Source organism: Phyllostomus discolor, chromosome 6, assembly GCF_004126475.2.
Source record: "Phyllostomus discolor isolate MPI-MPIP mPhyDis1 chromosome 6, mPhyDis1.pri.v3, whole genome shotgun sequence".
NCBI lineage: Eukaryota > Metazoa > Chordata > Mammalia > Chiroptera > Phyllostomidae > Phyllostomus > Phyllostomus discolor.
The window spans coordinates 150556393-150700571 of NC_040908.2; the positions used below are offsets into that span (position 1 = coordinate 150556393).

The 144179-nt window shown below is 35.9% G+C and overlaps 1 pseudogene; it reads right to left on the minus strand.

Moving 5' to 3' along the window:
• Window positions 1–111169: 111169 nt before the first annotated feature.
• On the minus strand, window positions 111170–111272 carry LOC114501046 (annotated as a pseudogene).
• Between the last annotated feature and the right edge of the window lie 32907 nt (window positions 111273–144179).

The following is a 144179-nucleotide window of genomic DNA, read 5'->3' on the forward strand; positions in this document are numbered from 1 at the left end:
GGGTAAAAACAAAACAGCAATCATACTGAATATTTTACATGCACTACTGTGGACAGGTGAATCAAAGATAATTTCTTACTGCATATTATGGTTGACACTGTGCTAATATTTTTTATTATATTTGTACTTCTTTTTATTGACATATAATTCATGTATAACCTTCTGTTAGTTTCAAGTACACAACATGATGATTCAATATTTGTATTTATTGCAAAATGATCACCACAATAAGTCTAGTTAACATTAATCAACTAGTTACAAAAATTTATTTCCTTGTGGTGAGAGTTTTAAGAACTACTACCCTAGCAACTTTCAAATATACAATTTGGTGTTGTAAACTATAATCACATATTGTACATCACATTCTCAGAACATATCTATTCTATAACTGAAGGTTTGTACCTTTTTACTGCTTTATCCATTTTACTCACCCCCAATCCTCTTACCTCCACCAATATGGCATCTGATCCACATGAGCCTCTTACCTGTCATCACCAACATGTTTTCTTATATTTGTACTTAAGCAAAATAAAATATTTAAGCCTAAAACAACTAAGCATTCATTTCTCTGATTGTGACACCAAATTGTGCCCATTAGGTGCAAATAAATGCATCCTCCTGGTGAAACAATCTTGAAAATAAAGTCAGTGAGGAACAGGCTCTGCATTTGATAAAGAGGAATAAGTCAGGAGCACTTTAAGAGAACAGAGTCTTCATCAAGCTGTAGAGCTACCATGTTGGTATAACACATTATGTATGGATGATGCCTCGAATCTCAGCTTTCTCTCTCTTTTGGTCCCTTTGCAGCTCCTGTTCAAAATCTTGGCAGAGAGCCAACACAGCTGAGAGGTGGTAGAGGCAGAGTCACTTGTAATTTATCATCAGTCTTATCTGTCTTAAATAGTAGTCCTAAATAAAAAGGTCATCTGTCCCAGGAATTAGGAAGGGAAAATAGGAGGTAAAAAAGTCATAAATAAAGAGGTCATCAATCTCATTGAAATTAGGGATGGAAAATAGGAGCAAAAACTACTTGCCTGCCTTCCCCCTCTGCATCACTGTGCTCAGGTACATAGTTTACTTAAGTGTGGGGTTTCCCACTCTTTATTCTAGCTAAAAGGCAATCAAATGTGTGCAGATAGATTAGAGGGAAGAATGGAGCCACTGGGGCTAGGTTAGAGTGGTGAATATTTTCTGTGCAGAGAAAGCTGACAGGCCAAATTCAATCTAGAGCTGATAAAGTATTAAAAAAGAATTGGAGAGACAAGATAGAAGCAAGGGTACATAAAAGTCGAAATTAGAAAGTTTCATATTTATTCATAGCTCAATCCAAATCCCACCTCTTCCATAAATTTCCCCTTATACCACCTTCAAAAAAATAACTGCTTACACAACATTCTTATATTTTTTTCTTGTCATAATTGAAACATGCATCCAGAGTTGGATAAAGAAAGAAAAATATAGAAGGTATGTGAGAAAGTTCTTAAGGCAAGTAATGGTGCATTTTGATAACTCATTTCTGATATGAGGCGCTTGATATGTCCGTAAATCATGGCTGAAATGGACCTAACCTTCGTGTGGCAGTTTGCTTTCTATGGCAAATGCAGCCTGGAGCTACGATGAGGCTTTTGGCTACATAAGGAGTGAGTGAACCAATGAATCATTGAACCAGATAATGAACCAGTGTTGGGCCTGATTACATTTTAAATGCATATTAAGCATTTAACCTCAATTGGAAGTACTATTAGAAAGGGGTCTGAAATGATTTACAAGTTTGATTTAAATAAGCATAAATCTTTAAAACCTAACCAAAAAGAGATCACTTATGCAAAGTACCGAGCCAACTGACACATAGTAGGTCTCTAATAAATGTTCTTGCCCTCCTACTAATTCTTGGCCAAATCTGAGCTTCTGCTTCCTAATAATGATTATATAACAAGATTGCTGACTATATTTTCCTTCCAAGTGATCCAATTTATGGCTCTGAAATGACTAAAAATGTTTTATTTTTTAAAGAGTTTTATTCATCTATAATTGATCTATCAAGTAGGGTAAAATATTTAATGTGTACAATTTGATGAGTTTGGGTGTATGCAAACATCTATAGTAACCTCATCAAAATCAAGAAAATATTCACATCAAACATCTCCCAGTTTCCCATGTCCTTTTATTTTCTCTTTCCTCTGTGGTAATAACACTTAACATGAGATTTAGCCTCTCAACAAATTTTGAAGCACATAATACTATATGAGATCTGTCTGGAAAAAGTCCAGACATTGTTAGCATAATGAGAATGGTTTTCATATCATGATATAACCTGGCAGCCAAGGAGAATGGACTGGAATGTGCATGCATGAACAATGATGACTTCACTGAGCTAGTTAGCAGGGGCCATAGATGCCATTGAGTGAGGACATGTACTGTGTGTTCTTCACAATCAAAATGTCTGAGCAAGTACACCAACAAATCTGCATCAAATTTTACATTAAGCTTGAACATTCCTCTGAGGAAGCTATTCAGATGATTCAGATGGCCACAGCTATGGGAAACTGGTGATTGGCAGCTTCATCATGACAAAGCACCCACTCATGCATCACGTCTCAGGCACGATTTTTTTTGGTGAAACACTAAATCACCCAGGTGGTTCAACCCCCCTATAGCCCAGATTTGGTGCCCTTTGACTTCTGTCTTTTCCCAAAACTAAAATCATCTTTGAAAGGCAAGAGACTTCAGACCATGGATGAGATTCAGGAAAACACGACAGGGCAGCTGATCGTGACTGAGAGAACTGTGTGAGGTCCCAAGGTGCCTACTTTGATGGGGACTGAGACATCATTGTCCTATGTACAATGTTTCTTGTATCTTGTATCTTCTTCAGTAAATGTTTCTATTTTTCATATTACATGGCTGGATACCCTTTCATAATGTTAACTGTAGGTACTATGTTATACAGTGGATCTCTAGAACTTACTTATATAACACACATGAAAATCTTCACCCACTGAGTAACAACTCTCCATTTTCCTACCCCTACTTGCAGTCTCTGGCAACCACAATTGAATTCTCTGTTTTTTATGAGTTTGACTGGTTTATACAGCTCAAAAAAAAAAAGCATAAAAGAATTTACCACCTACATTTTTTGCAGGTTATCTGTAATGAAGATGAAATCTTAATCGAGATACACATTTTTATGTAACAAATGTAATATTCAGTTTACCTTAATTCAAATAACCAATAATCTCTTGATAAGACAAAGCTGAGTCTATTGAATACCACTGGAGATCAAGGCCACCACCTCCACAGAATTTTGGCCGTGTCTCAGAGGGAAAAATAGGGACATAATCTATGGAGAAGTGATGGTTTGATCTGGGGCAATTCTTTCAATGTGGACAATTGATTAGAAAAGGAAAAAGATCTCTTTTTTGGTGAAAATAAGGCAAAGATGTTAAACAAATGATTCAAACAATTTTAGGGTGCCATCAATCTATTGATGAGTATTACAGCAAGTTTTTCAAATGAATGTTCAAGCCATTAACCTGGGCTCCCAAGATAAATAAAGTCATCCTAATAATGACAGTGTATAAGTGCAAAATCAGGTTGCTATAAATAGTAACATAAGATTCAGTTCTCAGTATCGATGCCATGTGTGGTGACTGAGTTTCTTTTCTCAGTATGATTCCTATTTGTGTGGTTCTATGCACAGAATCATTTTTATCCTTATAGGCTATCACAAATTTATGAAATTAGGAAGAAGGATAGCACTAATAATTATACTATATTGATGTTGCAGCTGTTGAACAAGGTGTCAGAAGTTTACATAAAGAAAGTCACCTCTACTAAGAAAAAGCATGAAGTTTTACCAGAAGAATTAATATCTCATCTGAGCTTTGAAGGACAAGTAGGCATAACTGAGTAAGTGCAGGAGGGCTAGGAGATAATATTCCAGAACAGAAAAATAGTAAGTGCAAATTTAGCCAGACATGGCTAAGAGAACTAGTTTAGTTCAACTGAGATATACTTTCTTCAAATAGGGCAAAGTATCGATTATTGAAAGACCTTGAATACTATATTAACATTTTACCCTTCTATGGAATTGTAGGTTTGGTTCCTGACAATGAAAATAAAGCAGATATCACAATATAGAGAGTCACACAAACCTTTTGGTTTCTCAGAACATATAAAATTATGATGACACTATCATGTAGTCTCTCAAGCATACAATAGCATTATGTCTAAAAAACATGTACATGCCTTAATTTAAAAATACTTAATTGATAAAAAAATGCTAATCATCCTCTGAGCCTTCAGTGAATTGTATTGTTTTTTGGGTGGAGGGTATTGCATCAGTGTCGATGGTTGCTGACTGGTGCTGGTGTTAGGGGCAGGTGTGGTGGCTGTGAAAATATCTTAAAACATGACGATGAAGTTTGCTGCATTTACTGACTCTCTTTCATGAGCAGTTTCTATGGAGTATGTGATGCTGTTTCATTGCATTTTACCACAGTAAAAAAAAAATATTTTCTTGAAATTAGAATCAATTCATTCAAACCCTGATGCTGCTTCATCAACTTAATTCGTATAATATTCTAAATCCTTTGTTGTCATTTCAACAGTCTTCACAGTATCTTCACCAGGAGTAGATTCCATCTCTAAAACATAGCAGGGCTGTGAGACATGATTATGGTAATTGAATACTCTTTTTCCCAAATGAATCAATCCTAGAAGTCTCCTATACAAGGAAAATAGGTAACTGGTAGAGCTCAGGCATCTCAAAGTGAATCAATGCAGCTTAAATTGACTTTTGTGGATGATTAGTTCAGGTGAAAAGGTTTACAGTGAAATATAACAATTTTCAAGATTTTCACTTCCAGTTGGAAATAGCAGCAACTTCTCTAGGATAAAAGAAGATGTTTTTGTTTGTTTATTTTGGAAGGAGACAGAATGTGTCCAAGGAGAGGGTGAAAATGGATGTGCCTTGGTGGATTTAGAACGGAAGAGAAGTTCTCTTGGATGTGCATTCAGTTGTCAGTAGGATACTCAAGTTGAAAATAGCAAAGTTGAAAAAAATGACAGACTCGACACTCTGTAAAAGTCATGTCTAGCTTAAGAAAAACATTTGCAAACCATTTTTTAGTAAAGAACTAGGATTATGACAATGAAAAGGAGTTGGAGAGGGTGAAAAGGAGAGTGAGAAGAAATGGAAAAAGGAAATGGGGGGTGTATTTGCCTTTAATAAAGTGTCTAAAAAGAAAACAGAGGAAAAGTTAAAGAAATATGAAAAAATACCGTCCTTGAAAGCAAGAAGATAATCTCAAGAAACAGAATATCAGCATTGTGAAATATAAAAGCGATCACATTAAATAAGAAAAATGTCTTGACAGCTATAATGTTTTTTATGAAAATCTTTTACAAAACAATATCAGGTATAAGTTTTCCACCAGGCTTTATATACCATTGGGCTTCCTATGAGATGGTGTTACTGATGATGATTAAACTTCCGCAGGCAGGTAGTACTGCAGATATTAATGAGCTGTCCCATGCTGAGTGAATATAAAGACAGCCCTGTTTGTTCATTCTGTAGCTGCTCAAGCAGCATTGCCTTTGAGCTTCACAGTCTGTCTCCATTTTCCTTTCATTCAATCAGCAAATACTTATTGAACTGTTTGAATGCACGATCTATAGGCTGATCACTCTCCTTCAGAAAACATTATCACATTTCTGAAGATTGAATGGCATGCCTTTCAGTGAGGAGGGGGCAATGGAGGTATAATTTTTGCGGGTTGTTTTGCCTATGACTCTATACATTAGTTGGAGCATTTGACTATCCAATGTATATTTATTTTTTTAAAATTCCCAGCCACTTTATTTTTTTATTTTATTTTAATCATTGTTCAAGTACAGCTTTCTGCCCTCTACTTCCATTCTAGCCCTCCCACCCATCCCTCCCCACTTCCCTTCCATTACCACACCCCTCTAGTTTTTGTCCATGTGTCCTTTAAATTTGTTCCTGTAAACCCTTCCCATTCTCCCCTGAAATTCCCTCTTCTCTCCCCTCTGGTCACTGTCAGCCTGTCCTCTATTTCAGTGTCTTTGACTATATTTTGCTTGTTTCTTTGTTTTGTTGTTTAGGTTCTTGTTAAAGGTGAGATCATATGGGATTTGTCTTTCACTGCTTGGCTTATTTCGCTTAGCATAATGCTTTCCAGCTCCATCCATGCTGTTGCAAAGGGTAGGAGCTCCTTCTTTCTTTCTGCTGCATAGAATTCCATTGTGTACATGTACCATAGTTTTTTGATTCATTCATTTACTGATGGGTATCTAGGTTGCTTCCAGCACTTAGCTATTGTAAATTGTGCTGCTATGAACACCTTGGGGTGCAAAGGTTCTTCCGTATTGGTGTTGTAGGGTTCTTAGGATATAGTCCCAGTAGTGGAATTGCTGGGTCAAAAGGCAGATCCATTTTTATTGTCTGAGGAAGTTCCATACTGTTTTCTATAGTGGTTGTACCAGTCTTCCCAGCCATCGTATTTTATGAAACTTTATCTACTGGCCAGTGTACATCACAATACCCTCATTTTATTGTACTGAAGCATATATATTTGCTTATCTCATGGAGTACAATCACCAGCAAGTAACAGCTTGTTGGACTTCCCACTAATATTGGAACTGTCGGTTTAAAAGATGGGTTGGAAAATGGGAACTGAAAATGCTTCTGTGTCCTTGTGTATTAAAGATATTGAAATAGAACACAAATCATGTCTTGAAAAACATAAATTACCTTGTCATGATGAGTCACCTTTATTAGCACTTCCAAAAATATATTCTGCAGAATAGTAACAAGCAAGATACCAACTTATTAAAGGTTCTGTGGTCAATCAATATTAGAAAATGTTCGATTAGAACAAGTTAAACAGATTTTTGGCTATAAAAATTGTTAAAGCCTTTAATCTTATTATTGGTTCTATGCCTTCCAACCAAGGGGCAGAATTAGACTGTTATTTGACCAGGAAACCCTAATCAGATGCTTTAGGGATGTTGGTGTTTCACAGAACACATTTTGTGAAAATCCAGCCTTTGACAGACATGATGAATTACCTTATAAAGTTGTTCCAAGGCTTTTAAAGGATTTTCCCCCAATTAGAAAAAAAGAACTTATAGTATTACAATTCAACTGGGAATGCTTAATTTTTTGTTTTTTGTTTTTTAGTTCAAACAGATAGAACACACAAATCACATTTCCAACACAAATGGGCAGATTAAAATCAATGAAAACTGTGTTACCAGTAGTAAATGACAGGTTTCTACCTGGTAAAAACATGATTCTTTAGAATTCAGTGACAACATAGTAGACAACAGAACACGCTGGTTAAGGGCAATGCTAGGGAGAGAGTTTCACCATGAATGAACCCTGACTTGGACATGTACTAACTGTAAATTGGGGTAAATTTCAAGACCTTCCTGTTCCTCAATTTTTTCATCTGGAAAACTGAAATCATATTGATAGCCAAACTTATGAAGTGAGTTAATAAAAATGAAGCACATAGGGTGTCTGCTTATAAAATTTCATAATAAATGTTACAGTTTTACTGTTATATGCAAAGGCATTATGCTAAGCTCAGTAAATGAGGAATCTTATCAATATGGATTAAAAAGTTGAATTCAGAAAGGGTGTATGTTGGATAAACAAGTATTCAAATTTGAATAGTTCTAAAATGCTGAAACTGAAGAATTTGATGCAGTGTGTAATTAAAATGATTTAACCAAAGATATATTATTTTACAAATTATGACTCAGATGAAACAATTTGATGATATTTCTTAATAGAAATGGATAAATTACTTTAGGCAAATTTATTTCTTATTTGCACTCAATTTTCAAACTAGAATTATTATTTAACCTGGCTGCATAGGATTTCAAAGTAACTATAGTATTATGCTATGATATTGAAGAATTTTTGAGTATGGAATTCAAGAGGCATGTCTGATAAATAGAAGTTTTAGATGTAGGAGTAGAAGAATGTCTTTTGTGGGAATTTCAGTAACTTAATCTATAATCAAGAATTGTTTCAGGTACTCTTTCACAGTTACCAACCTTCAACACAAGGGCATGGAACATGGAACTTTAGATTGTTTAAATAACAGATGATATTCAAAACAATTCACTGTTTAAAAAATGTAGAGGCTAATTGGCTGAGTCTCCAGGTGCTGCTTTGGAAAATTTAGGAGTTAATGTCCTCTGGGAAAATTCCATCCAGCTGCCTTTGATTAGGGAATAGAGCAGTCAACTTGCAAATTTTCTGAAAAAGCATGCCTGTCTCCTGACTTGTGAATAATTAGTCTATTTGGTTTTTTGATGGCTGGTGTCCAGTAACTATGGGGGAAGAACAAAGGAAGGACAAAGAATGTAGGCAAAGATAGGTCTTTTTCTATCAAATACATGGCTTTAAACTATTTTCTGGTCATACCCATCTTGAACATAATTACAAAAAAGTTTTACTAAGCTGCATCTTATTGGTGTGATTCTTGAATACTGTTAATATTGTACTAAAATGTTTAGAATGGCCTCAAATGAACAATGTCATATGCACATAAGAGGGTAATGGACAGGATACTCATGTTAAGACATAAACCAAGTATGCTTCTATGTCCATACTTTACTTTTGGAACTGCTGTTAATTCTTCTGCAAGGCTAGAACCCTTTTTCAATAACAATTATGTGCAAGTGCAGACTGAATTTTTTAATGGCTGAGCTTGGCCAAATATGATTTTGGTTTAAAATCACTTATTCATATTAGCTTAGTCCTATTGGAAATGAGGTTAACAATTCTGTCGTTGGAAATATATTTTAATTGATTCAGTCTCTGCATTTGTGGGCCTAAAAACTTATTTTTATTTGTGTGCCTAAAAAATCTTTACTCAGAGCTCACCATTTTGATCTTCTATGGCTAATACATACAACACATCAACATTCAATAATGATTCCTAATTTTTGAGTGGAGCATTCAGTGGATACTCATATAATTCATATGCCCAAAAGGGAGATTAGTACTCAGGGAAGACTAATCTTAAGTAATAAAATAAGAGTTTCTATATAAAAGCTAGATGAGAGATATGAGTTTTATTACAAAACATTGTTTTTTTTCTAACTTAACCATTTTGCTTTCGTAATTCTACTTTCCACTGTTATCAGTTAAACACAATAATCAGTTGATTAGTCGATCTTTAAGTTATGTACATTGGCAGAGTATTTCACTACTAGCAATTTTTTACACAGAAATGACTCAGGCACATATAAAAATGTTCTACATTAACTTTATCAATGAAGAATTGTTTGCAACAATAAAAATATTGGAAACTACCTAAAATGTCCATTTATGGCTTCCAATTAACAATTGTGTCATCTACAAAGTGGAGCATTATTAAATCATTATAAAGAAAGATAACTAAATCAACTGACACAGAAAGATGATTAAAACCACTAATAGGTGAACAAAAAAGAGCAGAGTATATAACATATTATTAAATACATATACATACACAAACAATGCAAATTACAATTTCATATGTGCTTAATAAACATGTTCATTGTTGCTATCTCTATGATAAGGTGGGGTTTAAAGGACTTTCTGTTTTGCTTTCTATGTATCTGTATTTGAAAAACATAACCATTTTCTCTGTAATCAAATTATAAAAACAAAATGAAAAAAATGTAGAAAATACATTTTAAGATTTATGACTTAATGACAATTATTTTAAACAAGTATATATGATGGATTCTTGATTGTGTTTATAAAATAAAAGCATTGGATAAAAATATTTTTCTCTGAAGAAAGTACTCTCATTGTTAAAAATAGAAAAGTACATACATATATATGAATATATATGCATATATACACATGGGTACATCTACACATATGATAAGTGCATATATGTAGATAGATACAGGATATACCAAGGTCTTTCCAGAATGCACCCAACCATGTCTATGAAAGATAGAGACATTTATTGAACAAGAAACATTGCACATAAGACAACAACACCTCAGTCCCCTTCAAAGTAGATACCTTGGGACCTCACACAGTTCTACCAATCAGCTGGCCCATCATATTTTGCTGAATCTCATAGATGGTCTGAAATAGCTTCTCATTCCAAGGTGATTTTAGTTTTGGGAAAAGCCAGAAGTCACAGGGCACCATATCATGACTATAGGGGGGGCTGTGTCACCTGGATAATTCTATATTTCGCCAAAAAACTCTGCACCTGACGTGATGCATGAAGGAGTGCATTGTCATAATGAAGCTGCCAATCACTTCTTGCCCATAGCTGTGGCCTTCTGCATCATCCAAATAGTTTCCACAGAGTAATGTTCAAGCAAAATTTGATGCAGATGTGTTGTTCTATTCACTTGGTCATTTTGAATGTGATGGCCACACAGTACACATGCTCACTCAGCAGCTTCCTCCACCCGCACTGACCAGCACAATGAAGTTGTCACTGTTCACAAATGCACATTCCAGTCCACTGTCCTCGGCTGCCAGGTTACATGATATTGCACAAATTGTCCTCATTATATTAACAATGGTTGACTTTTACCAGACAGGCCTCACATACATCAGACATCATTTCTGAAGCAGATGAGCATATTTATCTATAGTCTCCTAATCCTGTGGTTTAGCTGACCCAGTTTCTGTTAGGCCAGAGATATACACTTAGCCGTTTGAAACAGTGGCAACAACCATTCTCCTGGTTGATGGCACTTTGAGCATTTCACATGCCCTTCAACAGAAACCTATCAGGATTTGCAATTTGATTCCTCTTCTGGTTTAAAAAATTTCAACTCCAATATTTCGAGACGTGAAAAAGATTTTGAATTATTTAATCGTTTTGTTGCTGATGTGTTTTTAAAAACTTCGCCAGTGAGTCAGCCCGAGTTTAAATTCTTTATTTGGGGGAAAAAAGAATACTCTTCATGTTGAAGTATCATTCTGCTCTGTTAACAGCCATGGGCAGGCCTGAGGATTTCAGCAACTCAAATAAATTAATTAGTGGAACCACCAATTAATTTGCAGCCCATTTATCAGAAAAGCTTAATGACTCTGACATAAGCCCATATCTCATTTCACAACCTGCTGTACCACCCCTGCTCCCTGCAGCTGTTTCTCTTTGTTCTGCAGAACAACCAGCGTGCTCCCAAAATGCTCTCCAGAATCCGTGTCCCGGTTTTCTGCACCTCTGGGGCAAAGGCCTGGCAGAGATGTGGGCCAGCTGATGTGGCCAGGATGCCAGACTTTTTTCTCTTCTGCTCAGTCTTTTTGGCCTCTTTACATGACAGCAGCAGATGGCTCCCTATTCTCAGATTTTTGCAAATCTCAAAAAAGAAGGAAAAAATGTTTCATTGCTGCCATTCCATTTTTCATGTTGAAGAAAGGTGAGATCCGGAATGAGAGGTCCAGAGAAACACATGTGTGCCTCAGTGAAGAATGATACAACATCAAATCCTTACATTAAGAAGTAGAAATTAGCCCTAACTCGTGTGGCTCAGTGGATTGAATGCTGGCCTGCAAACCAAAGGGTCATGGGTTCTATTCCCAGTCAGGGCACATGCCTGGGTTGCATGCCAGGTCCCCAGTAGGGGGCATGAAAGAGAAAAATCACACATTGATGTTTCCCTCCCTTTCTTTCTCCTTCCTTTCCCCTCTCTCTAAAAAGAAATAAATAAAATCCTTTAAAATTTTTGAAAAAATTCTTTTAAAAAAGTAGAAATTATATACAATGTAGTTTCTACATCATTCCTTCAGCCTGTTTTTAATAGCTTATTGCATCCTGCTTATCTTAAAAACATATCGATGGGTGCAACATGAAAATTGTTTCGTGAAACATGAAAATGTTTTATCTTTTTTGTAAATATATATTATATTCTAACAGTTCATTATCCTTGGAAAAATAACTCCAAACAATGTAAAAGGAAAAACTAAGAAGCAGTCCCCAACAGTAGTTCTTTCTCCACAAATGATCACTGAAGATGTCACCCTTCTGTACTTTCATTCCTGCCATACCCATTTCCCTTATCCCACCCAACATGTTAACTGGCTTCCACATGGACATGGATTTTACATGCATATTGCAACCTGTATTCTCTAAATTTAAAATCAGCACTAGTTTTCACTCTCTTATCACCTTAAGGTTTTTAGTTAAGTGTAAAATTTAGGACAAAAGAACAGCAAAACTGTTTATCAATAATTATAACTAACAGGATCTTCCATAAAGAGTTGCTTGGAAGTGAAAGTTATATTGTATATTAAGATGTCCTTTTTGATTTTGGCTTCTGTAGGTTTATCTGATCCAAGAGAAAGGAGCCAAAGTTTATTCTTTACCTATTATATATGCAGAAAACAGGCAAGGCAGTATAAAGGAAATATAGAAACAAAGATTAAGAATTCAGGCAATTTTGGAGGAATGACTGTGTGAGTGTGTGTGTGTGTGTGTGAGAGAGAGAGAGAAATTGATTACTACTGGTAGACTAAAGGAACTCACAGAAAGCTGATAGACAAATGGAGGGAAAGAGATGTCAAGTTTAGGCAATACGAATCAGAAAATGACCTAAAAGTGTCATGATAACAAATAAAAGAATCTGGGAAAACAGGTAGAAGCTTATAGAATATGGCACACAATAATTACATGCAAATCTATACACAATAATCAAATCCACAAAAATATTAGTGTAGCCTTACTTTTTCCTAAACATGAATCCTGGTTTGGAATTCTTTTCAACATTGGGTTCCCAAAAGCTATCACAGATAATGTTGGTCCATGAGATGCAACTGAAATAGCTTCCCATCTACCTCAAATGCCTGAATATCACTTATCAGGAATAAATACCAGGAAAAAACCAGAGTCTGTTACTAAACCAACTCCATTCACTTTAAGAGGAACATTATGAAAGTTATGCTCAATATAAGATATTGTATAAATCTACTTCACATACAATAATTGTCATCTGTTCTTACAAAAACACTGTTGAGATAAAAAACAAACAAAACTCCAGACTGAGTTAAAGAGAGACTTACTAGAAAATGTTACTGCAAGAGGGGTTATAGGACTAGTGCAATAGGAGAAGGGGACTACGTCAACAAGGGGAACACTGTAACAATGAGAACTACAAGCATCTCAAAGGTTAGTCCAGGCAGGGTTTTTCTTTCACAGGGAGTAGTAAACAAGGCAAAAGAGAACTGGGGTGGAACTGTTGTTTGACAAAACAGTAGATCATAGCCTGTTTTACTTGAGGTTAGCCTAGTCAAGGAAGGTCCTTGAGGAGGACTAGGAGGCTGGCTCAGGCTGAGGGGATGGAGGAGTGTATTCTAAGTTCTTTGGTATGGGAAAAAGAAAGAAGCTTACCTAAAGTTTGCTAAGGTCAAAATATAGCAGGTATTTTGTCCAGATTGGTCAGCGGGTAGAAGTTCAGCTCACATTTATGGTGCAACGAATGGAAATCTTGAGGGTTCATGTCTGATCTTGCCATAGGTAAATAAGGAGGGCATTGCAAATCATATGGATATCATATGGGAATGGATTGTGCCTCATGAGAGTCTTTTCCAGAGCACAAAATGGTGGGAGTATTTCTTTGTAATTCCTGTTTTCCAGGACACCAGACTGATATAAAATATAATAAAGTCAGTGCCGTACTCCGAGGAATTTTGTCTGTCCTGTTTACTATTGTCCTGCCTAGGACAATATCCAGCTCATCATTGGTCTTAAATGCCTATTTCCAAATGCCTATTTATTCCAGATAATAAATAAATTAAACTAAGGATTTACTAGGCTAGAGAAGGAGACAGGTGATCAAGCAATTCTAGATAACACTATATTTCATAGTTTATGGAGAATGTGTGTGATTTAATGAGTGGAAGGTAGGGCACAGGACTTGAAAAGTCGGAACTGATGGTTTTATGGGAAAAGAAAATTACTTCCTTTGTTATTCTCCTGAGCTGAGAAGCAGGCGACCTTATTTAAAATACATGCAGTAAAAATATACCTAAATCCCTCAAGTAGAAGAACCACATTTCAAAGTTGTCACTATCATCACTTATGTTGCAAATGAATTTTCATTGACAAAATGGATTTTGAACATTGGCAAAATGGATTTTGAACTGTTCCAAATAGTAAAATTTTTCTTTTTTCATTAAGAGTTGTATTCTCTTCTGAGCCATTGTGGCCAATGTCAACAATATCTGACCATTCACAGCATTTTGTACACTTCCAAGTATTTGCACAGATATTGCTTCATTTGATCTTCAACACAACCCTGTGAGGTAGGTAAGAAAGTTTTGATTATACATGATTTAACAAATATTAGAAATGAAACCTAATAGTAGAGGTAACATTTTCATGGCTTTACAGGCATTAAGTGGATAAAATTAGATTATGGCTGAGGTCAGTGTTTCTCAGCACTATTTTTTTTTATCACCCAGATAAAGAGTCTTTCAAAACAGTTTCCCTAATTACCCAATGTATTTTCTACTCATGAATTATTATCACAGATAAGCTATGTGTGATTTTATATATTATATGTATATTTGTGCATTATCCATAGAGTAGCATCCATTTTTCACTCCCCCACAAAAAATTAATCTTACCCACTCAGGAATGACATCACAGTGCTGAGAACAAGTGGCGTAGGCAGACAGGTTTTAGTACACCAAGTTATCTCACAAAGCCTGTGTGCCTAAAAATAAGCTTGTTTATTTAATTTGTACAAAAAAATTTACTCCCACTTTATAGATAAGAAAATCAAAGCCCATAAAGTTTAAAAAATTTGTGCAATGACTCAGTCTAGTTCATGTTAGAGAAAAGATATAATTCAAATGAATACCAGTTACATGAGGTCAGTCCAGAAGGTATCTAGCCATGTACTACAAAAAATAGAGACATTTATTGGAGAAGATACCAGATATTAAAAACATTATACATAGGACAATGACGCCTCAGTCTCCTTCAAAGTAGGCATGTTGGGACCTCACACAGTTCTCACAATCACCATCAGCTGGCCAGATGTATTTTCCTGAATCTCATTGATTGTCTGAAATCTCTTCCCTTCCAAAGGTGATTTTAGTTTGGAGAAAAGCCAGAAGTCCTGAGCACCAAATCTGGGCCGCAGCAGGGCTGAACCACCTGGCTGATTTGGTGTTTTGCCAAAAAACTCTGCACCAGGCATGATTCATGAGTGAGTGTGTTATCATGATGAAACCGCCAATCACCAGTTGCCCATAGTCATGGCCTTCTGAATCAACCAAATCATTTCCACAGAGGAATGTTCAAGCTTAAAGCAACATTTGATGCAGATTCATTGTTCTACTCACTCAGTCATTTTGAATGTGATGGTCACACAGTACACATGGTCACTCAACAGCTTCTACCACCCCCACTGATGTACAATGAAGTTGTCATTGCTCATGCATGCACGTTCCAGTCTACTCTCCTTGGCCACCAGGTGACAGGGTGTTACTCCAACCATCCTCATTACATTAACAATGGCTGGACTTTTTCTGGACAAACCTCATATGTTATAAAAAAAAGCTTTCAGTGTTTTGTACCTATAGAGAAAGACTTGCTATCAAAACTAGGCAAACATTATTATGGCTACTGAGGATAATACACTCTCCCTCTCCCAGTATTCTAAAATAATCTGATAAAAAATTTTCTGATCAAAGTAAAGAAGCACATTGAGATCAGGGATATGTGTTTTATCAGTTTCCTAGTGCTGTACAAATAATCTGATATTATAGTTGTTTCATAAAACATTTGTTGAATCTCTTATGAGTGACTCAGTAAATTAATGACCTGCTTTTAAAAAAATATGGAAGATAGATTTTTTCTTGCTAGAGAACATGTGAGTTTCAATGGAGAATAATACATCACAACACGGGACAAGGGGATGAATATATGTGGGTCTATATTAAACTGATAATAATAATCCTCCTCTAATATTGTTGTGTTGCCAGATATGCCAATTTATCAATTCTCTATCCATACGATTCAAGGAGACAAATGAGGACCAGGGCTAGGCTTTATCAATGTGGGCTAATATTCCTAAAAGTGAAAAGTTTCCTTACAAGGCTGGGTTAGGGCACATAACTGAGACCTAAAGCCATCTGAGAAGTTCCCTAAATACTGAATTTTGTCCTTCAACCTCCCTGTAGGAGGAGCATGTCCTCAAACCAGATTCTGTGAACTATAATCCAGCCAGTCTCACAAATTTCATCATTGGAAACAGACAACTAAGAAATATAAACGTCTAATTGTACTATTTACCAATATAGGATTACTAGACAAGGGTTTTGATTCTTTTGTAGATTCAAGATGCTAGGAGAGATAGAGATAGAATCATTTTATGCTTTATCTGTTTATTGACCTACAATAAAAAGGCCCACAGATAATACTGTTCAAGATATCGTGTTCTTATGATATTTTTTCCCTTGGGATATAGATCAAGTAAAGTAGGGAAAGGAGACTAAAAGAATTCCCTCTTAATACTGCCTCTGATTGGGAATGGGCCAGAAGGATTTGTACCAAATACTAAAAGGAAGATGGCAAAATAAGATTTCCCACTTAAAAACTTCAGTAAAACAAGCACTTTGGGTTGTTATTCAATATTAGTAATAGTCATAGCAATATGAGTTACAAGTGACAGAAAATCAATACAACTTGTATGGAAAGAAAACTAATGTATTGAAAGAATACAAGGGTATAACTTGTAACAGGGGAAATGGTTGAAAACTAAACAGTAAGAAGAAATAGATTAGGATGCCACCAAAGCTTATTGTATCCATCTGTCATGTCTGGCTTCTTCTGGAGAGCGTACCTGGGGCATGCATGTGTTCTGTGTCACTTCAGACCACCTGACAGGATTCATAGTCATCGCTCACAGGGGCTCATATTCTGGTGAAGGACTTTCTTTCCCTCAGTTCTTTTAGAAAACAAATCTTAAGATGAATTCCCATTGGTCCAGCTTTGGTCAGCGGCACCAGAGCAGACTGTGTAAACCCGACTGGAACTACCATGGGAACCAAGTGGTTGGGCAGGGGCAGAGACTGTGGGGATGTGAGTACAAATTACCTGGGCATGGACTGCATGTGTGTAGGTGGTCAGCTGGAGAGCGAGATTTACAAACGGTCTGAACAGAACTGCTTTTTATGTAACATTGATGTTAATGAGAGGGATACGTCTATGGCCATACCACCCTGAACGTACCCGATCTCGTCTGATCTCGGAAGCTAAGCAGGGTCGGGCCTGGTTAGTACTTGAATGGGAGAGGGATACATCTCCACTTATACAATAAACATGAGAAAAATATTGAAACAGTAATTGAATTAAAAGTGAGATTATTCACATGAAAACAAGTTTTCAAATAATAGCAATGGCAGGTTTTATTTTATTACCCTCTCTCAGTGGCATGCACTAATTGATAAGTTATTTCTTATAATCTCATATGCTGGGAACAAGACAGTGTAAACAGATTTTATGGTTTCCAGTACTTGAATGCTCTTAGGACATTTGGGACTATTCTATTAAGAGGATGTTGTTGATAAGATGCAAAATCAGTCTTCCACTATAGAAGCCCTAAATGCCAGATATTTTTTCCCTCCAGATCCCCCTAAGAAGTGTGCACTTAACTGATTCTGGACCGACCTCAAACTGAATCACAAGCTATTGAGCCAAGGATTAGGTGCAGCTGACAACAAAATCAGAAGCATCCAGTTTTTAGGGCATCAGGAGAAACTATAGCAATGGCCACCTTGATGGACTGGCTCTGGGATGTGGTATCATCTCACCCTTGCTTCCGCTCCAGTTTTCTGTATTCCTGCTTTGCTTCTGAGCCTGCTTTTCCAGTCTTCCACATTCCTTGGCACTAACCAATCTCCATATAATAAACTCTTTACTCTTTTTCTGCTTAAGTAAGTTAGAATTGACTTTTGATGTCTGTGACCTAGACCTTTGCTTGGAACTCAATAAGTCTTAAGAACGACAGCCCTCTAAGAATAAATTGCATGGGATGGTAAAACCTCTTGGAATTTATTTGGTAGTTCCATGAGAAAATAAGCTAAGATTTATATATAGCTTGTCAGAAAGGCAGTTCTGCATAAAGTAAGGTACCCCAGCCTTTAGCCTTCATGAATGCTATCAAAGTCAATTCTTAGAATACCAGAAGTCACTTATGGGTCAAGACTTCTGGTCATTAAACATTTTATATAGGGTGATTTGTTTCAGGTGTAGCTCATGAATTAATTGATCATTGTCTCACCAACTGAGTCAAGTTTTTGAAATACTTTCTCTCATCCATTGCTAATGCATAACACAACCTGTATTTATTAAGTATAACAAAGTAGAAGCTCCGAAGAAGTATTAATAAATGCTAAGAAAAGCATGCTATCATGATAAGTGAAAAGTTACAACTCGAATGATTGCAATATCCAAGTAGGTCACTTTCTACATGCTCCAGACTTTAATCAGATCAACAGAGCTTACAACCCACTTCCCCCCCTAAGCCTTCCAGGAGCTGTTTAATGAATGCAAGGGCTTAGAGCCTGGATTTTTAAACTCATCTCAAATTGTTGTCTAGAGCCACACTGTTCAATTTCAGATTGTAATTTTCTAACTAACAGAAACAAAGACACTTTGCTGACTATATCTGCTCAGTAGAAACTGTCTGCCTTTTGTTTAATTCATATACATCTCATGATCAACTCCCAGGCAATTAGAGCTTCTGCTTCAGTTCTAAGTGTTCTAAGTTCTTATGTAGCTGTGTTTTACATAAACGATGTGTTCCAAAGAAGTAAATACAAATGTATTTGCCTTAAAGAAAATTATGTTTAAAATGTTCAAAGAAGATTTATAATGTATTATTTTTAAAGAATTAGCTCATGTCTTCATATCAACAATACAGTATTTAATTTTGAATACTAGTTTTAAGCAGTCAAAATACATTACTTTAATTTGGATATCTGGATGTATGGGATAAAAAATAATACAGGAATAATAGGAAATAAAGACAAATATGCTTATAAGGAATGCTTCTCTTGGATTTCCAAGAGAAGACATAACAAATTATATATAATATAAACCATCAGGAGGAAAAACAAAGGGAACTAATATTTACAGGGAATTTTTGTAAAAAATTATATGCTACTTGTTTTAAATACTTTAAGAAAAGGAATTACTATTTCTACCTTTTAAATGAAAAAATAAAATATGTTCAGAGTTTAACTGGCCTATATCATATAGGTAGTAATTAGAAGAACTTCAATTGAGACAACTATTATTAATGAGAATTGAATGTAACTTTGCTGTAAAAAGTATTTCTTCCATACTATACTAAAGTCTGGAGGGCATTCAGCACATATTTGATTAATGAATATAAAAATCAATTAAGTAATTTAAAAATAATTACATTAATTCCAATGTATATGTCACCAATTACCCCTAAGCACGCCTCAAATTTTTAAGTCTTTTTTTTTAAATTGCCATTCTTTTTGTTTTTGTAAAGATTTATTTTTATTTATTTTTAGAGAGAGGGGAAGTGAGGGAGAAAGGGAGGGAGAGAAACATCAATGTGTGGGAGATACATCATTTGGTTGCCTCTCACACGCCCCCGACGGGGACCTGGCCTGCAACCCAGGCATGTGACCTGACTGGGAATCAAATGAATGACTTTTGGTTCTCAGGCCGGCACTGAGCCTCAGCAGCCAGGGCTTAAGTCTTTCTTTAACACATTAAATTTGTTCCCAGAATTCCTCAAAAAGCTTTCTCTTTCTACCATGTGAGGACACAGAAAGAAATCAACGATCTGCAACTCAAGAGAGGTCTCTCACTGAAGACTGACCCTGGTGGCCTTGATCTTGGACTTCTCATCTCTTAAACTTTGATAAAGTTTTGATTGTTTACACCAACCAGTCTATGTATTTTGTTATAGTGGCCTGAACATGTAACAGGGTGCAGCCAAGAGGGGGACCCCAAATAGGGATTTGGAATGGGGTCCAGAATTCAAGGTGTTCAGGAAATGTTAGGATGTCCTCACCCCCTATCCCCCAGGTGTGGGTTGGGGGAAGGGACAAATGAAGCAGGGCCATTGAGAACTCTTTTGCATAGCAACAGCTTTGCAGCTAACCTGTGGTGTGGTCATTTAACATATCTATAACCTTTACCCAGCTGCTTAGATATGTTAAATATCTCTGGCCATGCTCTGAGCCAGGGAAATGGAAGTAACTTCCCCCTCAAGATGTAACTGGGAGGCCTGTCCCCTGAGTTACAGCGCCTGCATGGGAGCTTGGAGAAGATTGGCTCTATGGCATAGGGGCCACACCTGCCCAAACTCAAGATGGCAGCCCAGTAAAGCTGGAAGGCTTTGAGAGTGCTGGCAGGTGCAACTGATTGTAGGAGGAGTCGGAAATGGGGCTGCAGAGGAAGATTGGCACAGGGATTAAAACCCAGACATGGCAGCCATTGCAGAGAGAACCACTCAGCTTTGGCAGAGTGGCGACCCCCCTCCTTGCAGCCATTGAGGGGGGAGAACCATGCAGTTTTGTCAGAGTGAAGACTCCCATAGCCATTGTGCAGGGAGGACCACATGGCTTCACCAGAGTGGAGACCCCCTCAGCTTTAGAAGGGGGAACCATCACTCGGCTTTAGCAGAGATCCTGGCAACACAGCTGATGGTGCCAGGAACCAAGGGAGGCCTCCCAGCTGAGACAGATTACTGAGAAGAACCCAGGCTGCCTGAGTCATGGACTTCTATTTCTTTTTCTGAGATATGGTACCCCAGACTGGGCAACAGTGGGAAGGAAGGACTGTGTGTTTGTGGGTATTTTAAGGGACTTTGGGATTTTGACGAAGACATTAGGTCACTACTTTAAGTCTACATAGCATTAAATAAACATTTCCTTTCCTTTTCACGAATCTCTGGCATTGAGAGATGTCTTTCCTCTGGCGGCAGACATAACGAACCTGGGGGGTTTCTTTTGGGTAATAGTACATTGCCTTTGGCACCCCCTTGCTGCTCTGTAACAAGCAGACTAAGATACAAACAAAAACCAATTAACTTTTTAAGTGAATTGAGTCTTGTCTGGTGTTTCATATTTTTTAAAATAAAATACTAATGAGGGAACTCAAGAGTTGGAAAATTTTAGATCACGTAATAGTTAACAAGCTTAGTAGCTAATGCATATAAAAAACTATTGTTTCGGGAACTGAGGTTACAGCCCACCCTGACTCCAGGAGGCCACAAGCCATACAACCTTTGTGTAGGAGACCATTCTGCATGGCATGGGCCCAGCTCCCAGTCGGAGATGCATAGGACCCATGCCCACACATGGGTTCTCCTGTGGGGAATCAGGCCTGTAATATGCCTAGGCCACTATGAGACTTGCTTTTTGCTAAAAACTCCCTCACCCTGAACTGCAACAAACATTTACTGCAAAATAATTTCCTAAAATCCATGCTAAACCTTTCAAGGATGAGTGTAACAAGTTCAACCACTTTTGCCTTTTCATTTGCAAATATCCTTCTTCTGTGATTTGATTACCAGCATCTTCTCCTTTGTTTTCTATGAAAGGTAACCACGTAAAGCAAACCTGTGCATAGTAAATGAGGACCATCAAGTAATGTGACCAGAAAAAGAAATAAAGGCCTGTCATGGCCGAGGCCATGGCTTTTTGCTCCCCTTGAGAGCGAAGCCTCCTTCCCTTTTCCTCCACAGGACTCAGTGGTCCATGTGAATCTCTCTCACCCATCCACACCGTCTCAGACCCCATGAGCCAGGGTCTGCATCACCTTTGTGCTCCGGAAGAGACCATAAGCAATCAAGGTGGAGTGTGAGCCATTGTGTTCTAGGGAGCCCTGTGTCTGCTTATTGTTTCTGGTGGTGACAGCACACACACCTACTTTTCTGGTTTCAATACTACTTTTTTCCCCCTCTCAATTTTTCTTTTCTTTTATGGGCTTTTACTTCCAAAATTACTCTTTGTTATTGTGTTTATTGAGTTTCAAAAGAGGGTGAAGCTAAATGCGTGTGCTCAATCTAACATCTCAAACTAAAAGTTAACTCATTTCAATGCTTTTTAAAATGAAATTGTAGTTGGCTCAGGCCTGGTTTTGTGAGTAACATCAAGAGCAGAGTGGATCTATTTTCTTAGGTTCAAAACAAAACACGGGTGTACGTAAACCGGGGGAGATTATCTGATCTGGTCTTCAGTCGTCATGTCTCTTGTTCTCAGGGTCCTTGCTCAGGTTGACGAGGTTCCCTCCAAAGCACACTGATCTCCAGTTGGTGTTAATCCACCCAAGACAAACCTGTGCGTGCACTTCCCAGATATCTACACGGACATATTTATTTCAAATTCTTACCACTTAGATATACCCCCTACGAGCTGGGACTGACTCTCATGGAAACACCATTATTCCTCCTGCCTTTTCACTGAACCCTGTATCCTAACTCCTTTACCCTTTCTTGTCTTTGAGAAGTTACTTTTATCAGATGACTTTCCATCTATGACAATATAGTCTAATCACTTCCAAGGGTGTAAGGCAGTGGTTATTAATGACGATGATCCACCCAGGGAACATTTTTTTTAGTGTTATTTATTGCCACATTGATGGGTGAGATAATTACATTTTGTGGAACAGGACTACACCGATATTCTGCAATTCACTGAATAGTTCCATAAAATGAGGAATTATCTACATACTGTATGACTTCCAAGTGTCTTGACATATATTCATGCATGTAAATACTTTAAAAAAGTTATCTCATCATATAATCTAACACTATTGTACGTATCACCACAAACTGATTATTCAAGATTATACAGTACAATGAATATTTTATCACATTCAGTCTTCATGTATGTGCACTGATAGAAGACTGGATTGTGTTGTTCAGACCTGTTCTAAGAGTTATCATATTTACAGTGAAATTTTCCCTCCACTTTCTTAGGTATTTGTGTGGACAATGTAATAGTCTTATATTAGTCTGCATTTGTGGTTTTAACCACATGATTAATTCATGATGTTGTCTAAATATATTTTTCCTCCATTTATGTCAATTGTTTTTAATTGAATTATATTTGTATGTCTGTTTGGTCTATATTAACTATGAATTTTAATTCAGGACAATATTTGGAAGGATAAAAATATTTTTAAGGGCATTACATTCCTGATAGTGTTGAGAATCAAAAGGCTTTAAATCACAAAGGAACCTCAAGAATTCAAAGCTTTATATAGCCTCTGTGAATGTAGATATAATTTTATTATTTATAAGACAACTTAAACCTGATATAATTTTAGATATAATATAGATATAATTTTATTATTTATAAGACAACTACAGCAGAGAAATAAGAAAGTTAATTTCTTTTTAGTTAATTTCTTAATAATATTGTTCTGCCCCATTAAGTTGCTAACATTTATACTTCTCTATGACTTAATGGCATATGTCTTTGAAAACTTTCATTTATTTTATGATTTCAGCAGAAGTTTATTGAGCATTTATTATGTACCAGATAGTTGCAGAATGTTTTTTTTCAATATTTTGAATGAGTCCATCATAACCTCCTCTCTCCTTCCTTCCTGCCGTCCATGCCTCTCTCACCTTCTTCTATTTGTTGTGTAAATTCCACAAAGAAGGCATGGATACATTCTGCTTATTACAAATTAAGTCATAAAAACCTTATGGATAAGAAAAATACTCCTCTTTTCAAATCCAGTTTCTCTACAATTCTACTTTTGTTATCACCAGATAGTCACTGTGGTTTTTCTACTGTTTATATACATATATGGACCAGTAACACATATGTGTGTTTTTGTAGTGGAGGAAGGTATGATGTATTTATATATGTGGCGTGGGGGGGGTACTGTTAGCATATTACTTAAAACTGTAGGTAATTTGCTATAATTACTTTATGTAATTTTTAAATTGAAAGATACACCTCCGAGCTTTACTTGTGTTAGTACATATAGTTCTTTCTATTCTGTTTCCATGGTGCATGATATTTCTCAGCATTAAAATATTAGTCCTCTAACATTGTCTTTTGAATAACAAGTAACACATCTCACAGTTCTATCAGCCACTGAGCCATAATTTGCAAAGTCCAGAGAACTTGAAGCAGGGTGAGTTAATCTGGGGGACAGTGTGTGGTATTTTGAAAAGCAGAAGGAAAGTCACCAAGGAAAATCCTCTAATGTCCTAAACTTTCTTTGCTTAATCTGTAAGGACAGGATAAGCACAATACATGGGAATAAAGACACAATGAGGGGCAAGAAGAAAAAAGAAAATAACTGCAAATATATTTACTCATCTATGTATGTATACATCTATATGACATGTAACAACAGTTGGCCTAAAGTTTTCTCTTGAGAAATAATTATCTATAGTATTATTGAGGTTTACCATTCTAAAAATGATAGATTACTAGGACACAATTCTCTATAGTTTAGAACTCAGCTCTCCACCTGCAAGCCCAATCAAGATACATTTGCCTCCAGAAAATGTTCTTTCTGACAACCTCAGAAACCAAAGTTAGTGTCTTGATGAGCTTCTTTGAACAAAAAGCAAGCTATGCTTAGGACAGTCTGTGTGTTTCCCATTGAAAGAAAGGAGATTAACCCTAAATGAACACTAAATTAGAGAGGGAGTGTCATCAGCCCAGAGCATAGTTCACTCTGTCATTTAATTAGAAATTCATTTTGCTTTCATCTAACCTAAAACGACACTGTTATGAATTCAGAAAAAGAATAAAGACACAAATGATACAATAGGATATTTTTTTCCTATTTCTGGAAAAATCTCCAGCAGACTTACTTAGAGAGACCTTTATTATTTCAATTTCTAAGAATACACAGTACAAATTGTAGGGGCCAAGAACAGAGGTTTAAAAAGAAAAGCAGAAAGGTTTGCATTGTTTTCCTCTTTGTTACCTATGTAGGAAAAGTTGTCGATTTTAAAATAAAAATTTTCTTTGAAGAAACTCAACAATTCAACAGTCATGAAAAGTTCTACAAATCATTACTTAAGTCTCAGCAAGAGGGAACTTCTTTAATACATTCAGCCTCCTGACATGGTAATCTGAATAGTACTATTCATACTAAGGAGTTTTACTTTTTTTAATTTATCTTCCAAGACTTACTCTGTCTTTATTCTGTCTCCAAAGCTTTTACCATGGTGATTATCTACTGAAATAATAAAGCCACAAGGATTCATGAGGAGAGAGATATTTTTTTGTGATTTTAGCTGCTTATGTTTCATCAGCCTTTTGGGGGATTCTATTAAACTCTAATGCATTACCCTGAGTCCTTTCCCCCTCTAATTCTGTTTGTCAAAATTTAAATTGTGATCTATGCATGCAAACTTTTCCCATGTAGAAAGATGATTTAAAGTAAAACAGGTAAAAATTTAAAAAAATAATAATTTCAGTAGGAATTTAGTTATCAGTATTTCTAAGCTAGCAAATTTAATTTTAAAAAAAAGTAGCATGTCCTTTTTCAACAGATGTCTTAGTGAATGCCCAACATATAACACACTTTTACTTATTAACATTTTTTATTTCTGGGGAAAAATAACTAATATGCCATAATTAAATTGGTACTGTAATGGTAAACTGCTTCATGAAATGGGTTTATATTAATTCTAAAAATAAAATACTACTTAAATAAGTTGAGTTTTATCTTTATACCATCTATATTTTGAAAAATTAATTCTTCATAGCCAGAGTAATATTAACTTCATAAATATTATAATAATATAAAATTATACATTTCCTCAATATTTCCTGAAAATAGTAAAATGACTTAATGTTTTTTCTCCAACCAAGTGACTATATATATGTACACACAATTGTGTATTTTATTATTATAAATATTTATATACATATACTTAAATGGAGACAGCTTGAAAAATTAATATTGTTTTACTGTAAAAAGATTCAGCTTGTGATATTTTTTCATTTACACCTTACATTATCTTTATTGTAAGTTGTTACCTAGTTTTATAATTGGAAAAAAAGTTGTATTCATTTACCAATATCATTAAAAACAAACAAAAACATTGAGCTCCAGTTACATGCTAGAATTATATCAGACACTGGACAGAACTAAACATAACACATATCATCCAACTCTCTAAGGTTTAATATCTTGTCAGGGGAAGATAAATACCAAATAAATATCATGAATCTTACAGGATTAAGAGAAAAACCAAATCTATCTATCTGATTTAGAAAATGCACATTTGAATTAATAATAAAGTTTGAAAGCCAGTAAATGGAAATGTATATGCAAGGCAATGACCAAATAAAAAATTAACAGAAAATTGATGCAGCAATATTAATGTCAGGTCAGATAGATTTTAGAAAAAGATTAAATAATTAATTGATTTTGCAAATATTTATTGAATACTTACAATAGGCAGACTGTTGTACAAACCAGACAGAAAAAGAGAGACAAGTAGATAATTAAATATACAGCATGGTAAATGACAGTGAGTTCTAGGAACAAACGTAGGACAAGGAAAGAGGAGAGAGATGGGACCTCCTAAGGTTCTGATAAACTTGAAATTTTAAATATGGTGCCGAGGAAGACCTCACTGAAAAGGTAATATTTAAAGAATGATATGAAGGAAGAAAATGGAGGAGCTGTATTCATGTTTCATAGAGAAGCATTTTAGGCAGAGGAAACCCCAAATGCAAAGGCCCTATCCTGAGGAACTTAACTCAGAACATTTGGGTAAAATAAAGAAGTCATATATGTGTGAAGCTGAGAGAGCAAAGAAGACAGCATTAGTCATTATAAAGACGAATCCTGCTTAAGACTAAAGAACCAAACCAGAAGCTGTAACATTTGCAGAGGCTATTAGTGTGATTTGCCTAGCATATGTCTCCCTAACCCTAATCTTCCCCAATTTGGGTGCAGCAATGTATTTTGAATGGAATTTAACTGTCTCTACACTTATAAAGTGGGCCCTTATTCATCTAAATATTTTGCTTCCGTGCTCCAGTCATGTTGCAAAATATAGATTTAGCTTGTATCATATCTATTACCCTTGTGATGGTCGCTTACCTTTGCCTCCAACTTTGCTAGATCAAATAACATTAGTATGAACATCTTCTAACGTATCTCCTTGTATAGTTGTTCAAAAGTTTCCCTGGACTCAGAGTTGCAAGACTACAGAGCATGTGTGTATTAACTGCAGTAAGTACTTTCTGACTTTTCTTAAAAAGGGGCTTTGCCAATTAACATCTAGTTTTTTAAAAAATTTAATAGGTATAATTCACACTTTGACGTTAAAAATGGTGGTCTCTTTGTCTGATTAATATCTCTTTGTTTTTCCAGAAACTTTTTGTCTACATTTTTATTTATTTCATCATTGTGTCCCTTTCCAGGAATACTTTTATAGTAAGTCAGCAAACTGACTGCGAAATTCCTGAAATTTCCAGCTAGTCTTGTATTCATGTTGCTTTTTGATCATGCCAGGTACAGAGTACAATTCACAAACTGCAGTTGTGATTTCCACTACAAGTAATCAATCAGAAATTATTATTTACCCTTGCTGTGTAAATATGAGGTAGGCAGTGGGCTGGTTAGGAATTCTAGCTCACTAGAGTGCATTTTCAACCATCTATTTTTCTTTTCATTCATAAGAAATATGTTAGAATGCAAGAGAGAGACTGGTGCAAAATTGAGAACATATTTAAATAACTTTAAACATAAAACCGAAATTTAATTTAACCTTGATTTTGATACTGTAATCACTATTACTGGCAAACCCCCTCTCAATGGATGGCACCACTCATATCATATTCATGTTCTTAGGTTTTTCTACTGAATGAAGGAGCCAACTTATAATATTACTTTGGTTGCTGGGGTTTTTTGGGGGGCGGGGATAAATCTGTTGTTCCACTCATTTATACATTAATCGGTTGATGCTCTTATGTGCCTTGAGTGCACTGACCAGGAATTGAACCTGCAACCTTGGCGCATCGGGACAATTCTCCAATTAGCTGAACTACCCAGCCAGAGTGTGGTTGCTGTTCTTGATGAGGGCCCACTTTTAGTGTATAATGAGCATGTGACCCGATTGTTTGAGTGCCTACTCAACTCCAGAATCTTTGCTACATCTGTCAGTTTCATTTCTTCAGTACATTTTGAAAACAAGATGCCTCTTCCTGGTTATTGGGCATTTCTTGTTAAAAGTGTTTTAGAGAATTAGAATATCTAAAATTGATGTTTGCCTCTGGCATTACAATGGACTATTCACAAGTTGCCACAAGCCCTTGGCAAATACTGCTGCTGCTCCAACAATGTTCTAACTACAGCAGATCTAGGGATGGTTTGAAATTATGTGAATTTGAACTAGGACAATTTTAGACAGCTTTCTGATTCAAGCATTTAATTAATTTGTTTTCATGACCTTTGTTTAACTTTCTTTTCATTTTTTTAAATTTTTATCCTCACCCAAGGACATTGCTTTTTAGAGAGAGAAGAAAGGGGTGGAGAGAGGGAGACATCAGTATGAGAGAGAAATATCCATTAGTTGTCTTCTCATTTGCATCCCGACCAGGGACAAAATCTGCAGCCTGGGCATGCACCCTGACAGGGAATCAAACCTGCAACTTTTTGGTTTATGGGATGATGCTCCAACCAACTGAGCCACTGGCTTGGGCACTTTTTTTTGACTTTGTACTCTGGAAAAAATATTGTAATTCCAACCCTACTGAGATGAGTTTGCAATGACATTTTCAAGTGGGTAATATATGCTCAAACCAGCAAACTAAAGTCAAGTCCACTTAAAACATCCAGGGTTGTTACATATGGTTGCTTCAGACATTTATTCTCTATCTAATGGACATAAATGTAATGTTTCTAATGTAAAACACATTTTATATCTTAAAAATATTATAAAGAGATTCCTCAGTGTCTGTAAATGCCAGTGTTTGAGACAATGTACAATTACTTTGTGCTTTCCGTTTCTGCTCCCCCACCCCTCAAGGAACTCTCAATGTCTCTCTTATTCAATCCCAACTATAATAGTACTCCACCTCGCCAATGCTGACTCGCCTTATTCATTTATTTAACAAGTATTTATTAACACCTACTATGTGCCAGAAAACATTTAAAACATTTCTGATACTTTAATAAAATTGATAATGGATTGCACAAACATCAAACATCTTAGTCAAAACTTTTAGGTTTAGGGAAGTTGTTCCCCTCACATTTGGAAGTGGACCAGCAGATATCTCTGCTCTTAGAGAAGATAGTAAGATTAAATGATGTCATTATCATTATAGTAGGATTCTCTACTCATGCGTAGAAACTAGCGTGCAGTATCTGAACTGTATAACTCTATGAGAAGAGTTATACTGTTATAGTATAGAGAAGGAAGTTGATGATATAGCTTCAATTTATTTATTTCAGCATTGACAAATTATCTCAGTTAGCTATCAACATAATATTAATTGTGGCCATAGCACCCGAGTCTAGTTAAGATGAATTCATGTTGCATAGCACAAATTTTTGACCACCGATAGTCAACCATTTGATATGTGGCAGTGCAACATTTATAATCGATATGCTATCAGTGCCAATGAAATTAACTTTATGAATAAAGAGTATGAGTTCTAAGTTTCTAATATGGTATGTTTTTCTGTAAGAAAAAACATGCTATTCTCAAAGGTAACATAAATTAGAAGTGATTTCATTTATACAAGTACATTATCCAAAACCATTAGTTTATGAGAATTCCTACTTCATGTAGGATTTATGTTATGTGTAGGTAATGTTTACCTGTAAACTTGTAGATGTTACCCCTCTTAATCCACATTTTAGCTGACTTTTCTGATATGCTGTCCAATTTTAAATGTTCTAACACAAAGTAAAGTGGGATTACCTATTAAGCCAATAATAAATTAGTTATTCTTCTATGCTAATATTATATTGAATTTCAGGAAAAAATGGTTAAGTAGACAGAGTTTTTGCTGCCATTCAAAACAAATATATATATATGCACATATATATAAATTTTAAAGTACCTTTACTTATAATTTTCTCCACTTTTTTGGAAGTTACTATTTAGTTGCATGTTATAGTGTCATAGAAAGTTCTCTGATCTTATCTTGGGGATTGGTATACCTTGGGGGCCAGTGGGACAATTATTTAGTGAAATTAATCAGAGATTCTTTGTCTGAGTCATCTTCAGCCACGTCATTATACTGCAGTGTCACTGTCAATAAGACTATGCCCAATTTTGAAGTTAAAGTGATGTGAGCTTGAGTTGCATCTCTCCTAACTGGTCTGTGTCCTTTATCACATCACTTCTTTGAATTTCAAATACATCATATTGAAAATGAGAGGACTGAAATAGATAATCTCCACAGTCTTGTTTTGTTCTGAAGTTTAATGCTTCTTTGATGATGCTATGAGGTCTGACAGTAATAATTCAGACAACTTGAAGGCTCTGTGCGCTTTGATGAATGGCCACGTGAAAATGTGCACACGGAGTACAGTGTAGTAGGATAAAAGATAATACAAGCATACTTAACCATTACAACCTTGAAACAGCTCAGCGTAGATCCTCTAGGTGAACAAAATGGTGGGCATTACCTTAATTTTCTTTCTGATGTTTCAGAATGGAACCTCTGTATTTATTTGACTATAATTTCCATGTCTTTACAAATTTGACATGCACAAAGGTAGAAACAACTTCGCTTATTTTAAACAGCGCTATTTTCTTCCTTATTCTAAAGAAAGTCCAGGGCCCATCATGCCAATTTTACATTTGTCAATAGCACAATTTACCGCATTTGTTTTTCTTTTTATTTCCATATCCAGCAAAACTCCCAAACTAGATAAATCCATCTATTCCATTCACCATTTATTACATTCAGAACTGAAATCGCTGTGCTTCACTGGAAAAAGTCACATGAAAATGCAGATTGGTTCCACTTTAGATTTATGATTACCAAGCACGAATGCAATCTCAACATGCCCCAGCAGTTTTTCTATATTTCTCTGGTCTATTTGCTCTATTACAACCTGCTCCTATTTCAAACAACTCTTTTAAATATCCTGACTTCTCCAATTCCCCAGTTTATTTCAGGAAATCATCTTTTTCTACCCTAATGTCTGTGCCTGGAACTTTCTGAATTCCACTCTTTCTCTTCTTCTCATGACCTTTGCATTAATAACTATTCAGGCTTCCTTACATATATAACCTCTTTTTCAATTTAATTTTCTTTCTTGTAAGGGATCCTTTTTTCTCATAGTCCCTTCAGTCAGTGCCCGACTTCTTCCTCCATTCATAGTTGAACTTCATGAAACATTGTGTGACTGTCTCTGTTATCTCACCCCTCACTCAGGAAACAGACCTAGCTCTATGAACTCACTTATAGGAAAATGTTTCTCTAAATTCAGTAAACTATTTTTCAATAGTCAGTTTGTTCACTTTTTAGAAATACTTTTGCTAACTCTCTGCTTCTAGAAAGAAATATTTTGTATTACATGGCCAGTACTGTATTTCCCATTTTTCTTCTGCTATTTCTCTGGTTAAAACTCCCTGAGGCCTTCCCTGGCTGATGTGACTGAGTGGATTGAGTGCCACCCTGTGAACCAAAGGGTTGCCAGTTGGATTCCCAGGTGGAATACATGCCTGGGTTGCTGGCCAGGTCCCCAGTAGCGGGTGCATGAGAGCCAACCACACATTGATGTTTCTCTCCCTCTCTTTCTCCCTCCCTTCCCCTCTGTCTAAAAATAAATAAATAAAATCTTAAAACAACAACAACAACAACAAAACCTCCTTGAGGCTCAATGCCAGGTCCTCTCCTCTTTACACACTACACTCTTTAAATAATTTCATTGACTGCTGGCTTCAAATATAATTTATATTCTGACTAATGGAAAACAAAATCTATCTCCTATTATATTTATTTCTCATCTCCACATAGATGTTTGTGGATGTTTTAAAGGCATATCGATATTATTATCCCCAAACTTAACTCATGTACCTCTACATAAGATCTGATATTATCCTAAGGTCACCATCTCTTAAAGGGTTTCCACATACAGACAAGAGAGCTATGAGATACTCAATCACTTTCTTACTCAATCTATGTGATACAGACCCTAAGACTTCACTATTTGTGTTTCTCCAGAATTTGCCTATTGTTATCCATCCAACCACCCCCACTATTATCTGGACTACTTCAATATGACCCACCTTCTACTCTCATTTTCATAGATTGCAGTCAGTAAGTTTTCTAAAACAGAAACATTCTATCACTTTCTGTTTAAATATTTCAATGGCATCCAATTTATTTAGAATAAAGTCTCTCTCTCTCCCTTCCTCCCCCCACCACAAGACTGTATTTTCTGCTTCTCTGGCTTTACCTCATGTGTCACTTGCTTTTGCTTCCCAGCCCACTGGACTTCCTTCAGTCCCCAGAATAGGCCATGCTCTCTGTCTAATACTGTGATATGCTAATACATCTGGACTGCCTTTGCATGTGCTGTTGCCTCTGCCTGGAGGACTCACTGCTCTCTTCCCCCACACACACCATTTTTCAAGGCAACATTATTTTTCAAGCCTGCTCAGCAGTGACTTCTTCCCGGTCATGCTTCCCACCTCTCAAACTAATCAGGTCCTTCATTATATGCTTTGAGACTGTCTACTTTTGTTTCCCATCGTAGTGTCTGAGCCAAGCCTGGCACAAAATCTATTTTATTATTGAGTAAAGCACTGAATAAAAGATATATGAAATTTAGGAGGTACTAAATTATCATTTTCATATAATATATATTATTATGTCTTATAGACTGAATATCTAAGGCCTCTCAAAATTCACATGTTGAAATCTTTTTTTTTAAAGTTTGTATTTATTTATGTTTAGAGAGTGGGGAAGAGAGAGAGAAAGAGAGGGAGACAAATATCAGTATGTGGTTGCTTCTCATGTGCCCACTGCCAGGACCTAGCCGGCAACCTAGGCATGGGCCCTGACTGGGAATCAAACCAGTGACCTTTTGGTTCACAGGCCAGAGCTCAATCCACTGAGCCACACCAGCTAAGGATCACATGTTGAAATCTTATTAACTAATGTAATGATATTAAGATGTGAGGCCTTTGGGAGGTAATTGGATCATGAGGGCAGAGCCCTGATGAATGGGTTTAGGGACCTTGTAAGAGGAGAAATGAGAGAGATTCTCTCTCTCTTAGCCATGTGAAGATAGGAAGAGGACTCTCACCAGACACTGGATCTCTTGCCTCCTTGATCTCGGACATTTAGCCTCCAGAAATGTGAGAAATAAATATTTGCTGTTTAAGCCGCTGAGTCCATGACTTTCCATTATAGTTATTTGAACTGAATAAGACACCAGGTAAATGTAGCAATACTCCTCCAAGAAGGAAAAGTAAGTGTGCCTTGAGAGTGCTGAAACTTCTGAGCCAATATTCCTGATGCCAACCGCGTTATTATTTTCTTACAAAAGTACAGTTTTAGACCCAAACAATCCATAAGGGAAGACGGTCTAAAGTACTAGAGTACAACTCAGGTCTCTACGTCTTCTCTATTGTAAACCCACGACTTTTCCATGAATGAAGACATTTTATCTACATCCTTTCCATTCTCTACGTACAGATCCTCCATGCTTTTTATTATACTCATATGTTTATGAAAATGCTTTCCATTTATTTATTGTAATGGAAGTTTACCCTCATTCTTTTGTCCCTTTCATTTCACTTTCATCTGGGACTAAAATTATCCATGCCACGCCCACTTCCCACATTGGACCTTCATGTATTTCCTCTTGTCAGGGTATCTGCTAGCTAACACTAAAATTTCTGGTGTAATACTGAATTGTCCTTCCTAATTAAAGGACCTTGAAGAATCTTACCTACTTTTGAATATTGCTGGACCTTGGTGTTGTGCAGGATAAGGAACTCCTAATTTTATGAAATGTTTGAAATGTATGAAATGTTTGAACTGTATGAAAATGGAAACATTAAACAGAATATATACTTTATAATCCAACCTCTGTTAGTTAGACAAGTGGACACATTTTAAAATGTATAAAAACAATTAGAAAACATGAGTACAAGTTTATGCTACACTAACAAAGTTACCTATTATCAATGCAAAAATCTTCACTGCTCTTTGGAAGCGGTATGTTACCCTAAGCCCTAAATCCATTTAATTACAAAATATCCTGGTTTTACATAAAATAGTTCAATGCCAAGATAAAAATGAAACTCCTTTGTTGCTTTAAAATTTCTACAGAGAATACAAAATGCTCTGTGTTGCCTATCTATTGGGAAGAAGATTTTGAAATTAACTCTTAATAGTTCAGACTATCAGACCTTAAATTTTTTCAATAAGAATATGCTAACTCATTTTCATAGGATGATGCATCTGTTTTAATACATTCAAACCAATAACATATGCTTAGAAACAAAAAGAGATGAATAGTTAAGTTAAATAAGATACAAAATATTTTTTTCAAAGAAACTTAAATTCTCAACAATATGAGAAATATAGGATTTTGATATCCCTCGATGTTATCTCCTTTTAAATTATTTTTCTTTTTTTCTTCTTGTTTTCCTCTTATAATGTCTTTGTCTAGCTTTTTTGGTATTATTTTAAAAAATTTATTGTTGTTCAGTTACAGTTGTCCCCATTTTTCCCCCATTACTCCCCACTGTCCTGCCCACCCCAATTCCTATATTTAAACCTGCCCCCTAAAATTATTTTTCATTTAATTCACTGCAAGCATATTAATCACTTGGCCACTTTTTTCTTCTTTATACTTTTAAGCAAACTTTTTGAAACATATAATATATTCATAAAATGAACAAATTAAGAGGATACAGCTTGATGTGTTTTTAAAAATAAGCATACATTTGTAATCAGTGCAAAGATAAAAAATTAGCTTCCAAAGCTCCCATTTCATTCGCTGGGATATTTTAATATTGATCACCTTAGTTTTTGTTCCATCGCTTTAACTTTTTTCTAGTCTGTTTTTCCATTTTGACCTCTACAATCTCCAATCCTGAAACTTCTAATTTACTTCTTCATTCACAATTTAAAACACACACAAGTAAATAAGTGAGAGAATGGAGGTGAAGTCTAAAAGAAAAATGGCTGAAGAGATAAGATTTAGAAAACCATTGGTATGCTAGCAATCTATATATAGCCAAAGCTCTAAATTTCCCTTATTTCACATTAACTGATTAATTGCTCACTCTGAGCAGTCCTGTCAAATTTTGTGCACTCTAGTCATGGTATTAAAATAAAAAACTGGGGACACTTTTTGTTATTATGAAATAGAAGCTATTTAGTATCAAAATATGAATGTTCATACTTAGTACTTGATATAGATCAGGAACATAAATATATTTGTAGACATTATAGGAGATTAAAGAATATCTCAGCAATTAGTTGATACCTTATACATATTCCTTAATCACTGATAATCTCTGAGGAAGCTTATTAATTCAATATATACTTTTTTAGAGCTATAATTGTTCATCTAAGACTAACTACATAAAAATTAAGAATTGGCCATGGTCAGTTAATTACAAAGAATGGCAAAAACAGAGGAATACCCACCTGTGAAGGAAAGAAAATTCTCACAGCCAACAGAAGTGAGCAATTTTAGAACTGTGAACAAGTTATTTTCTCTTAATCTGCTTCTTTTTAAAGATATCCAAGGATGTGTGTTATAAAATATTGAAAGATGTCTCATTCATTGCTTCTTTCACATCATGAGTCCTTTTGTATGAAGTTGGTTTGTTTCTCAGTAAAAACCAGAGGTACTAAATTTTCAATGGGGAAAAAATTAAACCAGCAACATAAATTGAAGGGAGAGGAAAAGAGAATCCTAAGCAATGTAATTCTTTACCTTTCTACTCAACATCAATTAGGAGAATCAACAAAGAATAGTGTACAACTCACTGCAAAAAGGAAAATGAAAGAACCTCAACTAAGAAATCATCACATCTATTCTCATGCTATCAAGGAGACATTTGTCTAAATCATCCACTTGAGAAACTCAACTTCATTTTTTACAACTCATTTAGTTCCAACAATCTTCACCAGCTAAACGTTTTCCTTTTGTGTCATAAATGTCCCAGGATGCAAAGAAGCATTCATGATAAAAGACAATGTGTCTCTCAATTTCTCCTTGAGAAGGCCATACTGAATTTTGAAAGTCTTACAATAAGTTCTCAAGAACTAGAAGATGGCAGTGAAGCAATGCTGTAGGGAAGTAAACAGGGTTTGGATGAGGTTGCCACAGTCACTCAACATTTCATGCAGAATATTCTTTGATGTAATAGGTGGATATTGTATTAGTTTCCTATAGGTGTTATAATACATAAAAACAAATGTGGTGGATTAAAACAATACATGTGTATTCTTTTACAATTCTGGAGGTCAGATGTGTGAAATCAGTTTCACCAAGCAGAGACTGTTTGTCGGCAGGACTGCATGATCTGTGACTACTTTAGGGGAGGATCTGTTTTTATTTCTTCCAGCTTCTGGTAGATACTATCATTCCTTGGCTGTTGGCTGCATCCCTTTAATGTCTGCCTATGTAATTACATTGTCTTCGCTCTTCCTTCTGGGTCATATCTCCCTCTCTCTTATTAACATCCTCTGATTACATTTAGGAATAGCTGGATAATCTGGGATACTCTTCTCATCTCAAGATCCTTAACTTTATCACATATGTAAATATATTTGCCTTATATGGTAATATTGAGTTGCCAAACAGGAGGAACTGATGTCTTTTCTGGGCCATTATTCCAATGATCATAAATACAGGTTAGGTAAGAGGTGGAAAACTGTAAAGAGCTTTTCAAGGTCAAGAGCAGCCTAAGCTAAGGAATTTGGTGAGGCCTGACCCTAACCAAAGGAAAAAACAGAACATTTTAGTATATGAAAAGTTACATTTGCAGGGAATTTGAGAAGGAGATATAGAATGCTGCCTTTAACTCAGTTTTGCTATACAATTTACATTTTATAACTAAAATGCATATAATATATAGAACCTTTTTAGAATATGATAAGTTTACATTTACAAGAGATTTGAGAAGATATAGAATACTGCCTTTAACTCAGTTTTACTCTACAATTTACATTTTATAACTCAATGTACATAAAATAGATACAAAAATTTAGCCACTCAGAGAGAGCAGCTGGTATGAATAGTAATAGTCACATTTTTATATACTTAACATCTGAATGTTTGACACATTCTTTTTAAATCCTAGTTTGTCTTTTTAGAAATTCTTCCAGGGAAGCAGGGCAAAAAATAATAATAATGCCCATCTTGCAAATGAATAACCTGAGTCTCTGAGAATTTAAGTAATGCACTCAAAAGCAGACAGTGCATAAAACATCACCAAGACTCCTGCCTCCAAGTTTAATGTCATTCCTCTCACCCTCTAATACAGGGTGGGGCAAAAGTAGGTTTACAGTTGTTCATATGAGAAATAACATAACAGTAAATAATAATACAAGAAGATACTCTTGTTTAGTGTACTCACCACTGTAAACCTATTTTTGCCCTGCTTTGAGTGTATAGTTTCAATATATCTCAATATATTTTTTATTTCTTCTTATACATCTCCATGTCTCAAAGAACTAAAGGATCACAGATGATGCTGCTAAATCAAGCCTGTGACCCACTGATTTTGAGACACAAGGGCTGTGCTGTCTATCAGCATCTGTGAGAACCTGAGTTAGAATCGATCTAACCCTTCAATTATGATGAAACTGACTCCGCTGACGTACAGTTCAGAGAATTAAGCACTTCTCGAATTGAGAAAACTAGTCTGCACCTGTGAGGTAAGTTAGGGTCCCAGGGTACAGCGTTGGAGCTGCTGGCCCTCCTCAATATCCCAGGACATGCCACTCTTACTGTACATGTTCTTCATCGTTTTGTGGAAGCAATACAAATGGCATGCATTCAGACCATTAAGAATAATTTTAGAGGGAAAAAATAGAATCCTGAATGCTTTTTCTCATTTAAATGAAATACCACCCCAAGATAAAAAAAATTTGAAGAATTTTCACAAGCATGTGAAAGATGCAGGAAACGCCCGTCTGTACGTACAAAGTGCCATCTCTGCTGGACACATTCGGGCCATTGTCTCTGAGCATTTGGTTCCTACCAAGTAACTTTGAAATAACAAGCAGAATAATACAGTGGACACGGTTGCTCATGTATTATTTTTCCCATCATTTTCTATAACTGATTAACAGGAGAAAAGTAAAAGGTTAATTTTCTAATTACATACTCCCCTGAGGAAAATTATGCACAGTGTCACATTCATTGACACACTATAATGGGCATTTTATGGAAAAGTGATTTCTCTGAAGCTATGAACAGTCAACAGTGTATTTTTTAGGAATCAAGTAGATAGCAGGTGAACCAGTGAAAAGACCTGCTCCCACCCAAAATGTGTTTATGAGCAGCTTTTGCCTCCAAGCAGGCTGAGGTGTTTCCACATCAGTTAATCTGACCGGGCTTAATTAATGTGAGTAAAGAAGAGGCTGCAGCGTGAGACATGGCTTTGACTTTGCATGCTCCATCAGTAGCCATATGACCTAAGTACATTCTTACATTATCTATACATTGCTTCATTGCTGTATGTGGAAATAATTATAAGGATACAATTCAATGCATAAATACAGGAGTGGGCAAAAATAGGCTTACAGTTATTCATATGGAAAATAATACAATAATTAATAAATTATAGAAGAATAAACTCTTCCACATACTTTCAAGTTTAAACCTACTTTGCCTACCCCTGTATAGTAATGTATGTAGAGCAACTAATACATCATCTGTCACATGCCAGATTCTCAATACCTTATAACTGTGATGAGTCACGCAAGTTGAAATTAGACTGTGGAATGTGTTAAGTATGTCCTTAGTTAGAAGTGTTTATGCAAACAGAATTTTCTGAGACCATGTTCCCATTTAGTTTCTCCTTTATAAAGAAAGGAGTAGAAGTCTGGGAGACAGAGGTAAATAGATTCCTGGTATATTTTTATTCCTGAGCTCATAGCATTTTTACAAAAAAACAGAAGAATTAAAGAAGAAAGCATTTGTAGCTTTAGCCTGGTTAGTGTATAAATCTGAGGGAGACTCTTAAGTCTCTTTATGATCCTCTTGTAACTTTCACTGAAACTTACCAGAGATGTGCCAGGCTTGAAACAACATCAATGGGAACAACATGAATGAAGCTACTGTGTGAGGGGAGACCCTGCCAAAAAAAATGAAATTATCTTCTGGGGGGCTAGCCTCTTGTACTACAGGCTGTCTCCAAGAGGTGAGCCTTCTAGGAACCCGTCTGTATCTGTGTACCAGCTGGTGTTGTTGTGAGAGGAGCATTTGACTTCAGTGAATTTTTTTTGAAGACTCTTGTAACATGTTTACCCATTTTGTGATGGGTAAATTACCAGTGCACCTGCCCACCCACTGAGTGTTCAGCAGTTTTTGACCAAAAACACAGACCCTTGTGTTCCACTCTTCCTATTCAACTGATCTCACCTCAAGTGACTTTTTGTTTCTCTGGATGAAAGAAGTCCTCAGAGGGAACCGTTTTGCAGATGTGGAAGAGGGGAAACAAAAATATGGCAGAAGCACTAAAAGGCATCAGAACTGAGTTCAAAAACTGTTTTGAGCAATAAATAGTCTCAGTAAGTATATCATAGCAAATGGAGAGTACTTTGAAGGTAACTGAAGATTAAGCATGTAAGGATAAATACACAATTCTCTATAAATAAATTCTGGGTGTTTTGAGGGGTCCCTCTCCTAGGCCTGCTCACATAGTTTGATGAAAGAGAAGAAAGCCTAGAAGCAAAGGAAACATCCAGCGGTTCAAATCTGTCTGTGCTATCCTGCTTCTAGCACAAAACACCCAAGCTATTGGATGATGCTTATTTTAAATATTATAGAAGCTTCATTTTACTATCATCATTAACATTAAGATGTGTTTCTGTGAATTTTAATCTGGCATTATCAGTGAAAAGCAAATTGCTAGGATAAAAATGTTTGTCCAATTTAAGAGACAAACATTTTTTTCCCCATTTCATTAAAAGCTCATTATACCAGTCTTTCTGGCATCTTTAGAGAAAAGTAAACTTATCTTTAATAGAAATAATGTAGGGTAATGAAAAGGGGACAGGATTTAGATTAGAATCTGGATTCAATCTTTCTCGCTCTGTAACTTTAGGAAAATTAATTAACTTCTCTGAATCACAATTTTGTTACTTGAGAAATAGAGGCAATGACTCCGATAGGAGGGTTGTAGGAGGATTAATGTTAGCACAGACGAAGTACTTGGCTCAGTGCCTAACCAACTGGAGTCCCTAAGTGCATAGGTGTTTTAGTAAATGAACTAAGTCTCTGTTTTGATCATCTCCATGCACTCTGTTATTGAGGGAGGGATTCTGTTGCTGGCCAAACCCAGGACACCTGACCAGTCAGGGAGAAATCCGCAGAAGTTCATTACTCACACAGCCTGGAGGAGGAGGGCACCGCACACACCCAAACCACACAGGGACCACACTGGGGAACAGAGTGAACAGCCCAGGTCTGCGCAAGTCAGACTTTCTTGTATTAAGAGAATAAGGCGTCCGTACTTGGAAGAGTATATGACTGGCTGGTTGGAATAACTGGGCTGTAAGGGGATTGAAACCTGAAACCCGCCACTCAGGAGTGAGCAAGAAATGCAGCTGATGCATTTGATAACAAGGTCTGTTTAGCTGTGGCACCTTATCCATGGGAAATGAATGAGAGGGCATCTTAAAAGTTGGCAATTTGAGGCTCCCTCGATTCCCTCAGATGTCAAAACAACACGTAATACTGGGCCTTCGTTTTAGGGATTGACAACAATACAACTAATCTTCCCATCATTATCTTTATCCCACTATCTCCTTAAAAAGTAACAAGATATATTTTTCAGAAAGACTAGCAATATCATAGACACTATTTTAATTTGGTGATAATATTATTTAGAAAAGAAGAGGAAAAGAAAGAGGAAGGGAGGGGGAGAATAATATTTAAGCTGGAGACTTCTTGGAGCCCATAAAGCAATTTGCCTCAAGTGATGACGCAGCCTCTGTTGATCTAGTCTTTGAATTATTATTACAAGTTTAAATAGTAAATGGTGGGAAAAGAGGAAAATAAACAGCCATGTTAACCAACAATACTGATTGGTAAAATTAAAATGAAAGAAGCAGAACTTTTTTGTTGGCGTTGTTATCCTCCAATTGTTAAAAAAAAAAAACAACAACGTGTCTTTTGGAACAAATAGTCAAGAATAATAACAGAACAATGAATCATGATCCATTCATGCCCTGCTGACTCCATTTTCTCCACCTACCTATCACGGACCTCAGCCTTTTGCCCTAACCTCAATCTGTCCCTTGTGATGGATACTTGATTATTTTCTTAAATGACATGATAGGAAATGTCATCTAAATCTCACCTTCCCGAGTTCAGCTACATATTGCATTTCTAGACTTATCATTTGCCTAGTGTTTTGCATATTATGAACATAGTAATATGAACTTTTAGATCAAACTTCTTATTCTGACAATCCTTTTTAACTTTAACTTCTCTCACCATTAATCAAGTGGCAGCAAGTATGTTTTTTTCCTGCCCTAGTTTCAGAGTATGAATAAGAGAAAAATAAGAGTCCAATTTTAGGCTGTTAGACTCTTAAGTAGACTTTATAAAATCTATAGGAAGAAAAAAGTGTCTTAAAATCCACACTTTTTAAAAAAAAAATTTCTAAGAGCTTAGAACTTGAAAGAAAAAAGTTTTTTTTTTTTTCTGAATTCAAAATGGCTTGGCTTAGGAAGATCAGCAGTAAAGGCCTAAAGAAATGCAAAGTGAATCATATCTATTCACGAATAAGAGATTGAGAAAGTAAAGCTAAAAGTTAGGAAGCTAATCCCAGCACAAAGACACTCCAAATTTAACCTCCTAGAGTGAGAAGTGCTGGGGATGTCATTAGATTAGAAAACGGTTTCCTCTGAAGGAGCCCTATGCCCGTCACGAGCCCCGTTTCCACTTTAACTGGCCTTAGGGCTAGTTTGAATGGGGTCCACGTTTGGTATAAAGAATATGTGCCTCTGAAAAACAGAGAGGTGCTTAGACCACAGATAACAGCAGAGAACAACACTGTGCGATGATAAGGGCCTTCTGCTGACATTTCAATGGAGGTCAGGGCGAACAAGGGACAGCAGGCAGTGAGGAGTGTCCCCTCCTCGATACCAGGACCACACAAGCCTCACCTCCCCTTCTATCTCATGCAGAAGGGAAAGAGAAGAGGGAGCAGTGGAACACTGAGTTCACTGAGTTCAGATCAGGGATCAAACTTTTAAACCCAGAAACGACACATTTACATCGGTTTGCAAGATCAAGTTACTTTACTGAATGAAATGGAAGCCTAATTTTACTAACTTCTTTTATTTTTATTATTATGTTTTAAATTTTTCACCTATTTCCCCCACCCCCCTCTCCTTTGGCAACATCAGCTTATTCTCTTTATCTATGGGCCTATTTCTATTTACTAACATTGTTAATGGTTATATTTGTAAGTTTTGTTAAGGACTACCAATTATAAGCCCTCTACATGGATGGTTTCCTTTAAGAAATAATGTATTTTATCTCAAAGTTTTTTAAAAAGCACAAAACAGAAGAAATCCCACACCTGAGATTTCTCCTCTTAAATATAGCTATATAGTGAATTTGATGATGTCTCCTGAGGTAATCCATCATTGTCTGAATAATCAAATAATAGGCAAGACATGAAAAATACAGATTTCAAACTTGTAAGAGATGTTCATGTACTTATAGACATAAAACAAAAATTATTCCTTTAAGCTGCAAGTCAGCATATAATACAGAGAACATAATATCATATCAGAATAAAGCGGTAGGAGAAAAATGGCATGTGAGATAGACCCCCGCCAGAGTCATCTCCAAGGCAGGGTGAGCCGGGACTCGGCAAGCTAGCTGTCAGAAGGATGGGGCATCATCAGCTGAAGCCAAATCACCTAAAGTCACATCCAACAGGTGGCGGGGCTGCTCCTCCTTCTCTGTCTTCTTCACTGAAAAGTGTTTACTACATTCTCTACTGAGAATGCATGTTTGGCTTTCATGTTTTCTAAGAAGTATCCTAGACTTTTAGAATGAACATAAATTTAGAAGCCATTCCTTCCACTCTCACAACAATAAAGGGGACTCTTCCACAATTACCAAACAGGCAGCTTTGTCATGAGTTCTTCCAGCAATGAGCCAGCTCGTGACCATGCAGGCTAGTCTTTCTTCAGGGTCTTGTGATGAATGAAAACAGGCCTTGGCAAACAGCCATGATTTCTCTCTGTCGTGACATAAAATAATACTGTGTGATGCGCCCTTCTAATATGTTAGGCACATTTGAAGTATTTTATTGACATCTTCTTATTTAATATTTACAACAAGACTATGGAATAAGTATTACGTACTTTATCTCTTTACAGGTGAGATTAGTGAGGCAAAATGGGATTTAATAAATTGCCAAAGTCAGTAAGTTACGTGGGAAATTCAAGATCTGAATCCAGTCAGTCTGACTCTTGAGCATAGTTTCTTAATCACTAGGTCACATTGTCTTACCAATCAATGCAACAACATGTTTTATTTATTGTTAATTAAAAACAGTTATGCAAAGAAGAATCCAATAAAAATATGAGCCAAATAATTTGTCAAACTAAGTAACCAAGACATTTTGATAATACATATTGATGAGTATCCTAATATTTCAAATGTTTTAAAGTCACTAATACAAACTTTACTATTTTTATATTGGACTATTTTTATATTAGAGAACTACTATGTTCATGCAATTTGCAGTGACCCTATTGGATTCAGTCTGTTGATGATCGCTACAGTGACTCTTTTGCTAACAGATATCACTGCTGCTAATTATCCAGGTTTGATAAGATGTATACGCTTTTATACACATTAAAATCCAGTTGGAGAGAAGAACATATGCACGAAGAATTTCAGTAAACTGTTAATGTGCAATAAACCTCTTCCGAGTGGCACACAAAAGCGATGGAGAGAGTCATCAGATTCCAGTTGATATAATCCAGAACAGCACCCTGCACGAGGGCAGAAACAGTTAGTACGATATGTTGTTATCAATCAACTCATTGTCTCTGGAGAGTTAGTTTTGAAATAACTAGAATGTTTCTTTAAGGGGCCATCTGTAAACTGTACGGCAGTTCTCCCCTTACTGCTATTGCCTTAGTTACTATTTTCACCAGCATGTTTTAAGATTGTCTCCATCTTCAGCTATTTTTGTTTTCTTAAATTCACGTATAGGCTGCATCCACTTTAGAGCAAGGTGTTCTTGGGGTTGGAATCTTCAAGTGGATCAGTCAGGCAAGACCCGGTGCACAGGCTTAGAGCCAGGGGTGTCAAACCATTCTCACCAGGGGCCGCATCAGCCTCCAGGTTGCCTTCAAAGGGCCGAATGTAATTTCAACTCCTTAACAGTTAATGATTAGTCACGTTTACACAGTCCTAAAATTATTTCAGCCCTTTGAAGGCAACTGCAAAGCTGACGTAGGCCCAGGTAAAAATGAGTTTGACGCCCTGGCTTAGACTGTCTGTGTGCTGTTTGTCTCTTCTGTTCAAAACGTGATGAAAGTTACTGAACGATGTTGGAGAAATAACGAGAAGGAAACGGCAGGATGTTACCAGAAACTTTCGATGTAACAAAGCAGTGTAACTGAATAGCCTGAATTTGTACTTGTGAGCAAGTGAGTCTATATTTTTAAAACAAAACTACTCGTGTTCCACACCTTGTTCTCTTACTACTGTAAGATAACAATGTCAACTTGCTTTGTTTGTGAATGACAGAGAAACAAACCGATATGAGTGAGATTGGCTGATGCGGCAAGGAGCTGAGTCCAACCCAAACTGTCAACCCACCAAATTGTGAGCAAATAAACACTCATCATTTTCAAGCACAAAGGTTTGAGTGGGAAGAAACACACACACACACAAGAAACCCATTAATAATCTAAAGTAAAGCAACTCAATAGCACCCAATATGTGCAAATACGTTAGAAATAAATCAAAGTTATGATACATAAGTATTTGCAATAAATATATATAAAGTAAACAAACTAAAAGAAGAGGTCTAAACTTGGTTTAAATAATAAGATGTACTCCATACCAAAGTCACAGAAAGGCAAAAATTAAAATGACAAATCAAAGCAAATTAGGGTAAATCTTGCCCGAAGTTGATGTCAGATGCCAATCAATTCTATTGTGAAAAATAGAGGATTATGTTACTTCCCATTGAATAAAATAACCAGAATTCCAGGAGACTTAATAAATTACCATGCAATGAATTTTTGTACATGATATGTTTTGTGCTACGTAGGAACAATTTAAAGCATATGTAGCAAAGGGGATGTCTCTGGGTATTGTGGCTGACTGAGACTTCAGGGATAGAGCAATGATTCTAATAAACACCTGGTAAATTAGAATTTATTTTGTTGGTTCAGTGAGAATACTGAGTGCAAAGGCCACAGTCTGCATCTTCTCTTTTATGTAGATGAGGCTATGTTGTACATTTACCTGTGTTCAAAAATAATGCACTTTGCCTATCCTTCAGCAGAATGTATTGTTTTAGCATATTCTATGTATAGGAATAATTTCTTATCAGGACTCCTCCTTACCTACTCATTTTCCATGCTCTAATAAAGTTCAACTATTGAGAACAGATTCCGGAAGAAGTAAACAGTAGTCAAATCTCAGGAACATTACATTTCAATATGCATAACTGTAGGAGTGTTTCATATGATTTACTATAAATAAGCAAAACAAAAATGGGATAGTCATGTGAACACCAAATTTTAGGAAAAATTGGATGTATAAGGTGTATATGACAAAACTGGAAATTTCCTTGATTTCATAAAGGTGTAGCAACATGTCATGGTTAACATAACACTGAATTTAAAACACAAAAAGCATTCTTTTCAAAATAGGAACAAGGAAGGGGTAGTAATGTTTTCTCTATGAAGAGAGAGAGAGACCCAAAAGAGTAGGGAATGAAACCCAGGGTGAATGATAGTGATATCATTGAACACCTTAGCCACCAAACTATATCAGGGAAAAAAAGCCTAATGCTTAGAAAGGAAGACACTGTTATTTTTAATAGATCACATTATCATCTACAGAGAAAGCCCCAAATGATATATAAATATTAGAATTTATAAAATTTTTAGTAAAGATGATGAATAAAGGGTTAATGTACAAATAAAAATTACATTTATCTATTGGCACACTTGTAAGAAAATTGATATTAATTTTAAAAATAACACTTTCAAAAGCTAAAAAAAGAGAAAACATATGCTTAAAGTAGGACTTTAAAGCAAATAAAGATAATCTCCACAAGAAGTGTAATAAATATGCAGTGCTCTCTACTATTTCTAGTCATTTTCTTTTTCCAGATCCGTAAGAGGATTCTTTTCTGAATATGTAACTTTCTTTGGCCAGTGAAAAGTGAGTGGTAGTAACTTATACCATTTCTAAGCAGAAGCATTTACAATTCAGTGTATGCTTCTCCACGCCCTTTTCCCCTTCCATCATCAACACTGGATCTTCCTGGGAAGATGGCAGTGCCATAAGTTAGTGGAACCTCTGTATGTTCTGTGTCTTCAAATAACTGCAATGAGCAGAGCTACTGCATTTTGCCGTGTATAAGGTGCTCCTGTGTACAATGTGCCCCCATGTTTCTGGCCCAAACTTTCAGGGAAAAAATACCTTCATTTTAATTTTTAGCTAACTAATTAATTAATAATTAGTCTTTTTTGTATTACAAAGGAATTTTAGCACTTATTTTTGAACATCTTATGGTATAAGAAATTTTATGTAACGAGTAATTACAAAACACAAGAACAGACACAAGGTATTTCAGGTATTACCCATGTACCATGAGCATCCTTACTTTCCCTGAAAATTTTGAGCAAACATGTATGCATCATACACAGCAAAATACAGTAGGTATTAGTTGAAAAAAAAACAGTAATATTGCCACTTTACAGCCTGGAGAGTTGGACTATTTGTTACCCCAGAATAATCTAATATCCATCATGATGAACCCAGTCATGATGGTCTTTCCAAGCCCAGTTCCAACAAATACTGGATGTTAAAAGGTATTCAATGTCACTTGGCTGAGACTTCTATTAATACATGGAATATCTTTTCTAATCCACTCCACCTTCAGCCCACCATGGCAGCCAAGATATTCACCAGTGAGAACCACTCACAGAGCGGGGCAGTGGGGGAGAACACACTTCTTTTCAGAAACCACATTGGCATATTAATTTTTTAAAGGGACCTCTTGATATTTTGTAGCCTCAAGATTATAAGTATCCAGGTGAATTTTGGAACTATAAACATCTTTACAATTGAGACACATAAATCCTACCTGAGAAAGACTGAAAAAGGAAAACCTAAATTGCTGCTATCCTTTATTTATTTTTTATTTTATTTTAATCATTGTTCAAGTACGGTTTTCTGTCATTTCTTCCCATCCTAGCCCACCCACTATCCTTTATTTTTCACAAAGGGAAATATAAAGCAAAAAAAAAAAAAACCCTACACACAAAAAAATATCTAGATTACATTTATTTTAAGTAGGTAATTTGATTTGAGAAAAGTATCATTCTTACAGTAGTTTCTGGCTAATAAAACAAAAAGGCAGCAGGAAAAGTACACCAAAGACAGTTTTAAAGTTCTTTGTGTCTTTAAGTTTGATTAATGCAGTTCATTCCAATTACACTAGAATATTTTAGAAAGAGAGAGGATGTGTGTATATGAGAGAGAACAATCTGTCTTAAAATAGAGATATGTTCTCTACAACTCAGCTGTGCAGAATAAGTCATAAAGCCTCAATATAGAGGTTTTTGCATAATAACGATGTCTAATAGTTCATCAGTATATACACCATTTGATTTTAAATATCAAGACTAATACAGTTTATATTTCATTTATGTAGACCACAAGGGCCTGACTCTGGATGGGGACTGTGGTTGTTGCCACCCCAACAATTACGGCTGAACAGTGTGGAAGTGTGATGTGCATTGGGAAGACAACTAAGATTTCTGTCAATGAAGGGTTTAAGATTCCTTCTGTGGTTCCCTTCATCTATTTGCCCCAGTTATGGGCTGAACTGTGTCTTCCAAAATAGATGTCGCAGTGCTAACACCCAGTAACTCAGAATGTAACTTTATTTGGAAGTAGAGTTGTTGTAGATATAATTATTTACACTGAGGTCATGCTGGATTGGGGTGGATCCTTAATCCAATGTGACTATTGTCCTTATAAGAAGATGATGTAAAGATACAGGGTGGAGTGTTTCATGACCACAGGGGCGAGATTAGAGTTATGCAGCAGCAAGACACAGAACGGCAAGGATTATTGGCAGCAGCAGAAACTGGGTATGGAACCTGGTTTCCAAAGACATTCCTGGATATGAAATTCACATTAGCTATTTGAGTTTGAAAACTAAAATGCATTAAGTGAATTTTCTGAGTGAATTTTAATTTTATTTCTACTCCAGTACATGAAGGCTAGTAAGTATTGTAGACCACATTAGCTCTTACGACTTTTAAAACAGAGCAGCACATATGTAAAATCTTAATATACTCTGGATTTTAAGTATTTTTCTCATTTATTTTTGTGTCTATTATTTATTGATGATCCATAGTATGCTAGGTACACAGCAAGAGAGAAGATAGCATCCTCATTATTCAAGAATCTTTAAAAAGATAACTTTTAAGTCAAAGATATATTATTAATTGATGACTATTATTTTCCCAATTAGAGGTAAAGTGGACTAGATGTGCAAAAATAGACCCAAAAGAAGGAAGAAATATACTTGCTTTACCCAGTAGTCTAAGAATACATGGTGAGACCATTCATGGGATAATGTATGTATTTAACATGAAATAATATTTTTTCTTGCATAGAGATGTCTGCAAACATATATAAAAATATATAGTCTCTAGATCTATTTTTACATATATGTGAGCACTATATACATATAATGCTATAAATACATATATTCTAAAACATATTTTAAAACATTTTTTAAAAAAATATTATTTTATACTGACTTATTTACTGTTGTTGTTTTTTTTAGGCAAAACAACTGGTCATTGATTATTACTGTTGACTAACATATAGTTGTAATTTTGACATAGTACAAAAACACTTTCACAACTTTTCTCCCTTTTCTTATTGAAACTCTGATTCGGACTTTGTGACCACTTCATTTTGCAGAGAGGAAATGAACAACAAAGCACTCTGAGAGGAGTTTAGGTTGCCCATAGTCACAAACTATTAACTGGTGGACTCAGAATTCATTCCCAAATATTTAAACCACTTTGACATTATAAAGTAGCAAATCATCCAAAAAAATGGCCTGTTTGGACACAACTCTCAAAGATTCTCTTAAATCTCTGAACATCTTATATGAACTTTTGTTCTGGACTTTTTTCCCCCACAGATTGTCTGTATAACAAGAACACTGGAGGACAGAGATGCTGTCTCTTTTTGGGCACAGGGAAGATTTGTTTACTGACATGCATAATAAAAATATTTTCCAGCAAGGCAAGGCAAATAGTGGGCAGGTTTTCTAGCAATCCCTTTGAAAATTGGGGTTTCCTAAGCACAGTGTTCGTCAGCTGTGACAAAAGCACCCTGTGTATCCCTCCAGGTCTTTCTACTCATCCCAGTGGGGCTTGAAGGATGGGCAAACACAACTGGTATGAATGAATCTTATGCTTCCCCTTTCGCTGTAACAAAGTCCTTGGTCTCTGACCCAGGTCTCCCAAGTCTCCTGGCGGTACCTGTTTTTTTTTTTTTAATATTTACTTATTTATTTTTTAGAGTGAGGGGAAGGGAGTGAGAAAGAGAGGGAGAGAAACATCAATGTGTGATTGCCTCTTGTGTGCCCCCAACTAGGGAATCTGTCCCACAACCAAGGAGTGTTCCCTGACTGGGAATCTAACCAGCGACCCTTTGGTTCACAGGCCGGCGCTCAATCCACTAAGCCACACCAGCCAGGGCTCTATGGTTCTTGTTGGCTTGGAAACAGGATAAAATAGAAAACTCTTTCCAGGTCCTGTGATGTACTACAGAAGAATAGGAGAAATTTACCTCACATTCTGTAGCTTCTAAATAAACTAGGAAGAAAGTCATTCTATTAAAAGTGAAAGAGTTGGTCTAAGATTTGGTAAACTCTTGACCTAATCATTTAATTTGTAGGAATTTACCTTAAGGAGATTAAGGAATGTACACAAAATATAAAGGCATTTTTCATTGTACTGCTTACAATACTATTTTGGATGACTCCAACTTATCAAGGCAGTGAATGACAGAATCCCTAGAATTGTGGTTCACTCACAGTCTACCTAATATAAGCCACCTCCAAAGACTTCAATATGTCCACATGATACTTTTTCTCATACCACCATCCCCCAAATTTAGTCCTAATTCAAATCCAAGTTTCTAATCACCCATTGCAACATCTCCGTTGAAGGGGGCCAAAGTTTTGTCACCCTGAAGCTGCCTTTTGGGATATCCACTTTAAGCTGGATAAGAAACAAAAGATTCAGAAAGAACCTTTGACTCTCCCCTCTTCCTGCCCAAGAAATTCAGACAGAAAAACCTGCATCGGGAGAGAAACCTTAAGATGTTTGCCTTAGCCCGAAAAGTCTCATTTGAATTAAGTTTTGTAAGTAAGAGGGCTTCAGGCAAGGGTCTGTTAGCTACATACCTCCTGAGTCCCATTGCTTGGAGTTGCTCGGCAAGAATCTGCCAGCCCTGTGTGTTTCACTCTTACTCAATCAATTACCTGTAAATTTCCCATTCTCACTTCTAAAATTTAAAACCTCTTTCTTCCCCTTTTCTCCTTTGTCCAAAATGTCATATATACCCAAATAGGGCTTCACTGTCCTTAGAATTTTCATGTTTATGTGAATTCCCCATGCATGTGTATTAAAAATTAGATTTTCTCCAGTTAAGTGCTGTCTCTGTTAATTTCATTAGTAGGCCAGACAGAAGAACTTAGAATGCAGGAGAAACAGTGATTATATCTATATCTATATCTATATCTATATCTATATCTATATCTATATCTATATCTAATCATCTATATCATCTATATCTATCTATATCATCTATCTATGTATATTGAGCTGCCCCACTGTCATCAAACATTTTCCTTATGATCATTTGCTTTAATTTAGACTTCACCTAGACAATGTGCTTTTGTCTTCTTTAGGATATCTTAATATTCTTTAAATTCTAGATCTGATGCCAGCAACAAAGTGAAATCTTCACAGTTTCAGTATTAGGATCAGTACATTTCCTCCTTCATAGTGAGTGGTTACATTACTTAGCTTTTTAAAATGAAAATTTTTATATTTGTCATGAAATGAAAAGCAACAGAAGTTCATGTTTTTCCTCTTCCGGTCTTTGGACTAAGAGATTTTTACCATCCAAGGTTCATGTAGTGGCCTCAAAATAGATGTCACTAGAAATAAATGTAATTATGAGGACACTCCTCAAATGTGGACTGACTCTTCTGCATGCATGCTAAAGGGTATGTTTGTTTGTTTGTTGTTTATTTTTTGTAGAAAAATCTAAGGAGTATCAGGTGTCAGGCACTATCTCTGGAAGTCACACATATATATAGTTCCCATAGATCATATTCATGATATGGACTCCAGTTGTGATTTTTTTAATCTTCCTTGTATTTGAGTTATTCAAAAAAGGACTGCTTACTCATGATTAAATCCTACCAGCCCAACTTCCTGTTTCTAATCAGAAGCTCACAAGAAGGTGAGTTTTTTGTTTTATTTATTCATAAATCCAACTCCTTATCAGACAGAGAGTGTGCTACATGGGGGTAGTATAACAGGGTGCAGCCAAGAGGGGACCCCAAACTGGGATTTGGAATGGGGCCCAAAACTCAAGGTGTCCAAGAAATATTAGAAAGATATATAGGATGTCCTCACCCCTTCCCCCCACAGGTGTAATTGGGGGAAGGGACACGTGGAGCAGGAACATGCAGAGCTGTTTTGTACAGCAACAGCTTTGCAGCTAACCTCTGGCGTGGTCATTTAACATATCTATAACCTTTAACTGGTTGTGTAGATATGTTAAATAGCTGTGGCCATGCTCTGAGCCAGGGAGATGGAAGTAACTTCCCCACCCAAGATGTAACTGGGAGGCAGGTCCCCCTGGTTACAGCGCCTGCGTGAGACCTTGGAGAAGATTGGCTCCATGACACGGGGCCACACCTGCCCAGACTCACAATGGCAGCCCAGTAATCCTGGAATAATACAGGAATGCTGGCAGGTGTAACTGATTGTAGGAGGAGTCAGAAATGGGGGTACAGAGGAAGGTTGGTGCAGGGATTTAAACCCAGACTCGGAAGCCATGAGAAGAGAGAACCACACAGTTTTGGCCAGAGTGGGGACCCCTACAGCTTGGGCGAGAATGAGGATCACGTGGGTTTGGGGTGCTCTCTTTGGCCACGTGGCTTAGGAAGCAGGAGAGACTTTGCCTGGAAGAAAAGGGGTGAAAAGACTGTGGATGGTGGGCTGTGAGAAGGTTCCACAAGACTGGATTGACTGGAGATGCTGGCCAGCAACACAGCTGATGGTGTCAGGAGCCTGAATCACAGACTTTTGCAACTTTCCCTGAGATACAGTACCACGGATTAGAGCAGGGGAGAAGGAAGCACTGTGTGTATCTGTGAGTATCCTAAAGGACTTCAATTTTTTAATGAAGACATTAGGTCACTACTTTAAGTCTGTATAGCTTTAAAAAAAACATTTCCTTTTCACAAATCTCTGGCACTGAGAGACATCTTTCTTCTGGCGGCAGACATAGCAAACCTAATGGGGGGTCCTTTCAGTAATAGTATCTACCGTACCCCCTTGGCCCTGTTCTGTAACAGTAGGAGAAAGTGGGGTATTATCTTCATCTTACTTAGAAAAGCAGTATTTATCAGCATTTTCTAAAGTGAATACATATATTCTGTATTAAGAAGAAATATATGTGCAACACAAATGAAGATTGACAAGATTTTAAGTGTTTTAAGGAGTTTAAAAGAGTGGAGTAAGGTTACAAGAATCACTGAGAAATGTACTAATCATCTAGAACAACAGATACATTGAAAAATGAGCAACATGAAAACCTACTATAATAAAGCATGCATTTCCACAGTAACACTAACTGCCTGAGATTGGGGATATAAAAACTGTATTACCAGGGCCTAGGAGTAGAAAGAAGAAAGTAGTGGAGTGTGAAGGAAATGAAAGACTTTAAGGAAAGAATAAGATTATTGTTAGGTTTCTTGAATCCTTGACCCAGATTAAACAGAAAGGTAAGTGAAAAGTAGCAGATCTGATGACTGCAAACAACTGGAAAAACACTAATTAGTGGACATTTGTACTGAGGATGAAGAATGGCCCAAGTGAAGGGGAAGAGTAAGAGTGGACTCTGGCCATAGGTTGATATTTAAGAGTTTGAACTGCTGTAGAAGAAATAAGTTTTGTCAATATAGGGAGGTCTGACCACTGAGAAAGTCAAGTAGAGATGGCCATCACTGGAGTTGGAGAATTCAGAGAGAAAGGAGAGGGTTGGGAAGGGAAGGGGTTGGAAGGGGAAGAGAATGGAGGGAAGAGAAGGAAAGAACAGGGAGGAGGGAAGAGGAAGACAGAAAAGATAATGTATATTTTTCTGGGCATAAAAAGGAATTCTTTATTCTGCTTTTGTCTTTTTTTCTGATTTTGCCATAGTATCTACTATGGAAACAAAAAGAAGATGGGAAGCTTTTGGAACTCTAAATCAATCCCAGGCACTAGCTCTAATTTAATCTGCTAGAAAAAAAAAACATAAAAACCAAACACCTACTTTTTCACCCAGAAGTCCCTGATGTTCCCAGAGAAAGCGATAAACCATGCAAATGGCAACTCTTGCTCACTGCAGCCAGGTATTCTGGAGTTTGTACACTCTAGTGGACAATTTGGAAATTGTACAACTTTTATTGGGCTAAAGTTGGAGATATGATTCTTACTGGTAAATGGAACTATTTTTCTGGTCCCACTTAGAACAAACATAGTTGTTGAATATATTTATTCTGAATGCAGATCTATTTGTTGCTCTCAGAAAACATGTAATTGATATCAAAGTAATTTATATCATAATGATTATTTACTAATTTACTTACCTTGCTTTATTAAATGCTTGACAAAATTTGAGCATTGACACACATGTAAAAATATCAGAGCAGATTTATTGCTGGCTCATGGTCACATAGTGATACAGCCATTTTTGAATTGAAGGACCAGTTAGTATGTAATATGCTCCTAATGACTCCATTCTGCTACTTCCAGCAACTCTGACTATAGATAGGATCTTTTCAGGAAAATCTGGGCTCTTTGTCACAAAGATTAGAACCAAATACTAATTTTATTATGTACTAGGTGAATTACTCTGAGCAATCTTACATATGCATTCATTCTTTGCTTTATCTTCACTCATTTATATATCAAGTCTTCATTCTTATATTTCATATAGCAAATGTTGCTAAGCACCTCCTATTTGCTTAAATATGTTGAACATCAGTTGATAATCCCAATCAACACAATGGGGATGCTACAACACAGCTCATTTGTGTACATGTCTCAGTTAGATGAGATTTTTACAATTCAAGTTCCATTAATTATTTTATGTCATGACTCAAAGTTACTTTTTTTTGAGCAACTCTATCCTATATTTCCATTAAAAATATACCATATAAATACCTTTCTATAAGGACATCACGAGTGAGAATTATGTGTCTGAGTAAAATTACTTTTTGGTATAATTTAACCAGTACACTTTTTATATTATTTTGATCAAAGTGGAAATTCTACAGTTTGCATAATCAGTTCACCAATAAACAATAATATTAATTAATTGTGAGATGCATAGGAATATCAGGAACATCATTTTTAGTTTTTAATTTTGTCACTCAGATAATTTGTAAATTCTGAAATTTTGTCAAGTAGAATAGATCAAGCAATAAACAAACTGAAAAACAATCACTTGCCTTCAACATCCTGTGACTTTTCCATTCTTTCCAGCGCATTGCTGTGTCTGTTTCAGGAGCTACAAATGAAGTTCAGGAATCAGTCTGACTTGCTTGTTTATTAGAAAATTGCCTTATTTTCTTAATACTTCACTAAAAACACCTCCCATCTACTCACTAGTCTTCTTTCTCCTCTCACACAGATCTCTCTTCATAGAATTTCTAAAAGGTTTTAGGTTGCAAACATCCATGATTCCTTTCTTATTTATTTTAAAAGAAATTATTATGGACAATTCAAAAGTAAGGTTTTTTTAATTTTAGAAGAAAAAATTTTTTGTACTCTAAACCAAAGGTTATCTATCACTAATGAATATTCCTGAATACTGAAATTTCTTTGTGCTTTTCACATGTTCAGGATACATTTTCTATTTAAAAAAGAACTTTAAATATTCAAAATAACAAAATACTTAAAATTGCCACACCATTCAAATTTTCTTTTGAAAATTCAGGGTGTTTAATATTCAATTCTTTGATGATAACTGATTCCAAGAATACTCATATAAAAACCCCTTAGCTTTCTGTATATGCTGCAAATTAAACAATTTAAATTAAACTCCTCATCAGCTATTACAAACCTACTGCACATGGATAACCTTGCCAGGAGTTGGCCCTTGTCATGCTACCATCGTTTCCACCATTGAATTAATAATCAGTGAGGAGTGACTATCATAATAGCAAAAACAAACTGTGGATTTCAGTGGGACACACCCAGAGTTTTCTGAACAGAAGACGATGACCTAACAATCTAAGTTTTCCTTCAAGAGCACTGGAAAATCTACTATAGAAGGAGGATTGCGTTTTACTGTTGGTTTTGAAGATGGTCTTGAGTTTTGTGGCAGTCACCAAAGGTATGCATTCCAATTTTCAAGCAACTGAGTGTGGCCTCTTTAATACTAGGCTGCTACAGTCTATAAAGTAAATGCTAGAGCTTCCAAATTTTCAATCATTAGAACTTAACTGAAACTTTTGGAGCAAATTCCAATTGAGTTGACCTAGAGTTGCAGAACTCTACTGTGAAAATTTAAAAATAAGACTTTAATAATACGATACTGACATAATGCCCCTAGACAGAATAGAGTTTATTTTCATTTGCATTCAAGTGAGAAATTTATGTCATGCATATGCAACTTTTAAAGGACTGATTTTTAAAATTTAAGAAAAATAGACAAACCAGGCCCTGATTCAGTTTGCATTTCAGTACACGACCTCTAAGTGGTTTAAGTGTCTCAGTCAAAGCTGATATAAAAATATAAACAGTCCTTTATTTTCCCAGCCTGAGTTCTGAAGTTGAACTCCTTCCTTCACGGTTTGAAACTGATAAGGAATGTCCAGTTTGCCTTCCACTGTAACTAAACTGCTCTAAGTGTCAGCCCTGCCAACCCTCTGCCTTCTGGCATTGAAAATAAGGGCCAGATGGTCACCCAGCATTACCAGCACCCCATGGCGATGAACAAGTGACAATTTGCTTCGTGATCAAGCATAATTTAAAGTCTTTTAACCTTTGAATTCCAAGATATTATGGTGACAGATTCGATCATTTTTTTTTAAGTGCAAACAATTACTTGCTCTGCCCCCAGGTTTTCCCCCATCACACCAAATAAAGTCTCAGACTTGCATTGCTTAAGTATAAAACTCTTTGTGTGTTTTGGGTATAAGACCCTTTACTACATGTACGGATGATAAAAATGCCATCCAGATCATAGGCAGCCACAAAGCAACTAGAGACTGGTGTGCCCCACTGAAGGAGATGAGATACCCAAACTCCCTGAGTTTTCCTACGGAGCTACTCAGCGGGTTTCACAGAAGGTGTCAACATATTCAGTGGGGGAAATGTATCTCTTCAAAAATGGTGTTGAAATGATTGTGTATTCATATGCAAAACATCTCCAGATATATATATATATATATATATATATATAATATATATATATTTCAGCACTCTATATATAAAGTTTTGAAAATTTTATTAACATTCAGTTTGAAAACTTAACATGAGATCTGTCAAAATGTAGAAGTGTTGCTTCTTAAAGAAGGTATCCTCTATGGTTTTTTCATCAGTTTAGAAGTTGTGGAGTTTTTTAAATGCTGTAAGTTTATGTGTGTGTGTGTGTGTGTGTATACACATGTTATATTCACATATATATTTGTATCTTAAATCTCTGTCCGTTTATCACATCAATAGCCTTGCCATCACTATATCGCACGCCCTCTTTCTCCGATGCTATCCCTACCCTTTCCGCGTCCCCCTCCATCCCTTCTAGCCGCCCCTCTCCGCGCCCCTCCTTGTGCACCTTGAGTTGCGGCAACGATTCTTGTCAACCACCCTAGCACTACCATAACACACACAAAAACGTGGGGTCCAGTTGCCTATAGGCTTATATTAGTTTTGATAAAACTTTCTATTTTGCCAGACTATGAGATCCCTCAGGGAAAAAAAAACACTTTTTAGACACCTTGGTTTTTGGCATCTATCATAGTGTCCATCAACTTAAAAATAGTAAATGCATGCTAAAATATAAATAGAGTAACAAAAACATTTCTACCTTTATTATTGACAGTGAATAATGTATACATATATATTATATATGAAATATACATATATGTATATTATTTATAGACCTAAAACTTTGTTTAGCCATGAGACCCCCAGGGAACCAATGCAGGCATTACTATAATTTCCCTTTATGGGAAATAGAGCATAGATTTGTGCTTTCATGGTTTCAGTATACTAGCATAGCAAAAAGTTTAGTATACAACCTTTTAGACAGATAATGTTATCTGTCTAAATGTTATCCATACGCAAAAATAGAAGATAATGCATATTTCCGTGCAAGTACACAGAAAGATTTATTTTGCTCTGCCACCTCATATATGGACAGGCTACTATGTCTACAAAGCAAGCCCTTCAGCAATAAGATAATCACATCTCTTAAATCCCTGATACATTGAGGTCGTGAGATTGTGACACTCTGCTTTCCTATATGAGTTATTGATTATAACCCCCCCTCCCACTTGATCTACTTACTCCTAACTGTAAAGTTCATTATTGTCCTTATTTTATTGCTGACCTCAAGTGCAGCGAGGCATGCACATATTTCTGGGAGAAGCAAGGCTGCCGTGAGCCCTACACTTCTCCTTCCTTCTCAGAAGTCACCCCACAGTAGAGAGTCACAGATAAAACAGTTACTACTCTCTGTATCTTGGAATACATTGGAATTTTAAAATCAGCATAAATTTTCTGAAAGTCTTACAGTAGATGTTAGGGAAAGAGAAAGAACTCTGGAGATTGGTAAATTTAAATGCTTAGCCCTGGCTGGTGTAGCTCAGTGGACTGAGCTTGGGCCTGCAAACCAAAGGGTCACTGGTTAGATGCCCAGTCAGGGCATAGGCCTGGGTTGCAGGCCGGTCCCCAGTAGGGGTGCATGAGAATCAACACACATTGATATTTTCTCTCCCTCTCTTTCTCTCCCTCTCTTTCTCTCCCCTTTTCCTTCTCTCTAAAACTAATAAATAAAATTTGTTTGTAAAATTATTAAATTTTGTGGTGTGCTATTGCAAGTACAAACTTGTCTCTGTAAACTGGACTAAAACAGATGTCCTCCTTCAAGCTTTCTGTCGCACTTATTTAATGTGGAGCGAACACCAACAGGGAGCTTTGGTAGTTTGATGACCACCCTGATTCGTTACTATAAAAAAAAGGAGAGAAAAAAAATACCTAGCAGGTACTTTATTCCCTAATGGAGCTAGACTGGTTCTACTGAGTATTTAAAGGAAGTATGCCTGGATTGTATATACATCAAAAGGCTTTCTTGAATGACCTAATCTTCAACTAACCTATGATACTAATGAATTAAATGACCAGATTGAATGCACTCCTTAGATACTGTTTCTTCCTAACCGAATCTGTGGTGCATGTCTATCTATAGCTAAAGCCATTTGACTCCTAAATCAAGGTCATCCTTTAAAGATCTTTCTAGGATGTATACCTACCAATTAAAGAGAAAACATTGCTTCCTCTTCTCTATTAACTCAACTTGATGCTTTACTACCCTACTGCCCAATGCTAATTGCTATATTCTACTTTGCACATTCTGTCTGTGATGGCGAAATCCTGTTAGCATCTCTTCCAGTTCAGAATGTGAATATATATAGAGATTACATCCAGGGACACTATCTTCTCCCTTTTCCTGAACATATCATATTTATTTTCACTTGTTCCTTTTTTCTAGAATCTGTTTTACAAAACTTTGAATATTTCATTCCTCTTTAGTTTACAAGTCATAGATCAGTTCTCATTTCTTCAGAGAAGACTGCTAGGATCTCTCAATCTAAGGGTAGACACTCCATCATCATTCTATAGCATAGCCTCAATTCTGTCCAATAACATGTGTAACTGTCTGATGTTATGTATATGAGGACTGTCCAGATGGTATCTAGCCATGTAATATGAAAAATAGAGATATTACTGAAGAAGATACAGGATACAAGAAACAGTATACATAGGACAATGATGCCTCAGCCCCTTCAAAGGAGGCACTTTGGGACCTCACACAGTTCTCCCAGTCACCATCATCTGCCTGTTATATTCTCCTGAATCTCAGCAATGGTCTGAAATCTCTCTTCCCTTTCAGAGGTTAGTTTTCCCATTAGTTCTGGGAAAAGCCAGAAGTGTTAGGGCACCAAATCTGGGTTGTAGGGGGACTGAGTCACCTCGCTGATTTTATGTTTCACCAAAAATATCTGCATAAGACATGATGCATGAACAGGCCCGATGTTGTGATGAAGCTACCAATCATCAGGCACCCAAATTTGCAGCCTTCTGAGTCATCTGAATAGTTTCTGCAGAGGAATGTTCAAGCTTAACACAAAATTTAATGCAGATTCATTGCTCTACTCACTCAGTCATTTTGAATGTGAGGGCCACACAGTACACATGCTCACTCAATGGTGTCTACTGCCCCCTACAGTGAAGTAGTCGTTATTCACATGTGCACATTCAAGACCACTCTCCTTGGCTGTCAGGTCATACTGATGCTGCGCAAACCATTCTTGTTATATTAAACACTGGCTGGATTTTTTTCTGGACAGACCTAGTCCACATATCATTTTCTCTCCCCAACCAAGCCCCTGCCATCATAACATCATTTGTGGAAGTGAGGACCTCATCAGTCTGTTCACACCTATTAAGTCCTAGTATCTAGAACAGTGCCTGGTATCCTATGAATATTTTAGGAAATTGTTGATTAAATAAGGAAAGCAATAAATACCCTATAGAAATAGGCTTTCATCTTTCTAATTCCACTATTGGTGGGGAAGAAACCCACAGTGCTGATATCATTACTCTCAGAACAATGTATATTTACTTCCACTTATAAAATAAAGACCTCAGAAGTTCTTATTCTGCACATACCAATCTGGGGCTTAAAAGATAAACTATTTACAAACCCTGCATTTTCTTAGGATTACACAATATAACCAAAGAGATGATGTATGTTAATAAGTGGCATAGCATGGTGTGTAAAAGAAAACTCCAATGACGTTCATGAAATTTCAGAAGTGGATGAATCCACCTCTGGCTGAGTGAATCCGGGTTGCTTATGAAAGGAAGTCATTGAAGATGTACTAAACACACACACACACACACACCACACACACACACAACAGTGTAAAGGTGATTATAGTTGATGACCCAGACACAGATAAGATGACACCTCAAGGTCAGACAGGCAAACTAGTACTGAGGGGGAAGTACTTACAAGGCTTGACTGTAGAAAGAGTGTAAACTCTATTGAAATTCAGGATAGAAGTCCAGGCTTTCATCTGCAGACTAATGTTTCTCAAAATTATCTCTGGACTCACCGGGCTAAGAGGCACCAAATACTATTTATTCTATATATACCTCAATCGACTATTCTGCATTATTATAATTAACTTAAAATGTAGAATGGATAAAAATATAATGTGAATTTAAATATCATTAAATATGAAAATACAACATAAAATCCCACCCAAAATGGCTAGATGATCACAAGATACTTTAGAATATTTTGGTGAGAAAATAAAAAAATAATGCTAGAGTAGCCATCAGTAAACTTGCTCACAGGTCAAATATGCTTTTTTTTAATAAATAACGTTTTAAAAGGTAGGAATAAAACTAAATTTAAGAATGGGGGAAGGTAAAGAATGTTGAGACAGATCCCTATATTTATCTTTGAGTCTTTCATTGACCCATCTGAGTAGTGGGCCTGCTCATTCCTTGACTTGCCTCCAGGAGGTGATATAACTTACACCATAGAGGCGTAACTACTAAATTGCAAATCAATCCAAGACATCCTATCAAAGATACTACTTCAGTGTTAAAAATACAGTGGTCAGTTTTTTCACCTGAGACACAAATGAGTTGGCGACTTCTCTGAACACAAGGAACAAAATATATTGTATCTCAGCACAGCACAGAATTGGACAAATAACCAGCAGGCATTTTATAGAGCATACTGAAAAGAGATCTTCATAGAAATTTGCAATAGATAAAAGAGTTAAGATCTTTCTCAAATAGCATAAGGACCCTGAGGGGGAAAAAAATCGATTACACAGTGTACTGAATGGTACAAGAATAATCTGGAAAACAATAAGGGAAATATTTCTTCTGAAATGGAGATGGAACCAGAAAAACCAACACATACCCCACCCCCCAAAAAAAATATCTCCCTTTAACAACTCTGGTAATGTTCTATTGGTTTATTAAGAAAAGGGGACTAGAACTTTATATCAAATGTCATGGAGTATATAAAATTTGTTAAATACCTGACTGGCATAGCTCAGTGGATTGAGCATGGGCTGGGAACCAAAGTGTCCCAGGTTCGATTCCCAGCCAGGGTACATTCCTGGGTTGCAGGCCATAACCCCCAGCAGCCACACATTGATGTTTCTCTCTCTCTCTCTCTCTCCCTCCCTCCCTTCCCTCTCTAAAAAAAATAAAATAAATGAATAAAATCTTTTTAAAAAATTTGTTTAAATATATTTAGAATCAATTCTAGAATTACATTTGTGTATTTCTCATTCCCTGGTATGAATTTAATTGTCATCAATTAAGCTTTTATTTAGTTATATAGTTATAATAAAGAAACCCTCTGGTCAGTAAAATATAGCTAACTGAAATGAATGCAAACTGATAATTTTGGTGAAGACTATAATGCTGATGGTAGGAACCATATAACCATCACCCTCTTATAATACAGTCCTTGTGGGTAATATTTCCCTCCATGTATGTTAGAGGTCACATTGGCACAATCCTTCATTCTCACCTACTTATTCAACTACACAAAGAATTCTTCCATAAAGAATATGTAATAATTCGAGTGTTAAGAACTGCAAAAAAATATGGTTGTACACAGGACAGCATCCGTCTACAATAACAAGAAAACGCATTTGTTGAATTTGTTATTTTTTACAGACATGTTTCTGCTGATCATTAGATCAACATTACAAGGCATGTGTGGAATTACTACATTTTTGTTTGAGAAAAAAAGAATGTGTGTTGGAAAGAAAAGGGCAAGCCAAGCCCACACAGAGACGGTGACCGAAATTGTGGTTTCAGTCTTCTCTGAAGTGTGATTGAGTGGTCATTTGGTTTTGTCACATTTTCATATGTACTGTAACATAACCATCTGTAGCACATTCCTCTCACACATGTGACACCACATTACCTCTGGAGAGCAATAGCCATGGAAAGTGAGGGACAGACAGACAGACAGACAGATATCACATGTCTCTACCTCCATAGGTGGTGCTGATGCTTTGGAAAAAAACTGAAAGTAGTATTTATTTTAAGTATGTATGTCAAATATGTGAGCCCGAACACTCAAGCTGAAGATTAGGTGAACATTTTAATTATGATATGAAATATAGCCCTTCTATAGTAAAGTTGACCATAATCATCTCAAAGTAAAAGATGAGGACAACCCATGACAAGTGGCCCATGAACAATCAGTGTCTAGGAATCTAAGTCTGTCACTAGAGTATCCTGACCTGCTGTCAGCCTTGATGTGAAGGCATTTAAATGGATACACCCAGTAGAACTGTTACACTAGTTGTGAACCTGGCAGCCTTTGGAGAACGAAAAAAATGAGGTGAGGGTAAAAGGAGGGAGCAAAATATGTACATATCTAATTGTGGATATTTTTGAGGCAAGTAAAGTCATCAGTCCTTTCCTTCCATTTCATTACTCAGTCCAAATGCCATCAAGCTAAATTGAGTGAGAATTACATATGGGAATGGGATTACCATGGCAACCCACTTAAAATTTTGTTACCCTGCTGAGAATTTAGCTCACTGGATAATACTTTGTTTTTACCTTTCTGGAAAATTAGTTGGAAGGTAATTTTGGAACCATGCATAAGCCATCTCTAGGTTCAAGCTATTACCTGGAGTAGTTTTCCTAGGAGTAAGGAAATGAATAATTTTGTTTCCTCTATGAAGCAACAAAAATACTTAGTGGTGAGCAAGAACACACAGAGTCACGGTGTCAGGAAGAATGAGCTGGCCTGCTGTTCCCAGTGACATGGCGGAACAGACACCCCGACACCTGGCTGTGGTCATTGAAACATTGGGAAAATGCTAAAAGTAAAACTTTCAAAGACACATTCATGCATTTTTAATAACTAGTTCCACTGCAACAACTAAGAAAACTAACAAAAATACACAAGTAAAATGTTCGTTATTTGAAAGATTTCGAGAGAACCAGACACACAGTCATGTCTGAAAGAACGAAATTGCAGAGAGCAACAGTCTCTCTCTGTGGGGAACAGACTCCGTTGCCAGGGAAGATGGGGGCATCGGACCACTCTGCACATCCGAGGAGGCGTGAGGCTGCCCTAAACAAATCCTGCTGGGAAGGAAAAGGAACTGTGAATGGTTCTGGAACTACTACAAGTATATATGGAAAAAAAAATAAAATAAATCTGGACACTTCTTCATACCATACACAAAATAAAAATCTATGAGGTGAATCATAGATCCATATGTAAAAGTTAAATATATAAAGCTTCTAAAAAAGAATTATGTCTATGACCTATGGATAAGCAAAGAGTTCTAAGGACATAAAAGCTCATAACATAAACAATAATAATTAAGTCACTTCAATAGCTATAAGAACTTTTATCTAATGATGCATTTAAAAAGATAAGCACGGACTAAGAGAAAAATATTTGTGCTTCATAAATATGACCAAAGAGAGAAAACATGACTCTCATACCAGATATCATTCATATATAATAAAAGATACATTTTTAAATAAAATGCATTGATATATGATAAAGTATATATTTGTCATATATAAAATCTACAAATCAATAAAAATATATAACAATAAAAAATAGGTACAAAACACTTGAACACAAAAGGTCTGTCTGGGAAAAGTCCAGCCATTATTAATATAATAAAAACATTTTATGCTACATAGATGTCACCTGGCAGCCAATGGAGTGGACTGGAATGCATATGCATGAACAATATTGACTTCACTGTACAAGTCTGTGGGGGCAGTAGACACCACGTACTGTGTGGTTGTTGCATTCCAAAGACTGAGCTAGTAGAGAAATGAATCTACATCAAATTTTGCCTTAAGTTTGAACATTCATCCATGCAGAAATTATTCAGATGATCCAAAGCAGTGGTTACCGCTATGGACAACTGGTGATTGTCAGCTTCATCATGACAATGTGCCTGCTCATGCATCACGTCTTAGGCAGAGTTTATTGGCAAAACATCAAATCACCCAGGTGATTCAGCACCCCTACAGCTGGATTTGGTGCCCTGCAACTTCTAGCTTTTCCCAAAATTAAAATCACCTTTGAAAAGGAAGAGATTTCAGACCATTGTTGAAACTTAAGGAAATACGATGGGGCAGCTGATGGCGATTGGGTGAACTGTGTGAGGTCCCAAGGTATCTACTTTGAAGGGGATAGAGGTACCATTGTTCTATGTACAATGTTTCTTGTATCTTGTATCTTCTTCAATAAATGTCTCAACTTTTCATAGTACATGGCTGGATACATTCTGGACAGATCTTGTATGCATCACAAAGGAAAGTATGCAGAGAGGGAGGATATACCAACTGCCCAGTGTCATATATCAGGGAAATACAAATTCAGATTCATTATATTGAAGAATTATGTTTTGTCTTGAGCTAAATGATTTAAGGTACAGGATATATTTATAAGCATGACATCTTCCTGGAGGATTTTTTTAAAATAATAAACTACTCAGAAATGTCCTGATATAACATATAAGATTCAACCTTTTTTTTCTTTTAAGAGTACAATAATTGAGTCAATTTTTCTTTTCACTTATATATGGAAGGAGATCTAAGCAGTCACAGGTTATGATCTCCTTGATAGCTCATATCAAATAATTTATAGGGGTGTATAAATATTTTTCATACTCGATTTTATTTAATACTACTTTTAAATATTGTTACTTAAGATGAGTATTATTTTTGTATTTAAATGTGGAAATCCAGGCTTCAGAACATCAAGAAACTTTGCCCAAAGCAATACTATTAGGAAGCGTTGGAGGCATACACTTTGAGCTTCTGACTTAAAATTGTGTATTATATTCACAAGATGAGCCCAAAATGTTTGCAATGGTCCAAATAAAGATGATGCATCAAGAGTGAATCCCATGATGTTATTTGATAGTCTTCCCTCTAACCCTAGTTGCAGTGAGCTGCACCTGGAATTCAGAGGGGAAAGGAAGGAGGTGCAAAAGGAAGTGTTAGAGAAGAAACCCCGAAGCCATTTGTATCTGGGTTTGTTATGACCTCCAAAACCTAACTGCTTTGGGACTTTGGACAAACTACTAAAGCTTTTTTAAGTTTTAATTTCTTTATCTGTAAAATAAGTATAAATACAGACTATATGATACAGTGAGATGTTCTATGAATGAAAATGATGCATGAAAATGCTAGCTTACCATAGATAAAATGTTCACTAGTATTTGGCACGAGGAGCCACAGGGGCATAGGAAGGAGAACACTTGGAGCTATAGTTTCACAGGGAATCTCAGGTCATGGAAAATATTACTCTGAGATGATACCTCAGCAGAGGCCTGAGAAGCTTATTCTGTACTTGGGGAAGCTCCATCCAACTTAACGCTTATCACCTTGATTCCTGCTCTTTTGCTTGTTTGTTTTTCTTTGCTGGCATTCCAGCCTGTCTCATGTTTGATGCACCCCACACTGCCAATGCACTTGACTACTCGGCCTTATACAGCAGCTAAGGATTACTTGTTATAACTGTTCATTCTTGTTTCCCGTACAGCTGAAGTTAAAAGTCCACACATGTGCTGGCATACTGATAGATATACAGGGTTAGGCACAAATAATGCCTCTTTTTTATTACAAAATCATAAGTGTGTAATTCTGTAACATAACAATATCACACTCAAGCACACCATATGACATCTTAGGGGAAATGTTCGAATTAAAACTGTAAATTATCACACCCATATTATTACCCTACCAACCACACTCAAACAGGTGTTACTTCTGCTGGACCCTGTATATTGAACAGAGAAAGGGTTTTTGCAATTCTAGGATTTTTCCACAATTTACTTGAATAATTTAAGGAAACTGAAGGTGTAGGGTGTTTCCCATATATGTTATCAAATTAATGGCTTCCCTAGACTGTAGAATTTTGACTTTGCAGGAGTAGTCTAGGTGCTTAATTGTTATTTTCTCTAAGAAGAATTTTGAGAATTTACTTTTGTTTATTCTCTGATAAAGCCTAACCTCCAATAATACTGAAATTGCTATATTTCAATTATAAAATAATTTTAAGTAGCAAACAATAAAATTTGTTTTACATTGCTGTGTCTAACTTATCTTCAAAGTATAGAATAATTCATTCAGTTCTATAGAAGAGCAATCAATCAGATGCACATTTTTAATAAAATATTTAATATATGTTGAATGATTCATTTATCTGACAGACTGATTATCTGATTTAATTGATGTTTTTTTCTCTAATCTAAGAACATTGACTTATATAGCTATCACTTAAAATGAATATACTGTATTTTTCAGACCACAAGACGCACTTAGGTTTTAGAGGAAAATAGGGAAAAAATTTTGAAGCAAAAAATATGGTAAAATATTTAATAACATAAATAACATCATATTTCACCAATGTAAATGTAAACAGAACTCAACAGCAGCATTAACAACCATTATTCCTCCCCAATTTGGGGGAGAGGAAGTGTGTCTTATAGTATGAAAAATATGGTAAACTACAAAGAATAAACAGAATATATCATAATTTTAGACTTTCTGGTTCTTAGTAAGTCTCAATCACTTTTAGATTATACAAGCTTTTGAATATATTACAGAGCATAAAGAGACACTTTGTACTAGAAAATAACGTTTACCACAGGTGTGAGTAACTTCTTTTACAAAACAGAAATAGGTTTGCTAACTGCTTATCAATACTAATGACTCTTACATAGCTTGATAGCAAGACATTATTCAACAGTTTCAGTGAGTTTCCATTATTCTGTAGTCTGGGAAATGAGTTAGAAAATTACAACAAAAGATATTAGAATACATAGAAACAATGAATTAAAACAGCAATCTTTGAAAAGAGCATATTATCCAACTTGTAATTTTCATATTAGAATGAGATAAAGATTCCCATTGCATTCTTGAGATTTTTAATTAGATAACCCATATTTTTTTGCAAGTTTTACTACATGATATTAGTCCCCTGTTACAACAATGTAAATAAATGTTAATATATCATAATTGAAATGTCTACATTTCTGACAAATTTTCAGAGGAGGTATGCAACTTTCCTGTCATATTTATAAATACAGATGCTCCTCGAATTATGAGGTTAACCTCCAATAAGCCCATTGTAAACTGAAAATATTGTAAGTCAAAATGCACTAATACATCTAAACTACGGAACACCATAGCTTAGACTAGTCTACCTTAAACATTATCAGGGCACTTGCATTAGCCCACAGTTGAGCAAAATCATCAAACACAATGAATACACTGCAAAGAATCAGTTTTTTTATCCTTACAACCACGTGCTTGACTGGGAGCTAGAGCTCAGGGCTGCTGCCCAGCATCATAAGAGAGTATCCATACTGCATAACACTAGCCCCAGAAAAGATCAAAATGCAAAGTACAGTTTCTTCTGAATGTGTATAACTCTTGCAACATCATAAAGTTGAAAAATTGTAAGTCTAACCACCATAAATTGGGGACCATCTGTAAACACTGAATTGAATACTTTTACAATATTTCGGCAGTGGGTGACATTTATTTCTACTTGAGATCTTGAATGAGGTCCAGAATGGTTTCAGAGTCAAGCTGTGACCATATATATATATCCATATAAACTCTGAGACAAACAAGCAGATCTTCTTTCTGTATCACAGGGTTATATATTTTGCCATTGACGATAAAAAAAAAAAGACTTTATATATGCCAGTAGAATCCCTTTCTGTAATGGTGACTTTATGTGCTTTTGACATTCTTTTTCCATGTGATGAAGGGAGGCACTCAAGTCAGTTTTGGAGGGAAAAAAGCCTCATGAATAATAGCCCGGCATAGATCATCAGGTCTAGCATATTACACTGTGATAATCCAGTCTGCCTGGATTTGTATCATCCTTTGATTTAAAGCAGAGCCTACGCACCAGAGACAAGACCAAACTTGAGCACACGTGATTCATCAAATTTTCTCTCTTCCATATATTCCTCTCATGAAGTGACTATTTCTTTATCATCAAAATTAAACATTCCATTTTTCTTCCAGTTGATACAGATGCAACCACATTACATGTCATATTCTATACCAGGTATGGTTGATTTTACCATTATTTGGAATGTTCTTAGCTAAGCATTATTGTAAACTTGATTTTGCCAATGAAGAAACTCCATCCCAATTCACACCCTTCTTTGGAGTTCTGATCTCCCTTTTCTGCAATCTTGGTGGAAAGTAGTGGGGAGATTCTTTACTGGTGCTCAAGGTGAGCAAATCATATGCGTTCCCCAGCCACACTAAGTCTTGTGTGGAAATGTGGGGAGAACTGATAAACAGTCACTGCAGTGGTAGTGCCGGCGTGCAGTCTAGATCGTCCCTGACTTTGGTTATGGCTCTTGCTACACAAGGCTTCCCATTCCCCTTTTGTCTCGCTCCAGTTTAGAAGGGAACCTTTGGCATCTTGCCCAGTCACAAGACACTACAGTTAATTTCTACATTTGCAACTGAAGTACGCTGGATGAAGCTAAGTATCTAAAGAAGGCCAAGTACTCTCCCCTTATCCGGGGGGATATGTTCTAAAACCCTTAGTGGATTCCTGAAATCATGGATTAGTACTGAACCCTATATTCAGTAAGTTTTTTTCCTATACATACATACCTATGATAAATTTTAATTTATAAAGTAGGCACATCAGGGCATTAAAAACAATAACTAATAATAAATTAGAACAAATATAATAAAATACTGTAATCAAAGATATATCAGTGTGGTCTCTCTCTCAAAATATTTTATTGTACTGTGTATACAGGGTGGACTGGACACAGGGGAATTTCATTTCCGGGCAGGATGGAGCAAGACAGCACGAGATTTCATCATGCTATTCAGAATGGTACAGGCTTTTAAACATACAAATTGTTTATTCTTGGAACTTATCATTCAATGTTTTCAGTCCAATTTGACTGTGGGTCCTGAAACTATAAGAAGTAAAGCTATAAATGAGGCGGGATTACTGTGTAACTATACTTAACATGCATGGCTGACAATGGCAGAGGAAATGATGCAATTCAATCACTTTCAACACTAGGGCTCATTCTCTTTCTTCTACATCAAAGTGCTATTACCCAGATAGCTAGATTCTGCATAAACATTTTTTTAGCTCAAAAACTTTTTAATAGAGAAGAATGTCTCCTTATAAGAATATTGAATCCCTTTTTTTATTCTGAGATTTCTGAGAAAGAAAACAAGTGGAATGAATTGATACAGTATCTTAATATTTATCTATTTTTTCTCCTCTGGCCTAGAACCACAATTGATGATCTTTAGGTCATCAATAAATAGGAAGCTGAGAGAAGGTTTATCACAAAGTAAAAATTTGGTAATAAATAAATAAGTTTTAATAATATGGAGGTAGACACATTATTAAAACAATGAGATACATATTAAAGTTATGGCTTTCTTTTGTTTGCTGTGTTAAATATATTCAAAGTGGAAAATAATTTTTATTACCTGGTCAAGGAAAATCTGGAAACATTTTCTGTATCCTTACATTTTGGTTATATTGTTAGAAGTCAGATATCTAAATTCTTGAAGGAACTCTTTTGACTAAACACGTTTACCCTAAGGATTACAAAATGCATTTATTGTTTCTTTAGATAAATTAATTTATATTAAAATTTATGAGTTATAGCCCTGAGCAGTGTGGCTTAGTTGGTTGGGTGTCATCCTACAAAGCAAAAGGTCACAGGTTTGATTCCTGGTCAGAGCACATGCCTGGGTTGCGGGTTCGTCTCTGGTCGGGGTGCGTAACAGATCCATGTTTCTTTCTCAAATATCAATGTTTCTTGCCCTCTCTTTCACCCTCCCTTCCCCTGTCTCTAAAAATAAATAAAATCTTTTTAAGAATTTATAAATTATAAAACTTTACCATGCAAAATTACCTTTATTTAGAGGCTTATGTTACTCTTCTATCTGAGGTCAAATTAGTTTGAAACACCCAACGCACTACCTTCCGGAGCCTTCAATAGTTTGAAGGCTTTGGGAACATATGAATCTTAGCATTGTAAATATATTCTATTTCCTTTCCACTAAGTATTAAATTGACTATATCACAAACTCATATGTCATTAAAGAATTTTGAACTCATTCAAATTCAGCTAGCTTTGTCTGTTCACACCATATTTCTTGATTTAAATAAACTCCTTTAAGGAAGGGATTACCAACTCTTTGATCTCTCACAAAAAGAAGCATGGAGGTTTAATCTAGTACATATCTCCTAAGATTTTTGAGTGAATAAATGAATGCATAAAAAATAAAGTATACATCTTTGCCTCAGAGGTGTATGAGAATAGGTCAGAATTAATCTTTTAAAATGACTATCCTCATGATATGAACCTCTTTTAAAAGTCTAAACTATATAATTGCAAAAAAAAAAGCTGCCCTAAATTTAGAAGACTTACGAATAAGTTAACTCTAACCTGATAATTTAACTGCAAATTGAAAAAAACTCATTACAAAAATAATTTTAAGAGCAGAGTTTATTAATGGATGAACATAATAAATCAAATAAGGGCATAAATCAGACTTTATAACCTAGTTGCACACTTTCCACTCGACATCTAACTACATGTAGTTTAACCTTAAGGAACTATTTATTTAGTGCTATTACTAGTAAACACTGTTATTCATTTTCCAAAAATTACTTTGAATTATTTATAATTTATATTTCTAAAGTCTACTTTTACCTAAAAATTTTAACTCTATGAAAAATGACACACTTTCCTCAAACATAAACCCACAAATATTTATTGCAACCAACATGCAGGGGATGACTTGGATCATACACCTGCCCAGATGCTGCCCTTATATTGAAGTGATTGTAAACCACTCTGGTCAAGAAGAGTTAAACATGATTCTTATTGTGAAAATTTTAATAATTCTGGACAGTTATGAAAACTCCTCAGGATTTCTTTTACATTTAATGTGTCAGAATTTGTTTTCATCTTAAGTTAAAGATTATAAAATACATTATAATTTGTTCATCAATGTCACTTTTTAATCATCTTTGTTTCATGCTTTGTATTAAACTTCTATCAAATATACAGAAATCACCTCAATTTCTCTAAAGTTGACTGTATTTTTTTAACAGCTAACTCACATTTTTCACCATGGAACAAGTCTGGGCAGAATAAAACATTAGATCACTATAAGATTCACAAATTAGTGTATGTAAATACAAATTAGTTGCCAGTATTCATTAACTGCTCTAAAATATGTTGCTTGTCCTAGGGTGTTGTTTACTTACAGGCTCAAGAAGTGGCAAGGAATGATCCAAGCTGCAAAGCAAATAGCTCGAAGAGGTGTATAGTTGTGATTATGATGACTCTATTGTGGCCCTGGCTGGTGTGGCTCAGTGGATTGAGTGTGGGCTGCAAACCAAAGGTCACTGGTTCAATTCTCAGTCAAGGCACATGCCTGGGTTGCAGGCCAGGTCCTTAGTGGGGGCCACTTGAGAGTCAACCACACATTGATGTTTCTCTCCCTTCCTCTCCCTCTCTCTAGGGATAAATAAATAAAATCTTTAAAATTTTTTTTTTAAAAAGATGACTCTATCATTTTAGAAGAGTTTGGAGGAAATTAGCCATAATCTCTAGTTTATAAATTGTTGTAAGAGACTCTCTTGGGTGAGAAATAAAGGAATGAAAGGTCATAAACTATTCTTTTTTCAAGACACCTGTTTAACTTTCTCATGCTTGGACTTCCATGTCCAGCCTTATTAAGTTTAGTACAACTCATATGAATAGTACCATGTGATAGGGTAACAGTTTTGAACTTTTCTTAATCTTACAAAGACCTAAGATTGCTGGGGTAACTATATGTTGGCTATACACAACCCAACAAGGTGTCCCAATCCATACAATTGAACATTTTTTTGTAAACTCAAGAAAATACATTTTCCCACAAGACTAGATGGAGTCTCTCACTAAATTTAACAGACAAGGCTAGCTCAACATCCTGTATCCTTGTGGCACTTTTTTTCTATACTGTCAAGTGGTGACGTGAAATAGTCAGTCCAAATCCTTATACAACCACCTGTCTTATGTGTCAATTTATTCCAATATCACTTATGAATTAAAGCCCCAAAGCTGAGACAGAGACCTGCCTGTATTACCAGCATAGAAGAGAGAGACCTCTAGCATGTATTTTAGTTCATCGCGTTTACAGCAGTACCCCAGATCCTTTGTGAAATTTACTTCAATTTTATAGCATTTTCTTACACATTTTGAAGAAATAATATGGGCAATATATTGCTGCTTTGGAGTAACGCATATGGAAATCACTAGAGAAACATGTGGCTAGATGTTTGGGAGGGGGGAGTGAAACAGAGGACAGACCTAGAATAGCTTTCAGAATAAAAGCTGGTAAGTGGCACAAAAAGATATGGTGACAATCTCCATGAAGTCTTTGAAAATGCTTGAGGGAGACTGGATTTAATTGCATGATTATTTAAACACACATAGTTCTTAGAATAATGCTTGGTACGTGGTCAACGCTATGTATGTGTGAGCTATTATTAATACTATTGTTATTTTGTTACTATTATTTTTACTCTTGCAGTCACCTACAATATTGGATATGAGATTTTGCTTTTGTTTGCCTTGTTATTTCAGATATTTAAAACAAGGGAGTATTGCAGAAAACTAGAACATTTAAGGACACTTAGGTTCCACATACTATACAGTATCACAGCTCCCCCTGTTAAACTGCCAAATTATCTATTGAAACAGATTTAAAACACAGATATCTCAGTTGTGAATAAAATTATTAAGTGTATAAGAAAAATCACCCAGGTTAGAGTTGTAATCATAGCTTTAACTCTCATGAGATCTGTGCCTTGTTGAAATAATAAATACATAATTTTTTAAAATATTTATTTATTTTTAGAGAGGGAAGAGAGGGAGAAAGAGAGAGAGAGAGAGAGACATCAATGTGCGGTTGCTGGGGGCGGTGGCCTGCACCCCAGGCATGTGTCCTGACTGGGAATCGAACCTGCGATGCTTTGATTCACAGCCCGCACTCAATCCACTAAGCTACGCCAGCCAGGGCATAATTTTTTTTTAAATTCTCAGAACCCCAGTCTCTGTCTCAGAGACCTATTGTGAAAGTTAATTAAATTTCCTTTATAAAATAGTTTTTATTCATGTATTCATTAAAAAGTAATTACGTTATGGAAGGTATTATTTTAAGAATAGCAGATAAAGTTATGACAAAGATAGACAGCGTCTGCCCCCATGGAGCTTTCATTCTTGGGTTTAAAAGCTAGAGAATGAATAACTGTAAATAAATGAACAATGTAATGACAAAGTGTGTGATGCTCAGAAGAAAATAAACAGGTTTCAGTGACAAAGAGCAATTAGAATGTTGCAGAAATCATCTCTGGGGAGGTAGCATTTGAGCTGGGACCTGAAAGATGAGTAAATGCCATTCAGGGAGAAAAATGGAAAGTGCAAAGACTCTGGAAATAGAACACATTTGACATATTTAAAGATCAACAAAACATAATTATGGCTGAAATGAAGTGAATAGTAAAGGAGATAAGACAGGAGATGGAGGCAGAAGGTAGGGCATATATAAGCCTTGTATGGAGTTTGACATTTATTCCAGGTCCAAAGGGAATCATTGAACTGCTTAATGAGAGCAATGGTGGGTGAAATATTTGATTTTCTTTTTTCAAAATCAATGGCTACTATGAAAAGAATATATTGTCAAGTGATGAGCACAGAAGGAAAGAGACTGGTTAGGAACTGACACTAACCAGCCATGTGGTTAGAGATAATGAAAAGCTAAGTGAATCTATCTACATTTTGGAGGTAGGTCCAACAGGGATTAATGAGTTCTCTGTGAAAGATGAGAAAAAGAAAATAAAAAAAAAATCTTGATGGGTGACGGTGTTTTAAAAAAAGCTGAAGAAACCTGTGGAAAGAACATACATTGCTTTATATATTTTATTTTAATTGGAGCTTGTGGGTTTGAAGACATAGATTAATTTATGCTACACTTCAAAGAGAAGACAGACATGGCACTCTGGGAGAACCAAGGAATGGTCACACAGATTTGAGTGTCAGTAGTAAATTGTTAACTTTCTAAATGTGCAACTAGATAAATCTGACTGAGGAGATAAAAAAAAATGGTTGAAATTGAACTCTGGAGCATTCCAAAATTTATAAACCCAATTATAAAAAAGAAGGACCAAAAGAGAAAGAAAGAGAGAAGAAATATCTGATTTAAAAAAAAATCAGGAACTTGTAACATGCCAGAAACTAGGAGAAGACAATGAAAGTTAGTATAAGTTAAATGAGAGAAAAGTATAATACGGAGTTTAAGAAGACAGACTGTGACCAAAATAACTGGGTTCTAATCCGATTTCCACCAATTATATGGATAGTCATGAAAAAGTTACTTGCTTTCTTTGTAATAGTTGATTTCCTCTTCTGTGAGATAGTGATGATAATCTTTACCAAATTCAAGGTGTTGTTGGGAGGATCAAATGAACTAATATGTTTAAAGCTTTTAGAATATGTTTGGTACATAGAAAGTTCAGTATGAAATTTGCCCCTAAGGGAAATATAAAAAATGACTTTAAGTGTTCCTGAGAGGTTGAGTAACAGGAAAACCTGATTATGAAAATGACTATTGGTTAGTCAGCATGTTAGGTGCTGTTGCATTCATGAGGTGATTGTAGTTGAGTTGTTATGATGTAAGCAAAATTGAAAGGGGCAAAAAAGTGGGTAAGAGCTTCTTAGTTGAAGAAGCTTTATATAGACAATTCTGAAAAGGCGGGTGTGTGTGTATAGCAACATACAACTAGAATAAGGCTGGATATGGGTTTAGAAATAGCATTAAAGGAGAGGTTTTTGGTTTTTTAGATGGTAAACATTTTAAAAATGTGAATTTTGGAGTAAAGTTTTAAGGAAGAAAATAAAATGTTCATTATTTAATTGGCTTTCTACAAGGCAGATCTAGTTTTGTCATCAGTGCATTTTACCATTAATCACAAAACACCATTAAGTCAATACGCCTCCCCCTGCAAGCACAAGAACTGAGTCTATGTCATTTCAATTTGAATGAGCAAGAATTGATTAGCTCACATAACTGTATTCTCTGAGTAGAACTAGTTTAGATATAAACAGAAGTTCACAAATAATGATACAAATTCCTGTCTTTTTTTCTATTACTCATACATAATGCTCTCCAAGTAGCTAATATAATGTTGACCAATAGTCAAAAATGTTTATACCTTAGAAAACCTGGAGGAAAAAAATTGTCTTTGTTAATAATTCAAGACCTTTGGAAACCTCTAGCTTGAGTCATATACGAATCCTAAATTGTTGAACCCAGCCAGGGACATAGAAGTTTTAAACTGGCCATGACTGCATCAATTTGGGGAATTTAGGAGAGGGGTAGTCAACCCCAAACTAAATGAAGAGGATAAAACTTATTAATTTTAGAAGGTAGAGGAGTGGTTCCAAGGAGGAACAGGCTGATCAAAGCAAAACAAAACAAAAAAGTGTCTAGTCAAGTCCTCCAATAAAGCTCACTGTCTCAGGTGTACTCTCGTGTCCTCTTTAACATGGTCTAGGTCTTTTTTGTCCTTTCTTACAATGACTGGAGGACATATCACAGTACTCTGCACCTACTCTATTTAAATTATATATTTCTACAACTTTACTCCCTCTACTGAAAATCCTTAGCATTTGAATTCTCCCTTAGCCCTTCTTAACAATATTTAGTCTCCCCTTCATCATTCTCTTTCTTTTTGTTTCACCTGGTGGCTGCTGCTTCTTTCTTCACTCAGTAATTACCCTCTTTTGGAATCTATTCCAATGAGGTTATATTTATTATGCTCTCTTTTCTTCTCCATCTTGGCTGCTGGTGTCTTACCTCCTATTGCATTTTGTATGGGCTACTTGATTCTAAAGAAGTGTGTCAGATCATATCCTGTGGGTTCCTGGTCAATAATTTCCATGGATCAGTGGATACTTCTCTCTACACAAGATATATTTTTGTGTGTTTGTGTTTCCAGAGGAAATTATACATTTTGCATATGAAGATTCTGACTTCAAGGGAAGGAACCTTCCATACCCACTCTTAAGGGAAACTCCAATGATAAGGAAAAAAAAACCCTTTAAATAACACTCTAGTTTCCTCATTTTATATGTCCTTCTATATGTTATTTACACGGGGACTATGGTGTGCTTTCAAGGCCTAGCCAGAAAATGCTTATCATCCTTTAGCAGGATATGCAATGATTTATATCTTCTCTTTTCTCCAATGTTCTAAATTATTTTTTTTTCTGGGAGCGGAGTGAGAGTGACTACAGGTGGGCACAGGATTAACAATGAACCTTTACTTCCCAGTCTCCGCCTGCTGACTCAGACCGATTGAATCAAATGGTTAAAGCACAACCATTAAAAACAAAATGCTCAAAAATACATTAAATGCATGTTTCAAAAAATACGCAGTTGTGAAATAAATATTCAGCCTATTTGGGGGCCATCTTTGCATTTTTAAAAAGGTAACCCCAGTCTTACGTTTACTATTTACAGCTGGTGATCACTCCTGATGCCTAATGCAATCATCTTCCCAAGAGGCAGTATTGAACAGGCCATTACCGAACCCTAAGACTTGAATTTATTCAGACACTCAAGTAGTAAGATACTACACCTCTAAAAGCTCTAGATATACTTAAATCCAAAAAAAATGAATAAAAAAGAAATTATTTAAAAACATTTTTATGGAGAGGAGGGGAGACAGAAAGACGAAAAGTCACCTGGCTGTTCCCATTTTCTTTCATGCTCCTGCCAACGGTGCCTTCTCTTACTTTCCAAATATTTCTGCAAAACCTCTTCTGCTTATTATCATGCTATAAGATAATGATTTATAAGAAAAAATCATTCAAGTCTCTACACTTATTATTGCTTCTTCACTATTTCTCTTAGTTTCTGACTGTTAAAGGAACTACTGCAGGAGTTCATAGAATGGAGGAAGCATGATGGGGTATGGTCTCACAATATCGAGAACCTAACAGGCCAATTCTTCCGTGAAAGACTTTAGAGAACATGGGTCCTACCATCATGAATTCATTAGACAGGGGCACCCTGTCCTAGACTCAAGGCTCTGTTAGTGTGGATTAGTTTCTTTGAAGCAAAACAAGATGTCTTCTGGGGGCTTTTATAAGATTAATTAGTTTTAGGACTAAGAGACAGATTTTCAACTGAGAGTTTCAGGAATACCTTTTTTTTCAAACATAAGAATATATTATTTATAGTTTTACACATCTAAACACTAGTTGTATTGATGTAAACTGATTTAAGGATACATTATCCTATTCACTTCACTTACCTTATCCTTTTTATATGTGTATAAGAGTGATAGACAATAAATCTACATTTAAGTAAATCTGAAACAGCTGATTTCATAAGGATAAAATAATTCTGATAATAAAATTGTATTTTATAGTATGATTATTGGCAATTTCTTTTGATTTATCAAATGCAGACTCAATGGAAAAACTAGGAGAAAACCAAACACTGTTGATAAAGCAAAGCTGAGAAACTACTTACGTAGAATATTAGTAGTGTCTTGGACAGAGGGCAAAGGGAAGATGTTAATAAATATTTTAGGGTCTGGTTTAAGGTAGGGGCTTGGTTAGGTTTGGAAATATTAGTAAATAAGAGTTAAGTATTAGTAGACAGCATGAGGCAGAATTTAGAAGTGTGTCTTGAAGAGTGACATGTTTAATACTAGTTATTTTCCAGGATGAGGTATTTATTCTAAGAAGAGTAAGGTGTGAGGGAGAAATAAATTTTACTTTATTCTTCTAGGTTCTTTTCACTTATCTAATAATTAAATCTACATGAAATGGATTAACAAGAAAAAGCTAATATAATTACGTAAGTATGCATAGGAATCCCACATATATGAGAGGTTCAGGAAAAGTAGGTAAAATGAAATATATCTGGCATTGTGAGCCAAAGAATAAGGTAAGATACAGAAGAGAGTCAGAACAGGCCTCCCCAAGGTGTGACACAGTGGCATGGAAATTATTCTGAGCTGGAGGAAATTGAGACCCTGTGGGCTCTGAGGAAACCTCCACCCTCATTTATGAACCTAGAAGAATATAAATTGAGTGTTTGCCTATAATAAGAGCTGTTACCAGAAGTACATTTTTATGATGCATGCATAGGGCAAGGCAAACATCTAATTACTGAATGTCTGTTCTTATTGTCCTGAGAATGACCTTCCTCCCCTCTGAAGCCTCCAGGTGCTGTGTCTCATCCTTATTCTAGAATTCCATATACATCTCATTTTAACTTTCTCTATCTACATGTCCCATATATATACGGTCTCTGACATCCTCATAGATCTGGTGTTCTTATGCATACATGTGTAATTGAATGTATGTGTTTTTTTCTTGTTAATATATCTCATGCCCGTTTAATTATTAGACAAACCAGGAAAATCTAAAAGTGTAGAGAAAAAAATTATTCTTCACCCCACCAGGCTTTGAGGCTTTGGGGGATAAGATGTTCATTCACAGAATAACAAGAAGAGCAGGTGTTCAGTAATTAGAACTGCTCACTAGATAGGTCATAGAAATATATTCCTAGCAATAACTTTTATTATGGGCAAGCCCCATAATTTATATTGTTCTAAATATTTAAGGAAGAAACAAAATTTTTCTTGAGTGAGCCCACAAAGTCTCCACTGCCATTAGCTTAAATTAATTCATGTGCTAAAATGCCACATCGTGGGGAGGCCTGCTATGAACACTTTCAAGGCTGCTCAGATAAATAGATTTCTGAGAACTTCCTGAAACATGGAATACAATTCCTATTCCTACTGGTAGGACTATGCTATAATCTTTACACAGATTAGGGTTATAATAGGCCCAAGTGGTATTTTTTTAAATTCCTCATTTGTAGTGATTATAACAAAGAAAAATGATCATGATTAACAATGATAACATGTATTTTTATCTTCCTTAGACTAACCACACAATCCCACTAAATAGTCTAAGGGGAGGAGTGTAATTTTTATTATACTTCATACTTATCTGGCATCAAGGGAGAAAATGTAGAAACTATTATATTATTTCCCGCTCCTCTCTCATTCCAAATTTTATATTAAAGAAATATAGGTAAATATTTATTACCGGTGCAGGTGTCTGTGGTCATATACCTTACGGTTACACTCATTTGGTAGTGCTCTGACTGAACAGGAATAAAAGATAGTAAGCAGAACTCTGACAATTTTAGAAAACATTTTAATAACATTGGAAATATCATTTCTTGCACTATAGAGGGAGTAGAATATGCCAACCCCAAATATGTGTCTTTAGCATAAGGTTTTTATTGATCTGATTATTTTTAAAAAGGAGCAGACAGGAGAAGCTCTAAAAATTGAACACAGATTACCTTTTTGTAAGAGGAATTTATATTTATAAGAAAAAAATCTCCATTTGTAAGGGTGTCTCCCTCTCTGTACTGGAGAGAGGAGGACAAGTAAATCCCTAGAATCCCTTGTCAATGGGGAAGGCAAGGTATTAAATATGTGTAATAGTCTCACCCTTTTCTCTCTGCTTTTCCTCATATCCTTTCATGATTGGACCCCCAACCTTCAATGTCATCTTTTACCATTAGCTGCTGATGGTATTTAAGTTGATGGCTCAGGCTCTTTCAGAGTTATTTAGTCTTGCTGGGTGTCTATCATGCAGAGAGGAGGTTACATTTATTAAACTTACATTTGTTTTTCTCCCATTAACCTGCCCTTTGTATTATAGGGGAGCAGAGGACTAGAACAAATATATCAAAAATTTATATGGACCCACAAAGGTCCCACATAGCTACAGGGATCCTAAGAAAGAAAATGAAAAGAAAAGAGGAATCATGTTAATATCAAACTACACATCTTGACTTTAGACCATTAAGACCTATTTGGACTTCTGACTTACAGAATTACATAAGAAAAATAAATTAGTGTTATTTTAAGTCACCATGTTTTTTTGGTAAATTACAGCAGAAGCAATAGAAATCAAATAGAGCATTTCCCTTGGTTTTCTCTCTGATTTTTCTTTCTACGGATCTGTAGATCCTTTATTGAAAAGTATTAATTACCAGTTTCAACTTTCAGATGGGTAGGATGTAGGTACACCAAAATGTGAGTGATTTTATTCTCAGAAGCTAAAATCTACACTAGAAAGCTGTTAGCATAGTTAATGTGGGTCATAAATTTTTAGAGTATATGGCTAATTTTAAGCTGATGGTGAATGCTGCTGTTATAATCGCAGAGGTGAAAATAGGGCAGTTAAAGGCTATTTGCCAAGAATATTCTGTAAATGTTGCCTGACAGTCGCTTTTGTTTAAACATTGTTTCATATATTCCATCTGCTTTTTATTTTAAGGAGTCACTACTATTTCTGATACTATGATGTTCCATCCTCCCATTCATATCTTTATGGTTTCATTCCTGTTTGTACATTTGTCCTGTTATTCAATGGGATCTACAAGCGGAGAGATCAAATGTAAAGTCATATGTAGCCATCAAACTTGAAGGAGGAACCAAAGTTAGTTCCTGTATCCTTTTTCCCTTGGAGTAATCACATCCTGAATAGTTTAATAGTTGGAGGCAGGAGCTCAAAAGGTGTTAGAGCTTCCTTGACCATACACTAGTCAATACCCAGAAAAATAGAATTGTCTTTCCTAAGCCCATCCTTCTAAAGAAAGTGTGTTTATTACAGAATGTTAGCATCAGAGGAACTGTTTGGCCTGAGCAACCAGCCATGAATTGCAGGGCTGAGAAAGGTGATTTTTGCTTCTCTTGACCTCAGAAAGAAAGTGTCCTGACAATCTTTCAACATGTACCATAATCTGTGGAACATGGATTGCTCTGCTGTGACAACTTTCCAGTTCCAATTACTTCTATACGTTGGTAGATTTTACAGCCTCTACTCACAGCAAGGACCATTCATCTTCATTTGAAAGTGCCACCTGGCTTCATGATGACTGACCTACCCTGTGCTCTATTATTCTGTTTCTTGTTATAATACATGAGGAAAAGTTGTAATCATCTGAAAAGCAACACTAGCTAGATAACTTTAACACATCACTAATAACTAATCAATAGGTTTCGGGAACATATTAATACAGATATCCCTTAAAAAACACTGTAAAAGCCTTATTTTCAACATATGTATGACAGCAAAGTCTACACTCTACACCCATTAATGATATATTTTAATTCTAAGTGATGGCAGTGTAACCATGCAGAAACTGGGTTTCTTTAATATAACCTTTCTCCTTTCTTTCTTTGTATTCAACTGGCCTCCTCCAGGACCTTGACTCACCCATCTCCCTCTCCTGGGCATGTCCACTCCCTTAATCAATAAGCCCTCAAGACAATGAGGTTCTGGTCACATCAAACAATCTTACAAACAAAGCCGTGGGTCTATTTGCAACAATGACAGAGTTTTGGTCAAACTAGAGATAACATCTAGGTCTCAGCTATGTTTCAGTTCCAGACCCAGAAAACTGGTAAAACGAGAGGAAGTGACATTACGGCTGACATCAGGATCAGATGCCCAGAGCCACTATCCTCTACCCTAGCTCTAACCAATCCACAGAAACCATGATCCTGACCAAGACCCTAACTCCCTTGGTCACTGTGATTAATGATTCTTCCCTGTACAACCTATCCCTTGGGAGCCATTGCAGAGACAGCTCTATGAGCATTGGCTCGCTTGTGTCTCCAGGTGGGCCACTTCCTCAACTAATATACTAATATGTTCATTGCTAAAAATCCCTGTTCATGTCTTACTGAGCTTGATGGAGGTAGGCAAATGACTTCTTTAGTCTGGTAGCGTTAGATTCCAATATTTCTTTTTTTTCTTCTTTTTTTTAAAATACAGCTAATTTTATTTGAAAATATTAATGCTGAACTCTTTTTTAAAGATTTTATTTGTTTATTTTTAGAGGGGAAAGGAGGGAGATAGTCAGAGAGAGAGGGAAACATCAATGTGCGGTTGCTGGGGGTTATGGCCTGCAACCCTGGCATGTACCCTGGTTGGGAATCGAACCTGGGACACTTTGGTTCCTAGTCTGCACTCAATCCACTGAGCTACTCCAGCCAGGGCAGATTCCAATATTTCTATTAAAAGAAGGGCCATTTTAGCAGAACTGGTCCAGATTTTACATATGCAAACAAAACCTCATTTATAGTTGACCACTGCAGTAAGACTGTTCAAATAAAACTTTTTGATTGTCCATGCTTCAACCCAATTTTGTGGACTCTGAATAATATATACATTTTTAGAGCATTCTCTGCCAAAAGTAAGTTTATCTCCAAAAATGCCATAATGTCAAATTCTAGAATGAATTCATTTATGTGCCTGGGAACTTTGAAACTGAATACTTCTAGGAATACATCCCACATCATTGCATCTGGAAAAAAATGTATATTTATTTTACCCATTCAAATGGGTAATAAACAGGTAACATTTACTCTCAGTGTAAACCAGTATTTTGTCCAATTCCAACATTTTAAGACTCAAATTCTTGATTTTCAATCATGTGCAACCTGACAATTTAATTCTGCGTGCCTGTCAGAAACCAACCTGAAATGTAGAACAATACTTCAGAGATGTGCCTTGTATTGTAGGAGTGCATTGATATTCAAGCCAGTTAATAAAATAATGGGTATGCTAATTGTTACACAAAAATGGCATTGTCAATTAGTCTCTTAAGACAGACCACTTTTTAAGCATAAAAATGTATGTGAATCTTTCCTGCAAAGCCTTTGCAGAATGTAGATCAGTATCCAATGATTTTAGCATATGGGGAAGGTACAAACAATATGTTGGAAGCTAACTTTTGGAACAGTGAACAGCAAGCAATCACTGTGTACATAACTTTAATTTTTAAAGGAAGAGTAATCGGATAAGTATCTAATGAAGGGTACTTAATTGGTAGCAGCAGGGAAGGATATTCCTGCTGTTCAAACATAAAGCCTAGTAACTAAGTTGTCTAGGTCTGGTCTCTTTCACCAGGAGCTCTAGAGAGAGAGAGAGACAGGCAGAAAGGAAGGAAGGAAGGAAGGAAGAGAGGAAGAGAGAGGAAGGAAGGGAGGAAGGGAGGAAGGAAGGAAGGCAGGAAGGAAGGAAGGAAGGGAGGAAAAATAGAAGGAGGGAGGGAAGTAAGGAAGGAAGGAAAGAAGGAGGGAGGAAAAGGAAGGAAGAAAAAAAGAAAGAGAGAGAGAAAGCAGAGGAAGAAAGTTAGTTCACTGATATGATAAGAGAGGTCAGTGTCATTTGCTTAACTGGGCAATCTCAAAAGGGTTCCTTATACTCAGGCTAGGGGCACAGATGGAAGTAATGACTACCAAGATTTTTTGCAATATAGTGAAGAACTACACATACTTGGCTTTTTAATGTATCCAGTTCTATTATTGTTGAAGTCATCATTATTAATTTCTGTATTGTTATTACTTAGGCTAGATGATTCTAACAAGTTTAAGGTAGAAAAAAGTATATGAATGTTGTATAAATATAATAGGGAGAGAGAGAGAAACAGAAGTAGAGAGTGAGAGAGAGAGGGAGAGAGAGAGAGAGAGAGAAAGGGAGACAGTTAAAGAAAATAGCTGAAAAATGATAGGGTTCAAAGAACCTTAGAATATATTCAAGGACTTAAAGAAGATTGCCAAAAAATGCCCTTTATTGGAGATAAATTAATCAGTTCCCATTATTTAAAACTTTGTTCCTATCAAATATCTACAGGAAAAAAAAACTGTCATGCAAAGAAATGTGGAAAGCTTATAATCATTGAAGAGATTGCCCCCTTGAAGACACAAAAACAATTTATATTAATTATAAAAGGAAAGAAAAACCAGCAATTGTCTGTAGTAGAAAGCCAATTTCCCAAGAAGACAGAAATTGATGAGTTGCAACACTCACACAAAGCACTGACCAGTAATGTATATGAGTAAGCTTGTGACATTTGTGTGGTTGTAACATCTGAATGAACACATATTGTTATGTGGAATTAATAAATTTTTAAAAGAGTATACTGCACCAACAATAATTTAAGCCAAAATTCCTTCCTCAGTACTTTGTCTCAACTAATAGCATCTTTTCTTGTGGAACTGATTCCCTGAAGAAAAATCTGGATGGTTGTGTTACCTAAGGGAACACACTTAACATCAAAGGTACTTCTGAATATGTGAAAAACATCAGAAAACACTAAAGATTCATCTTCACTTTCAGTAAAAATTAGGCTGTAATAGTTAGGATTTCTTTTAGAGGCCAACTTGGTTGTGATTAAAGGTGACAAAAGATAAAGGAAAAAGACATAACTAAGGAAGTCTGGTTACTGAATCATTTGAACACTTTTTATCCTCTTTTTTCACTTGTCCAAGAGAATGAGTTCTTTCTTTACCAGTGAAGACTTGTTCTTACCCATAATATTGCTTTTATCTCCAGAGTAGTCTGTGACTTTTACAGCATTACAGCTTCATCAAAGTTTCTTAAGTTCTATTTTTCTTTTCTTGCTTTTAAGAGCAGGGACCTTTACTTCTAATCGGAAGTGAAGCTCCACTCTGTAACTGCATCTGACTGAGTGGACACTGTGATTTCACTCAAGTTAGAAATTTATCTTTTTCTTCCTTCCCTGACAGATACAGATACTAGAATCGGATGGCTTCTTATTTTTAGGAATAAAGAAAAGTACCAAAAAAAAAGGTGCAGAAATGATAAAAAGGGAAGTGAGAGGGGAATGAGTTTGTACTTCATTACGTGATTGATCCATTGGGTAGGTTTTTTAATTCACTTGTAAATGTTCAAGAATTTCCCACACACTACCAATCTGGGTCCAGCTTTTCTACTGTGAACCCAGGGGCCCTTGTTCTAAACATCACCTTCCCAGTCTGGAATTCCTTTTCTTTCATGGTAACTTCCAACTTACAGTGCAGTGAAGAATTAATTTAGTAAGGCCCGAGTAGAAAAAACCCTACACATTTGAAAATTCTTCCACTGTTGCCCTTGTCTGGCTCCTGGGACATAACCCCTGAGTCCTTGGAACACTATGACTCATAAAAGAGTTTTTGCATACCTCAGCTTTGGGCCATGGCAGATAGGTGATACTAATATTGTGATTATGGTTAATACCTGCTTTTGTTCACTTGAGTCCTGGGCCATGCTCTATTAGCAGCTAATATTAATAATACAGGGATGCCATATGGCTCTACTGAGAGAAGACAACTGCAAGTTTGTGCCTGGTTTTCCTGGACTCTACTTTATGAACTTTCTTCTTTGCTGATTTAATAGGTACCCTTTTCCTGTAACAAGGCCTAACCCTGAGAACAACAGTTTTTTCTGAGTTCTTTAAGTCCTTGTAGAAAATCATTGAGGCTAAGTGTGGGCTTAAGGATTCCCAACACAGTGACATTCTTTCTAAAAAGATCTTGGTCTTGGCCAACACAGTTCACTCCCTAAAGTCCACTTAACCTTTGAGCCTCCCGGAAAAAACAGGGTTCCAACTTTTTTTCTCAATAAGTGCTTGGGTTTCTTACTCAGCTTGGCCTTAAATGGCTACATGCCAAGGGTAAGAACAGAGAAGAAGTAGCCCAAATAAAGCCCAAATAAAGTATATGTTACTTGATACCATCTTCCAAGGGCAAGGGTTGCCCATGACCCTTATGTTAATATATATAAGAAAAATGTTCAAATAAGTTTTCCCATAACAAAAACGTGTGCCCCAAGTGACTTCCTATCTCTACCTATGAAAGAGGCTGATAATTTTTTTAAAATAATGAAATTTCATTCTGAATTCAAATTCTTTAAAGACATTAAAGTGGATATAATTCATAATTTATAGTCTGCTCTTCCCTTTCTCCCAACTTTGTTTTCCTATACCCTCACACAAGCCAAATTTCCAGAATGCTTCTCCTGGTATAGTAATAATTATTATTTTTACCTCATTATGTGCATAATGAGGTTTACATAGTAATTACTGTTAAGACCCAGAAAACAACTTTAAATCACTGTAGATATAATATTCAATGTAAAAAAAGAGGCTGGTTGTCCAAAAGCTACTACAGAGTTTGTAGATTTTGCTGAAATCATGCATGGGTCTTATGATTGCTCCACTACAGCATCTCTTTGAAGCCAATTTTCTTTCATCCATGTATCAGGTTTATATAGCTACATATTTTTGCATAACAAATTATCCCACGTTTGGTAGTATAAACAAAAACACCATCTCATTGTTTCTGTAGCGTAGATTGTTAAATCGGTACTCTGGATTACAGCCCCTCAGTCTGCAAAGTGTTCCCCAGAACTGGAATCATCTTAAAACTCGATGAAAGAAACATTATTGTCCGAGGTCTGTTACGTGGTTGGTAGCAGAATTCAGTTTCTGGTGGGCTGTTAGACTGAGGGTCTGTTACTTGCTGGCAATTGGACAGAGGCTTCCTTAAATCTCTTTCCATGTGGTCTTCTTCATAAGATAACTTGAAAGGTGGCAGCTAGCCCCACCAAAATGACCAAGTGAGAAAAACGAGAGAGAAAGAGAGAGAGAGAAAGAGAGAGAAAGTGTAGGCTGTAATCCTTTGTGATGCATCCTAGGTAGCAATATTCCATCACTATTCTATTGATTAGAAGCAACCCATGCACAAGAGGAGAGGGCTATTCACAAGCATGAGAGACCACTGGGTCTGATTTAAAAGATGTTTACCATGCACGTACAAATTCTTACTGTTTTTCTTTCTTCTTTGACAATGGCCACAATTGACTCATTCTTTCAGAGCTTTACTCCCATAAAGTTTTCCTTTACTTATTTATATATGTATGCATTCATGTATTTATTAAAATTGTGTTATCTATTGAACATTTTCTATGTATCAAGCTTAGAGGTGGAAGTCAAGAAGTCACAGTGCGATGTGACCCAGTTCTTACTACAGAGGAAATGTATCTGAATAGGTATCTGCATACATAATAAAAATTAAACATGAGTAATAGTTTTGAAAAGTGTTTAACAAGTAATTCCAGTTGGTATTTGAATTAATATTTGAGCCCTAGTATAGAACTCCAAAAATGATCCACCAGTAACTCAAAATATAAGGACTTTTTGTCCCTCAGAATATAAAAAATATCAATAAAAATGTAGTAATCGTTCTTGCCATGATTTACTCACCACTAGTACTAAACTTTTAATTTTCAGTGGAGAATGGACTATACTCATCATTCTCTCAAAGCCACATCCCAGTAGATAGTAGTGCTATTTTTAGAGCCAAAAAGTAAAAACAATCCAACTATCTGCCAGTGGATAAATAGGTAAACAAATTATGGTATATTCACACAATAGGATATTATGCAGCAATGAAAATGAAAGGAGAGCTGATGTTAAAATGTATACGAGAGTCAAAAACATTATAATTGAAAGAAGCCAGACACAAATGCTCACATAGTGAATAGTTCTATCTATATGAAATATCCAGAATAGGAAAATCTATGCACACAAAAAGCAGACTGGTAGTTTCCAGGGGCTGGGGGAAGAGGAGAATGTGGAGTGACTAAGTCATTGGTAGGGGTTTCATTTTGTGGTGATGACAATGTTTTGGAACTAGACAGAAATATAAATGTACTAAACATCACATTTTCTCATTTAAAAGTTTCTAGTTTTTTTTTTATCTGAACTTTACAGCAGTTTTTAAAATGAAAAGAGGAAAAGGAAGAATAAAAAAAAATACCCAAGTAGAATATTCCTCTTTCAAGGGGCTTGATTCTCAAAGGATAAATAACTGGAACAGCCATCTGTGATCATTATTTTAGTTTATTTTTTCAAGTGGAAGATTTTTAACTCTGAGACCCTTTAACCTCAGAAGATTAAGCATATGTTGATCCTCAAAGCAGATCCCAGAATTAGAATGTTCTAACAATTTCTGAATTTTAAAAAAATTGCTTATCAAATGTTCTTCAGTTTGGTGTTCCTGGTACCATGGCCTTCTGTCTCTAACTCCATTTCACCTATTATTGTCTGTGAAACTCGAATGATTCCTCTAAAATCACAATTAATAATCGTTGTATACTGATTAACTTATTCATTAGATTTTTGTGTTATTAACAAATGTTCTAAAAGCTGGTCATGAAGTCATTGGCAAAACAGGGTCCCTGCCCTCTCAGTTTTCATATTACATTGGGGAATCAGAAAATAAACAATCGTCAAGTAAATCAGTAATGCATTATGATGAAATTAAAACTCGGTAGCAGAAGAGGGAGTGTGTAACCCACAATGTCAAACACAGTATTTAGCCAAGTTTCTCTGATGAGGTGAAATCTGGACAGTAATGGGAATGACTGAAAACTTACATTTGCAAAGAACCAGGGGAAGAGCTTTCCAAACAGGCAGAAGAGGAAACCTAAGTAATTGTGACCAGAGAGGAGCTTGGCCCGTCTCAGGGACAGAAAGGAGGCTAGAGTGACTGGGAACTAATGAAAGAAAAAAAAATGTGGAAGTCAAGGAGAGCGAGTAAATAGAAGCCAGCTCTTACAGGGCCGGTGTAGAAGGGGTTGTTTTAGTTGAACTGTCAATTTCCATAAAAACTAGATGTAGGGCTGCAGATTAATTAAGGATTTAGTAAAACCTTATTCTGTTGTGCTCTTTAGGGTCCAGAAAGAGAGGAAAATAAGGCAAAGAGGAGCATATCTTAAATATCTGCTTTGTGCAAAAAAGAGAATTTAACTTATGACTGGCCCTAGATAAACACTTTGGAGAGGAGCAGTATAAACTGAATTAGATATCAAGGATTTCCTTCTTCCTTCATATAGCTTTCATTTGTTGGACCCTACCTTCGGACTGATCTTTTATTCCCTTTCATTTTCTATTTTAAGGCTCCACGCGGCACTTCAGTCAAACTCTCCAGCCAACAGGCCTTTGGTTGCTGCAGTTTCATTTGGACAATATATTGCAGAGAATGAAAGGCAGTTCATTTAAGAGAGCAGCCCCTCAATGTTCTTGCTGACCAAACAGGCTGTTTTTTTACAGAGTGGGCACTCTTATCGGAAAGTTCAAGTCCTCTGCTTTCAACCAGCTAAAAAAAATATTGGTCATTACATGTAGAACCATTCTTATCACTTCTCCAGGGCACATTTTACTCTTAAGCCACTTCACCGAAAATCTCCATTCCCGCCAAGTGCTATAAACACCTAGCAAATGGGGTAAGTGACGGCAGCAGGATACGGGAGGGAGAGCCTGCGGAAATACATGAGCGCTGTGCACAGACGCCGAGCCCAGCTCTGATCTGGGCCCCTGGATCATTTCTCCCAAACCGGGGAAGTTCACATATTTATTTTTTAAAAACAGAACACTGTGGTGTGTTTTCAAAGTGGATTTGAAAGTGGCTGTGTGGGTGACTCTCTTGACAGCATGTGATGGACCCGGAGTGTCAGTTTGAGGTTTTATTTCAATACAGGAAGGCTCTTATTTATTTATTATTTATTTATTTATTTATTTATTTATTTATTTATTTTGCAGCAATAGTTTAGGAAATCATAAACCATCTGTAGAATTTAATTTTTATTCGTTGTTTTCATAACAAATATATCGCATGACTGCTTGCCTACTGTGAAATAATTCAAGCACTGTGCAAATGAACAGATTTAAGAATTAAAGCCCATTTTTCCTTAGAATACTCACCTACCATGCCTACTATCCTCTCCAGGGACAGCCATTAGTTACAGTTTAATGTTTTGTCTTGTTTTGTTTTGTTTTCCTCAATCTTTTCATACAAAGCCACAAAAGCATTTAAATACATACACCCACACACATATACACGGTTTCATGTTATTATTTTTGAACATCAGTTGGAAAGGTTGTCTCCTTCATAAGAGCATATTGGAAAGATCTATCTATGAAAGTAAATATATAAACTAACTTCCTCCTTTTAAATCTTTGCTTGGAATGTCAGGGTTGAATGACCCTGTTTTTAATTTGTTAATTAATTCATCTTCTATTGATAAACATAAAAATTGCTTTAAATTTTCTTCTTGAAAGATGTTTTTATATCATGCTTTATATTACTCTTCTCTCTAAGTAAAATTCAACACTGAGCCCAAACTTCTTACCCTATCCACACCTAGAATGTTACTCGAAATTTCTAATTCAATGGAAATAATGTGATACTATATGCCTTATACAAATTTCACATAGCAAATCTAAAATACATCACTTATTATTAAAATATGTTAAAATGTAAAGATCTTATTATAGTATACTTGCATTTGGATTATTTTTTCCTAAATGTGTTTTCTATAAATCATTATTACTAATGTCTTATGAATATTATGGTGTGAGTTGAAAGCAGTGTGCAAGACCTTCTCAAGGAGAACTATTTTGCTTCTGTTATTATCATGTCTGGGAGCTGGGAGGTACGGGGCAACTCAATGAAGTGAGAGAACATTATGTTCAACTTGGCAACAAATGGAAAGGTTAACCGAACATTTGCCAGTTGGATGCTAGGTCACCTATACAAACAAGTAAAACCAATTAATTATGAAAGTAAGAAGAATGACCAATACTCCAGAATGGAGAAGGGAAACTTCACATAATACCTTATTCCAGTCATCAGAAGACTGATCTTGGGGGTTTTCTTGGCAAACAGCTGGTAGACAGACACCTAGCCTGGTGCACAGCAAAAGCATCAACATGTATTCCCCTGTAATAGTATCGATAGCAGCAATAGTCACAGTAATAATATATAGGAATAAGCATGAATAGAAAATTATACATTATGTTTTCTAACTTTTATTAGCTATTTAAAATATAGAAAAGTAAAAGAAGATAAAATGTTCTATAACTGCATGTCTAAGACTGTTTGGTTGTCATTTTCAAAATTAAATGTCAAAAATATATTCAGAGCATACAACAATTTTCAGAAAAATATAAAATAAAAAGCAAATGCATCTTCTCTCTCCCTTATCCCTGTCTTCCCTGTGTCCACAATGACCACCCATAAGATAGTTTTTTTGTTTATTTTTTGAGAAAACTATATAATGGTAAATAAATATGTTTACCCATACATGCATAAACATGCACACACATACACACTAATATTTAATTAAGTGTATGTGCATATATGTATATATGTATGTGTGTGTGTGTGTGTGTGTGTATATATATATATATATATATATGATATGTATATAGTATCCTTTTGTTGGCACAGCAAACACAAGAAAATTTTAAAATTCTGCAATGTATTATCTTAGAACTCCTTCCAATAAGAGCAGGTATGGATTCACCTCACAATTGTTTCTCTCTTTAAAATCTTTTCTCTTTATAGAAATATAATTAAAGTAAACTGCACAGAGTCTAAGAATACAACTCTACTAATTTTATATATGTATAATATTTATTCATGTAACTGCCAGTCAGATTTCCCAAAACCCAGAAAACTTCAGTAGCCTCTCTCCACTCAAATGGCCTCTCAAAGTTAATCACACATTTGATTTCCATCTGGCCAGATCAGTTTTGTGTTTCTTGAATCCATGTAAAGAGGATTCTCTGGTATGCATCTTTTTATGGCTGGCATCTTTTGCTCAATATTTTTTTTTGAAATTCAACCATATTTTAGTATGTAACAGAAATTTGTTCTTGTTTACAACAATGTATTATTATTCCTTTGTGTGTATATATATAGCAATTTAATTATATATTTTAATATTAATAAATATTAGGGTTTTCCCAGGAGCTAACTATTATGAATGAAATTACTTTGAACTCATTTTGTTTGTGTGCTTCAGTGGACACACAAAAATAATATATATATTATATATAATATAGTATATATTATATATATACTATAATATATACTATATAATATAGTATATATTATATATAATATTATAATATATATAAATACACACACATATATATGTAAAACCAGCAATCTAAGAGAATTATTTTGGGTGTTTTTTTCTTCAAGTGGAAGATTTTTGACTCTGAGACCCTTTAACCTCAGAAGATTAAGCATATTTTGATCTTCAAAACATATCACAGAATTAAAATGCTCTCTTCTAACAATTTTTGGATTTTAAAAAATATTGCTTATCAAATTCAATTAGGTGTTCCTAGTTCTCCAATTAGATGTTCCCAGTACCATGGCCTCCTGTCTCTAACTCCATTTCATCTATTAGTGTCTGCAAAACTCAAATGAAACCCTTAAAATCACAATTAATAATCACTGTATACTGATTAATTTATTCATTAGATTCTTATGTTAACAAATGTCCTAAAAGCCAGTCATGAAGCAGTTAACAAAACAGAGTCCTGTCCTCTCAGCTTTCATATTACATTACAGGAATATATATATTTACCCCCCAAATTGGATTTATCTCTGGAGGGCAGGCCCCTTAGTACAGGCTTCCCCCGCTAGGTGAGTGTTCTAGGAACCCATCTGTATCAGGGTACCAGCTGGCGTTGTTGTGAGAGGCTGCATTTGGCTTCAGTGAATTTTTCTTGAAGGCCCTTTCAAGTGTGTTTGCCCATGTCATGATGGGTGATTTACGAGCACACCTGCCCACACCACACTGAGTGTTCAGCAGTTTTTGACCAAACATGGCATGACCCCCATGCCCAGCCCTCCCTATTCACACAACCTTGCCCGGAGAGACTTTTTTTGTTCCCTCACATTAAAAGCAATCCCCCCAAAAACAACAACAAGTTTTTGCCTATGTGAAAGAGGTGAAACAAAAAATCACAGAAGCACTAAAAGGCATCAAAATTGACAAGTTCAGAAACTGTTTTGAGCAGTGGAATGAACATCTCGATATGTATATTGCAACAAATGGACAGAACTTTGAAGGTGACTGAAGTTTAAACATGTAAGAATAAATACACAATTTTTTATAAATAAATTCTAGGATTTTTGGGCCCCCTCATATATATGTACACACACATATGTATATACATATTTGTGTATATACATATGTGTGTGTACATATATATATGCATATGTACATGTATATGAATTCCTGGTTTATGGGATATACATGTGGTCTAGCTTGAGGAATTATGGGCAGTTTTCCAAAATGGTTATAGCAGTTTACATTCCCCTTATATCGTTATTGAAATAAATATAATAACATAATGATTTCTTTAATATTTCTTAGCTCTCCATTGCTTCTCATATCTCATGATTTTCTTTTGAGTAAATTTATCTGTTTCAGGAATACAGACTTTAGTAATCCTTCTAAGAGAGAAGCTGAGTAGCAAACACCTGATTCCTTGTATTTCTTAAAAGAGAAATATAATTCTAAAGTTGGAATAATTTTTCCTCAGTGAATTCCTACTGAAAATCAATATGAAATAATTGTATACATGTATCTGACAAATAATTTGTAGCAAGAAGATATTTAAAGTCCTGCAAGTAAATATAAAATGAGAAACACCCAATTTTAGAAAATTGGCAATGTTTGAGTATGAGTCCTCCAAAAAGGTGACATACAAGAGGTCTAGTAAGAAAACATCATTAAATTAAATTAAATTATATTATATTAAATTACACCTATAATGTCATACTAGTTCATATCCATTAAACTAATTTCAATTAAAAATCTTTCAGTACTGCCCTGGCCAGTGTGGCTCAGTTGGTTGGAGCGCTGTCCTGCAAACCAAAACATTGAGGGTTCAATTCCTCACCAGGGCACATATGAGAGGCAAATGGTCAATGTTTCCCTCCCTCTCTCTCTCCCTTCCTTTCCCTCTCCTTAAAATCAATAATTATGTCCTTGGGTGAGGATAAAAATTTGTGAGTACCAAACGTTGGTTAGGATGTAGAGAAAGTTGGAATTCTAACATGCTGGTGTGAATTATCCTACAACTTTATAAAACAGTTTAGAGGTTCTCAAATAGTTAACTGTAATTTACCAAAAGACCCAGCATTCTACACTTAAAAAATAAATAAAAATATACTCCCAAAGATACATATTTGAAGATTCCTAGCAGTTTAATTTATGGTAATGAAAAGCTGAAAACAATATAACTGCTCCTACAGTGGTAAAATATATTAGCAATTTACAGGGAACAAAGTCTAATACATACAATAGAAATACCCAAATCTTCACACTGAGTAAATGGAGCCAGAACAAAAGACCATATATTGTATGAGTTGATTATATAAATTTCTTTAAAATGCACACTGTCTAGCGGTATAAAGCAACCTAGTGGATGCCTCAGAGACAGGTTGGAGAGGCGGATGAATGCTGAAAGCCACAGAAAAACGTTTGGAGGTGACAGAAATATCCTGTATCCCGATAAAGAAGTAGTTTCACAACCTCAGTGCACTATATACCCTAAATCATCCAGTGTACTTACTGTATGTTTACTCTAAGGGTAAAAAAAAGAGGTGAGGAAGACATTATATGAACCTAAATAAGGAACAGATGCAGAGAAACAGTTGAGATTTTTCTTTCAAATCATGAGAAAAGATTTAAAACTAACGTATATCAATAAATTTGGAAACCTCGATGATGTATTCTATTCCCTAGAAAAATATACAGGAAATATTGAAATGAGACTGAAATTCATCTGAATCTGAATCAAAAATGTCACTTCCAATCCATTATACCAAGTGAGTACTTGGTTTAAAATCCTCAGTCTGCAGTAGATACCGTTAAAATCGCGAACTAAAGGAAAATAACTACCAAGCAAGCAGAACCAGGTTAATAGATGAAAAGAGGCTGGATGAGATAAACACAGAGATAGACATTTTAGTCATAGACGTATAGATGTTACTAGTGAGAAGCTATTGGAATCCTATGTATATGTGTGTATACGCATATATGTGTGTGTGTGTGTGTGTGTGTGTGTGTGTAGTTGCTAAGATTTATTTTTCCAAGAGCTCTACATTGTTTCATTCAATGCTGACAGTGACTCTGTGCATTAGTTTCTTAGAACTGCTACAACAAGCCACACAATCTAGTGGCTTACACAATGCAAATTTATTCTCTCACACCTCTGGAGGCTAGTCCAAAATCAAGTTGCATCGGGGCCTTACTCCCCCTGGAGGCTGCAGGGGAGAATACATTCTTTGCTATTCCAAGCCACACTCCTGCAAGGACATTTGTTACAGAATTTAAGGCTAACTCAAATAATCCAGAATGATCTCATCTCAGAATTTCACTTTACATGTTCAAAGGCTTGTTTCCAAATAAGGTAACATTCACAGGTTCTGGAGATCAGATGGTAGACAAATCTTTGGGGGGATTGCTGTTCAACCCAGTATTGTACTTAACCCTCTGAAGGTGAAACTGAAGCGTATTGGGGTTAAGTGACTTAAAAGAAAGATTTCACAGCATTTCTGTGTCAAAAGCAGGTTTAAGGTCTGCATTTGCTAAACCCTCAAACTTTATGTGAAATGCCTCCAAGGGGCACTAAACATCAATTCATCCCAAGGTGTACTGAGTTTGTGTGCATGAGGGGAGGGTGGTTCCACAGCAGCGAACAGTTCTCGGCCACCGCTGGGCCTGACACTGTATACCTACAGATAGTGTCATATTTCTCATAATATGGGCTCAGTCCTGTAAAACTGCCCCACACTTCAGATGCTAATCACAAGTCCAGGTTGTTTCCTGTACTTTTAATTGAGTTGTTGTATTTTGGAGGTACCGATGACCTTCCTCCTTTGGTTTAATTAATTTACTGGCAGGACTTACCAGATCCAGAGAAACATTTTACCTACAAAAAGATATAACTTAGAAACAGCCAGGTGGAAGAGGTGTACAGAGCAGGGTACGAAGCTTTTCAAACCCCAACTCTTTGGGTTTTTCTGGAGGCTTTATTACATTGGTACGATTGATTAAATCACTAGCCACTGATGAGTGATTTAACCTGCAGTTTAGAAGATATTGTCTACCTTATGCACTTGAAGAAAAAAGGATTTTCATTATAGTTTTTTTTTTCCTTTACCTTTGTACCCTCCTTGGACGATTGCTATCCTGAGTGATTATTTTCTGTTGTATTTCACATTTAAGTCTAAGAGCTTATTTTTGTACACTGAGAATCAAAGGAAACACTCTGGATGAGTGATTGTTATGTCTTTGTTTAAAATTCTTTCATCAACAATTTTGGTTTAATGGGTAGAAGAATCTATAATCTAGGAAGAGAGATAGAGAGACCCAAAAGAGTAGGGAATGAAACCCAGGGTGAATGATAGTGGTCAGCCAATTAAAGCTTGTCATGCAATGAGTACATGAAATGCAATCAGCAAAGCCAAGCAAAAGGAGTACAATTTCAGGTACATTATCAACATATCAGTAACTGGATGGTGGGTAAAAAAATATCGTACTGTGTAATCAACAACACAAAAACACAAAGTATTCTTTTTTGTTATTTTTTAAAACTCTACCTTCCTTCTAAGACGGGGGCATTCAGGTCATGCTAAAGTATGCCACAGGCCCATTGCCTGGGTACTAACTTGTCCATCTCTCTTTGCCTGCTCCTAAACCGTGCTGTGCATGCAGGTGTTCTGTGGGGCTGGTACCTGCCTGAATTCTGCCAGGTGGTTTCTGCTCTTACAGCTTCCAAACTTGTCTGAAGTTTCTGTCATTCCTTTTGACCCCCTCGCCTGGTTGAAAGACAGAAGACAGGGTTTAGTCTCTCTGATGCTTCTTGCTACTATAGTTAGCCTATGGAATTTTTTTTTATTTTTTCATTTATTGATTTTAGAAAGCGAGCGAGAGAGAGAGATCAATTTGTTAACTTATTTATTCGTTCATTGGTTGCTTCTTGTATGTGCCCTGACCAGAACTGAACCTGCAACCTCGACACGGCAGGGGGACACCCTAACCAGCTGAGGTCCTGGCCAGGGCTGGCCTGTGGAATTTTTATCTAACGTGGGTTAGACAGTCTTTGATATCTGTTATGAAGGGGGAAAATATAATGTTCTGAATCCTGCAGGGTTCAAGGAGGTGAATTCTAGTAGTTCAAATTGTTGCATTTCAAATTATGTTTCCACTAGAAACTATTGTCATGCCATTAGTATCAAAAGTCAACTTAAAACCCCCAAAATCTATGGTGATGTTTCTGAGGGTGTATATATTTGTAAATAAAAAGTCACTGGACTACACACTTAAACAAGGGCATTTAATTGTATTGATATGTAAATTATACCTTATAAAGTTCATTTTAAAAAGACGAAATCTCAACATTTAATAAATAGCTGTCTTTATTTCTTTTGTATTTCCTCTCAGGCAATTAGCACAAAATACTCTAAGCACTAAGCACTGCCTTATCTATGACGTGTACTAATCGAGATAAGAAGATGCAAGAAGGGAAAACTCAAAATAATATCTCATGCAATACTAGTAATAATAACAGAGATGAAAATTGATATTTATAAGGTTCTTAATGTGTGTCAGAAAATACAGAAATTATATCTATTAATCCTTACTATAATGTAAAAAGGGTGTATGATTAGTCTGATTTCACAAGTAAAGGAACTGCAGATTAGAAGATTAAGTGAAGTATGTATGATCACACCCCTTGTTTCAAGAAGGGAGTGATTTAAACACAGTGTAACTTTCAAGTATTTACTCTTAACCACTACCCTATGCAAATATTTAAAATTATTTTTTCTGGTCAAAGCAACATTCATAATACAAATGAAAAGTGCAATGAAACTGTTATGATGATGATGATGATGATGATGATGACAATATGATTAAGATTTGGTGATACTGGAATTTTTGACATTGATGTCAATAGTTCTTAGTGTCTCACATGCATGACCTATTTACTGCTTACAAAAGCCTGTAACAACATTATTGTTCTTATCTCAGTATTTAACAGGAGAAAACTAAGGCTCGGGGAAGATAAGTAACATGCCTAAAATGTACCACAAGTTAGACAAGAACGTAAGTTTGCTTGGCTCAGAGCTCACACAAGCACTTTGATTTAATCCTCCCAATAGCTTGTTTTTCTTTCTCTTTCAAAAATAAGCACATCAATTCTGTTGTTACCGTGTTTGGAACCACATACCGAGTCACTTAGCAATATTCCATTATTGTTATTCATTTGGGATTGTTAACTAAATAATAAATGTCACTGCTTTTTTAAGAGAAGCACATGCTGTCATCTTGCACAAAAATGGGCGCTGATAAAATGGGGAAAAAATAGAACTAACCTGCTTCTGAACTTTGGTTTGTGTCAGATACTCAGATTTTTTGTGCACAAGTAGCTATGTCATACTGTCTCTTTTTATCGATAGGTTTGTTCAACTTATACATTATTGATCATTTTGTTTTAAAATGACATGACAAAAGGAGGAAAAGCAGGTGGAGAACAATAACTCTTACAGCTTCCTTTGTTACCTCCTCACTACCAGTTAAAAAGTAATGTATTACAACTACTTCCTGAATCCACCAATGCTCAGATACACCTGCAAGCAATTATTTACTAGTGACCAATGGGTTTCAGTACTAAGTGTGTAAATAGATTGCTGTAGAAATTCAAAAGCTCAGAAAAAAAAGGGGAAATGTGAGGCTTAAGAAATAGCTCCAGTCGTGATATTCAGAGCCTTGCGTGGAATCCATTCTGGTAGCAAAGAAATGCTGGCCAGCGTTTGAAGGTCATAATGATGTGAAGTGAACAGGAATCAACAACTGTACCTTTAGGTTGGACAGATGTATTTTGGACTGAGGAATTAAGAAGCTTTTGAGGATAGAAAAAGAAAAAAAAATTAAAAAGAAAGAAAGAAAAGCTCAAGAAATACAAGATGAGCTTCAATGATCTATCTCCTGGCAGGCTGGAAGCTGGAGGCAGTGGTAAAGCTCCATTTAAAAGTTGTATTTCAGAGTTATTTGCTTTAATTCTGCTTAACACTGTAATTTTATTAGCCACTGGACTGAGAGGACGATGACTTCAGCAACTCAGTGTAAACTGAACGTGTCTTAGCAACTCCCACGAAAAGCCACTGCATTCCAAATGACATGCTGCCACATACAGCATCAGAGAGAGAACAAGTTTTGCTTTAGGGAGAAAATCCTTCTCACCCAAGAATACTTAGTATTTGCATATTATTGGGAAGATCTTTACAGCCGCAATGGCTAAGACCCTTTTATTCCTCCGTTAGTTTTACAATTATTTGAACCATTTTCTTCAAAATGTAAACATTTAAAGGAAAAAATAATTTGTCTTGCTACCACTATTAGTATAAAATATATCAAGTATGAAAGATCACTTGTTTATATGTTTACATTATCATTTTATTTTAAGTAAGATTCATATATTAAGCAAACTAATTCTACTCAAGAACTTAAGTGAAGCAGTGATTTGCAATAGTGAATTCAGTCAAATATTAGTTGCAACAACTGGACAATGTAGAGTTGATCATTTTATTCTAGGACATATAAATTAAATGATTCCCAGAAATACCTGTATTAAATTGCATTACTGCTTTTGAAATTAAAAAAGAACACCCAGTATAAATTGCAATTATAGGTTTATCAAAGTCTATACATTTTTTTTGCTTCATTCGGTCATAGCATTGTGTAATGAAGCTATTAACATACAGTAACAGGGAGAAGCAGCTGGGGGCACGTGACACACAGTGAGAAGATGGTGAGTTCCTGTCTCCATTTACTGAGTCAGTGTTTGACTGCGCAGTAGGTACACATAGCAACCAGGACATATGATTAGGACATATGATTGGAACATCTGGATGAAACTGCATTGTGTCCAGCATTTTGCAACAACTACCTGAGCCATCAAATTCAACAGTGCATTCTATAAGCCATTGTATAGGTAGGTGTATGTTAGTGATTTAAATATATTTATATGTATTTTATTTAGATACATAAATATAGATATACTATGACTCACTTAAGTTATGGAGCATTAAACTTATGAGACCCTAGAGGCCACAGAAACAAATTGCACTTTATTGCTTTCTCTTACACGGTTTTCTTTATTTATACCTTTCTTTTCTTCCACACTGGGAGGGGGCGGTGGAGAGTGAAAGTCAACTACAATGGTCTCAGGCTTGTGGAATCCTCATACTACCTTTAAATCTTTCTAAATAACAAAAGATGGGTACTTCTCAAATAAAAATAGCACTTCAATAAATACTCAAGGGGAGTAGAAATATGCATCCCCATCAAATTACTGTCTTAAACTGAAGTGGTATTTTCTTTTCCATGTAATTACCTTCAATAGTCTAATGAACAAAATGTAACAAATGATAAGCAATATTTCTTCTTACGTAGAGTTAGACATTCTTTCCCATTTCTTTTCCTTTGTTTTAATAAGGAAAAAAACGCCTGTCTAATAAATGCAATTTTGCAATTTCACTCGTTCCAGTTTCTGGTTTCGCTTTATGATAATGAATAAATTTGAAAAAGGATATATGTCCTGATAATGGAATATGTTCATACTTAATTACTTGGCAAAATTATTTTGAAGACATAATGCTGCTGACAAATATAGTGGTGTCCTGCTTCATGAGGTAATTAATAGTGTTGTTTATTGTTCTATAACTTTTCTCTTTTGTCAAACATCATTTGTTAAGTAAATTAGAAACTAAAATGCATATGGACTTAACAGATACCAAATAATAAAGTACTACACTGGATTTAATGACACAGAAATAGCTCTGGGAAAAAATAGTGCTCTGATGCAAATAGTTGCCATGGTGATTGCTTAAAATCACTAAGTGATTTTTTAAAAATAATACATTTTAAGAACATGTGAATTTTACTAACATTAAAAAAAATATAGGCTATACCAGATTTATCCCTCTCCTCCAAAAAGACCACTTGTCTTATTTTTCCAAGTTTCCATGTTTCTATAATATTTTGTATCAGTCATCTGAATATTGAATTGTCTCACAAGTAGAGATGTGTACTCACAAGCATGAAACAATACAAAATGGTAGAAAAGATTGATGTATTACTTGGCAATTGAACTATATCACTGCACTTCATTACCAAAACCAGTATGATTATGCATACTTATATAACATACACATATAATATATAATTATAATATATAATATATAATTTAATTGATCATAAACAGAAAAACTAGCTATATGAAAATCAAGGTTAATTATTAGAAATGCCTACCAAATTATACAACATAACTAAAAGCTCAAAAATGTACTTAGTGTCACAAGTATAGTAGGCACAATAAAAATGTTACATGAGAAAATTATAGCTCAAATTATGCCATTTTCCCCATCCTCATTTCCATAATATGTTGAATCCTTGCAATATGTAATTTTTTAAGACTATATCCCTATAATATGTAAAGCTTAAAGCAATAGAAGATATACTATTTAAACCTAATAAGTCAATTTTACATGCAGGGGTATGAATTCTAGTGTTGAAAAGTGTTACTTATGAAGAAGAATAACAAAGGGTAGTTATTATTACTTTTCATAATGCAAGGCATTACTTCCTAAATGAAAGGAAGGCTGTTGTTGGGAAGGTCATCTAAGAATACTGCCATACAAAGAGGAATGCTTGAACAATTATGTTAAACAGGTTAAATTAATATGATGTCATGGATACAGTCATATATATCGGTGCTTAGAAGGTTTTCAGTAATGACTTTTTGAAATAATAAATTTACAAGAGAATATGCAACCTCCACATCCCTGTACATTTATTTATAAACTACCCTACTCAAGGTTGCTCTGCACGAGATGAAAAACCAACAGAGTGTTCTGAGCAGAGGAATGTCACCTGACATATTTTAGAAGATTCACTCTGGCGGCTGTGTTAAATAATTCATTTGAGAGACGATAGAGTCTTCAACCACTGTGACGGGGTGAAGGCTGTAAAGATGGTTTGAAATCTAAATATCTCACACAGGTATATATGAGAGGATTTGTTGATTATTTACAAAATATAGGATTTGGAAGAAAACCAGGCATCGAGAATAAGTCCATACTGGTCAGAGCAACTCTAAGAATGAAATGGCTATTAATTGACCAAAAAAAAAAAAAAAAAAAAAAAAAAAGAGGGTAAGAGAAGCAGGCCATAATGGGAATGGGGAAAGGTTAGGCTTAATTTTAGACATTTGTAGTATAAGACACATTATATATGTAAGTGGGAAGTTGAGCAGATAGCTGGATATAAGAATCTGAAATGTAGGGAACAAATTGAGATGGAAATATAAATTAGTGTTTGTCAGCATATCAAGGGCATATAAAACTATAAGATGAGATGAAATTGCCAAGGGAACAAATTTTGATTTTAAAAAAATAACCAAAAGTTCAAGGATTGAGCTTTATAGAGATTTGGGAGATGATTAGTGACAAGAAGAAATCACAAAGGAAGAACCCTGGGGACCATATTGTCTTGGAACTCTAGTAATGACAGTATTTCATAGGGGAGTAATCAACTATATCAAATGCCTCCGATAAGTCAAGTAGGAAAAGAACTCAGAACCAATCATTGGACCTCCCCTCACAGACATCATTGGAGAACTTAAGAACAGCAGTTTGGTTAGAGAAAAGGCTTAAAACTTGACTGGAGGTATTTAAAAAAAAAAACAAAAAACAAAAAACAAATGAGAGGAGATAAATTTGAGACATCACATTGACAATGATTTGAGTCTTTCCCCAAAAGGAAATAGAGCTGGTGCTAACATTAGGCACAATGAAGAGTTTTCATAGCTATGAGAGATATTACAACTTAGCTTATTTGTGTGACCATCAGAAAGATCATATTGAGTGAGGAAACTGATAATACAGAACAGAGAGAGGAATTACACAGTAATGTCCTTGAGCAGGCGATAAGTGGTAGAATTTCATGGAGGGCTGGTCTTCAATAGAATCAATAAAAGAGAAATAGCAAGAAAAGAAAAACGAAGGGTAAAAGGAAGGCTGGTTGTATAGTCTCTGATATAGGCTGGTAAGCATGGCAGTGGAAATTTGATACTTTATTTTAAGAAGATTATTTTTTTGTGTGAGAACATTTAAGTTCTACTCTCTCAGCAAATTTTAATTAAATTAAGTAATACAGTTGTATCAACTATAATCTACATGCTTTTCTTTAGACCCTATTTATATTATAGCAAAAAGTTTGTATCCCTCTATGAAACTTTCTCTGTTTTCCCCATACCCGCTGACAACCACTTTCCTACTCTTTATTTTGGTACATTTGACCTTTCTTATATTCTCTATATAAGTGATACCATGAAGCATTTGGTTTTGCCTGGTTTATTTCACTTAGCATAATGCCCTCAAAGTCTATCCATTTTGTCTTAAAAGGTAGAATTTCCTTCTTTCCCATGGCTAAAAATCTCTTATACTATATCAATGGCATGCACTGGTGAGGGGTTCATGTCTGGAAAAAAAACCAAAAAGCCTCATCACTTTTCATTTAAGTGTTTTTCTATCTGTGAGTTTGCTAAGAAGAGTAGAGCTACCAGCTGTTGCTGCTTTAATTTGTGTTCATTTCTTTTTGTTGTGACTGTTTGTTTTTTTGGTTGGTATTCCCATGACCATTCAGTCTTCTGAATGGTTTATTCCACAAGAATAGTTCTTCAAGCTGAAATTTCTCTGACTCCTTTTGTGTGGAGTATCTTGTCTCTTCCACCATCAAATGGGAAAGAAAAAGCATTAACCTTTTGCTTGAAAAAATTTGTTAAACGTTAGTAAGGAGACAATTTTTTTCTCGTCTTAGTCCATTCATGCTGCTATAACAAAGATACCATAGGCTGGGTAATTAAACAACAAAAATTCCTTTCAAGTCTCTAGGACTTGGAAGTCTAAGACCAAGGCACTGACAAATTTGGTGTCTCAGGAGAACTAGGTCCTGGTTCACAGATAGCATCTGTGGGTGTCCCTAAATGAAAGAGGGGCCAAGGGAGTTCTCTGAGGTATATTTTATAAGGGTGTTGATTCCATTTATGGGGGCTCTGCCTTCATGACCTACTCATCCACAAAAGGCCTCACTCCCTCCTACCATCATAGTAGGAATCGGGTTTCAACATGTAAAGTTTGAGGAGACACAGACATTTAGAATATGGCAATTCTGAAATTCAGAAGAATTAAACATTTTATCTCATTATCCTGTCCTCAGTATAAACACTCACCAAATTCTCCTGCTGCACTCTAATGATGTTGTATGTGGGCTTTCCCAGAAACAAGAAATATATTTTTTTACATGTTGACTAAGAAATTAAAAGTGACTTGAAAAAAAATTTTTTTAAATGATAATCCTCACAACCTGCTGTATTTCACTTATTATTATTTTTATTATTACTGAGTGCTCCCTCTGCTTTTTTTTGGGTGGGGGGTATTCCCTCTGGTTAACTACTCCTTGTAGCCTTTCTTCTGAACTACGATTACAATAGGCCAATATGGATACATGGTATACCTATGTACAAAATACTAAATGCTATAGCCCTTATGATCAATAACATTGGCAACAGATAAACAGAAAAGCATTTGTGGTCTTAGACATAGCGGTGCTTTTCATTGTCATTTTAGGTGCTCAGGAGTAATGGAGTTCTGCAATGGTACCAACCCCTGCCCAACCTCCCAACGTGAGATATGTCTCATCTAAAAATAATGTTCATTGAGATGAGGGGGAAATGAATACAATGAGATTCAAACTGAATGAGTATACTTAAATAATTTTGCTTTTGTTTGAATTTAATCGGCTTGGCTTTAATTACACTCTGCCTTGCTTTATCTATTAGTGGTGCTTTGAAGTCAGACTTAAAAAGAGAATATGAATTATCCTTTAAAGAATACTCTGCATACATCAAACTCAGTGAATTTGGACTTCTTTCTTCTTTCTCTCTCTCTCTCAGAATAATAGATGTCCTACTACACTAGAAATTTAATTAAGTTCCATATTAAAGGCATACTATAACTAACTGAATCCATCATAGTGTCTTATTTTTGCAGGTATCAAATAGCAAAATGAATCAAAGGTGACTGGACAAAAGTGACATTTTTGAAGTCTTTCTAGATATTTCCTAATTTCCTTTTGTGCCAACTTTCACTTAAAGTTCTAATACGATTTCCTAACATTAAGTTGCCTTATTGAAATTTTTTTTTTGTCTTGGGATCACCATTTTCTTTTAAGGTAAAGATACACAATTTAATATGTGTGGTAGCACAACTGGAGCCTTGGTGGTGACTTTGGAAAAGGATATTTGTCCCTCTTAGAGTCTTTATTAAAGTGGCTGCATTGTCTGTGCCTCTAAGTCTTTTGTTGTAGGAGCTATTGCATAGTCTCTTTAATAAAAGTTTATGTTTGCTTCTATAACCTATCTGGGTCATCAGTTATTAAAGCTATATAAAATAAAATAATATAAATAAAACCAAAATTAACTTTTTGGTTAGTCCATTTATAGTGTCTTTATTACTCTAATGGAATTTTTTTTGGTTTTTGCAGGGTAGGGAAGGCTATAGACAACATGCTCATTATAAAATATTCAAGAAATGTAGGACATCAATTTTTTCTTCAATAGCCATAATTATTCTTAGAGGTAACTCCTATAAACTAAATTGTTTGCATATAGGTTGTTATTAATTTAACAATTTAAATAAAACTTTGATATCACATTACAATCTTATTCTATGTTTTGAGTCTTTTAATTTTACCTAATCATAGATATTTTCTTATGTCATTGAAAGCCTCACTGATAGTATACCTCTTGTAATAATTTATTAAATCATTTATAGGTATCTGTTAAACTGTTTCAAAATTTTCCATGTATTAAAATTTTGCCGTGAACATCCCTGTGGAGAAATCTTTGTCTTTTGAATTATTTTAGAATGAATTCCTAAAGATGACTTGCTGAGACAAAGAATAGTGAATCCTTTTAATGATTCTAATGAATTTTACTAAATTCCCCTCAGAAATATTTTATATACTTACTATAATTAAAGGAATTTGAGAATATCAACTACTCCAATCCCTCACAATGTTGTATATCTCAATTTGAAAATTCACAAATTACTACTGGAAAATATTATCTAACTTTTTAATCTTGTTTTCTTGGCTACTGGGGAAGTTGCACATATCTTGACCGAAAAAAAAAATGTATTTCTGTGATTTGGGGCAACTGAGAAATCCAGTGTGAACAGTTGCACAGTGAGGAATGGAGCTGGAGGAGCAACACGTGGCAAGGAGAGGGCAGTGTCCTGGCATTATACACTTGTAAATTTTTTGGCATAGACATCTTTTCTCAACAACAATAACAACGAAATAATGAGGGAGCATAAACCAAGAGTGGTTTTGCTTGAAGCCAAAGTGGTGAGTCTGCAGTATCACCTGGCATCTTGGTTTTATTGATACATTTCTCAGCCCTGAGGAGGCTCTGGAGATGTCAGGGTCAAGGCCCCTCCTGTGCAGCAGCTGTTTGCCATGGCTCAGGGATGCTCATCATTCATTGCTGTGAGGGGCAGCAGAGGGAGAAAAGCTTGAATGAAACTCTTCCTTAAGGAAGGAAGAGTAACGTCCAACTTAAAAGGAAACCGACGTTGGCACCTACACCTGGCTGACCATACAGCCTTGAGAATGTTTTGGTTTAGTTTTAGAGAGGTCTCATTTTCTTCCTTAATATTTTTGGGTTTTCAAAAATGAAATAGCAATGAGAAGATTAAGTTGACTTGTAAAGAAAGCTCATCGGGTAGGATTTAAAGCAATCAGATGTTCCAAACACGGAAACCAACCTACTGATCTGTCTTACTCAAACATGAATTTTGCCAAATAAGTACTGCCAATTAAGAATGTGCCATGAGAAATCATTTCAGAAGGCAATAATCTATACAACATATGCAGAGAACTGTGACATCGCTTGGTTAAGGCAGGAGCAAGACCCAGCAGCCCGCAGGTCATATCTAATCCCAAAGCTAGTTAAATCAAGAATTTAGTGGTACAGTATTCATGTTAGCATTAGTTCACATGATTCACAGACTTAGAGATTTCACAGGAAAAAAAGATATGTTTCTGAATTCTTTTTCAAATTTGATAATAATTGGCTGGAATATCCATGTAGCAAAGAGCAGCTCTTGCTGAGGAGGGTTACTTATCTTCAGATATGGCACACCCTTCTAGTTACCACAGTCCCTAAGAGAATTTACTGCCTTCCTGACACTGAGACAGAATGTCAATCTTCATTTGTCCTTTTTACCCATGGCTTGTTTTATACATTTTTATAATACTTTTCAGACCTTGTATGAATCTGAGTTTATGAACCCAGGGCAATCCTATTAGATCATTTACCAATGAATCTGAACAGAAAACAGTAAAGAATGTAGCTAAACTTGAAATAATGTATTTTGAGAATTTGACAAGATATATATCGATTGGGAATATTTTTATGAGTCATTAATTCGTAACTTTCTTATTCATTAAATATTTATTGAAAACCAATTATTCACCTGACATTGTACAGATTGTTAGATATTTTAATAAACTAGATGGGTAGTGTTCTTTAAACAGAGATAAAAAAATACTAACTTTATAAAGTACATAAAGAATAACGCAGGATGAGCCCTGGCTGGCGTAGCTCAGTGGATTGAGCGCGGGCTGGGAACCAAAGTGTCCCAGGTTCGATTCCCAGCCAGGGTACATTCCTGGGTTGCAGGCCAGAACCCCCAGCAACCGCACATTGATGTTTCTCTCCCTCTCTCTCTCTCTATCTCTCTCTCTGTCTCCCTCCCTTCCCTCCCTAAAAATAAATAAATAAAATCTTAAAAAAAAAAGAATAACGCAGGATGCTATGCAATCATTAAAAGAAGAAATTAATATATTTTAAAAAGTTTTATCCATACCTGAGGACATTTTTTATATTGCTTCTTCAGAGAGAGAAGAAGGGGGGGGAGAGAGAGAGAGAGAGAGAGACTGATGTGAGAGAGAAACATCAATATGTTGCATTCTTGTATGTGCCCCAACCAGGGATGGAACCTGCAACCTGCATATTTACCCCTGTCTAGGAATCGAACCCACCACCATTTGGTTTATGGGACAATGCTTCAACCAACTGATCTACACCAGCCAGGGCAGGAAGTGATATTTTAAAAGAGAGAAGCAAATTGTCTAAATCCAAATATGAGAGCCAAGTTATAATCATGTGACTAAAACATGATCAATAAAAAAGAAATTTATAGTCTAGATCTAAAATATAAAAGATGCACTAACATAAAAAGGAGAACATTTATTAGAGACCAGAAAATATGCTGAATTTTCCTTTGCCTATAGATGAAGCTAGAATATATATTCTATGTAGTCACTACACATATTCAATATATAATATGTATATGTATATACATACATATACTATATACACACAATTATTATTTAGCAAGTGCTAGATGAAATGCTATGACATCTATCATCTCATTATTTCTCTTAACAACTTTATGAGGCAGATAGTATGATTATTCACATTTTAGAGATGAATCTATTGAAGTTCAGAAAAAATAAACTTACCCAAGATTATACAGTAAATGGCAGGACCAGGTCTCAAACACAAATACTATGGCTCTGAAATATCAAAATAAAACATCTCATCGGAATTGTCCATGGCCTAGGTGGCATGTCCCTTAAGGTCATCTAGTTTGCTTTGTTTAACATCTGGACGCTTCTAATTACCTATAGGCCCACGTAGCCTTACCCCAGGGAACACGGCGCCCTAGATAGTAAACCTGCTCTCCTGTCTATGAGAGAAGCACTTCACAATGTAACATCCAGAACTTGTTTATTTAACCACTCTTGGTTATTCTTGGAAGCCTGAGTCAATACCCTGGAGTTTAATTAGCTCAGAAAGGGTTGAAACATGAAGTTTGGGGGGTTGCAAAGTTTGAAAGTATTGGACACAATACTTTCTGTGCTCACAACAAGTGACAGGCAAACGAGTTAAACAGATGGGGATCAGATTGTCATTTAATTACCTTTAAAGCCTTTTAAAGTATGAGCTTTACTTGCTACTGTTAGCCTGAATATTCCAGACTGAGCAACCATGGGGCTTTCTGCAGGCCCCAGCCTCTTTCCACATGGTGAAGAGTGGTCCAGAATGCACTGCGTCTATAAGGGGCCAGCTCAGCATAGAACCCTAGGGGCTCAGCCACACATTGCCGACTCTGTGTGCCCACACTCCCACAAGGGGCTTCACGTGGCCTGGGCTCCCTGAAAGGTGGAGGCAGACACACAGAAAGAGTGTAAGTGTGATAGTTATTATTATTATTGTTCTCATTATTATTTTAAATCTCTAAAGTGACAGGTCTGCCACAGGAAAATTTAGGCATTTTTAAAAAGTGCACTTGTTCAATTGATGGAATGTGTTGTGCAGAGCAAAGGAAACATATTTTATTGATTGACTCAATTATGTTGGTGCAGAAAATACATCCTTCACAATAAGGAATATTTATTTTTTCATCTGCAGATATCAAAAGGATTAAGAGCATTAGAATCACATTCATAGACACCATAGAAAAGAGGGCAATAAATTATGTCCTGAGTAAGAAAATCTCCTTAAACCTCATTTCTTTCTGAGAAATACAAATACAACTTTCAAACTAACTATACTCTATAAAACATTACATTCTCAAAAGGAGGCCAATACAATGCTAATAAATTAGAACATACCCAGATCAACTTAATAGGTAAATTTATATACTTTATCAAAAATATTAAAGTTCATAATTCACCTTAAAGTACATAGATCTCCATGAATATCTGAATGATAAACGCCCTAAGTCAAATACGCAGATAAATAATACATATAAGTACAAATGATTTCTACTATTTCCTTTGTATTAATGGAATTGTATTGGTCAGAAGTACTCATAAAAGATGAGTTATCATTAATTTAGGCATTAAAAATTAAGAAAATAAAATATGTTCTTTATTTAGAACCATAATATAGTCATATGAAAAATGCTATAAGTATCTTCACTATTTTATTTATAAAATAAATATTTTGATGAAATTTACATGGATTTATGAAGACAAGAAACAGCAATAAAAAAGTAAACAATGCTTTGTGACTCCCAACTGCAGAAAACATCCAGAAACGACAAAACCTTAAAAAAAAATAGAATAGAAGCATGGAGGGAAGCAGCAAGGCAGGAACTTAGGAAAGCAGGTAAAAAGAAATGAAAAGAGAGAGTGAGGGCTAGAAGATGTATCAGATACTAAACTGATAAGAGCAGATACTACACTTGACCTTAGACAAGGAGAGGTAGCGAGGTTATTAACCAAAGAGCATTTATACACAACCTATGGACATGGACAACTATATAGGGGTTGACTTGGGGAGGGTAGAGAGTGGGGCTTAGTGGAGGTGGGAAAGGGAGAAAAAGCAGGAACTGTAAGAGCATAAACAGAAAAAGAAAATTAAAACAAAAGGAGAGAGTAGGGAAGAAAAGAAATTTCTTTTTAGAATAATAATGGAATTCAAATACTGTGAAAGTGATATACAGGATAAAAATGATTTTGCACCTAATCCTATAATAAAACTAGAGCACATGACATATTAAAGCCCAATAAAATATTTCCTGACTGTGTTAAAAAAATACTTCTAAAATTCTTTATTCTAAAAGAAGCCCAGAAGTTGAAAATATACATAAGCTTATCAAAATATCAGCAAAGTTAAGATTAAGATTATTTAATGGGTTATTATGAAAAATTAACATGTTTGGGCACATCCTAAGCACAACATTATTAGGTGTGTATTTTTCCATGTGTCATTTAGTGCCTCCATCAGAGAAAAAATACAGAGGTAGAGAGAATGCTGTGGCAGCCCTGGAACCCAGAACGCTTGAAACAGAAGTAAACCATTCACATGTTTTTACTTGATTGCTATTTTGACTACCAATATGTCAGAAAATAATACTTGGCTAGGAACATATTGTAAATTGTATAGATGACAAATGCATATTTTTTGTACAAGTTGAATGACCACTTTATTGAGATTGTGCAAATAAATAAGTTTTTATTAAAACTTTCTGGAAAAAGCCTGACCCAGGTAGATTCAAAATGAGGTGTGGAATGGAGGGAGAGAATTAGGATTATATACTGCAGAAAATGATACTTTGCTCTTAGAACTTTTCAGGCCTTCCAGAACTTTGTATTATAAAAATAAACTTGTATTAGGGTTCAATGAAAGAAAGAGAAGTACTATAACAGTTATGGAATGAGGGATCTGTTGTAGGTCTAAGGGGATACATGAAGTAACTGTAGAAGTAATGATCAGAAGGAGGAAGCTGGAGGATTCAAGAATGGTTTCTAAGCAGCCTTACTTGATCACTGGCACGGTGGGCCAGGGTACCTTAGTTGCCTCTCATAAGCAGTTGCCAGAGTGGGTGTCACGGGAGAGCCTGTGGATTGTGCTTAAAGGCAAGCTGTCTCTTTATCTGATGGTGGGCCTGCTACTGCTGCTGTTCAGCAGAGCCCTAGTCAGAAAGAAAACCTGGACATGGAGTTTAGGGGAATAAGAATAAGCTGTCTCCCGTCACTTATAACATGCCTTATACATCTGAAGGCTTTGCTTTCCAGTTGGTATAAATATCCCAACAATTTCTCATTTGGACAGCTCTACCTGGAACCATTCAAAGAACACAATTTGAGAAAACTTATTTCCAGCTTAGCCAAGTGGATACAATGCAAAACCACCATAAAACATCATAATTTGCTTTCTCACTTGCTTCCTGTTTTTTAATTCTTCCTTTTGGAAAAAAAACACCCTAAATATTAATCATTTTCTAAATATCTGTGACTATGCTGGGTCCTAGGGTACAGTGATAAGTATATAAAAGGTCTCTGATGCTATGTAAATTAGTGTCTAGTTTCACACCTTGCTTATTCAAGTCATTTCCAAAGCAAATTGAACTGCATGGAACTAAGGATCAGATGCTCAAATACCTCCAGGGTCCAAACAAGCATGTAACTAAAATGTGCTAAGACTCTTGGCATAACATAAAGCGGAGCAGAGGAGCTTATAGAAACTCAAGAGTCTCTCTAAGGCTTCCAAGTACACAACAGAACCTGCAACTCCATAGTAGAATACGTTTTGTCTTTTGTATGCTAAAGAAAAAGATAGCAAAAATCAGCAAATACATACGGTTTCTTAGGATAGCATGATTAAAATTATCCACAAAGGGAGTTAAAGGGGTGCAAACTAAAAATTTTGGCATTAGCCACTGTTGTTATAAGCATATCATAAGAGTATTTCTACAAAGCTCTGACAATAAAAAGGAAGCCTTCTTTATGTACTTAAAATATTTGATCATTGGTTGAATCAATTTGGTAAATTAAGGGTAAGAAGGTATAACACACTTAGTTTTATTATCCTCGTTTGACTGAAAAAAATCATTAAGCATCCCCATTACTGAAAGTGGTGCTTCCTCTGCCTCATGTTGACGCATGACACTGAGATGCAAGTCTCTCTTTGCTTTCTTTGGCACATTTACTTGGTTGCTGCCTAATGATCAGATCCTTCCAAGTCTAAACAAGGGACACTGTCATACCTGTTAAACTCACCGGCAGCTGATAGAAACAAAAATAATTTCACAAAAAGCTTGATTCACATATTTATACTTTGCCATGAAATCTTTTGACAGTTTTCTAGGTCCTCAAAATACTAAGGGAAAAAATGTCCTATTTTTTGTTTATAGTGAGAGGTCATCGAGGTAGACAAAGCTATCAGGATCCTGACAAGGGGAGGTCTGAGGCCTCTTACTTATTCCATGGGGCCTCAACTAGATCTGATTCATATTCTTGTGGACTAACATTTTGCAGACTTCTGAAAAGCCATGAAAGCTTTGATAGCAAGAATGACTGCCTCACACATGGCCTCTTTATCATTTCTATCTGTTCACACCTAAGACTATTATAAGAACTTCCAGCACACATGATTCAGGTTCTCCTTATTCTTCGTTCCATGGAACATGCTTTGACTGCTCCATGTCTTCTACCTGGAGTCTCAAGGGACACTCATCATCCAGGTAACTGTCTTTCATCCAGGTAACTGTCTTTCTTTGGTCGACATTATTCCTTTTTTGGCATTCATAGGCTTGAGATATCTGTTGGCTTTATCAAGTGTTTGTGAAAGAAACCTTGACCCTGATGTAATTTGTACATTAGGATACTAAACAATCTCCCACCAGCTTAAATACACACACAAACACACACCCACAAACACACTCATCAGAATGAGGGTTTCTGAAGGCTTGTCATCAATTTACTTTTACAAATTAAATTAAGCTTGGACTCCTAATTTTTTGCGAAGATACCCTAAAATGTTAACCTGATTTGAAATAAATATTTTCATTTTTATAATTTCAGGGAGTAATGAATTTTGTTAGCATTAAGAAATAACATATGGTTATTTAAGAAACTTGAGTCATGCAGACAAACATAAAAATAAAAATTTACAAAACCCTACCATTAATAACCATTACTGACACTTGGTAAACAATGTCTAAAACATTGGTCTGTGCCTATTACACCTACTCAAAAAGGTAGGAGATATGTGTTTTGAAAATGGCACTCAAGGTTTAGTTTTACTTAAATTTAACCAAATGAGAGGAAACCAAATGGAACAGAAGATATATGCCTTACTTAACTCCAGAAAAATCTTTCTTCACAGGTATATTATTTTTTAGAAAATTTCTCCAAAGGTAAGGAAAAACACCTTGACTTTTGTATGAGATTAGAAATATATAGTATAACTTTAAAGTATATACTGACTCTATACTATTGAAAGGTGATACCCATATTCCTTTATTATCTGTTTATTTCATTTTTGTATTATGACTATATTATTATTATAGTTTATCATGCAAATATCATTTGAAAATTTGTTTGACTTGGTATATAAATCACTTCAGTATCTTCCTCTGGCTCTTTACCACAATGCCTACCTGCCAATCTCTTTGTTTTTAATGTATCTTCATCATTGGCTACATTTCATCGTCAGGTAGTTTAACTAAAGAAAAATATATAGGTTCCCTAGTCCCTGAGGCCTTACAAACATAATGTATTTTTCCATTGCCCTTAGAGTTTAAGGCCAAATTGGTTGTATATAAAATTCTTGGATTACACTCTCTTTCCTTTTGAATTCCAACCACTATTTCATCTTAGGCTTCAGAGAAGCATGAGAAACACCTGACTCCATGTTGTCCAAACTATTTTTTACAAAGTTTTTTTTCTGCTTGTACATGTAAATAGTATTTTGCCTTCAAATTTTATTAATTTTTGTGGAGATATATTTTGCTATCATTTTTTTTCTACCAATTTCTCCTTGAACACATTTGCCAAATTTACTTACTATATTGGTCTTTATGTTAGGAAAGCTTTATTTTATGTTTACCAGGTTTTTTTCTTCTATTTTTTCCTCTCTATTAGCAGCATGTCCATGGTTTATTTGGATGGAGAATCTCCTTTGTGCCTGTGCAGCATCCTTCTTACCATATCATTTATATATCACCTTTTCTTTCAAGTTCTGTTTGCTTTGCCAGGGGTGTCCATCCTTTTGCCATCTCTGGGCCACACTGGGAGAAGAAGAGTTGTCTTGGGCCACACATAAAATACACTGTAATACGTAATCACAAAAATTCTCATAATGTTTTAAGTAAATTTACAATTTTGTGTTGGGCCACATTTACAGCCATCCTGGGCCTCATGCAGCCCATGGGCCGCAGATTGGGCTCCCCTGCTTAGGCCATATATAATTTTGATTCTGATTCATATCATTTTTAACTCTTTCCTGAGTTTCGCTACTTTGCTTTACATTACCTTTCATTGTCTTCTAGTCTCTTCTTGAATTTTTACAATGTCTTAGCTTCTTTTGAAGATTGTTCACGCTGTCTACAGTTATTGAGACTATGGATACTACTGTGCAGTGTGCTTCTTCACTTGTTTGTGCTTATATTCTTTTTCTCGCTTAAAAATGTTGAATTTTTGCAGATTTTATGCAAATTTTTAAAAAAGATATTTCAATTAGTTATTTTTAGAGAGAGGGTAAGGGAGGGAGAGAGACATTGAGAGGACATCTATCAGTTGCCTCTCACATGCCACTAAACCAGGGACCTGCTCCACAACCCAGGCATGTGCCCTGACCATGAAGTGAACCAGCAACCTGTCAGTTTGTGGGGACAACAACCCACTGAGCCACATCACTCAGAGCTATTTATGCAGATCTTTTATTCATGGGATTCATGTTGTTGTTTTTTTAATACATTTATTAACACTCTTGGAAAGGACCATCTGCCTTCTAAAGAATATACAAGGAGTAGGAAGACTGAGTGAGAAATCTACCTGGATTTGTTGTCCTAAACACCTTTCATCCTAAACATTGTTCATCCAATATTATTCTCGTCATCCCAGTGAAGACAGTATATTTCTCTTTGGTTTTTCCTGAAGAGTTCAATGTCAAGATAACAAAGCCCTTCATGTTTCAGAATCTATGGATTTCACAGTGCTACTTATACCCTCCTCTGCCTTCTCCCTCACTTTAACTCCCATCATCCCCCTCAGCTAGAACACTGGAACACTGACAATAGAAATATCTTTTTATATCTTTTCTCTGTCATTTTACCCCCAACCTGACACTCCGTGGTATTGAACTGTGTCTCTCTGGGCCACTTCCCACCTTTGCAGTGACTTCTCCACAGCATCAGATTACATTCTCTAAATCAAAACGTCATCAAATATGCCTTCAGGATGGGACAGTCACTGTGGGAAATCTGTATGCTGCTGGCCACCCAAAGAAGCATGTGGCTCTCAGCATGTTCCCTTGTCACAGACATTACAATATTTGGCAGATCTACTCCAAGGTTATTGGCTTAGAGCTGTGGCATTCCCCTTGCTTTGTCAATTCCTCTCTTTCCAGATGTCAGTGCTTTACTTATTAATTAGTATTCGCGGCATTCAAAGACCATTGAAGTAAAAAATCCATACTTGATGATAATTAAATGAAAATTACCATAAATATTTTCAAAATAAAGACTATCGCTTACATACATATATAAACCTATGAAACAAAGACTTCTTTTTTTTAACATTTGTTTATTGTTGCTCAAGTACAGTGTTCTGCCTTTCTCCCCACCTCTCCCCACTACCCCAGCACTCCCCACCTCCCTCCCTTGTTACCACTCCCCTTGTTGTCCATGTGTCCTTTATAATTGTTCCAGCAAACCCTTCACTCTTTTCCCGTACAATCCCCTCTCCTCTCCCCTCTGGTCACTGTCAGCTTGTTCTCTATTTCAGTGTCTTTGTTTATATTTTGCTTGCTTGTTCTGTTTTGCTGATTAGATTCCTGTTAAAGGTGAGATCTTATGGTATTTGTCTTTCACCACCTGGTTTATTTCACTTAGCATAATGCTCCCCAGTTCCGTCCATGCTGTCGCAAAGGGTAGGAGTGCCTTCTTTCTCTCTGCTGAATAGAATTCCATTGTGTAAATGTACCATTTTTTTCTGATCCATTCATTTAGTGATGGGCACTTAGGTTGCTTCCAGCAGTTGGCTATTGTAAATTGTGCTGCTATGAACATTGAGGTGTATAGGTTCTTTTGTATTGGTGTTTCAGGGTTCTTAGGATATAATCCTATCAGTGGAATTGCCGGGTCAAAAGGCAGATCCATTTTTAATTTCCTGGGGAAATTCCATACTGTTTTCCATAGGGTTGCACCAGTCTGCAATCCCACCAAGAGTGCACTAGGGTTCCCTTTTCTCCACAACCTCTCCAACACTTGTTGTTTGTAGCTGTGTTTATGATGGCCATTCTCAACGGTGTGAAGTGGTATCTCATTGTGGTTTTAATTTGTATCTCTGTGATAGCTAGCGATACTAAGCATCTTTCCATATGTCTCTGGATGCTCTGTATGTCCACCTTGGAGAAGTGTCTGTTCAAATCCTTTGTCCATTTTTCAATTGGGTTGCCTGTCTTTTTAGAGTGGAGTCATGTGAGTTCTTTTTGAGATCAAACCTTTGTCTGAGGTGTCATTGGCAAATATGTTTTCCCATACAGTTGGTTCTCTTTGCATTTTAATGCTGTTTTCTTTAGCCGTGCAGAAGCTTTTTATTTTGATGAGATCCCACTTGTTTATTCTTGCCTTTATATCCCTTGCTCTTTGGGACATATCAGTGAAAATATTCCTGCCTGGACATATCTGAGATTTTCCTAGGATTTTAATGGTGTCATGACTTATATTTAAATCTTTTATCCACCTTGAATTTATTTTTGTGTATGGTGTAAGTTGGTGCTCAAGTGAAACAAAGGCTTCTAATTCAGTTAGAAGACCTGTGTCTCAACCACCGGAGATAGAAAATTATGAGTATACTAAGGAATGAAACAAAAAAGATACAGGTTTTACAAAAGACAAAGAGGGTCAGTTGACAGAAACAGTGGGTATAGAAAAGGCAGAAAAGCTATTAATGTGATAGAACATACTGGCAAAACTAGTAGTGTCTATTTCTTGTGACGTTAAAGGATTTATTGCTGGGTATACCTCCAGCAAGCAATTGCTTGATAGGATGTAGGTAACATATGGTTCATAGATTATAAATTTAGAAGACAACAACCTGTGCAGAGTGAGAGGTATGGATGATAACCTTTTATTTGAGACTGCCCGAAGGAATAATTGCTAGTTATTTCCAAATGTTTACACAGTAAGGGGTCCAAGTATAACTTAGAAGCTGATTATGAGCAGTTCCTCCTTCAATTCTTATATATCATCACAGAATATGGAGTCAGCATCAGTGGTTGCAAGTAATAACAACAAATAATCAAAATTTATTATGTGGTTCTAATATATTAGACCTTACTCATGTAAAACTCACAGAAGTCTTGGAGATTAACACTATTATGTTCATCATTAGGCAAATGAGAAAACTGAGGCAAGGGAGCTCAATTAACTGTTGCAAGACCATTGAGTAAGAAAATGGCAGATTTGAGATTAAAACCCATCTAACTCCAAAGCCTTTCATTTTGGTCACCATATTAAGCAAACTCATCGGTTTCCCATGGTCTAGAGAAACTACCTTTAAACCCAGCTAATTCCCTTTGTTGTGGGTACATCCATTTTGCAGGAAATTTAAAGTAACATACAAATAACTTTCATTCTCAACTGTACCCTAAAAATAGCTAGAGAAGAAATACTTGTCGTAGCATTTACATGTAGGATGTGTTTGCAGGTTATAGAATACTTCCATATTCTGCTGTCATTTCTTTGTTCTGTTAATATATCAGGGCACACTCTGTGTGTGCACAATCTCTTATGCCATGTCTCTTGCTTCAGCTTGTCTCTGAGCCCCAGATTATAGAGACTCTTTTTAAGTCGCATTTTCGGTAGCAATAAGCAGCTGGGCTACACAAAGAGAAACTCAGCCTCAGTGAGCCATTCTTTATAGGCCTCCAAGTGTCCTGTGTCAACATTAATATTTTTAAACAAATTTTCCTGCAATTGTATCATTAGCCAAACTTTTCTCAGTTAGAAAAAGTGAGAAATTAGATATTAAATGTTTTACTCAAAAGGAATAGCATGTTGTCAAAACAGTGATTTCTTGAATATGGGGAATTTGGGGAACGTAAAGAAATGTTGACAAGCTCCAGGTGTAGAAAACAATAAGCTCCATAGTTAGAAAAAAAATGATTTAATAGTGAGGGGAAAAGATCCCTCTTGCTTGGAAGAATCTGGCAGCTTTGGGAGGATTAGAAGGTAGAATTTTGTATGGGAGCTAAGTATTTGCAAGAGCCACAATATTTATTAAAGTAGAATAGTGACTCCAAATGAACCGAGAAATCATTCTGTATTTTATTATTATTTTTAGAATTATTATGTAAACTGACATATTTGTATCCAGTTCTATCACTTTTCACATGTACAGGTTTGCATAATTACCATTACAGTCAGAGCAGCTCCATCAGCCCAAGAGATTCATTCCTGGAGCCCCTCTGTCATCAGAGTTTCCTCCTCCTTGTAATTCCTGAAAATCCTTGACCTATTCATTGTCACTAGGGTTTTGTCTTTTTGGAAGGTCATACAAATTAAATGATACAGTAGGCAACCTTTTGATACTGGAATTTTTTCATTCATCACAACTTTGAGATTTAAATAAGTTGTTTTGTCTGTCAATAATTCAGTCCAGTTTATTGCTGAGTAAGATGTATAGATGTACAATAGTTTCATTATCAATTGTGTCATAGAAACATTTAGGTTGTTCCAAACTTTGGGGGGGCAGTTTTTGGATGTTATAAACAGAGCTGTTTTCATTGTTATTTATAGGATTTTGTGTAAATATATATTTTTATTTATCTAGAGTAAATACATTGGAGTTATACTGATTGGTTAAATAGTAAATGTGTACTTAACTTTATAAGAAATTATCACACTAAAGTAACAATATTTTTGACATATTGACATTTTTGCCATGAAGGACATAGAGTGTGAGATGTTAGACACTATTTTTCTTGACCAAGTACCCATATGGCAAAGTTTTGCCAAGGAGAAGCATGTATTGGCTGAATCTATAAGGCTATAGTGTTGGAAGATTTAGTCAACTGATTGTTTCTTCAACAAAAGCCAACATAACATCCACACATAAAAAAATAAAAGGAATCAATATATGACTTTACACCCTTCTCAAAAATTATCTTAAAATTAATTACACACAGACCTGAATGTAGAACACAAGCTGATAGAACTCCTGGAAAATAAAATAGAAGATCTAGATAACCTTGAATTTAGTAAGGACTTTTTTAGATATAACACTAAAGACATGCTACATGAAAAAAATAATACATGAGAAGCTGGACATCACTAATATTCAAAACTTCCATAACACCGCAATATGAAAGACAATACCAAGAGAATTAGAAGACAATCCACGAACTAAAAGAAAATATTTACAAAAGACACACCTGATAAAGGACTGCTATCCAAAATATACAAAGAATTTTGAAAACTCAACAATAAGAATACAATTAATTAAAAAGTGGGCCAAAGACCTTAACAGATTCTTCATCAAAGAAGGTCCGGAGATGCGAAATAAACATATAAAAAGATTCACATATTGGCATCAGAAAAAGGCAAATTAAAACAATGAAATTCCACTACATAGCAATTAGAATGCACAAAATGTAGAACACTGACAATACCAAATGTCGGTGAAGATGTAGAGCAAGATATTCATCACTAATAGGAATGCAAAATGGTAGCACCACTTTCAAAGATAGTTCAGCAGTTTTTCAAAAACTGCTAAATATACCCTTACATTATAATCCACAATTGTGCTTCTTGGTATTTACCCAAAGCGTTTGAAAACATTTTTATACAAAAACATGCACATGGAAGTTTATAGCAGCTTTATTCATCATTGTCAAAACTAGGAAGCAACCAAGATTTTCTTCAGTAGGTGAATGGATAAACAAACTGTGGTCCATCCAGACAATGAGCTGTTATACAGCACCGAGAAATGAATGAGCTGTCAAGCCATGAAAAGACACAGAAGAATCATAAATGTATATGACTAAGTGAAAGAAGCTAATCTAAAAGGGCTGTATACTGTGTGATTCAAAATGCATGACATTCTAAAAAATGAAAAACTATGTAGGCAATTAAAAAAATCAGTGGCTGCCAGGAATGAGAGAGGTGGGAATATGAATAGGCAGAGTGTAGAGAATTTTCAAGGCAGTAAGTTGTACTTTGTAGGATATTATAATGATAAATAAAGGTTGTTATACATTTTTTCCAAATCCATAGAATGTACAACACTGAGTATGAGCTCTAAGGTAAATTATGGATTTTGGGTAATTATAATTTGTCAATGTAGGTTCACCCTTGATAAAAAAAAAATTGTCCTTCTGGCAAGTGGTATTGATAATGGGGGAGGATATGCTTGTGGGGGCAGGAGACAGATAGGAAATCTCTGTAACTTCCCCTCAATTTTGCTGTGAACCTACAATTGCTCTTTAAAATACTACCTTTAAAATAAAAACACAATTATAAAAAAAGAATACAACCCAGCATGAAACTTCTATCAAGAATATAATTACCCCTATTATCAAATCACATTATCAAAAATGTAATAAAAAATCTTTGTTAATAAAAAAACTCTAACACTTTATGAAGAATAAATGAATAAATGAACATTTACTTGGTCAATACTATATGTTCGCCAGACCAATGGGGATAGTAGTACTTGATTTTTGTGTATTGAAGAAAAATAAAAACAGCAGTAGGAATAATCTCTGTACTCTAAATAGAGAAAAGTTGGTAAGTTTTTATCCCCTGCTGTATTCCTTTGAACGTTATAATTGTCTCTTCAATAGAAATTGGAATACACTATTACTACTATTTCTTTAGATCCATATCTGAGTTGGAGATTGTTTTTCTTCTTCTAGAATCTAACATACTGTGTGAAACATAGTAAAAATTCAATAAATGTTCAAAAATAATGAATGAGTAAATGAGTGAACAAAATCAATGCTTCCTTATGGGATATTTTTTTTAAACATTAGCCTCTATGTGTGATTGTATTTTTCAATAAAATAACTACAATAATTTTTTTTAGTCCCATGTGCTTTTTTATAACCATGCCACAACCCTAACAATAGGCAGAGCCTGGGTAGCTTCCTCTTGGACAAGGGCAGGTCTTTGTGACCAATTTGGCTAATAGATTATGATGAATGTAATATTATATGAAGTTATTTCATAAAAAAAGCTATAGTATCTACCTGTCCCTAGAACCCTCATCCCTGGAAACCAGTCACCAAACTGTGAGGAAGCTCAGGCTTCATGGAAAGATCACTCATAACTGTTCATGCCAACACCTCACTGAGGTTTCAGGGAATAATGACTGTTAATTGCCACATATCTAAATAACAAAGCTCACAAGAGAACACCAGTATTAGCTCTGTTATGATTGCAACCACATAAGACATGTAGGAAACCATTCTTTTTTTTTTAATTCTATTTATTTATTTTTAGGGAGGGAAGGGAGGGAGATAGAGAGAGAGAGAGAGAGAGAGAGAGAGAAACATCAATGTGCGGTTGCTGGGGGTTATGGCCTGCAACCCAGGAATGTACCCTGGCTGGGAATCAAACCTGGGACACTTTGGTTCCCAGCCTGCGCTCAATCGACTGAGCTATGCCAGCCAGGGCCAGGAGACCATTCTCATGGCATGGGCCCAGCTCCCACTGGGAGATGCACAGGAACCATGCCCACGGATAGTTTCACCTGTGGGGAATCAGGCCTGTAATGTACCTAGGCAACTTTGAGGCTTGCTTTGGCTAAAACTCCCTCACCCTGAATTGAGACAGAAAGTTTTCACTGTAACTTCCTAAAATCCATGCTAAACCTCCCAAGGATGAGTATAACCGATTCAACTACTTTTCCCTTTTCATTTGCAAATATCCTTCCTCTGTGATGTGATTAGCAGCATCAGCTCCTTTGTTTTCTGTAAAAGGTAGCCACCAAAAGCCAACCTGTGCATACTAAATGAGGACCATCATGTAATGTGCGGAGAAACCCAATAAAGGTTGTTCACGGTAAGGGCTGTGGTTTTTGCTCCCTTTGGGAGAAAAGTCATGCTTGCCCTTTTCCTCCACAGGACTCGGTAGTTCGTATGGATGTCTCCCGTCTCATCCACAATGTGGCGGACCCCATGAGCCAGGGTCGACATCACAGACATCCTGAGAGGAAACTACCTAGTGGTAGTTGAGAGAAACTGAAATAATCTCAACTCTTGCTGGGATTTTTGCATATAACCTTTTTCTTTACCACAGGGCTTTGAACAACTGTTGCTATTATTTTATTATATAAGCATCTACATTGGGTCTTATTCTTCTATGGAGCTAACACGGTACCTGGGCCATAGCACAAATTTAATAAGAATTTTATGAATAAATAATGAAAGCATTAATGAATTCATAAAAATGAATGCTTCTTGCCCCAGCCCATGTGACTCAGTTGGTTGGCTATTGTCCCACCAACTGAAAGCTCACCAGTTCGATTCCTGGTTATGGCCTATGCCTGGGATGTGGGTTCAGTCGCAGTCAGGGAGTGTGCTGAAGGCAACCAATCAATGTTTCTCACTCACAGCAGTGTTTCTCTTTCTACCTTCTTTTCTTTTTCTCCAAAGATAAAAAAAGAAAAAATATTTAAATTTAAATTTTAAAAAATGAAGAGACAGAAAAAAAGTCTCTGGCAGTTCTATTTTCCAAAATTTTGCTGGACTAACTTTGGTGTACTTTGTTATGCAGAAGTAAATAACTAGAACATCATCTTTTTACTCCCAATTTAGAATATCGCTTGAATCTCTTTTGTAAAAAATATCTTTTGTTGCTTATACTATAAGTTCATTCATTCAAGAAAGAACAAAAATCAATCCCAAAGTATAGGAGTTTAACTTTTTGACACAGCCACTTCAGTTATGAAAATTTGGACTTTACTTAAACCCTGAAAGTCATAATTTTATGATTTAAAAAAATCGAAAATTACCTAAACTATTATTTACACCCAAATATTACTATGTGTTGAAAATTAAGCTTGTTAGATAAGTAATATTTAGAGTGGGAAAGAGAGAGAGAAATAATTATTTGAAAGAGATTAAATAATTAAAAAATAATTATTTACATATACATGTAAGATCTCAAGTTTATTTGTAAGATCTCTTAAGTTTATACATATATAAACTTACTGGCTTCGTTTTCAGGAAAACGTGAAGAGTATTGTTTTCAGGTTAACACAGCCTTGCTATTCCTTAAAGTTTCTTACATTCAACTTCTTAAATTCATTACGTACCTTCCTGTCTGTATAGATATGAGATTACAACCATGGTTCCAAGTTATTAAAGCCATATTAGACATTATTTTTACTCCACTGAGAAAATTCTCTCAGCAAAAAGTTATTTTTCTTTATAGCGGTTTCCTCATTTTTCATAAAAGTACCAAACTTGTCTTTTAATTACTTATTTATTTATTTATTTATTATTTAATACTTTTAGAGTTTTCTACATGTGTCAGCCATTCCGTTAGGTGCTCTACTGCATATTAGGACATCACCTTGAAAATACTCGCTTGTTCCCCAAACACAGTCACAATTTTAGTAGTTCATAGATATGACAGAATCCTCAGGCACAAGAAGGCTGTTGTTCCTTTTTTTTTGCTTGAGACTGAGAAAGGACATTCCAGTGTTAGCAATGAGAATTGATCTAAGCCAGTTCTGTCCAATAAAACACTCTGCAATGATGGAAATGCTCTATATTTGCATTGTTCAATATGGTAGCTGTAAGCCACATGCAGCTAGTGCAATTGAGGACGTAAAATTTTAACTGAATTTAATTTCAATTAACTTCATTTAAATTTAAATAGTCACATGTGGCCAGCGGCTACAGAATTGGACAGCACAGGTCTACGCTTTATTGACTTTTCCATGAATTTACATAAAGAGGCAAATCCACAATGATGCTGTTGCTAGTTTCAGTGTTCTTTTAGGACCTGGACTAAATATTAGAGACAACATTGATTACAACAGAGAATAGGATCATAGACACAAATATTGAGAATTTGGAGATCATCAGTGCAAAACTGAAAAGGGAAGCAATCATCCATTCAGTTAAACCAGTCTCAAACTTTGTAGAGAATAGGAAAATGCTCCGAGACCCTTCAGAGAGCCTCACTTTCTAGGTGAAAAATTGAATCCTAACAGACATGGCTTGACCGAGATCACAACACTGGTCTGCTGCACAACCTGGATGGAAACACATGCCTCTTGGTCCCTGATTCAGGGTTTTCTCACCATGAATGTTTTCTGCAACTTAGAAACATAATCTAAGTGCTTTGGCCAAACTAAATTGTGTCTATTTACTCTTTTATTAAAATGGGGAACATTAATACTTTTAAATAGCATGATGACACATTGGGCATCATAATTATTTGAAATAATCCACAAGGTTTTTTAAAATACTAAATCTGATCATTAATAAGCAAGTGTTACTCTATATATTTGAAAAATGATGTGAGATAAATAGAGATATGGTCAGCTCTGTCATATGCTAACTTCTTAGGTAAAGACAGCTTTCAAAACACTCTTCAACAGAATCCCAGTGATGCTGTTACCGTGGAGACAGCAAGCACTGGGAGAAGGCTTTCAGAGGAGGGTGCTGGAGGAGGCACTCAGAGCCCTGTTTTACATGCTGAGCCCTCATCTGGCTCTATTTTATGCAGCCCTGTTGTAATTTCTCATCATACAAGAACAAAATGCTAAGTCTTGACAACAGCTCTGTAGAAAAGGTCAGGTAGCTTTTGACTATGTTTCTTGTCTTTTCCCTTTTCTTAATCAGAGGTTGTAGTGGAGCAGGAGAGGTTTCCCTTTGGGTAGCCACCAAAAATACTTTAGGCACAAAGTGTGTGTGGGTTGTAATCGATTCTGATGGGTGTGACTTTCAGCTTTAACCCCCAACCCCATTACGACAGTAAGTAGCACAATAAAACCATGGACCTGTTTTATACTGTTAGTTTCTTGAAATAAAAGACATTGGGGAAGAAGGATGTTAGCATAACAAATCCTTTTGTATTAAAGAAATCCTTCTGTAACAAAGAAAGAAAACTACAGGACAATATTGCTGATGAACATAGACTCTAAAATCCTCAACAAAATACGGGCAGACCACATCCAGCAGTACATTAAAAATATTATACACTATGATCAAGTGGGATTCATCACAGGGATGCAAGGTAGGTACAATATTTGCAAATCAATAAACATAATATATCACATAAACAAAAGGAAAGATCAGAATCACATGATCATGTCAATAGATGGAGAAAAAGCATTTGATCAGGTACAGAATCCATTTATGATAAAAACCCTCAGAAAAGTGGGAGTAGAGGGAGCATCCTCAGTATGATAAAGGTCATATACAAGAAACCTACAACCAACATTATACTCAATGGAAAAAAAACTAAAAGCTTCCCCACTAAGACCAGAAACAAGACAAGGATGTCTGCTTTCACCACTTCTGTTCAATATCATATTGGAAGCCCTAGCCACAGCAATAAGACTAGAAAAAGAAATAAACAGCATCCAAATTGGAAAGGAGGAAGCAAAACTGTCATTGTTTGCAGATGACATGATAGTGTTCATTGAAAATCCTATAGACTCCATCAAAAAATTACTCTACCTAATAAGTGAATTTGACAAAACAGTGGGATACAAAGTCAACATGAAGAAATTGAAGGCATTTTGTATACCAACAATGAAATATCAGAAACAGAAATCAGGGAAAAAAAAGTCCCATTTGATATAGCAACAAGAAAAATAAAAGACCTAGGAAAAGTCCTAATCAAGGTGGTAAAAGACCCATATGCAGAAAACTACACAACACTGAAGGAAGAAATTAAGGAAGACAGAAAAACTATGGAAAAAAATACTGTGTTCATGAAATGGAAGAATTAACGTCATCACAATGTCCATACTACCCAAAGCGATGTATAGATTCAATGCAATCCTTATTAAAATACCAATGACATATTTCAGAGATATAGAACAAACATTTCAAAAATTTATATTGAACTGTAAATGACCCCAAATAGCTGAAGCAATTTTGAGAAATAAGAACAATACCTGATATCACAATACCTGGTATCAAATTATATTATAAGGCCATAGTAATCCAAACAGTCTGGTACTGCAATAAGAACAGATACATAGATTATTGGACCAAAATAGAGAGCCCAGAAATAAATCTAAGACTTTATGCTCAACTAATATTCAACAAAGGGGAAAGAAGCATAAAATTGAGTAAAAAAATAGCCTCTTCAAAAAATGAAGTGATCTGGGAGATCTGGACAGTTATATGCAGAAAAAATGAAACTCAACCACCAAATTACATCATATGCAAAAATAAACTGAAGATTGATAAAAGAGTTAAATATAAGTCACAATACCATAAAAGTCCTACAGGAGAACATAGGGAGGAAAATCTCAGATATTCTATACAGAAATATTTTCACCAATATGTCCCCTAGAGCAAGAGACATAAAGGAAAGAATAAACAAATGGGAGTTCATCAAAATCAAAAGCTACTGCATGGCTAAATAAAACATTAGCAAAATGAATAGGGGACCAACCATATGGGAAAATATATTTGCAAATGATACCTCAGTCAAGGGTTTGGTCTTCAAAATATATAAAGGATTCACACAAATCCTCTCCAAGAACACAAATAATCCAATTAAAAAATGGTCAAAGAACCTGAAAAGGCACTTTTCCAAGGAGGACATATAGAGGGCCCAGAGACATATGACATGATGCTCAGTATCACTAGCCATCAGAGAGATGCAAATTAAAACCACAATGAGATATCACTTCCCACTGGTCAGTATGGCCATCATGACTAAATCAACAAGTGCTGACAAGGTTGTAGAAAAAAGGGATCCCTACTACACTGTTGCACTAGGAATGCAGACTGGTGCAGCCACTATGGAAAACAGTATGGAATTTCCTCAGAAAACCAAAAATGGAACTGCCTTTTGATCTAGTGATTCCACTGCTGGGATTATACCCTAAGAATCCTGAAACACCAATTCAAAAGAGCCTATACAGCCCAATGTTCACAGCAGCAAAATCAACAATAGCCAAGCATTGGAAGCAACTGAAGTGCCCATCAGTAAATGAATGTGTTAAAAAAACTGTGGTACATTTACACAATGAAATACTACACAGCAGAAAGAAAGAAGAAATTCCTACCCCTTGAGACGGCAGGGACTGAACTGGTGAGCATTACACTAATCGAAATAAGACAGATGGTAAAAGACAAACACCATATCATCTCACCTATAAGTGGCACCTAATCAACAAAATAAACAAACAGGCAAAATATAACCATAGACATTAAAATAAAGAACAAACTGATGGTAACCAGAGAGGAGGTGGGAGGAGATAATCCAGGGAAAAGGGGGAAGGGTCTTCAAGGAATATGTATAAAAGACACATGGACAAAGACAAAGTGTCATAGGATTAAGGGTGGCAGGTGCGGATGGCTGGGGTTGGGGGCAGTGGTTGGAGGAAAATGAAGACAATTGTACTTGAACAACAATAAAAAATGAAAAAATAAAAATAAATAAATAATATAAGTTAGGTACATGCAATTCTTATATTTTTGCCCCAGCATTCCAGTCCTGACAGGAGGTGACAAATAAAAATTTCACGGAAGTTCACCAATCTCAGCTGTAGAATGTGTTTATATGTAAGCTGTACCAGTAAGTGGAGGGGGAGCAGGAAAGAGTGGCTGGTGAAAGAAACAAAAAATTTAAAGGGCAATTTGCAAGTAGAATTGACTATTTAAATCCATATGTATAATTGAAGACAGAGCTGTCATGAAAATTTGATTGAGTGACAACATTCTTTTCTTGAATCATTAAGGAAGAAACATTACTTTTTTCTTACTACTTAGTATTGCAAGAGTATATTTAATTTAGAAAACTTCATGAATAATTTAAATGAGAATGAAAATGGGTCTCATCACCAAGAAAACAAATGTACCCACTCGGCCAGTATAATTCATTAACTATCTGGCAGAATGGATGGGCAGGATGCAGTCTACTTTAAGACCACTTTCTCTAAACAGACATTGTGACAAGACCATATCCATTATTACTGGAATATTAAAAATCTCATTTCCACACATGTTTTGTTTCCCTCCAAAAATATCAACCTTGGCTATGTTCTTAAGACATGTATCATTCTAGAACTCACAAAATACTGAATCTGCTGCAAAACCAATAAATCATTACTAGCTGTTTTAATGAAACATATATACCTGTGTTTGTAATTATGATGTTTATGTGGTGGCTATTGCTATGGCTATTATCATTTAAAAATTGCCCTTGGGGAAACAGCTTCCAAAAATGCAACACCTCATTTTCATAAGAGAACAAAGGGACAGAGAGTGCACGCCCACCTGTGCAGCAAACCGTCTTTAGAACAAAGGCATTTGGTCTAATACAATAAATCAAAGAGCAGTAATGAAACAGGAATGTGCAACCTGGAAGGTCAAAAGCAATTAGTAAATAACAAAGGTGGCTTTGAGGCTGTGAAGCTCACTCTTTGGTTCAGCTGGGTAATATCGGCAATAGAGTCTAAATCACACTTTCAACTATTGATATTTATAGGCTGAAACACTGGCTGTAATGCTGAGTATTCTCTTTTGTGGTATACCAGCGTTTTCCCTCATTGAAGAAGATAAAAGTCTGCAAGTAAAGAAAAAAATATGAGTATGGTTTCCAATGAGTTATTTGAGAGAAAAACTTGTCTTATACATGATATATTTCCAGTGTCTATTATAATCTCTGGACAGAGTTCATCCTCAAGAAATATATTCTAAATAAATAAACACAAATAAACAAATAACCATATGGGATGGAAAACCAGTCTGGTACTACAATGCAATAATTATTATTAGTCCTTCAACAGTTTCAGATTTGTCCATTGGATTATCTCATCATCATTCATCTGCTCAATTCACTTCAGTAGCAATTTTTGAGCTCCTACTCTTTGCCAGATATTGTACTATGTACCAGACATATAAGAATGAATAAAATAGTCCATAAGTTTTTTTTAAAAAATCATAATCTATGATATATTGTGATAAAACCATAATAGAGCTCAATAGAAATGTCTGTGGTGGTTCCAGCCAGTCCAATGCAGCGAGTCTGGCAGAGAAGGCAGTTTCAATGATAGGTGAGTTTGCCCTGTTGATACACATGTGCTAAATAGTGGGACGTTCTACCAAGAAAGAATAATGTGTGAAGTGCCATGAGATACTCAGAGACCATGACGTTTGGGACAATGAATTCTAGAAGCAAAGAAATTTAGAGGGCAAGATTTTGAAATGTTTGTAACGTTTCCATTCCCCTCATAACTGTCCTCACCCCCACACATACATAAAGATTTAGTACAGAACCAATGAAATACAACATAGGGGTAAATTGGAATGGCGATTGGACAAAGCTATGATGAAGAAGTTTATTAGGTTGCTAGAGGTTTTAAAGCTCACAGAGGTATGTTTATATGGTGGACAACCTTGTCTAGATCTCAGAAAAAAAGGGGAGGGGTTAACTGACTGAGCTTCCTACTGGGCCATTCAGTTCCTGGTATGGTTTCTTCATCCATTAACATTTGGGTCCATCCAAGCAAAACCTGTTTTTCCCGTTATGAGAAGGGGTTTCATGGTTTCTTTAAACCACAGAGAAGCATTCATTCTGTGCTACCAGTATGACTTTGTACTCTTTCAGTCCCAACAGTGATAAAAACCTCACAAAATAGACAGTGCCACCGAGATACCAATATCACAAATGCCACATCCCCTATGTCCTGTTGTGACTTTTTTCAAGAGACAGATTTGAAAGTAAAACCCTAGTTCCTACATCTTTTCTATTTGGTAGTGAATATAATCATCATGGAAATGGAGAATTATCAGTCCTGAACCAACGGACTCAAAAGCTCATTAAACTGACTTCAAAAAGTCTGCAGACTCAGAGCAGACCCACCGCCTGATGAGCATGAGAAAGGAGTGCAGCCGGGGGAGGAACGCCGCTGAGGGCACATTATAGTGTTCTTTCTAAGCCGAGCCTAGGAGGTCTCATTGTGGCGTCCACTCAGTGCATCCGCTATTGCACTCATGGTGTCCAGGCTTTTGTGGCCCTTGAAGAATGTTTTCACTAGTTACTGCAGAAGGCTCTTATCTGACCGGCAGCGTGTGCTTTAGATGGCTGAGATCTATTGTTCCATTATAAAAACACAGGACTGTGCACGCCAATAGGGCATGCATGTGCCTGCCATAACTGTCTTCCTTTCTATCTTATGTTTATCTTATCAAAAATTTTAAATGCAGATTAAAAACCCCTCCTTAGCCACTAGTCAGAGAGTTATATCTGTTTATCACCTTCTGTAAGGACTGCAGAGAATCACTCTCTGGAGCTGTCCTACCTATTTTTACATACAGGGTCCAGCAGAAGCAATGCCTGTGTGAGTGTGGTTGGTAGGGTAATAATACGGGCGTAATAATGTATAGTTTTATTCTGAATATTTCACCTGAAATGTGGTATGGCGTGCTTGACTGTGATGTTGTTATGTTACAGACTTACATGCTTATGATTTTGTAATAAAAGATTTTGTAATAAAAAAGGGACATTATTTGTGCCAGACTCTGTATTTCAGGAAAAGAAGAATGTGATTAGAGAAGTTAACATCTATAGCATGAGATGAATAAACTGACTCATTTACATTATGTAAAATAAAGATCTATGGACAAATCAGCAGAAAATTTTAAAGAACACATTTTATTCCATTAATGTTTACTCCATAAGCTTTTTTTAAAATCCTCCTGGGGCTTTAAAACTAACACAACATTTCCAGAAAACATTGTTAGGGGAGACAGGCATGTCAAGGGTATATTTCCACTGCCTATTTAGCCAACCATAATTTGTCTATGAAATGCATTTTCATTTTCTTTATTTTTGTAGATAGGCAACTTTCAGGAGGTACATAAGAACCAGCACTAACACCAAACAGATTGACAAAGAGTGAAACCAGTCTGACAATGCAATTTAGGAAGTGAATTAAGGTGAAAATGGGAATACATTAGCACTGATTCAACACAATAATTTGAGACATTTGATGAAGGAAGAAACAGAATGTTCTTTTCCCTTTCCTCTCCATCTTAACTGAGCTTAGGGAGTGTATATTGTTTTAGAAGTTTTTGCTGTCATATTTTCAAAATGCAACAGGAAATATAGAATTGTGGTATTCTTCTCATCTAATTATTATAACATACTTTTTGATTGAGCTGTAAAGAGTTGCTTTTATATACAATTCAACAGATTTTTACTTCCTGTTCTGTTAGCCTTGATTTCTATTTGAATTGGTAGTTAACCACTGTCCTAATACCCTCTATGTTAGGAACTCAAAAGCTGACTTCAGGAAAAAAGGTGATATTCACTTACCCTTAAGATATAAAAAAAGCACAGTTCAAAGCATTATTCTGTCAAGGGACATTTGAATTGTAATGAACACAAAAGTCACTCAGAGTATTTCTAAAAATGCCTTCATAGGCAACTGGTAGAGATAATTTAAGTGGAGTGATGATGAGACTCAAGCTTTGACATATTTTAAGTCTCCAGCAGGAAATTTTGCCTTCCAGGAAAACCAGGTCTGAGTCTGTGTTGTACTATGGATCAAAAATATTTGACAAAAACATGTTATGTCATTGCTGACATGTACTATATGCCGCCAGGCCTACAACAGCTACATCTGTGCTGACATATACAGACTTTATTTTTCTTGTTATTATTCCCTAAACAATACATTACAGCAATAATTTACATAGCATTTTATATTGCATTAGATATTATAGATAATCTAGCAACGATTTAAACCATATATATAAACATATGTATGTATATATACACACATATGTATGGATAGATAGACAGATAGATATGTGTAGGTCATATGTAAATACTGCATCATTTTATATAAAGGACTTGAGCATCCATGGATTGTGGTAGCAACAGGGGTTCTGGAACCAATTCAGGATACCAAGCGATGGCTGTACTAAGTTAAGAATATCTTCTTTTTTTTAAATATTTTATTTATTTATTTTTAGAGAGGGAAGGGAGGGAGATAGAGAGAGAGAAAAACATCGATGAGTGGTTGCTGGGGGTCATGGCCTTCAACCCAGGAATGTACCCTGGCTGGGAATCGAACCTGGGCCACTTTGGTTCCCAGCCCGCGCTCAATCCACTGAGCTACGCCAGCCAGGGCTTAAGAATATCTTCTTTTTTAAAGATTTTTTAAATTTCTTGAGTTTTAGACAGAGGGGAAGGGAGGGAGAAAAAGAGGGAGAGAAAAGTCAATGTGAGAGGGAAACATCATTCTGTTGCCTCTCTTAGTACACTCTCCCGACCAGGGACTGAAACCACAACCTGGGCACATGCCCTGACAGGGAATCAAACTGGCAACCCTTTGCTTTGTGGGATGACACCCAGCCAACTCAGCCACACTGGTCAGGGCGAGTTAAGAATATCTTAAGGAAACTCTACTGAAGATGAGAAAGAAAAAAATAATAATGGTTATTATCATTCAGTGAATATACCTGAAAACTAGTGCTATCAGAATGAAAGGCAGTACCCACTTATATATAACCTGATAAGGAAGAAAAGAATTCCTACCTTTAAGTGTTTGGCCTTTTGGTATCCTAGTTAACCCTTCTTATGAGTAATCAGGAAGGATCCAAGTCATATATTTAATACTAAACAGAGAAGCTGATAATTGTTGAAAGCTGAAAGCATCAATACACCACAGGTTCTCCTCAATCCCCCTGAGTTCAACATAATTCCCCCATTTTCCAGAGTCAGTCACAGAGGCTGTGACCTGCATTCTGCAGCATGCCCACAATCACACAAGGAGGCAGAGAGCCAGGAAACAACGCCAAGTCTCAAGTATAGTCATCACCACGGACTATGCTCTCACAACCTATAGAGAGTAGAAATATTTTTTCATGTCATTTGCTCTCAATTCCCCTTAATCAACATTTTGTCAAAGTTAAATCTCTCATCAATGCACTGGGTGAGATGAACCCAAAGAAGAGAATGACTGTGGCTCTCCTGATACTCCTGACACCTCTACAGGAAGCACCAACAGAAGGTGCCGGATGTAAATGCTACAACAGGTGGTGGATACAACTACCTGCGTGGGCAGGTGCAGCTGATGAGACAACCGCCTGCATTTCCTCCTCACTGTACAATGAGTTTCCTTTTCACCTTTGATCTATAAGGACAGGCCTCGTACTCAGAGCACACCAGCACTGCAGAACTGAAGCAGCAAGCGTTCCCTCCCTCACCCCACACTTGCACATTCTATATAAAGTTATGCTCACATGGCACTGAAATAGACATTTTTATATTCTACAAAAATACTACTGCAAAATGGCAGAAATGCCATAACTAGAAATAGATTACCTTCTAAGATTAACTTTGCCTAAAGAAAAGATGTTCCCCCCACATTCATTCTGAAATCATTGCGTCCTAACTCTCTGCCATTAATTCCTCACTCCTCTGTGACCGCCAAACCCTTACCTGGTCTGTCTTCTTTAAGAAAGGTGCTGACCGCAGGAAATCAAAGCAAACTGCTTCCTAGCTAGGCGAACTTGGGCTAGTCACTTAAACTCTCTAAATCTTGATTTCTTGTCTGTAAAATGGAAATAATAAACTTGTGGACCTGGCCCGCAACCCAGGCATGTGCCCTAGATTCGGAACGGAACCAGCTACCCTTGGGTTCACAGGCTGGCACTCAATCCACTGAGCCACACCAGCAAGGGCTCAATAATGGAATTTTAAAAACACATTTGTATCTGATCTATTTTTGCTTCATTTCATAAGTATTGGTAGTTGTGTTTCTATTTCCATTCTCCTAAAACCATTTGATAATTTCCCTTGTGATTTCCCAATGAGCCATTTATTATTTAGAAATGTATTTTTTCACTTCCCATACTAGTGTATTTCACATTATTATTATTAAGTACTAATTTCATTCTACTGATGTTAGAGGACATAAAACTCACTTTAAGTGAAATCTAACAGAACTGATGGGAAAAACATAATCCTACAATAATAGTCAAACTTCAATACCTCACTTTCAGTAAATAATAGAGCAACTGGACAGATGATCAGCAGGAAAATCAATTTGAATACTATAAGCAAACTAGTTCTAACAGACACCTAACAAATATTCCACCCACTGCAGTAGAATCTAAATATTTCTCAGTGTACATGAAATATTCTATAAGATAGATCATAAATTAGGCCATAAAACAAGTCACAATAAATTTAAAATTATTGAAATCATATAAAATGGGGATGTAAGTGGCCAGTTCATTAAGAGGGTTAGTGCTTTTGTTGCTACTTCAGGTTAACATTAATTAAACATTTACTGTACTTGACACTGCACTAGAAAAAGATCATTAAGGCAACCCCATGCCACAGGGACCTCACATTCCAGTGGGAAGAGTGGACAGCAAAACAACAGAGCACACTGCATCATGATGGGTCTGAGAAAGGTGACTGCTTTGGGAAGTCCCCTTTCCCAAGTGCTAGGAAGGGCAGGCCATGGGGGCAGGGAGTGGGGTGAAGAAGGGTCAGATGTAGTTTTACAGAGCAAGTAAGAATTGTGGAGAGTCTTGAAGATCCCACAGAGTACACGTTTCTTAAAAGAGAAAAGGGAAAGGGGCACAAAAGTGGAAACCTCATGGAACATTTGGAAAGACGAGTGGCGTGACTTAGCCTCTTACTCAGTTGGAAGTAATCATAGGCCTTTCATGGCACTCTCCAGGCCCTGGCTTTGATTTCTTCACACAGGTTTGTAAGGAAGAGAAGAAATGATAAGGCATAGGTGACAGAAGGTGTGCACTTGTTGAAAAGACAAAATTAGCTTACATGTTTAAGCTCAAGGTGAGTGTGGTGTAGTTAGGGTCAAGCAATTGGCAGAAAAACTGAGCAGCTTAGATTCCAGTACATATATCAAGTGTTCAGTTTTGATTGAACATGGTACAATTTTGTCAGAGATAATTAAGCCATGTTCTCAGCCTATAGAAGTGGGTGACACTGAGCGTCTCAAGGGGATTCTTTGCCATTTGCTGAGACCAAAGATACACTGACGATGATTATCAAGTGGGTTGTCACATTTCAAAATTACTCAAAGAAGTGTTCCTAATTACCTGTCTTAGTGTGCAGCAAATAACAGCCTTACTAAATTAGTAAGTCTCAGCATGATTTAATGACTAGCCTTGACATCTAATTCTTTTATAACATGTGGTTGGAACAGAAAAATGAGATTTTTCATCTTAAAACCAATGGCAGTGCATAACCTCAGCACTTTGATAACCAATAACATACTCTTCTCTCTTCCACCTGAGCCTCTTCAGTGATACAGGTGATTTTTATGGAAAAGTCTATTCTGAAACATCCTTAGAAACAAGTGGCATGTAAATTGTCCCTCTAAATCAGAGTTGAGGTTTTAGCTGTGGGAAAGTTAGAAAAATAGAATTTACCTTTTGTTTAATTAAGAATTGCAAATACTGCATTTTTAAATTTTATTTTTATTTACAGTTTGCATTCAGTATTATTTTATGCATAGATTTAGATACACAGCATAGTGGATAGATGATCATATACTTTACAAAGCAATCCCCTGCTTTTGAGTGTACCCACCTGGCACCATACATGGTCATTACAATATTATTGACTGTATTCCCTATGCTGTATTTTACTTCCCCATAACTACTTTGTGACCACCAATCTGTAGACCTTAATCCTTCCTTCACGTTTTTCAACCAGCTCCCTAAGCCCTTAACCTCTGGCAACAATTAGTCTGACCTCTCTATCTTTAAGTCTGTCCTATTTTGTTTATTCATTTACTTTGCTCTTTAGATTTCACACACAGGATGGGGCAAAAGTAGGTTACAGTTGTGGGTTTGTGAACTTTATTCTTGTATTATTATTTATTATATTATTTTTCCATAAGAACAACTGTAAACCTGTTTTTGCCCCATCCTGTATAAGTGAAATCCTTTCACAGTTGTCTTTCTTAGTCTGGCATTTAACTTAGCATAATGTCCCCAAGGTCCCTTGGTGTTTTTTCAAATGGTAAAATTTCATTTTTTATGGTTGAGTAATATTCTGCCATTTTTAAATCCACTCCTTTATTGATGAACACTGGGCTGCTTTCATATCTTAACTATTGTAAATAATGCTGCAATGAACATAGGGGTGTATATATTTTTACAAATCAGTGTTTTGGGGATTCTTACATATATTCCCAGAAGTGGAATCAGTGGGTCATAAGGCAGTTCCATTTTTAATTTTTTGAGGACACTCCATACTGCTCTCCACAGCAGCTGCGCCAGTCTGCATTCCCACCAACAGTGTATGAGCATTCCATTTGCTCCACATCCTCACCAACACTGATTTACTGATGACAGTCATTCTGACAAGTATGAGGTGATAGCTCATGGTAGTTCTCATTTGCATTTCTGTGTTGATTAGTGATGTTGAGCATCTTTGTATATATCTATTGGCCATCTGTATGTCCCCTTTGGAGAAATGTCTATTCATGTTCGAAATTATTGTCTTTGTACTAGCAGACAAATTAGCAATCCAAATGCTCAATCTTGAGATGGACAAAAAGTAAAACACAAAGTAAAACCTTAGTAGGAAGCAAAAACTAGGAGATCTTAAAACAGGAAAAACTTTTAGTTAAGGTTAGTTTTCTGTACAAAAGATGTAGTAGAAAAGGACTGACATCTGGTCTTCTGAGCAACAAAAATTTCACTTTCAGAGTGTAGTTACCTCAGCCCTGTATTCTGCCTTTCATGTTTTAGATTTCTCATCTCTAAAATATGGGATAATATTATATAATTACATATTCTATTGTCATGATTAATAATGTTAGCCCTGGCTTATGTAGCTCTGTGGATTGAGTGTGGGCCCGCAAGCTGGAAGTTCGCAGGTTTGGTTCCTGGTCGGGGCACATGCCTGGATTGCGGACTATGTCTCCAGTGGGGGACACATGGGAGGCAACCACACATTGATGTTCTGTCCCTCTCTTCTCCTTCCTTCCTCTCTCTCTAAAAATAATAAATAAAACCCTAAAAATTAAAAAAAAATAATGTTATATGAAATGGCTATACATTTTTAAGGATCCTAGTAGTAATATATCAGCAATAAAGTCAAAGGTTTAGAAACACCAAATAAGACTATTTTTACAGATTCAATGTCTATTGAGCATTTTTGAATAAAGCAATGCAAATCTTACAGTGTAGCAAAGCTCTGGTCCACATCTCCTCAGCCAGAGCTCTCTGATACTTGAATTACAGCCCAGCGGATTGCATTGAGAATGAACGATGAGACAGCAGCAAACATGTTTCCAATTCTAAAGATGATAACTTCAGTGTTCTTTACTTAGGCCAAAAGTTCATGGTCTATAAATGCTAAGTCATCATCCTCTTAGATTAAGAGTTGCAAGGACTAATTCCTGATGGCCAGCTTTCACTCATCCAGGCATGCTAACAGTTTGGATACAAGTTCAGAGCTTTTTTACTTATGCAAATAAACACTTACTATATGGCTATATAAACACTTACTTACACCTAGAATATGTATTCAGTATGATTATAATATTTAAAAATTGAAAACAATTTAAATTAAAATAATGGAGAAGTGAATAATATGATATATTTACACAACAAAATAGTCATTAAAATTCAAAGCTACCTTCTATATGTATTTACTGACATGAAATTATATTTACAGCAAAAAATTGACTGAGGAAACAGACTATCAAATACCATGGTGCGTGTATTTAGAAACTATGGCAGGATGTAATAAAATATGGATAATTGTCTTAGTATTTTTTTAAATTTTTTAAAAATTTTATTTGTTTATTTATTAGAGAGGGAAGGGAGGGGGAAAGAGAGAGAGAGAGAGAAACATCAATGTGCAGTTGCTGGGGGTCATGGCCTGCAACCCAGGCATGTACCCTTACTGGGAATCGAACCTGCGACACTATGGTTTACAGCCCGCGCTCAATCCACTGAGCTACGCCAGCCAGGCATGTCTTAGTATTATTAATACTCAACAATATTTTAACATTTCTATCTGAGATATTCTCCCTTCTTTAGAGCTTTCCTATATTGTATGAAATTTTAATGAGTGCCATTGACTAAACAAAACTAAAAGCTATTTTGAATTTGGGCAAAGAAAAATAGGCAACACCGTTATCTTATCTTGAATGTGTGGAATAAGTTATTCTCACTACTCTCCTTTGATTATCTCTAATCTTTCTCAGTACAATTTTGTATTAGTTTTAGTTGAACAAGCCACACTTAATCTTTTGGAGAATATGAGGTTTCATGCTGAAATTAGAAATGAATACTTACTACATTCTTATTTTAAAACTACCTCTTAATTTGTGGTTTCTACTTGTCTCGATATATTCACTCCACATGACAATTGTGCCATTAAGTGTGGAATGCCTTTTTACTAATTGCACAATTACACGTTCTTGGGATCAGAGTCAGACCTGGAAGTTTATGAACTTTCAGAACTCCCTCTTGAGCTCTTCCTGTATCTAATCATATGCTTTTTCCATCTTTTTGCTACATGTTATGCTGTGTGAAATAAATGTTAAGACCTCGGCCCTAGTTTATTGGTAGAAATAAGGGGAGGTTTCCTATGTATCGACATTTGAAAGTTTCAAGGTTAAAGGGACATGACTTGCTGAATGTGAGGATTAATGCCTTGAACAGAGGAGTAAGTTATTTCTAGCTACTTGAGTTGCTAAGAGTATAAAAAAGCAATGGGTGCTTACTTTTTGCAAATATATCATTCCATGTGCACTGCAAAGGACCATCAACATTTGGCCGTCCTGGTGTGAGCTAGTTGTAGGAATCAAAGGGAAGCCACATAGACTCAACTTCAGCCTTTCCCATGTATCTATGTTACACTGTTTATTGGCATTTTAGAAAAAAAGGAAAGATAATCTTGAACCAAGTCTCATTGGTCCTCAAATTTGTGATCTGGTCTAGTTTACCTAGACTGTATACATTACTCACAAGTCCCTCCTTCCTCTATGATAAAATTCCAAGGTAGCGTTTTCAGTTCAGCTAGCTGGACCAACATATCTGACCCACGACATTATTATAAATGGTTAAAACTGCTAACTGCTTAATTCTTTTCCCATGTGTGAAAAATAACATAAATGAAATCACTTCAAAATGAAGTCAGAGCTGCCATTTCAAAGGGACTTGCCTTGCACATGTTTTTCCTTAAATTTCTGGACTGGGTTAAAACCAACATTGCAAACAATTGTTTGTAAAAGTCAGCAGAAAACGTATACTCTAATCACAAGGACTGATGTTTATGAGCTATCAGTCTGAAGATAGAATCAGTAACCAATCATGTATAGCCAGAACAGCTCAGATTGTTAGCACCAATAGGAATTGCTCCTTTTTTCTCACGTAATTCTTTTTTTTCCTAAAAAACCACACACATTGCCTTCATCTTGATTCTGTGCTTCCAGAATTGCAATTCTTTGATCCCAAATACACACTTGTTGCCTCACATTTGTTTTGTTTTTTAATTTTAGGTTAATACAGAGAAAATATTCTCATGTTTTTGAACTACTAATTCTATCTCTGACACTCTTCCTCTCTACTCCTGGAACTTTTAAACATATAGCACTTATGATATTTTACTTTATTTTTTTGTGAACTTATTCATATTTATTACTGTCTACCACACTCCTTGAGGTCAAAGGACACTTTTATACATCATTATAGTCCCTCACTTTTTACCCCAGGACCTAGTTAATAGTTCCTGAAGTTGCATGTATAGTTTAGGAGAATATTTAAATTAAAAAATGAGTACCTAAAAGGAAGCATTACCTGTGTTGCTGATGGTGGCTAAAAAATGGTTGAAATGTTAGAAGATAAGGTGGTAGGTAAAAAGAGATTCTTTGGATTAAGAGCCATCTCCACTTCTCACATCACATTTGTATGTAAAAAATAGTGAAACACTGACTATCTTTGAGGTAAATGGTATTTTTCCTACATGTAATTTGTATGTCCTTCAGGAAGATCATGGCAAATCATCAGAGAATGATGAAAAGTTAGAGCATATCCAGAAGTACCTAAAGTCAAAGGAGCTCCATCTTTTGCTTTCTTCCATTATTTCTGTAACTCTACACCAAGGGGAAATCAACCCCCTAGAAAAAAAGTTATCTATTGGAGGGCAGGCCTCTTGTAGTACATACAGGCTTCTCCTGCTAAGTGAGTGTTCTAGGAACCCATCTGTATCAGTGTACCAGCTGGTGTTGTTATGAGACTGCATTTGGCTTTGGCAATTTATTTTCAAAGACTCTTTCAACATGTTCGCCCATTTCATGATGGTGATTAGAGCCACACACCATGCTTAGTGGTCAGCAGTTTTTGACCCAAAACAGCATGACCCCTGTGGCCCACCCTCTCTATTCAACTATCTTACACCAAGCAACTTTTTATTTCATTTGTTTCCCAGGATGAAAAAAAAATCCCTCGAAGGGAAGTGTTTTGCTGATGTGGAAGAGGTGAAACAAAAAATGGCAGAGGCACCTAAGGCATCAAAAAGCATCAAATCAACAAGTTCAAAAACTGTTTTGAGTAGTGGAACAAATGTCTCAATAGGTGCATTACATCAAATGGCGAGTACTTTAAAGGTGACTGAAGTTTAAATATAAGAATACTATTTTTTATAAATTCCATTTTGGGGGTTCCCCCTTATTTTTTCATATTACTCAGCTATTTGAAAGTGTTCTCAAGGTCTTTAACCCCCATCACATCACGCAGACATTAGTATGGCAGTGCTGTGGTCCTCTACCCGATACCTGTTTTTCATACTTTTAAATCAACACTGGCCATTATTTCTAGAAAAAAAAACTATATCTAACAAATACATCTATTTTCACCTAATAAAGGGGTAGTTTGCCAAACATAAGCAAAAATCATTGAGGGAAAGTTTCAGATACAGACTTTTTAAACTTTTTCCACTTTCTTTTATTTTTCAGCTCACATTCAGTATAGATAGCTACAGTCCCGCAGTAATTTTGTACCATAAGGTGAACTTCGATACAAAAAATGAACACAAAGGATTCTAGAAGAGATAGATAGAAGGCAATGATTCTGTTCTTGTTGAGCCTCACTGAACACTGCGCTTATTTGGGAGTAGAAAAAACAAACAATGAAACTTATGTTTGATTTAACTCACTTTTTTTTTTCAGTGTCCTAGTCTCAGTTAGTCAAAACATGGAGCCTTAATGGATACTCTCATTTTTTTTTCTTTTTCTATCCTTATTAAAAGTCAAACTTATCTAGTCCCCATCATGTGGATTTTATAGCCAATATATATTAGAATACTGTTAAGCATTTCCTCTATTTTTCTTATTTTATTCTTCTTCATCTATTTCAGTGTTTCCCTGTCATGACCCAACTTTGTGATTATTTTGAAATCATCTTTGAGTTTTCCCAATTCCCCCAGTACCATTGTAGTATCAATGGTAATATGCCAACTGTGCTTCTTACCACTGCCATTCACTAAACTCTGTCTGCAGTAAACCAATAATCACTCTGAGAGAAAAAGAGAATCATTTCCCTTCAACTTAACTTTCCTCATGTTATGTCTTTCCTTCAACATAAAACAGACATTTTTATTGCTGTAGAGATGTTTCTGCAAAGGCCCAGGAATATAGCATAAAATATTAATTAAGACAACATTGAATACTTCAGCTCACCCATCCATTAATCATTGTGTGGAGCTGTAAAAGGATTTACATTCAGGGATGTAAAGCATCCCCCCAACTCCTGGCTCTGTGCTAACATGTGGGCCACAGCAAGGTTCACAATCCCACATTCTGTCTGAACACTAAAGCTTTGTTTCTGCCAGTCACTTCCTTGCTACTATTTAACTCATCACTTTGAAAAGCAGTTTGATAAGCAGATACCTTGAGCACTAAGGGAGCTATAAAAAAGGCCTAAATTTCTGCTTCAGCTTTTTAAAATTCCATTACAGAACAGTTACTGAAATGGAAAATGTACCAACTGCTTATATAGGAATTTTCTTAGAGTAATAGGGAATGAAAATGTATTTTTCATTTAGATTACACACATAAATACATGTTTTTCTTTGTTCTTCTTCAAGAAGGACAGAGGGAAAAGCGTATTGTGGCTATCTGAGAGTTCGCTGTTCCTTAAACCTTTGCTAAGTGCCCACCATAAATCCTAGTAAGAGATTAGCACATGCTAACCCATTTATACTGTTTCATGTACTCACAACTGCAAACCCTGTGTATTCTACGGATCTTATTTTTCTGAAGCTTTTGGCATTGAGGTGTACACATCCTGGTTTTTTACCTCTAAATCATCGAGCAAGTATTTCTTAGAAGAGGATTTTCTGTTACATAAATACAGCACAGTTGTCACCTTAGTTAAATTTAACATGGTTCTTTGCCTATCATCCACACTACAATTTTTTTTTTCAATTGAACCACAGATGCCCT